We start from the raw sequence: 108,680 nt of genomic DNA on the forward strand, positions 1-108,680 counted from the left end.
AATAAGGTTACGGCTGCAAACTTGGCGGCAGGGCTGGTGAACGCGTCCATTAAAACATGTTCCGCATGTTCCACTGCAGATATGCTCGCATTTTAGGATTGTCTCACAAGGAGATGGACAGAGCTTTGACTCGGCCTCCCAGCAGCATATTGTTGAAATGTGTCCGCACGGCCATGTGAAATGTATTTTCTCTGAACATCTAGAATGGTTGCCGCCACATATGTTTTGACATTTATGGCCACATTTTAGTTTCTTTTCGCATGGTGCTTTGCATGAAAACAATTCCGGGTTCATTGCGCATGGTACTTGCTGAGAATGTCCACATTTGGGCACAGTCTTCGTAACTAGTTCCTTACAGGGACGACATTCCATATAACATTTGTCCGGACATATGTGTTGAAATTCACATAATGTTTTTGTGCACGGTTTTTGGCATTTAATAGTTTCATGCCTCTGATCAAGCACGTGGCAATATTTCTCACATTTATGGCCACACTGTAAACGTGCTTCACATATTTTCGAACATCCACCTTCTGGAGCATTTCTAAATTCTTCAGGACTTTTTACTACAATAGCTGATTCATTTGGATGGTTCTGGCAATACAACTTTAGTCCTTCTCCAAAATAACCCTTTTCTTTCATATCGTCTGAGATTTGTTTCCATAATGTAGAATGTGTGGCTAGGTGGTCGAAGTTACCAAGAACGTAAAACCCGACCTTAGCACGTGACAATGCCACACATATACGGTTTTCTGTTTGGAGAAATCCAATTTTCCCGAAATCGTTACTGCGCACTAGAGAAAGAATAAGTATTTCATTCTCTTCGCCTTGATAGTTGTCTACAACAGTGAGTTTTACTCCTTCAAATTCTTCTCTTGGCATCAGATTCCTAATGCATATTAGTTGGCCTGTATAGGTTGTTAACAAGGTTATATCGTTTCTCGTATAGCCCTGTAGCAGAAGGTATCGGCACAATGCCACTGCGTACTCCGCCTCCTTTTGATTAGAGTAGCTCTTAATGTCTTTGTTTGAATTTTCTGAGTGTGTATGATTGATCAGGAACAGATTTGTTGAAATTCCCTTCACATTTGGGTACGTTTCAACATGTTCATGATCCTTGAGGTCTGGATAGATATGTCTCATTATACTGGAAATTTCTGGTCTCATTCTATGTTGTAGTTCTAGACTGTTGAAAGGCATGTCATTTGTAACCATCCGTTCGAAGAACGATACGTCAAGGTGATATTTCACAGCCAGTTTGTAAACCGTAGGATTTGGTCTAAGTTGTTTGTGATCTCCAATGAGTATCAGATGTTCACATTTCTTGCTCAGAGTCGTAATTATATGAGCCTCTAAGACCTCTGCAGCCTCTTCAACAACTATGATTCTTGGACCAATATCACGCAGAACTGATTGATATCTTGCCGCTCCAGATGTCGTCATTCCTATGACAGCAGCCTGTCTCATAATCTCCTTATCTCCTTGTGCTGAGGCTTCCTGATATCGTTCTGATGCTTCTTCAAAGTCTCTTCTTTTCTCCTCTATTTTGTCATAAATCTTCGTGCATAACTTTTGAATCCAAAGGCGGTATAATCTCCACTTGGTATGATGATTCAGTCTCCACACGTCTGGAATAGTTTCAGCTTCATGTTCACTCATAATATCATTATCAGATATCTTAGCAATGATTGTCGATTTTAAATGCTTCAGATACTTTGCATTTAATGTCTTTTCTCCATCCGTGCTCTTCTGCGCAGCCGCCTTAGTGTTCGGAACAAAGAATGCCACCTGCTCCTCGCGAATGTTGTGTATTTTTGATTCGCTGTCTGCTGTTAACTTCACTTCATCTCCAATATCGATCATTCTTTCTCTCATTCTCCTTGTCGCGTCATCTTCCACTCGGATTAATTTGGTATGCTTACCATTCTTCCCACTTAAAACCTCTTCCATGCATTCTTTCTGTATGTAGCCTATTCCAAGCCATTTACCAATATATGAAAACTCATCTTTCTTTTTCTTGCCACGAAACCCATTAACTAGATTATTGTATAATCTCTTGCCCATTTCTGGTAATAGGACATTCTCTGTCACTATCTCCGACCGGTACATCTGTATTTTTGCGGCCCAAAATTGAACTAATTCTGAATGAATATTTAGGTCACGCAATGCCTCTCTTTTTCTAATTTGTAATCTTCCGAGCTCTGTCTTTGGTCCATGATGCACTTGACGATGCCGTTTCAAATTGAAAGCTTCAAGGGAGGCAGAACTACTTCTTCCACCTACACGCAAAACATCACCTTTAAAAAATTTCACGATCCCTTCCACAAACTGATCCAAAGCATGGTTAGTATAGCATACTATCAACATCGGGCGATTTTTCGTTTTAGTCCCCGCCCAAGCGGATTTGTTATGCAGAAGAGCTTTGACAATCTGTAAACCGATGTACGTTTTGCCAGTCCCCGGAGGACCTTGAATAATTGCTAACTCGTTTGTAAGAGCAGTTTGGACAGCTTTATACTGGGAATTATCCATATGAAGCAATTCATTTGACGGCCACATGATGTGATTTGTGACTGGAACAGCTTTTGCCACGTTTGATGCACGTGAAAATGTCGCTCTAGATTTTGCTTTGACACGGTTTCCTAGGCTTGGTGAACAAAGTTGCCTACTTTCTTGTAACACGATATTGTTGTCAACTAGTGGTCGCAAGTCGTAAGTTGTTTCGGGTGTTAAGTAAGCCGGTGGGTTTGTTACCTTTTTACAACCTACAATGTATTTTTCAAACGGAAGATCTCCATCTTTGATAGACTGAAGACTTGAAAGTACATGTCTGTAAGATTCAAAATACCCGGTCGTTTCCGCCATTCTAAACGTTTTATGGAGAACATCGTGCGTTGTCAGTTCTTCCTGCTCAAAATGAACTACGAAAAACCCGTTCTTGATATCTTTCTCTTCTCTTTCCACCACAGTCGCAAGGAAAAAGTCGTTAAAGTCCTTATCTGTAAGGCACACCATGGAACCGTATATAAGCCTCTTACTGAATTTCCAGTTTGTCCGTTTCAGACTTTCGGTCATTTCTAACAGTAATTTGTAACAAAGACCTTTGTCTGTAACAACGGGTGAGTGGACTCTTACATTTTCGTATACCTTAATATCAAGATGTCTTAGATTTGGTTTGTCTTTTCGTTTGTTTCTTTTCTTGTCCGTCGTTACTAATCTGATGTAATCTGCCATCCCTTCCCGCAAAGGTCCAACAAAATCTTCTCTCAACAAACGAAATTGTACATCAAGGTAGTGTTCTAAATCTTCATATTCCCCATCTGTTTTGTTTGGTCGGAGAAATGGTCTTACAGCGCCTGTTATTTCGCCTGGGCTTGGTGATACTGGATATTGTCTGAAATCATTTGGAGGGCTCTTATCCTGGTTTCTGCCTAGATATTGTTTTTGGTCTGTTTCTATATTTTCTTTATGTTCTGTTAAACGTTGGTATTCTGATTTAAGGTCATCATTGGCTATACTGTTTTTATCAAGTGTATTTATAACCTGACCGAGCAAGGCGTGTATTCTTAGAAACACGCTTAAAGATGCTGGATTCCTTATTGTCTGTTCAATAATAATGCTAACTATATTCTTTAGCACTTTCTGGACATTTTCTCCTCTTGTCTGTCCACTAGTTACTTTTATCAGCAAATCTACTACGTATTTCATCAGTGTTTCAAAGAATCCAATTTCTTTTAACGTTTCAAATAGACGTATCATAAGCGATGGTGTTGTTCGTGACTTAAACGCCTCTGCTAAAACCCGAAGAAACACTTCCAGAAAATCCTCCTCCTTTGACGTCCTTAAAATACAATCTTTCAAAGATTGCGGAGTTCTTGTCAGCTCAGAAACAATGTAACCTGCATCTTTTCCCATCAGCTTTTTCAAAAATGGAAATCCTATTACCTTACGGCTATTTGTATTGTTTTCCAGACCTTTTTCAGTGAACGTGTTATTGGTGTTTTCAACAGCTCGATCTGGTATTCTTACTTGTTTTCGACACCCATCAATTTCTCCACCATATTGAACTGCATAACCATTTGATCGCGCAGAAAATTCTTCATTTTCTGCCGTATCTTCCTGTGCGCCTTCTCTGTATTCATCGGAAGAAAACATATAGGACAAGTGATCTTTCTTCGTTGTATCTCTTTTACATCTATGTGCCTTGCGATTATTCCCTCTGTCTCTGTCAGTTTTCTTTCCATGTCCTTTATATGACTTGGTATGGCATGGTCCTTCATCGTGATCCGCCTTGACTCTTCTATTTCCTGCTGTTGATGGAAGTTTCCCTTCGACGGAATCAGGTTCATGGCGTTTGCGTTCATTTCTTGCTTTTATAAAATCAAGGTTTTGTCTTCTTCGACCTCTTCCTCTCCTTGACGCTGATGAGCGACTATATTCAAATGAGCTCTTGTCATTTAGATCTGTATTCTCTGGTCGGGTACTGTAATATAATTTAGAATTGTATGGATCAGAATTGTCTTGTGCAAGTCTTGATCTATCGTCTGCGCTGCAATTTGTGGTTTCAACTCTGATTGAAAAATAAAATTCAGTTTGATTTAGTAAATGACAATGTTTAATTATGTTACTTCCAGACAAACGATTAAATTTTAGTTCTTGTTATCTACAATGAAGAGGTACTAAATGATTGATCAGGAAAACAATTAACGGTAAAATGCAGCACTGAATAATTGTTCTTGACTAACAGTCATAATTTTGTTGAAACTTCCCGAAATTGCACCACCATGGTTAGAAATGATCTTACAGTTTAATGTGCTTCCTACAAAACCCAAACTTTCATTGTTTTTAGTTCAGTATGCTTCTAACAGTTAAACGTCCATCGCTTGCAGTTCAGTTCGCTTCTGTCAGACACTACTACTATTTACTACAGTTGATTTGCATAATTCGAACGCTACCTCACACTCGAACTTGTCGTTAGGTCTCAGCAAAATCCCTATATAATGGATCATTTTCTATGGCTACCGATAATTCAACAAATCTTTTCGGTTCAGTCGAGTTTGAACAACCAATGTTCTACTGTATATTTTAATGTGTTTTTAAAGTAATGTATTTGTACACATAAAGATTTTAATATAGATTTTGCATCATTGAAAAATCATACTGAGGGTAAATCATTGAATAACAAATGTCAGTAGATAAAAATAATGTATTAAATTGTCAATTCTAAGGCAAAGAAATACTAAAAATTTTATATGACATAACGGTCTACTACAAGTTTTCAGTAATTAGTGTGCCAAGATCTATGTTGGAAAGCTGTTGGAATAATTTTACAGAAAAAAGGCTCGGAAAAGTAGACCTCTACACAGTTGTATGCTTTCCTGTTTCGTCTTTTGGATGAGTGTCAAAAGATTAAATTTCTGTACTCTTTCGGAGGAATACGTAGTTATTCATTCAGCAAAATATATATAAAAATTTGTAAGTACTGGCTATGCATACTGGTAGATGTATGTATGATGAATTAAGGATTAAGTTAATAACTTCTAAATACTTCTTCTTTTTCAGCTCAGCACATTTGTATTGCTTTGATGGAATTATGTCTCTATTTTGTATTGCAAAAGTTTTTCATATGTGTTGTCATAATATTAGCCAATTTCATTTTATGCGTGACCTCTAAAATTGTATAATGTAAATCATGTTTAACAATGTACCTGTAGTGTACTCGTTAAATAAACTTTCTGTTCTGTTCTGTATTTCAATTTATTGGTTACTATATACATTGAACACTGTAATTATTGTTGTCACTTTATCATTTTTTACCGATTAAAATTAAAAAAAAATGTTAGGAATTAAGTTATATCAAATGTAAACAAAAAATCACTAAGTTTATCTACATAATATATGTCTTTGGCCTGCCTGATAACCTTGATTCATAAAGTACGAGTAAGTACGATTATCTGACGATATCACGTGAACATTTGCTCGAGACATCGCAACGTCGCTTTGATTTTTGGGTCTCGATCGCTACATATAAAATGGGTCAGAAATTTAGCTGGATATTTTATAATTCAAGGGCTTATCATTTTGAAAATCTGTTTTTCTTTTCCTTATGTTAATGTCCTTATGAAAAAATGATATTTATGACGGTTTTCACTATCATGAAATAGTCGTTTCCTAACGTAAATTTAAGATTAACAGAGACACATGGAAAGACGATGTTCTTATTAACATAAAACAAATGAAACAGATATGTTAAGAAATATAACACATGTCTCAACAATGCGGCGGTTTGACAATTAAATTTGAAAGTACAACACTAACCTGTCGGATTTAGCACTAGTTAAAACATCAGTTACAGTTTCATTTCCTTCAAATGAGAACTGTACGTTTTCTGAGCCGAACTCGAAGTTACCAAACTGCACATCAACTGTTGTCGTCAACTGTCCCGGCATCTCTACCGCTGATACTGGGATCTGTTAAAACATGGTAAAAAACGCTGTGTAAATACCAGATACCCCGTTTTTCTTTTTCTGTTCTTTTTTTCACACAAATAACGGAGAACATTATTACTGAATACTCTTTTTTCAGGTAAAATTATTTCAAATTTACATGTAAATTTTATAAAAATTGAAAAAAAAATAGTATAAGCAATAAGATTTTAATTGATTTAGAGGACATGATTACTAAATGAATTATTTTATAAGAGGGTCGTGCTCATTTGACCTTTATCTTTAGACCTTGAAATCATGTCTAAGTTTTAGGCAACTTTTCTTTAAGTATAAAACACATTCATTTAGAAGTATGTTGGAGGTTTTACCCAGGATACCCTGAAATCCCGAAAATAAGCCGCGGCTTATTTTTGAGTCCGGCGAACTTTTGAGTATATATATCTTGTAACGGTTTAAATTCCGCGTATTTTCGAGTACCAAAATACCGCAGATACGGATATCATATTGTTTGAGTTTTTAGTAAAAACATCGACGTCTATCAATTATACTTCTTACATACCTGATTTGTTATAATTTCTTAATGACAGTATTTCGAGGCTAACAGAAAATTATCCATTAAAAATATTTGTCTAGCCTAACAAACAAATACACCTATGATTTAATCGCCCAACGACACAATACATGATAAATTGCAATGTTTTAAGTGGCTTTCAATCTGAAGTATGTTTTATTGCTATTACATGTGGAAATAAATCTGCTACGTACAGGTTGATAATTTTTGCTATCTTATATGGTACCTAACAAGGTCATTGATACTATTTCTGATACAAAAAAATATAAAATAAAAATGGACGGCTAATTTATGAGCCCTTTTTGCCTGTACTGAAATGGTGGCTTATTTTCGAGACAAAACCGGCTTATTTTCGGGATTTCAGGGTATTACCCAAACACAAAAACTGAGAGGACCTCAACATTGGTGAAGGAACGTTATCTTAATAGGTAGTATAAAATGCATGTAGAAATAACACACCTTTAAGTCTTACACTTTTGGTGGCTGTCTTTAATGTGGTCTAACATATCCGACATGATAAAACATAACTTTAATTTTCTGTAAAAAGATGCTGTAAAACTGCTGAACCTACTCTTACCAAAAATGTTTTTAAGACAATTAATTTTATCACTCAAAAGTAATGTATATAGGCTTACACACAGCTTTTATGTATCTTTTTCAGCTGATACATAATCCATTAAAATATTGCCATTCAGAACTTAATTTTAAGACGTCCTGTAGACAAAGAAAAAAAGATTTATAGTATACCTTTGATAGCGGTGGTGACTTTGATCTTTGTGGCGTCTGTTCCTGTTGCGACATTGCTTATTGAGAAACAGTAGATGCAGTAATGATATTGGAGGGACCTTCAACAGCTCACTACTTCCCGTAAAACTTCCTTTTAAGAAAATTATTACTAGCCAGACTGGTTCCTGAAATATTACTGAGGATGTTCACCACGCATACTTTATCTATTTAACATAGTACCGGTCAGGATAATCATTAGACACTTGTTCCCACAAAACTATTTCCAATTAATCTATTACCATTAAAAATGTTAGACTGGAACAAACATTTTCCTTCAGTACATTAGGTAGTACAAAGGTAGCATTAACATTGACTTCCCCCTACTGTGACTACATGCTTAAATAACATGCTACACAAATATAAGAAACTTCTTTAATGAAACTATCAGCCAGTTTTATGTATCAACTCTTTTATTAAACTAATATTTTCAATATGGTTTTGTTTCCAACAAAATAAAAATATAGACATACTTTCTGAACACTTAGCGAAGAGTTGAGGTTATAAAATTGTAAGAAAGTATTAACAATTATACATATTCTAAACATTTTTACCTGAGTAGTTCATTGACTGTCCACTTTCACTTTGAATAGATGATAACACATTGTGTTTATATACAAATGATTAACTTTATTTTTCAAAATTTCATTTTCTGAAAACCTAGCTGTATCACAAGCCGGACCCTAATACTAAATATAACATTGATGAAAAATATATATATTCAGTATATGGTTGAAAATATAGCTGGATGTATTGGTGTTGAGCTGCACGTCTACAATATCAACAAACAAAGTGTTTTATATCAACATGAAAATGCACAAAATGTGTTCCAATACTGGGTACTGGGTACTTTAGGAATTACAAAATTTGAAATTAGCTATTGTCCAGATATCACGCTCGGTAAAAGAAGTGACGTGGCAATAATCGTACTGTTTAAGAGCAAAAATAAAACGCAGAAAATATCTTTTAAAAAGTGCTTATCTTTACAAAAAGGGACTACAGCAAAAACGAAGAGGTTACGGTGGCACAGAGGTGACATGCACTACTCCTTCTATTGCAATTCTCTTTTCTTATGTCGTTCCCACGAGATACTAACTCGAAAGTAGTGGGAACGATATAAAAAGAGAAGTGCAATTAAAAAAATGTATTGCATTGAAAATCAAAGCCCTGAGAGGACTGTAGGCAAGCGTAGCTTAACCGGTATGCATTTTAATGGAGAAGCCAGGCAAGAAAACAATCCATCATTTTGCAATATTTCACTAAATGCTTCCAGTTTTTTTTCGGCGTTAGCTGAATAACATGGATTTTGACCTAGATTCTGTAGTAATCGGGACACGGAACAGGTGCGTGCTGAGAAGATAAACCATTTATTAAGTCTTAAATGACATTGCTTATCAGAAGGCACATATTAAATGGAACATATTTAGTAGTTTTGTTACCCTAAACTAAAATGATATATTCTAATTTAAAGATTTTAGTAATTTATCACCGCTAGAGAAATCGAAAGTAAACTTCTTTCCCCGTTGTGTACCTCGCTTATGGATGAATGAGTTGTGGCTGGTTGTAACTGTAGAGTCAGTGTACCAGGTGTCGCACACACGGCAAATTCATGTTCTTCGTGAAAATAAAGCAGAAAATTTAACTATTCTTTGTTATTATTTCACGAAACTGAGTTATTCCCTATATAATTTGACACCAGGGGTCTTTCCCCATTGGAGCCTCGCTCTTGCAAGTGCAGACAAAAACAATAACAACACCAATGGAGGCCAGTAGGTCAGCTGAAAATTTTTAAATTTCATGGAAATAATGACTATGCAAACAACAATAATGTGCAAATTAAATTTAAAAAGCCCACTGAGTCCTAATATTATTATGAAGTATTTACCATTTCCCAATATGTTTAACATTTTTTATCCCCAACTAAAGGGTTGATTTTTTGCTAATTTTTTTTAAATGAAAATAACATTCGTTGGTCATACTAGTAAAAAACTGGTTTATTGACATATACAAGTATTTTACAGCCCAATAATTGTCTGGTGAATTGATAGTGGGTTACTATGCAGATTTATCATAAAATTATTTCGAAATACCAGGACTACAATTTGACCTCTATCACTAAATATCCATTGATATTATAAAATATATTTCAGTAATATATTGAATAATATGCGATGTATTGGTGTTGATCTGCACTCTACAATATAAAAAAATTTTTATACAACCTGAAATGCACAGTGTGATCAATACTGGGTACGAGGTACTTAGAATTATAAAATATTGAAATTACTATTGTCCGTTCACGTCGTAAAAGAATTGAGTGGCAATAATCGTACTGTTAAAGCAAAAATTAAAGTCGAAATATCTATTTAAAAGTGTTATCTTAAAAATTGGGTTCTAAGCAAAAACGAAGATGTACAGGTGGCACATGAGGTGATCAATGACTACTCCTTCAATATGCAATTTCTTTTCTTATGTCGTCACACAATACTAATCTCAGAAAGTGTGGAACGATTAAAAAGTAGTAATCAATTTATAAAAATGTATTGATTGAAAATCAAACCTGAAGGACTGAGAAGTAGTTACGTAGCATTTTAATGGAGAAGCAGTGCAAGAACATCCATCATTTGCAATTCACTAAATGCTTCATTTTTTTTCGGCAGTTAGCTGAATAATGGATGACTAGATCTGTATAAATCGGGAATACGGAACAGGGGTGCTGGAAGATAACCTTATATTAAGTCGTTAAATGACATTGCTTATAGAAGCACATTTAAATGGAAATCTTATAGTAGCTTTGTTACCTTAACTAAAATTGTATATATTCTAATATTAAAGTTTTTAGTATTATCACCCTATGAGAATCAATAAACTTCTTTCCTCATTGGTGTACTCGTTAGGATGACATGAGTTAGATGGTGGTGTAATGTAAAAGAGTCAGTGTCGTGTGCACACACGAAATTCATGTTCTCGTAAAATAAAGAATTTAAAATTTCATTGCTATTATTTCACCGAAACTGAGTTATTCCCTACTAATTTGACACAGGGTCTTTCCCATTAGCCTCGTTTCAACAAATAATACAACACATGTGAGAGCCGAAGGTCAGCAACATATTTCTATAATTCATGAAACTAATGGATTGAAATACAATAATTGCAATTAATTTAAAAATCATGTTTCATATAATAAGTTTTACCTTTACTTTACCCAAAAAAAAAGATGAACATTTATTGAAGTTCCCAATCTGCAAAGTTTATTTTTGCTTTAATTTTTTTTTTTAAACTGAGAAATAATCAAGTAATTAGGGTTTTGGGTCACTACAGTGATTTAAAAACAGGTTTATTTTCTGTCAACTGTTTAGCCTTTTCCAGTCCAAATAATGTAGCTGGTCGGCTATTGTGCAGTGGTTACTTTGGGGGATTTGATCCAACACGAAATTATTCAGATCACCCAGGACGTCAAATCATTTTGACCTTCTATCACTGAAAGGATACCTTTGATCATTTAATTTCTGCTTAGTTGAAATTTTGCAAAGAATAATGTTTCGATAGCATACAAATATTCTGTCTGTAATTCTGAATCTAATTAACATTATACCTTCGCCTTTGTCTTTTTAAAGACTTTGTTAACTCATAAACCCAAAAGAACCCATCCAGCCAAAGTCAGTAATGTTATTCAAATCGTACTTTTGTTTGACTTAATCTAATAAGGAACAATGTCTTATGTATAAGTCTGACATCATAAAGCAGCGAAGCTTTAAGTGCTTTGACCTCGATACAATCAATAGGGGTTGTTTATTCTTTGCAAGGTTCTAAAATCGCGACTAATGAAAGCAGGTTCGACGACAATCATGGCAGGATCTTCAATGAGATGTCATGCTTAAGACAGAGAACAACAGAAATGTAAAATATTTTTTTCTAAACTGTGTAACAAATTTTTAAAAATCTTACAAACCAGTGTAACAAATTTTTAAAAATCTTACAAAACTGTGTAACAATTTTTTTAAAAATCTTTAAAAAAAAAAAACGAAAAAGAAAAAAAAGTGAGATTAAAAATTCAGTATGTTGAAGGCCCAATAATTTCTACATGTCAAGAACTCCAACTGACTCACTTAATAGTATTGTGTGCGCACTTGAAAATAATTGGGCCAGACTAGCTGCATATCAACAAAATACCGCAAGAGGGTTGGCTTACTCGTGACAGTAAGTCGTTCCTACGACATAGCTAACTCGTTTCCAAGAGTTACTAAGTCGTTCCCTCGACATAGCTAGCATGCACTACTCTTTTTTTATTGTAATATTCTTTTTTTTATTACACTACTCGTTTTTTATTGCGCTACTCTTTTTATTTCGATGTAATAGCATTTTTTAATTGCACTTCTTTTTTATGTCATTCCCGCGACTTAGTAACTCGTTACCACGACATACTAAGTCGTTCTCTCGAGTTAGTATCTCGTGGGAACGACATAAAAAAAGAGAAGTGCAATTAAAAACGATTAGTGCATGTCACCTCTGCGCTACCGTAAGAGGTTATTTGGGGTCTTAGGAAAGCTAGAGTTGCAGTTCTTTGTTAATCCTTTTAACTGTAATATAATGTAAATATATTTTGCTATTTTAAGTATACCGAACGAGATCTAAACATATTTCTAGGAATTCTAAATCCTAATGCTGCATTTGAAAAATACTGTTCTATCTCTCTATTTCATAGTTTGATTATTTTTTGGTATTGGGCTAAATAGTGGGAGTGGATACGTCATGTATATCATTTTAATTTTGAATATTGTGCATAAACTAGATCACATACTGAGCCGCGTACAATATCGTTGACCTAATGACGTATTTCGAAATGTCATATTTTGTAATTCCCTTTCATTTTCGAAAAATCGCACGATAACGCTCTTCGTTACATATTGTAACATTTAACAATGTTTTGTAGGTTATATAGATAGGTATAAAGTTATCGAGCGCATACTAACATAAAGGTATACGGATTATACTACATTGCGTTTTTCTGCTAATTTCTCGATTCGCGCCATTACATTTTTACAATCGCTTACTAAAAAAACACAGAGGAAAATCATAACACATTTTTACAATAAATAGAGAAATCCTTGCATTTTTACCAATATCTAACTCTTATTTTCACCCACTTTAACATTTTTCCGTGTCATATATACATTTTATGCCAAACTTGGTGGAAATGAACACGTTGAAAAATTTCACCCAAACTGGGGGCGAGTATCTTTAACAGTATCACTAACAATATTTTAAAATATCATTAAATGTATTTTCTGATATCATAATATGATTCGGAGATGTCATAAAACGAAATGCAGATATCACAAAATAGAAAACTGGGTACCTCAATTTATCTTGCCTCCTACAAGTTTCTTGAATTTCTATTGGTCAATAGACGTCACGTGGAGACAGGATATATTCCATATCCTGCTAGTACATTTCAGATATGAATTTTGATTTTAAAAAATGGCTGCCGCTTTGTTAATTTACAAAATATTATATTATAGCATGTAAGTAAAGGGTAGTCGGCAAGATAAAATCGTTACACAGCTTGTTGGTGACAGGATACGGGATATACGCTGTCACGAAAATCCATATCAGGCTCGCCGTATATCCCGTATCCTGTCACCAACAAGCAGTGTAACTAATAATAGCATTCAATTTACACTATGATATCTTAAATCTGATAATGATATCCTAAATTCATTTTTTTATTTGATATCTGAAAATACATTTTTAATATCAATAAATCGTTTATAGATAATGTGTATGATTTTGCGATATCCTTAATTCAATTTATGGGTATAAATAGTTTTTACACGATAGTATTATTGTACGATTTTGACTTAAATTCTGGTGATATCATAAAACCGATTTTGAGATGTCGAAAAAAATAACAGAATAAAACACAACAAAAGTAATTAAGCAAATTTCTCGATTCAAGTAGTTTTAAGGTTTATTGTATCATCACTTGGGTGATATTTAAGATCATTTAATATCACATTTTGTTCTATATTTAATTATGCACGTCTGCTCGCCTAACGTCTTCCGCCTTGTTTACGTAGAATAAAACCTAGGCCCGTGTTTATCAAAGTTTTAAGCCTGAAATTTCGACTTAGACTTTATAAACTTAAATAACTTCCTTTGTGATAAATTGATTTGCTGAAACTTTAGCATAGCTTTTTATTGTAATATTATATGTCATATTCATGCAAGGTTTCATTAAAATCCGTATAAGATATACAAATATAGGCCAGAAGTAATTTCGTCAATTCAAGGTCTAAGTTTCAGATTAAATAACGTTGATGAATGCTCTGAACTATAAAATACTTGAAAAAATAACACACACGCACACGCACACGCACGCACACACACACACATACACACACACATAGACTATAACATAATTATGATAGAAAGATGTAAACTTATGAAAAGTTTAAATAAAAATTCTACACTGCAGGCTTCATCTAGACTAAGATATTCCAGCAAAAGTGTAATTTTTATAACACCTAATCTCAGTTTAACAAAATGCGAGCAATGATAGCTCAAATTTCTAGCTTTGAATTATCAGCATTAACTCAAATTCCTCACTGTTAAGTACAAGAAGATCCACACCACAGACTAACGTTAAATGTGCAGATCTTTTGTCATCTCTTCTAGTTAGCTGCAGCAAATACTTCCTTTTTTCAGATTTTAACTGATACATCTCTTTATTACAATATACCTAAACACAGTTTAACATACATAAAGATATTATAAGTTTCAAATCGTGCATTTTTACAAATGTAATTCACAATATCATCTTTGTAAAAAACCATAATGTAATGTAAATGAATAATCAAAAACAAATACAAGTAGATATCTTTCAGTATACAGTATTCATTAATAAATTCTTTTTGTACTACATAATAAATTAGTAACTGACTCGGACGTTAACTTTTATCTTATATTTTACAGATTAAACGACTCTTTCTACAACTAAACACTGCCAAGAGTTGAAATATGTTTCTGTTTTACCTACAAAAATACAAAATAAGTGAACTGTATAGTTTTCATAAAAGTGGTAATATACAGCACACATAATTACATGTTACTGCATTATGATGAATGCTTAACTCAACACGGGAAGCGCAGATCTACGGATCACGGGGTCGTGAGTTCGATCCTCAGGCGAGGCGTGTGTTCTCCGTGACGATTTGATAAAAAACATCGTGTCTGAAATCATTTTTCCTCCACCTCTGATTCATGTGGGGAAGTTGGCAGTTACTTGCGGAGAAGTGGTTTGTACTGGTACAGAATCCAGGAAAACTGGTTAGGGTAACTGCCCGCCGTTACATAACTGAAATACTGTTGAAAAAATTGCGTTAAAGCCCCAGAAAACAAACAAATACAATATCTGGCGTACAAGTTACTTCAATTACTACAATATGACTAAATCCTGCCTGATGCTTACTGATCTATATAGGGTCTGTTGTCACATGTGCATATCTATTTTTGTAACACACACTAACGTGATTACTGCAAATATGCTATAATCTAAACAATAGCTATTAATTAATACGTTCCAGATTTTTTAAGGTTTAAGTCATTTCAAAATGTTTGTAAATTGTACAAGATAAAGGTAGGCGTTTGTGTATACCTGTTGATATGCAAACTTTTGCAAAGTATCTCTAGAGTGTCTGGAAAGGGATAAATTGTCTAAGACTCCTTTGAAGGTATAATTCAGTCAATATCCTGTATGAATTTCATGAAAGTTTTAAACTGTGTTTCACTTCTATATACTAAATGTTTTTACCATGTGAACGTGTAGTTTCAATAAAATAGATGAAATAATGTCAAAACTTTGCATTTACAAGTTAGACATGAAACATAAGATAAAATTACTTACATAACAAAATATACACAAAGTAAATGAATGAATACCTAACGCATAATAAACATTTGTTTTGTGCACGTATTCCATGGCAATAGGAGTTGTGCGAAACATTATCCAAGATGTACACTATTCGCGCAAGATGACATGACATTATCAAAAAAGTACAAACTTCTATGAAGATGTCATAACACTATCGGAGGTGTACGAATTCAGCCAATATGTCATGATATTTATCAGAAATGTATACAATTTGATCAAGATGTCATGACATCATCGGAGATGTACAAAATTCATATCAGTCGAGACGTCATGACATTACAGGAAGGCTACACAATTCAATCAAGCTGTCATCACATTATTGGCGAAGTATAAAAAACAGTCATGTGATTATGACATTATAAGAAGTGTGCAAAATTCAGAGAACTGTCATGACATTTTCAGTGTGGTGCAAAATGCAGTGTACAAGTAACTTATTTCACTGCATCAATATTCCTCGCGCTTGGTTCGTGTTTTCTTTTCCATGCTGGTAGCCAACAATTTTATTTATATATTTCTAATATTCGTCACGATCATCGCCAGATAGCCTGCAGACATGCATGTACTCTAAAATGATCAAATACTAATTAGTCATTGAAACATTACTCAAGACTAGAAGTTACTGTTAATGAAAAACTTTCTGCTACTGTAACTATGACAACTGATGTACACTTTTCTCTAATGACAGTAGTAAATCCGCAAAATGCATTTGAAAAACATTTTATAATATTTTCAAAATATATGCAAACTAACATTTTAAGAAACGAAAGGTTACTTCATTTGATTCCCGTTTTGAATGTTCAAGCTGTCTATTTATATACGATATTATTCAATGTGAGAGTTTAATGCAAAACTATGTTTTAAAGAGGCAGTAACAATATTTTTGTATTGATAATTCTACAAACAGATGCTATCCAAAAATGTTTAATGAGAATAAACTTCTATTTTTCTGTTTACATTTTGATATTGACTCTAAGAAATTCTTGATTGATATAAATGGACGACATATCTTAAACGGACATGTCACCAGCCGTGTGCTATGATATAGTACAAGAGAAATATCTATAAAATATCAAACTGATATATCCGCTTTATTTATCTGGACATTTTCTAAATATCTTATAAAGTACAGCTATAATCATTCTAAATTACATCAAGATTTACTTCGTGACGAATGAATTAGAAGAGTTCGTATCTTGGAACACTTGAAACGAATTTATAAATGAATACTGCCTCAAACCAGTTACTACAAATTAATGTTCTTTCTTACTTTAATAATACTTATTTCTACCAATTTTGATTTTCTTTCATGAATTACAATAACATATTGATATTTTCTTTAATCTTTATAAACAGGTCAAACACTTTTACCCCCTTGAAGCAATAAATTCGATTAAACAATTTAAAGAGATTGGTAAGCACTTACTGTTTGGGCATGTTACCAGTGACCTTCTGGCACCTACACAGAGACCTTGATTTCCTCTTCTGTGATCGGTAAGCCCCTAGACAGACGTTCGAAAAGTTCATTTATTTCCTTTTCTTTTGCTTGAGTAAATCTAGTCTTATCCAATAAAATTGATTCAATTTTTCGAACATCAGTATTTATATCTTCTGTTTCCACAGATGACTTAATTGATTTCTTTGTTTTCAGAAATTTCACATATGCCTGTCCTCTAAGGATTTCTTGTCTGAAATCTTCATTTTCTTGTTTAGTCAAAATGTCTCTCGGTTGCACAACAATCCGTATAACTTCATGCAACATAAATAACAAATCTTTTTCTGTCTCCGGATGTTTCAGACTATCATCGCAACCTATAATGTTCTGGATTAAGTCGATAATTTCGTTTGCAATTTCGTACTGTTTCTGAACAGTCACAAGTTGTCTTTTTGTGTACAAACCTTTTGCCTTTAGATCTACTAACCTCTCTTCTAACGCCTTCTTACATAGCGACCTGCAGTAATGAGATGGATATTGTGTTCTAGCATCTTCTGGACTTAAATTTCCCATGGCTATATCTAAGTAAATTATTGAATCAATTGCATTCCCTGTGGTTACTCTTGAGACTTTGTATTTTAAAGTATCGTACATAGTGATGTCGCCAATGATGTCTTTCTTGGCGCGCTCAATGTCCTTTAGCACAGGTTTGATGATATTTCCATACCTCAGGCAGTTGCCAATGGGCGTTTTGCATTTCAGACAGCATTTAAGACGAACATTGTCGACCGCTGTAGACTCCGTCATGTTTGCATCCATAACACGGTATTCAACTAAATGACCACAATCCTCGAGAAGGATAAATCGCGCATCTTGTTTATGTTTGTTGCCAAATGTCTTTGCTTTAAATATTTTCTTGTGACACCATCTACAGATATTTGGACATGGTTCCCCGCAAAGACCAATGCACTTGTGTTTACATTTTAAGAGTTTCTCGCAAGGCATGTTGCACCAACGTCTGTCACATGATTCGTAGCAGCGCCTCCTGCACACTGTATGAGGGCATTTCAACAGACACGGTTTTCTGCAAGGTTCACATGGTTCTCCGCATCGTTTGGTGCATATTCCGTGACTACATCTTTTTTCACAAGGCTTGACACAGATAGGATAGTTTTGACAAACAGTTGGCAACTGGTGACCACAAAAATGTTGCTCAATGCGTGTTACTCTGCATGGCTGGTGGACCCGACCCATCAAACAAGTACCACATGTCCCACTACAGATATGCTTACAATGCAGCTCAGTACCACACGGATGTGGACAAAGCTTTGAATTAGCTTCCCAGCAAACAATTGTGGACATATGTCCACATGGCCAAATGAAATTTATCTTCTCTAAGCATCTGTTAGTATGGCTATCTCCACATGTATTTTTGCATGGATGACCACATTCAAGAATCTTTTCACATGGCTCCTGACAGCAAAAGTCGACTGGTTTCATTGCACACGGTACAAGTTGAAAATGTTTGCACTCTGGCATTAGCTTTCTCACCAATTCACTGCAAGGAATGCATTCAGAGAAGCATTTTAGGGGACATTTGTGTCTTAACTCACACGTTTTAGTGCATGGCTTCTGGCATTTGTTTGTTTTGTGCTCCTTATCTAGAACATGACAGTGGCGCTCACATTTATGACCACATTCCAAGCGAACATCACATTTTTTCATACATCCTCCTTCTGGTGCCCGTTTAAAATCCTCAGGGTCTTTAGCTACAATAGCATTATCACTTGGGTGGTTTTGGCAATACAGGGCCAGTCCGTCACCAAAACAATTTTTCGCTTTCGTGTCTGTGGTAATATCTCTCCAGAGAGTCGAGTGATTTGCAAGATGATCAAAATTCCCGATTACGAAAAATCCGACTTTGGCTCTCGACAGTGCTACACATATACGATTCTCTATTTTCAGAAATCCGATTTTCTCGATCGTGTTGCTGCGTACAAGGGAAAGTATTACTATTTTGTTTTCTTCACCTTGGTAATTGTCAACCACAGTGACATTTACACCTTCAAATTCTTCTTCCGGCATTAAGTTCCTCATGTACATTAGCTGCCCTGTGTATGTAGTCAGAACAGTGATATCTTGTCTTTCGTAACCCTGAAGCAAAAGGTACCGACACAAAGCAACGGCGTACTCAGCTTCCTTTGTATTTACATAGCTTTTGATATCATCATTACAAGATTCCAAATGTGCATGATTGATCAGGAACAAATTTGTTGAAATTCCCTTTACATTTGGGTACGTTTTTACATGTTCATGGTCCTTGAGATCTGGATAGATATGTCTCATTATACTGGAAATCTCGGGTCTCATTCTGTGTTGTAGTTCAAGACAGTTAAATTGCATTCCGTTTTTAACCATCCTTTCAAACAATGAAATATCAAGGTTGTACTTGACAGCCAGTTTGTAAACCGTAGGATTTGGTCTTAGTTGTTTGTGGTCTCCAATGAGTATCAGATGCTCACATCCCTTGCTCAGAGTAGTTATTATATGTGCCTCTAAGACCTCAGCAGCTTCTTCTACAATTATAATCCTTGGACCAATTTCCCGTAGAACAGATTGATATCTTGCCGCTCCAGAGGTTGTCATTCCAATAACAGCAACCTGTCTCATGATCTCTTTGTCTACTTGTACTAAGGCATCTCGATAGTTCTCTGATGCTGCTTCAAAATGTCTTCGTTTTGCTTCTATTTCTTCGTACAAGTTTGCGCACATGTTTCGAATCCAAAGTCGGTATAACCGCCACTTTGTTTTGTGATTCAGTCTCCAAACATCTTTTATATTGTCAGCTTCTTCTTGGCTCATTACATCTTCATCTGTAATCTTACCTACGATTGTAGATTTGAATAATTTCAGAAAATGTTTATCCTGAATTGTCCCTTTATTATGTTCTTTCCTCTTGTGGCGACGAGACGTTTTTGGGTCTTCGACAAAGAAAGCAACATCCGTTTCACGTATTTTCCATAAAAGAGACTTTTCATTTGCTGAGAAGTGGAGATTTTCCTCAATATCTATCATTCTCTCCTTCTGCATGCGTGCTGTTTCATCTTCGACTCGTACATGTTTGCACTTTTTCGCCTTTGTTGCGTTCTGTATTTCATTCTGGCATTCACGTTTTAGGTACTCGATTCCTAGCCACTTAACAATATATGAAAAGTTACCTTTCTTCTTCCCTCTATAACCATTTACTAAACTATCATAAAGTGTTTGTCCCATTTCCAAAGATAATATATCCTCCGTCAAAATTTCAGTTTGATACACTTGTATAGTCTTTGCCAAGCGCTGCACACATCTTGATTGACTTTCCATACCACGGCGTGCTTGTCTTTTGTTATATTGTAATCTTGCGAGTGTTGTTCCTCTTTTAAAGCGCATCTGTCTGTACTTTTTCAGATTAAACTGTTCAAGATCTGTACTGCTGCTTCTTCCACCCACACGCAGAACGTCACCTTTGAAGTATTTCACAATGCCTTCTAGAAACTGATCAAGAGCATGGTTTGTATAGCATACAATTAGCATTGGTCTATTACATAGTCCAGTGCCCGCCCAGGCCGATTTGTTATGCAGAAGGGCTTTGACGATTTGCAAACCGATGTATGTTTTGCCAGTTCCTGGAGGGCCTTGAATGATTGCAAACTCGTTTGTTAGAGCGGTCTGAACAGCTCTGTACTGGGAATTGTCCATTTGAAGAAGTTCTTTGCTAGGCCAGCTTTTGAAATCTGTTACCTTTACAGCCATGGCGATATTAGAGCGCTGTGAAAAATCCACACTGGGTACTAACTCTGATAAGAGCGCCAAACCGGTAACATCGAAACGCTTGTTCGCTTTTAATTCAACATTTTGGTCTACCAGCGGTCTCAAGTCGTATGTACGATAAGGAGCTAAGTAAGCCGGTCGATTTATTTTTCTTTCACAGCTTACTATGTATTTTTCAAATGGGAGATCACCGTCATTGAATGTTTGAAGACTTGAAAGGACATGTCTGTAAGCTTCAAAATATCCTGCCGTTTCGGCCATTCTAAAAACGTTATTGAGAAGATCTTTTGTGCTCACATCCTCCCTCTCGAAGTGAACTGTGAAAAACCCGTGCTTGATATCTTTTTCCTCTCTTTCTACCACCGACGCCAGAAAGAAGTTTTTGAAATCATTGTCTGTAAGACATACCATAGATCCATAGATCAGTCTCTTGCTGAATTTCCATTTTAGCCTCTTAAGATTCGCATTCATTTGGAGTTTCAGCTTGTAACAAAGTCCATGTTGTGAAACAACAGGGGAATGAACTCTCACGTTTTCATATACTTTGATATCAAGATTTCTCAAACTTTCACTTGTATTTCCGTACTTCTTATGCGATGTCATTATATCAATGTATCCGGTCATTCCTTCTCGTAAAGGTCCAACGAAATCTTCCCTTAGCAATCGAAACTGTACATCCAGGTAATCATTAAGGTTTTCATAACCGCCATAAATAGTATTGGGTCTGAGAAACGGTTTAACTTTACCAGTAATTTCGTCTGCACTTGGGGAAACTGGATACTGCCTGAAATCGTCTGGTGGTTTACTGTACTGATATGGCTCGCCCACTTTCCTTCCCTCTTTTTCTATCGCTTTCTTTTGTTCCGTCAAACGTTGATATTCCGCTATGACTTCATCATCTGCCGTGCCGTTTTCAACAAGTTCATCAATAACTTGACCCATTAATGCAAGTACTTTTCGAAACACTACTAGAGACGATGGATTTCTGGTTATTTGCTCAATTGTAATGCTAAGTATGTGTTTTAGAACCAGTTCAAGGGTATATCCATCCGTTTGTTTGCTTTTAATTTGAACAATTATACGCGCTAGGTATTCAACTAGAATGTCGAAAAATCCAGTCATTTTCAAAGATTCGAATAGAGGTATCAATGATTGTAATGAAGACTTTGAAGAAAATGCGTTCGATAAAATTTGTAAAAACAAAGCCATAACAGTTTCATCTTTTGCTGTTCTTTCAATGCAATCTTTCATTAAAGAAGGATTGTTTGTTAGTTCAGAAACAACTACATCAGAATCTTCATCGATCATTTTTTTTAAAAATGATATCCCTGTAATCGTAAAAGAGAAAGGTATAGTATCTTGATGTTTTCTTCCAAACGCTTGACTTTTCACGTATTCTTTTTGAGCATTAGTTTTCTGTTTTGGTCGGCAGCCATTAATTTCTATGTTATTATTAACAGTGCTCTTACTTCGGATATCCGAGGTCAACTTTTTAAATTGGTTTTCTTGGTTTACCGCCTTTCCAACCTCTTTGCTTCTGTCCGTGTCAGCTTCGTTTCCTGCCTGTATTTTGAAGCGAAGATAGTTTTCATCTTGTGTATGTCTCCTATACTTTTCGTCCAAACATCTTGCTTCTGTCATATATTCTGGGAATGCCTTTTGTTCCCTTATTTTATCATCTGTTCGAACGGTTTTGTATTCTGCGCTTACTTTTTCCGATGTTGTATTTTCAGCGTCTTTATCTCTGGAAAACAACGTTCTCAGTGATGTAATATGCTGGTCTTGGTCGGCTTCGTTACTATTGAAAACATGATTTGCATGATTGGTATTGTCGTCATGATCATACTTTTCACCCTTGAAACTTTTCTCTAGGGAAGGTATATTCTCAGAACTAAAAAAGATGCACAAACATATTCTAAACATCTTGATTAATAATGATTTATTGTTTGTTGATGTTGTACATCCTTTTTCAACAGAATTTCATAAACATAATATTGGCATGACTGTGTTCTTGATCAGAATTAAAAGGGTCTTTGCAGATACCTGAAAACTACCGAAAATGAATCAAAGGTGGAGAACGAATGATCTTGAACTAATTTTGGTCAATAAACAAAAACAATTCAGGCCTCGCCCGCGATACTAAAGTACAACATCCTGATAGGAAGTCATGCCTATACTAATTTTGCTAACCGAATAATTATGTTAATTATTTAATTCATAAATGTAACTAACATTTCTATATAGTTAAGGACTATCCACCACGCTTAGAGCTCACATTGACATCATCAGGCAACAGAAAGCAATCGGCAGAATCACCGACCTAACAGTCAGTTGGATGTAGCTTTATTATTTAAATGTATTATACACACCTAGTACACGGTAGAACCCAGAGCGCTAATTGACGAGTTAATCGATGTCAATGACAAGGTGGAATGCGCCTATTTTGAAGTTATTGAGTTTCGTTTTGAAATTTTGTTTAATATAAAATTCAGCATATTCCTCATATAATGCGTATTTTACATTTTTAGCTCGACTATTCGAAGAATAAGTAGAGCTATCCTACTCACCACGGCGTCGGCGTCGGCGTCGGCGTCACACCCTGGTTAAGTTTTTCGTACCAGTCCACATTTTGACAAAGTCTTTTGAGATAAAGCTTTGAAACTTTCAACACTTGTTTACCATCATCATGTCCAGTTATAGGCAAGAGTACATAACTCTGTCAAGCATTTTGACTGAATTATGGCCCCTTTTGACTTAGAAATCTTGGTTAAGTTTTTCGTACCAGTTCATATTTTGACAAAGTCTTTTGAGATAAAGCTTTGAAACTTTCAACACTTGTTTACCATCACCATGTCCACTTGTAGGCAAGAGTACATAACTCCATCAAGCATTTTGGTTGAATTATGGCCCCTTTTTGACTTAGAAATCTTGGTTATGTTTTTCGTACCAGTCCACATTTTGACAAAGTATTTTGAGATAAAGCTTTGAAACTTTCAACACTTGTTTACCATCACAATGTCCAGTTGTAGGCAAGAGTACATAACTCCATCAAGCATTTTGACTGAATTATGGCCCCTTTTGACTTAGAAATCTTGGTTAAGTTTTTCGTACCAGTTTATATTTTGTGTAAAGTGTTTGACATATGGCTTTGAAACTTTTATATTTTGTTCAGTATAATAGTCTCTATCAATAGGCAAGAGTACGTAACTCTCTCTCGTCTTTTTTGGCTGAATTATGGCCCTTTTTGAACTTGAATTTGGTTCTGTTTTGTATATGTCCATGTTTTGTCAAGACTATTTGACATATGCCTTTTAAACTTTAAACACTTGTTTATCATTATGATTTCCATCTGTAGGCAAGAGTACATAACTCTGACAACTATTTTGACTGAATTATGGCCCTTTTTGGACTTTGAAATTTGTTCAGTTTTTCTTACAAGTCAGCGTTTTGTCAAAACTATTTGAACTGTGGCTTTGAAATTTTTAACACTAGTTTATCAACATGATATCCAACTGTAGGCAAGAGTACATAACTCTGTCAACTATTTTGACTGAATTATGGCCCTTTTTGGACTTGGAAATTAGTTAAATTTTTCATATAAGTCCATGTTTTGCCTAACATATAACTTAACATATTTGCCATCATGGTCACACATTGCCATTTAGTGCAAGACTTATCGAAATCCACAAATCGAGAACATTTTTTGCTTAATCCATTTTTTTGTTAAGTCTGAAAATCAATGGAAATATTTTGACCCCATTCTTCAATCAATTCTTCGAATAGTCGAGCGCGCTGTCATCCGACAGCTCTTGTTGATATTTCTGTAACTTTTTTCTCTACAAACCTTCAAACACGACCATTGACGTCCATTTTTGATGAACCATGATTTCACGTGCGTCAGACTGTTTACGTAAATCGTTCTGTTCAGTCATCAAGTATCGATTTGCTTGTTACTCGTCATATTTTCATTTAAAAATGTTTTTAAAATGGTGTATAATTTCTGGAGATCACTTTAACGTTGAAGCCGATATTTACGTTAAAGTGACGCCAGAGCGACAAATATGACGTTTAGTTTTGAATAAAATGTTTGCGTTAATCTTGTCTCATGTAAATCTCAAACGATAGAATTTGACAAAAAACTAACATGATGATGAAAACTGTATTTTCTGTTCGTTTGAAGAAATAAAATTGTAGGGTCACCGAATTCATTTTTCTTGTAAAATTACATTACGCTACCCCTACCCCACAAATCACAACGTAGCTTAGTTTGAGTGTTTTTTCTGATATATCTCCTTTCAAATCTTAGTATTTTACATTCTCATTCATCAGTTGTACATTACATGCATGAAACGAATCATGGAACGTAAGAAAGAGGGTTTTCTTTCCAAAAGAGGTCTTTATAACTGTAAAATTGGCGACTTCATTGCGAAATGGTTTCAATGCAAAATGTATAACATACGACAACTTTGCTTAAAATACTGATCATGTTATTTTTGAAAATCGTTTTAAATATATTTTCTATATGATAAAGCTTATTTTTTCATATTTTTCTAATTCAAAGTACTAATAAACATGTTCCGTCGTAAAACACTGCTAACATGAAGAATATTTGCATATACAATTGTGTATATTGTTCGGAGTTTTCACTTGAAACACAAACAGAAAGCATCATTATTGTACAATATCATTGATCAATATTATACAACAGGTTCAAATATTCTAAAGTTTGTGATTTCAGACGTATGACCCTTGCCTCAACCGCCCCTCCAATGGAGAAAAAGTTGTTTGTATCTTGTTTTTCTTAATAGTATCCCTTCTACAAGTTCAGTATTCAGAATATAAGAGAGGTTTCGTTGAGTTGCAACGAGTGTCAATCACAACCGCTGTTTTCTTTCTTCCTTTCTTTTACCCCATCTGCTAAGCTCAGTAGAAGGAGTGCAGATCTATGCATCGCGAGTTCGGTCACCGGGTAGCGCATGACGATTTGATAGAAGGCACGTGTCCGAAATCGCTCGTCCTCCACTTCTGATTTATTTGATGAAGATGGAAGTTATTTGTTGAGAATACAGAATCCAGGAACACTGGTTAGGTTAACTGCCCGCATTAACATAGAACAGCGCTAAACACAAAATAAAAGATAACAACAACAACAACAACAACAACAAACATTCTTTCTTTTTTATGTCATGGAATGTTTTTATATGAGGGTCTTTATTCGTATTTCTGATGTTTCTAATATTAGGAAACAATATTATGTATGGAATATGTTTCTATTATGTGTCTATGAATACAAGGATAACACTTTTACTCACATCTCCGGAGAGCTAAAACCTCTTTGCAAAGGATGGTTTTCTATCTAGCCAAGTTGCTAAATAATAAATTAGCCTTTTCAGAGCAACAGCCTCCGTACAACAAATATACTGTTTTCCCGCGGTTATTCACAGAGGATGCACTTTATTCGAAATCGACTGTCCGACTACTCTCAAAACAATAGAAATATTTCCAAAACGTAAAATTTGTAATAAAGTTAGATAAATTAATAATGTTTACTTGAACATGATAATATAATTACATAAAGGCTTTGTAAATTTTTCTAAGTTGTATTAGCACTTTTTTCCGAGTTATGATCATGTGTTATGTTAAAATGAATATTTCTCATTTTCACCTACGTTTTACTTTTTTTCGTACTTAGGTTCTGTATTTTTCGAAGACTGTTTGTCGTTCGAATCTGCTTCATTAAGAAGACAAATGTGTTAACTAATAAGATATTTATGGCAAATATGTATAATGTAGGCCTATATTTGTTTGGCTCAGTGCTATTAGATGCATAAAATTCTTTATGTAACATTTTTTACGCATAGATAATACATCACAGAAATAGCGGTCTGTGATTGAATTCTATACAGGTACTTGTTAAAATTAAAAGATGATTAACAGAGATTTAAAGACATTTTTTATTTAATTCTAGCAGGAAAAATAAAATAGTAGAGTTTAACCTAAAAAGAGGAGATACATGAAAAAATACTCAATTGCGTTATCTTGTGATTGGGGGGTGGGGGTGGTAGGAGTAGCGTTACGTAATTTTACGCGAAAATGAACTCGGTGACCCCATACTTTTATTCCTTCAATCGACAGCAAATAAAGTTTAAATGATCATATTAGTTTTTTGTCAAATTCTATCGTTTGGGTTGTTACATGAGACAAGATTGAAGCAAACATTTTATTCAAAACTAAACGTCATATTTGTCGCTCTGACGTCACTTTAACGTACATATCGGCTTCAACGTTAAAGTGATATCCAGAAATTATACACCATTTTAAAGACATTTTTAAATGAAAATATGACGAGTAACAAGCAAATCGATACTTGATGACTGAACAGAACGATTTACGTAAACAGTCTGACGCACGTCAAAAATGTAAAATACGCATTATATGAGGAATATGCTGAATTTTATACTAAATAAAATTTCGAAACGAAACCCAAGAACTTCAAATAAGGCGCATTCCACCTTAACGTCTTGGATGTAAATGTTCGACTTTTCTATGTTGTAATTATATTTTACCTTTCTGCGCAGTGGTAACCAACAGGTCCGGTCTTTGAAATTGTTTTTGATGTTCCCATTATTTCTTCATCTTTGTATCTGTGAGAGAGTGTGGTTGATGGAGAACACTCTTTTTTTGAGTGACCCTTTCTTTTCACTAATGTTTTAAGGTTCAAGTCGTTTTTGTTTAGTGTATAGGTTTTAGAACCTGTATGTAAACGTACTGATTTACTGTCAGCTTCTGTTCTTTTTTTAGGGTAGTTCTTTCTTTCATGGACTTCCTCGCCTAACAGACTATCTTTTTGATATCTATGTTTCCCGTTAGCAATGACAGACGTTACATTTCCGCTTTTTATTTCATTTTCTATTTCATTTGCCGTCAATGTTTCCCTTGTTCGTGCTGCACTTTTAGCGTCTTCATTTTTTGCCGCCAATTGTCGCCAGACGTATGTTGAGTTTTCTACTTCTTTTTCATTCATCGTCAGTGGTTGACTAATGTGCGCTCTGCATTTACCTTCTTTGTCTTTTTCTGTCATTGATTCCGAAATATGTACTATTTCAGTATCTTTATTTTGTGCAGCTAATTGTCCCAATGCGTGTATTGAAGTTGTATTGTCTCTATATTCTTTCGTAAATGGTCGCTCAATATGTGGTGTAGTTTTAGCTTCTTGGTCATATGGTTCGATAGCTTGCGTTGAGATTTCATATTCTGCACCTTTTGTCGTCAATGGACACCGAATATCTGCTTTGTTTTTAGCTTCCTCATCTTTTAAAGTTACTGGATCATGAATATTTGTTGTAGATTCTTTATCTTTTGTCGTCAACAGCCGCCGAGCGTTTGTTGTATTTTCAGACTCTTTCTTTTTTGAAGTCAATGGTTCATGAATCAGTGACATAAATTTAGCTCCTTTATCATTTGCCGTTAACGGTTGCGGGACATTTGCTTTGTCTTTAGCTTCTGCATCGTTTGAAGTGAATGGCTCACGAATGTGTAATGTCGCGTTAACTTCTTTATCTGTTGGAATTAGTGGTTCTCGATTATGTATTGTATTTTCTTTATCTTTGGAAGTCATTGATCCACAAATGTTAATTGTCTTTTTAGACTCCTTATACTTTGAAGTAAATTGTGCACGACTTTGTGACGAATAGTTAGCTTTTTTATCTTTTAACTTCAAAGATTTCTGAATGTGTGTTGCAATTGTAGCCTTTTCGGCCTGTTCCGTCAACGAAGATCGAACGTTTACTTTCTTTCTAGCTTCCTGAACATTTGCCGTCATTGGTTCTCTAAGATGTGCCGATATTTCAGATTCTTTATCTTTTCCCATTATCGGACGCCAAATGTTTGCAGTGTTTTTAGGTTTGTCATCTCTTGAAGTCAATGGTTCACGAATGTGTGTAGCAGTTGCAACTTCCTTATCTTTTGGGGGAATCAGCGATTCACGAATGTGTGCTGTAGATTCTTTATCTTTTGAAGTCACATGTCCACGAATATAAGATTTCTTTTTCGACTCCTTATCTTTTGAAGTCTGTTGTTCATGAATTTGTGAAGTATATTTAGCTTCTATGCCTTTTAAAGTCAGTGGTTGCCCAATGTTTGCTGTAGTTTTAGCTTTTTCGTCTTTCTCTTTCATTGGATGTCGAACGTTTACTTTATCTCTAGCTTCTTGATCTTTTGCCATTATTGGTTCTCTAACGTGTGTTGATAATTTAGCTTCTTTATATTTTGCCGTCAATGGTTCTCTAATCTGTGCTAATATATCAGCTTCTTTATCTTCCGTCGTCAATGGTTCACGAATGTGTGCTAATATTTCAGCTTCTTTAACTTTTGCCGGCAATGGTTCTCTAACGTGTGCTAATGATTTAGCTTCGTTTTCTTTGACCGTCAATGATTCTCTAACGTGTGCTAATATTTCAGTTTCTTTATCTTTAGCCGTGAATGGTTCTCTAACGTGTGCTAATATTTCAGCTTCTTTAACTTTTGCCTTCAATGGTTCTCTAACGTGTGCTAACTTTTCAGCTTCTTTATCTTTTGCCTTCAGTGGTTTTCTAACGTGTGCTGATAATTTAGCTTCTTTAACTTTTGCCGTCAATGTTTCTCTAACGTGTGCTGATATTTCAGCATCTGTGTCTTTGGCCGTAATCTGATTCGGAATGTTTGCTGTGTTTATAGGTTCTTTATCTTTTGAAATCAATGTTCCATGAATCAGTGACATAAATTTAGCTCCTTTATCATTAGCCGTCAACGGACGCCGCATATTTGCTTTGTTTTTAGCTTTTTCATCTTTTGAAGTTTGTGGTTCACGAATGCGTGTTACAGATTTTACTTTTTTATTTTTTGGAATCAGTGGTTCACGATTGTTTACTGTAGATTCTTTACCATTTGAAGTCACTCGTTCACAAATATTTGTTTTCTTTTTTGATTCCTTATCTTTTGAAGTCAATTGTGCATGAATTTGTGACGAATTTGCAGCACCTTTACCTTTTAACGTCAGTGATTGCTGAATGTGTGCTGTAGTTGTAACCTTTTCATCCTGTTCTGTCAATGGAGGTCGAACGTTTACTTTGGTTTTAGCTTCTTGATCTTTTATCATCATAAATTCTCTAACTTGTGTTGATATTTTAACTTCTTTATCTTTTGCTGTAAGTGTTTCTCTAACATGTGTTGATATTTTAGCTTCTTTTGCCGTTATTGGACGCCGAATGTTTGCTGTGTTTTTATGTTCTTTATCTTTTAAGATAACTGTTTCACGAATGTTTGATGTAGTTTGTTTAACTTTTAAAGCCACTGATCCGCGAAAGTATGTTGCCGTTTTAGACTCTTTATCTTTTGAAGTCACTTGTATACTACTATGTGACATAGATTTTGGTTTTTCTTTTTCTACAGCCAATGCGGGTCGAACTTTTGCTGTGTTTTCCGTTTCTTTGTCTTTTTCCGTTAATGGTCGCTGAACAATTGCTGTTTTTGGAGCATTTTCTTTCTTTTCCGCCGACTGGGATCGTATGTTTGCTTTGTTTCTAGCTTCTGTATCTTTTGTCGTCGCTGGTTCCTGAATGCGTGGTGTAGTTTTAGTTCCTTTATCTTTTTCCGTCGACGGTCGACTAATAGGTGTTGTGTGTATACCTTCTTCATCTTTTGCCACCAGTTTTCGCCGAATGATTGCTGAAGCTTTAGTTTCTTCATATTTTGCCGTTGTTGATCGCAGAACATGTATGGTTTTAGCTTCTTCATCCCCATCCGTCGCTGGTTGTCCAGTGTATGTTGTAGGATTAGCCTCTTTTTTCTTCGTCTCCAATAGTTGCCGAATGTTTGTTCTGCTTTTAACTTCTTTTTCTACAGAAAATGACATTCTGTCTCTGTGTCTTTACTGAAAAGGGTTAGTGAATATAAAGGTAAAATAAATAAATAAATAAATAAGTTTATATATCCTTTAAATGTTTTTCGAATTAAATTGTGGTCAGCGTTTACATATGTGATCGCAAAGAAGATTTTTGCACTTAATGGTACGTTGAACACCATCTCCTGAGTTTAACAAGTCCAGGGTATATGTATTAAAACCAGCAAATAGGATCTACACTGAAGCTACTTTCTGAGTACTTCGAGTGTTTTAGATAATTTAACACACTTTCAAGTGGTGAAACCAAATAAGACTTTCAGATAATATATCCCAAAAAACCAAATATTGTGAGCACTTAATGATATAAAAATATGTATACGTTTGTTTACAACAATACTTTGGGCATGTGCACTGGTTTTTTTCAAGTCTACTTTTCTTATAACAACGATGACATTTTTTCGGGTGCACTTCGAAAAGCATGTCTCCTGTCCAAAGTTGATATTTAGGCACTTAAATGTACATAACAAAGTGTATCCAAACAATCCTGATTAAACTTACAATTATGTCGAATGCAATACTGATTGTAAGGCGATGTTGTTATATGAAAAAAAAATGTATGCAGACCCCTGTGGTTTAGCAGAGTACATTGCAATTCCGCTCAGAGCATATTATGCACAAGACCAATTATCAGAAAAAAATCAATTTTGATTTTCTGAATATTCACGACTTTATTTACATTCCATAAAATAGATATCATATTGAATGGGTCAGTAAATGTTATCAACATATGAAAAAATCCGCCGTCCGAGACAGAGACGATGCTAACTATATTTCTCAGAATTTTGACAATATTGCATCAAATAAAACGCAATAAGATACTTCTTTTATTTTATTTGAATAACAATTTACGTTTGTACAAACTGTACCAGACCTAATATTTTCTAAACTAATGAAGTTTATATATTAGTTAAAAGGTAACGTAACCAAACTGTCCAAAACTTGTATTATTTTGAAAGATATGCAAAACTACAACATAACTATGATTAAATTACCGTACCACTGGAGGCGTGAAACTGTAAATGAATTAGTAGTTGTTTCCTTTAAAACAGCACATTTAGATAAGGAAAATATCTTATGGTAGAAATACCAGTATGAACTTTCGCAATATAACAGTTTTGCTGTGACAATAAATTAAGGTATAATAATTTTTCTCACCTTTACATGATTATATGTCTACAAATTTCCTCTCTCTTAACATAAAGTCGATTAACCGATTTCTTCTATCGAAATAGTCTTTGAATATCATACGCCCGAAAACTGCATATAGTTTTACATAACTGGTTTTAAACAGTCATATCTAACTGCGTGATTTTACATTTCCTGAAAAGAAACACGCAATGTCTATTTTTAAATGGAAAAACCAATATTGTAAAACAATACATTTTAGAAGGTCGTTTTCTTTAAAGACCCACCACAACCTAGTGACATACTTTTCTCTCCCACATGAACTGCATGAAACTCATTCTGATATTTTGATATAATATAGCTATTCTTCGATGATAGGTGGACAATTAAGGCCCTGCCTGAATTATTATATGTTCACAACTTAATATGCAAACTAATTCGGCAGTATAATTTTAAAAACATACTAGATAAGGCCTAAAAAGTGTTTGTTTTCTTAACATGCCCCCAAAAATAGGGTAGATAGGTAGGAATTTCTTTTTTACATGAAATGAACGGATAGTAGTGTTATTATAATGCGAAAAGTATATAAAAAACGAAAATATCGAAAAAAATCCAACGCAATAGAAACATTCAGGGTCGAGGCAAATTTTTAGGGTAGGTCGGGATACCGGAAACAAACATTTTTTCGGGCCTAACTACCTTACACTATAGAAAGAAACAAAGTGTGGTCTAAACTCAACTGAATACACCAAGTACTGTGTATACTGCTATATAAATTTATCATATATTTAAACATTAAACACATCGTCTTTGCCTTATTTATGTCACTGTGGGTTTGTAACTAGATACTATTTTTTTCGTGCAAATCATGTATAAATTAATTACCATCGAACATAGTTATTCAGTCGCACGTCTTTAAGTTCTGCTCTATTCTGTTTGATAATTTTCACGCGCGTGATCTAAGGCCAAACATATTTAGCTTTTATTTTTTTAAATGTTGGCATATTTTTGTCCAAGTAATAACTTTGACATCCGAATTTTTTATACCTTAGGACAAGTACTTGGCACAACATTGCAGAATGCAGTACACAGAACCTGTTTTCCAAGTTTTAAAGTCAAAGTCAGGAGAGATCAAATTGTATTGAAGTATTTGGCTTCCTCCACCGAGCCATCTTTCGCTACCATTATCTAGATATTATTATCAAGGTCAAGGTGACCAGAAGGACTAAGATACAACACCAAGTTCGTCATGCTTGTGTTTAAGGTTGACAAAAACATTTGTACACGTTTAAAGCCAGCAAAAACATGAACAAAACTCTTATAGGTCACGTTCCTATAACATAGCCTACACTAAACGAGATCTTACACCGGTGTATGTATGCATGTGTACATAATCGACGTTCTCACACAAAGCATAGGTTAGACAACCAGGATAAAGCAATGGAAGAGATCCGGTCTCCACATTCTAGATAACGATCAGTAGCAAAAAAAGACACACACAACAAAACACCACTGAGAAGTTTGGACGGATTGAGGATGCAAATCACACCTCACTCTTAACACCAGCCATGTTTGTCCAGCGGTAAAAGACAATGTAAATAAAACCTGTCCCCTATAGACAAAATCCCTTACGTGCGCAAAGGAAGCGAGAGGCGCGGACTGCAAAATACAAAAATGCCGAAGTAAATAATTATAAAAACATCCTAACAAACCGTATACACATGTACGCAATGCCTTTGCAAAGCGCAAATCAGCAAAAGATACATCATTAAGGCCAGAAGACATGGGTTAAAGCAACTCAGTGCAAGCGGGCTTTACGAACTGCCTACCATGGAGTCTTGTGCCTACAGGTATTGTAAGATACAACAACCAAAGAGGAAAGCGCTGTAAAAGGTCTGACACCAAACAAGGTCCGGATTGGTCAAAACAGTTATGAACTGCGCTCTTTTTTGTTATGAAACTATCATTCAAATTTTATCTATACTTGAAAGAAGCGTGCACGATAATATTGAGGCGTGTATCTGATGTCAAGCTAACGGAATGCCAAGACGGCTACCGTTGCCCGAATGGTATTCCTTATTTTTCCTTACTTTTTTTATCGTCGAAATTCAACTATAATAGGCATTTATTAAATGAAAACTACTATATACTAGTTAATGTAACTATCAAAACCCGGATGGGTTCAAACATTTTAAAGTCATATATCTTATCAGTAAACTTAATGCCCATTACGATTATAAATTCTTTTATAGAGTAGGTAAGTATTTGTTATGATAAGATACCAAAGTGAAGTTTATGCTTGTTTAACCCTTACCCTGCTAAATTTCTTTAATGAACTTGTCCATCTTTCAATTTGGACAGTACCATTAACTGTTAAAAGGGATGCTTACCAAAAAGATACTGACTGAATAGCGAACAGTGCGGACCATGATCAGACTGCACGGATGTGCAGGTTGATCTTGGTCTGCACTGGTCGCAAAGGCAGAACCATTTGCCGCCAGAAGGCTAAGGTTTAATAGTTTTATGACTCGACACATAATTTCTATCTGCATGTATAAACGTTATAAAATTGACTCTAAAGTTATTTATATTTTATAATACACATCGTGTGTTCTTGTATTTTTTGTTTTGATTTTCTTGCACAATAAAACGCCGCAGTGATATAATAATGTTTCATAATAAAATGATTAGACCTTTCTTCGTTTGTTCTGGTCCGGTCTTTTCTTTTTGTTTTGTTTTAAGATGACCAATATCGCTTTCTGAAATTTCATTCGTTAAAATACTCAAATGTTTGTATGTAGAAAGTATGTAAGTGTATATTTTTTGTAACTGTATTTAAGTCGCCTTACAGATGAAAGAAAACTTATCATAGATCTTATAACTACATTATAAAAATTTAAAGGTTACTCAGGTCATGTCAAATTAATAATAAGATCTTCGGAACAACCTCATGAAAGTTTTTATTTTTGAAAATGTAAAATTCTTTGCATATACGGCAAAACTCTCTGAAAAAAAGTTTTGTTATGTTGGTTGCCCTTCAGCAAAATGTTCAATAAATGTGTTTTAGACAATACTTTTACAAAACGTTCTATTTCTATTCTCAGAAAATAAATGCCGGTATCAGAGTTTTAAGCATTCATGTAGACTTGAAACATCAGGAAAACCTAATTTAGACTTTTTTCGGCATTGCTCTGTGGAATCAGTAACTAGATGTTATCAGAAATAAACACTATAAAATGCATGCAATCTGGAAAAAAATATTATTTTACTGGAGAATGTCAAGACCTTTTACGGCCAGGTGGTTAGAGTGACTGACTTTGAATCACTTGCCCTTCCCCTGTGGATTAAAGAAAGACCTCTTAAGTTACTGGAAATATGTCAGAGTTTTCGTGATGTCAATATATAACAGTAGATTGTTTTAAAAAAACTTCCAGTTTTTAATGGTAGTACACATTTATACTGTGTTCAGCCATGCATGTATACAGCGTGTTTAATTGTTAACCTAATGTGTAGTACTTTTAATACATATAAACTTTTTAATCATTTTTACGTCACCACGCCGTACGTTGTTATGGCGCCCTGCCAAACGTCACCCCACCCAAAGTTGCCCCGCTAAAAGTCGCCCCGCCAAACGTTGTCTTTTCAGGAATGACATGACTGTATTAATTTGATTGGAGATAAAGGCGGTAATAGTTACGAATAGTTATGATATAGTTGTCAGTCCTCAACGACGTGTTACTAGACGAAATTGCTCACTCTCATCCCCCTTCCCCCATCCTTCAGTCCATCAGTGAGTCCATCATTGACACGATGTGTAACTCCTTTTCATGACAGATACAGGTCAATATGCATACGTGCGTGCGTGCGTCCGTGCGTCCGTTCGTTCGCCTGTCTTGCTAATTTGTGTCTAGATTACAACTTTGCGGTACATTTGGAAATCCTTTATGCTTTACTCAGTGAGATAAATTCACTCTGTGAGATAAATGCAAGCAAACATAAAATCTCTATCTGTAAGGTGAAAGTCACATTTGGCTGATGCGGATGGGCGAAAGTCATGCTCACAAAAATCAATCTCACTGTGGCAAGCATATAGTATTTTCCTAATGTGCGACCACAAAAAATAAACGGATGGATGAGCGGGCATGCACACGCATACACTCATATTGCCCTCTACCTATCTGTATGTCATGAAAAAACTTGTAATTCAAAAATGTCACTGTTAAACTCACTGTAAAATAGACGGGTTAGGGGTAAGAGTGAGTAATTTTCTCTGGTAACACTTCATTGGTGACTAGCAAAAATATCATAACTATTAAATCTTACTAACTTTTGTCTTTAGTTTTAATTAATACTATGTCAAAAAGTCGACGTTCGACTGGACGTCATTCGGTGGGGCGACGTCCGGAGGGGTGACATAGGCGGGGTGACATTTGGCGGCGTGACGTTTGTCAGTGCGCAATAACGACGTTTGGCAGGGAGACTTCCGGCGGGCGACATTCGGCGGGGCGGGGCGCGATAACGACGTGTGTTATTGTGTCGCTGCGACAGAGCAAAATGGCACAACTCAGCCACCATAGATCGCAGTGGCATTTTAAATATTTATTCATTTTAATGCGTTTAACGTCACACCGGCACAATTTTGGTCATTTTGGCGACTTTTCAGATTTAATGATGGAGGAGACCCCGTGTGCTCCTTCGTGCATTATAAAAGGGAAGAGAATAGGATGTCGAGCGCTCGAGATAAGATGACGTGTTCACGAGATAAGATGTCGAACGCTCGAAATAAGATGTCGTGCGCACCAAATAAGATGTCGAGCGCACTTGATAAGATGTCGACCGCACGAGATAAGATGCATTGCGCTCAAGATAAGATCTCGTGTGCACGAGCTAGGATGTCGTGCGCACGATATAAGATGTCGAACGCACGAGATAATATGTTGTGCGCACGAGATAAGATGTCGTGCGCTCGAGATAAGATGCCGTGCACTCGAAATATGATGTCGTGCGCACGCGATAAGATGTCGTGCTCACGAGATAAGATGTTGTGCGCACGAGATACAATATAAGATGTCATGCGAACGAGATGATTTAGACTTATTAATGCATGTCCTTAACATACCACCGTTCTTCATGAAAAATGTGACTGCATTTAAATAATAACGTTTAACTCTACTGCATTTTTTTTTTTTTTTTTTGAAAATGATCACGCAATCCCTATATTTAGCTCATTTTACACTTTAGATACGGTTACCCCGATATCTTAAAATAGAACGCCGTTTTAATTATACTTCTAAAACTATTTATTTACTTTTATATTACATTCATTTACATTTCCTTAAAAGTATACACTGTAGAGAAAATGCATGGCCTCTGAGGTTAAGTTAGTGATGTGACTTTTCCTGTATTACTTGAACACTATTAAGCACATCCTCGTAAAGTCATAATGTATGATGAGTAATTTTTGTTAGAAATAACGTAGCAGTTTTTGCAAGGATAACTATTAACCTTTAGCCAATATCAGGGAATTGTTTAAAACTTTCTACTCCTTGTTTGTGTTTTATGAATCTTAATAAACGGAAAAGAGCTCAGATGGTGGGAAATTTTCAAAGTCTTACATTTTCGATTTTTAGTTTCTTTTATGACTCACTTAACCATATTGAAAGTTATTTGCGGATATCGGGACATGTAAAGGCTTTCACTGGTCAAATTTTGCCATATAATGACAGTTAATTGTGTTATTTAGAATCTTTTATATTCATTGGAACTAAAATGCAAACTTCAATCTTAAATATATGTGCAGCTAACTGGATCAAAGTACACAGTTTGAAAAAATATTTAAAATATCATTTTATTTGAGCTGAAAAAATATCCTACGTAAATACTTGGGGATAACTACGCTAAAACTTTATTGTAAGCTTAAGTGTGTATGCACCTTTTACCTCTAGGTATGAAAAAATCATGCATAATTACTGAAATGGTCAGCACTTTGAAAAGAAAAATGCTAGTACGCAAAGATCAGATCTTTTAATGCCATAGATAAAGTGTAATATTTTTGTGGTGAATTTGTCAGCAAAAAGACTTAAAAAAAAAGTTCAAACCCACAAAATTTCACAAGATAAGATATGTTGAGAAAGCTATTGCCGGAAAGAGAACAATCTCTGCTACCAATATATATGCATCGAAGTATGGGGATATATCTTGAAATATGAGAAAATCAAAGAAAACAAGTTCAGGACTGTTAGATGCACGAGAGTGTTATCATCTATAGCAGGTAACATAGATAGCTTACTTTTCCATGGACAAATTATGATGACAAACGGTGTTCACTCAACAATTTCACTCTATAAACAGATTGTTTCCCTTTTGTAAAGAGGGCTTAGGGTAAGTCTCTATCTTGTGAATTGTTTTCGCCAGTTTTTGGATTTTTAAACTTTTTGTTTTTAATGGAAGTGAATTTCAGCCAAAGTTACACGTACATTCTACTTGGGAACTCCAAAGAAGCCTTTAATGCTGGTCCCGTTAAATGTTTTACAGTCGATGGCAATACATACAGTTATTTTTAAGTATTTGTACACTTTAAACAACCATAGGTTATAACATTTACCTATATTTTCAAGCGAAAATCACAAAATAGAAATGTCATATATTGACTTGAAATGGTAACTTTTGGCGAGAAAAAAACAGAACAACAGAGTTGCTCTCTTCAAGAAAAGCTTACTTTATTGTCCGGTGATGCACGAAAATAAATTATACATGAATACGATGTACATTGTATACCTATCATAATGTAAGTACACACATTTTGAAACATTTATGATAAAATCAAGTTATTTAGATTAACTATTCTATAAACAAGAAAGTCATGATGACCCTGGATCGCTCGTCTAAGTAATTGGGCATACAGCCTCTAGAGTGTTAGCAGGCTTTTCCTTTGATTTGACTGGGTGACCTTGTTTTCACCCCAAATGACCCAGATTCGAGCATGACGTAGAGATTCTGACCAAGTTTCATGACGACAGGATCATAAATGTGCCATCTACAGTGTTAACAAGCTTTTTTTATGTGATTTGAGCACGTGACATAGTTTTTGACTCGACATGACCCAATTTCAAAGTTGACATAGAGATCATCAAGACAAACATTTTGACCAAGATTCATAAAGATCACAAGGGTCACAGCCGTGACCTTTAGAGTGTTAACAAGGCAAATGTTGGCGGACGAAGAACGACGCACAACGTACGACAACGGACGCCGGATAATTACCGGTGACAATAGTTCACCTTGAGCACTTGGATATTGTGATAATAAAAATACACAGTGTTCATTATGGTCTTATTCTTCAGATTTAAACTTATAATTGTGTTATCTGAACGATCGTAAAATTGGTATTGCATTCCGAATTACTAGTGTCCGCAGATCGACTGACATTTACAGATAGAAATGAATAACAGCAATAGGGATTTGGGATACCCGGTAGCCTAGTGCACAGAGGTCGCAAAATCTAAATATTAGTTAAAGTAAGCGATATTTCCTAAATCAGATAATGTATTTTAAATGGCAACCTAATGTTCTATTCATGAATACATAAAAGCAAAATTGTACATGTTGAAGCATTAGTACCATGAACTGGTTCGTAAAACCCGGGCACACTGTGTTCATATGCAACATAACAATCACATCCCTCAATATAGTTTTACACATTTTCAGATAAAATACATAACAATCCGGTGACATTAACAGGCATCTTAGCCTTATAACTTTCTTCCAGAGCATCTCCTTAAATTATAATTTTGATGTAACTTCTTTCTAAAATCTTTGCTTTTAAATGTGCGTTCCCAATTTTATTAGGCATTCACCATATAAAACATCTTAAATATTAGCATTTCGGGCGGTCAAACACGTCTATTTATGTTTATGCGACACTCATAGATAAGAATGATTTTCTAAATTTAATAACAAGACCAATAAATACCTTAAATGAATGTCAATATTGAACGAATGACTGCAGAAGACATTTTAAAACAACAAAATTTATTCAACGAAATTCACAGTATGTAATATTAATAACGAATGAATACCTGAAAGAAAGTCCTAAAATATATATAACATCTGATTGAAATCTTCACTAATCCTGTTTTTGTAGTTTAATAAAAATCCTCAAAATTTAATCCACACCAACCACTTTAAATTAGTACTAATAGTAATATCCAAGAACACTGTCGAAATAATTCCCACCTGTTCTTGTTATAAATGTTTTATTGAATACATTCTTATTGAATACAATATTCTAGTAATAATTCTTTTATAGGAAAAACTTATATTATATATTTTAGCTCTAAATATAACAAGATCATATATAAAATTAAAGATATTTCTAGTATCAATTTTCTCCCAAAGTCTATACATAACTGGATCCAGATTTCTTTCATTTATAACATAATTATATAGATACACCTTACTAGAACAAAATGTAATTGCAAGTATTCATACGGTTCTATGTATGGAACAGACATCACTCTATTTTAAGAGAAATAAGTACTAAAAATAGAATGGAGAAAGTTCATAACTAATTAAAGCAAGTACATCATCAAAAATAACATTCTGAAGAAAAAATTCATTTTTACAACTGAATTCTCATTCATATCAATATCAAATGTATACAGAAAACATAAAACCTAGTTTAGAATATATAAATTGTATACAGATAACTATGATATGAAATGCATTAATAATAGAAACAGTAATTAACGCCTTTACGCAAAGACTGAACAAGTATTAATGTTTCTTCACATATGTTTACAAAATCATCACAATGCCTAAATATTTGTAAACCTTAACTTTGTGTAAAGTCATACTTAAAATGCCGTTAATATAACAAAGCCGAAGTTCGGTCCATAATACTAAACAAAAACGTCTAGGGAACTCTGCTCAGTTTTGTAAACGTTTACATTATTCAACTTGGCATATCCTGTGAAAACACTTGATAAATACTGAATATCTTCAATACATAAATGTTAAATATCAACTGAAAATTTAAACGCGTACAATTACCCCTTCTGATTACATGTTAAAAATAAGCAAATAATCATAGATAATATAGACATAGGAAATACTGTAACCGAAACTATAAAATACCCAGTATATTCAAAATGAAAACTGACACTTTGCAAAAAAGCGAAAAGGTCATTATTTCATTACAACAATTAAACAATCAGATATTATGAAACACCCTGCATATAAAGAATCTAACCATGAATTCACAATATCATATTCATTTGAACAAGCAACGTATGTTAAAAAGACGGACATGGAGCGAGAAATGCATTGTACATTTAACCAGGGCAATTTAATATACGGTTTTGGATTATCAACAGTGGCATTTCAGAATTTTGTATCTATCCAGGTGACTACAATTCTCAACTCAAATACAGTGTGATCTTTTGAATTATTTTTCTAAATATCTTCTCAACGTAAATATAAATAGTGACTGTGTTAGTACTCTGCAATCGCAAAAACAATATTACAAAACATAAGAAGGAACGAATGAAACCGACATATATCACTAATATGTTTACATACGTTTGCATCAATATTAAAGATTATATACTAATCTAACAAATTACTGATTTTAAAAGCAATGAAATATATGTGACCACTGTATTAGAACTGAAGTTAATGGCATATCAATGGCGTAAATAAGGATATAAGTAGGTCCATGCTGACATATCCTTGACAAAAAAGAATTGATAAAAGCTATGAATAAGCACAAGAACAAATACATTGAAAATCGTGTTTTGAAGCACGTAAATGCTAGATCCGACAGCTCGTACTATTGTGAACGCAGCAATGTCAAAACCTCAAAAACATACAACAATATCTGTAATTGAAGCTGATTTTTCATTATCATCATAATAATATTTTGAAGTAAACAGAAGTTCCGTCTATTTTTTATAAAATTTTAAAAGCAATAACTAACCCAGTATCGACTTCTATATAAAAAGTACTTAACAAAGTACATGAAAGATTTTTGTAATTATAAATCACTGAATGGTTGCATTTTGTTAAAAGTTAGCAACAAAAGAAATCGTTTCCTAAGTTTCGAAAACTTCAAAAGATTCTGGACACGAGCCTCATTATGTGTAGGATCTTATCAATATCCACGCAAACATACCCATTCAGATTTGTATTTGACTTCTCTCAGTGAAAATTATGCAAATCAAAATTTCCCATATTGTTCGCTTCTTCAGAATAGGCAGCGAAAGATGCTCCGTCCATTTCCGGTGCGAGCTTATTTCCGTCCGCAAGTCGATGCTGTACTCCACCAATATCAGACTTGCATTCCGGGCACATGCCCTTCTGATTGGCTCCGCCACATTCGCCAATAGCGTAAATATGATCTGAAAAAGAATAATTTATGTATAGTTATACGTAATTTCTAATTTTTAAAAAGGTTACGTGCTAGCTATTCTTTATTTTTCTCGTACATATCGTATTTAATTGTTTAAAGATATAGGCTACCAACTTGTTACATATACAGGAGACGCAATTTACAAGCGTGAGTGCTTAATTGTAGAAAAGGCAGAAGTTATGATGTTAAATGCTTCAACGTATTAATACACTTAAAACATATGATTTTATCATGTAGTTTAACAAGCGCATCAAGCCAACAACTACGCGTACATACATGAAAGATTAATGCATTTACAGAGTACTTACTTTTCGCGCATTTGAACCAATGCCCCTTTGACAGCCCAACGGCCTTTACAATTTCCAGCCTCTCCTCTTCTGTTATTCCCAAACCTTCTATTTTCAAAAGATCTTTCAGGTGGTTGATGACAGAATCAATTTCTGTTTCCCTTTCTTCTGTAAATCTTTGGACATCCAGTATCAAACTCTCAACTTTCTGAAAGTCATCTGTTGCTTCTTTGTCTTTTCCAGCAGATTTGATGGCTCTTTTCATCTTTAGAAATTGTACGTAAACGTTGCCTCTTTGGATTTCCCTTGTAAAGTCTTCGATTTCTTGTTCAGACAAAACACCCAAATTTTTTGTTAAACGTTCGACAAACTCGGATGTTAGGATGACCATTTCTTTCTCACCATTGAACATTTTGCCATTAACTTTTGCGTAGTTTTCTTTAATGTTACATCTCAACTCTATAACTGCTTTTGCAATTCTATGTCTATTTTCCAAAGACAACAGTTGTGTTTCCGTGAACAATCTGGCCTTTTTGAACGCAGTAAGACTACTTTCGAAATAATCTTGATACTCACAAATGTTATACCGATCCAACGTAGAAATACGGGATCTGGCCATCCGCATTATCCGGATTCTGTTGGTGTAAAACGTTCCACTAAAAATAGGGTTTTCTTTGATACGTCGGGACACTCTGTCTATTATTCCGTTATTCCCGATCATTTGCTGTTTTACTCGTTCAACATCTTCCAGAGCCTGATTAACTATTTTCCCATACCTTAGGCATTTGCGAATTGTAGTCTTGCAGAGTGGGCAACCTTTAAGCTGAATGGAGTTCGATTCGTCTTTCATTTGCATGTACTTGTCCAACGCCCTTGATTCAATTACATGCATACAATCCTCAAGTAAAACAAATCTCGCGTTTGAGTTATCTTCGTAGCCAAAGACAATTTCAGTAACTTTTTCCTTATTGCAAATTCTACAAAGGTTTGGACATGGTTCTCCGCAAAATCCAATGCACGAATGTTTGCATTTCAAACGCTTTTTACAAGCTTTGTTGCATCGTGGTCTGTCACATGGCTGACTGCAAAGCCTGTTACATTTGTAATGCCAACATTTCCATGAACATTGTTCTTGGCATGGTACACATGGTTCTCCACAGGATTTGTTACATTTGCTATGGACACATCTGTTTTCACAGTATTCTGTACACGGTGGACAACTATTACAATAGTCATTGCATGCATGACCGCAGACAAGAATTCGCTTACATTCATGGCGACAAGGTAGGTGGACTTTTCCGCTAAAGCATGTACTACAAGTTCCACTGCAGATGTGTTCACATTTAAGAATTGCCTCACATGGGTGTTGACATTTTGCGACTTCTGTGTCCCCACACAGTATGACAGAGTTGTGTCCACAGGGAAAAGTAAAATCTATTGTAGCTTTACAGTGACTCGTATGTGCATCCCCACATGCTTTGTCACACTGGTGACCACAGTCTAATATATGTTCGCATGGAGCTCGGCATGAAAATTTCAGAGGATTGACCGAACAAGGAACAATTTGCTGATGCTCACAAATTGGTATCGTTTTGTCCATAGGTACTTGGCACGGTCCACATTTAACAAAACATCTGTGAGGACATTTGTGCCCATTGTCACATAATATTTTTGTGCATGGTTCGACACACGTATTTGTTTCATGTGCTCTGTCGAGAACATGACAGTACCTTTTACACACATGACCGCATTTTAGACGGATATCGCAATACTTCTGGCACCCTCCTTCTGGGGCTTTCTTGAAATCGCCGGGTTCGACTGCAACGATAGCATTATCTTGTGGATGGTTCTGGCAGCAAAGTTTCAGACCATTCCCAAAGCAACCATTTTCTTTCATTTCATCCGTTATTCGTTTCCAGAGTGTTGAATACGCAGCAAGTTGATTGAAGTTTCCCAGGACGTAAAACCCATATTTTGCGCGGGAAAGAGCAACACAGATGCGATTTTCTGTCTTTAAAAACCCAATCTTCTCAATTTTGTTGCTCCGCACGAGAGAGAGTATGATAATTTTGTTCTCTTCACCTTGAAAATTATCAACGACTGTGACTTTAACGCCCTCAAACTGTGCTTTAGGCATAAATTTTCGAATACACATCAGCTGGCCGGTGTATGTTGTCAGAATTGTAATTTCGTGTCTTTGGTAACCTTGTAGCAAGAGGTATTGGCAAAGCTGAGCAGCATACTGTGCTTCAAGTGGATTCGAGTAGCTTTTGATATCTTCATCTATTTTTTCTTCACTTTCATGATTGACGAGAAAGATATTAGTTGAAACACCCTTTACATTTGGATACGACTTCACACTTCCGTCATCTAAAAGGTCTGGATAAATATGCTTTACCAAACAAGAAATTTCAGGTCTCATTCGGTGCTGTAATTTCAAGCAGTTAAATTCCATCTTATTTTTAATCATTCTTTCAAACAACGAAACGTCGAGCCTGTATTTGATAGCTAATCTGTAGACGGTTGGGTTTGGTCTAAGTTGTTTGTGGTCTCCAATCAGTATAAGATGTTCGCATCCTTTACTCAGTGTGGTGACAATATGAGCCTCCAATACTTCAGCAGCTTCCTCAACAATTATGATGCGTGGACCAATATCACGGAGTACTGCCTGGTATCTGGCAGCACATGATGTTGTCATGCCAATGACAGAGGCCTGTTTCATAATTTCTTTGTCTTCTTGCATCATTGCCTCGCGGTATCGTTCAGATGCCAGTTCGAAGCGAGTCCGTCTCGCTTCAATTTTATTGTATTCTTTGATGCACAGGTTTTGAATCCACATACGGTACATTCTCCATTTCGTATTGTGATCAAGCCGCCAAACATCTTGGATATAGTCTGCTTCATCTTGACCCATTATGTCATTGTCTGAAATTTTGCGTTCCAACGTAGTTTTCAAAATTCTGTTAAATATCTGCTGAATCAAATTTTCTTTCTTTTTATTTTTATCCTTCTTACTCTGAATGCCATGTTCAACAGAGAATACAATTCCGGCTCTACGACGAATTTTTTGCAATAACTCTTGCTCTTTTTCTGGTGCATTTGTGGCATCTTCTTCGTCGGTTTCAGTCACCATATGTCTCTGTCTTTGTTTTGTGTTATCTTCAACATTTACAAATTCTTCTGTTTTTGTTTCATATGCCTGTTCTGCTTGTTGTCTTGAAATTTCTTCGATTCGTTTAATGCCTAACCATTTTATGATGTACGAATATCTCTTCCTTCTGTCTATATTACCTCTAAAATCTTGAACTAGGCTATTATATAGTCGAGGTCCCATCTCTTCTCTCAGAAATCTTTCTCCAACTATTTCGGTTTGGTAAATTTCTATGGTTTTCGCAAGTTCTCTAAGTTCGTCCGAGTGTTGGTCAAGTTCTTCACGTGCCTGTTTTCTTGACATCTGTAGCTTTCCAAGACATTTGCGATAATGTTTCAGGTTGCAATTTTTCAAAACCATGCTGTCACTCCTCCCACCTACTCGCAAAATATCGCCTTTAAAGTACTTTGCAATTCCTTCAAGGAATTGATCGAGGGCATGGTTTGTATAACATACTACCAACATTGGTCGAATTCTATGGTCAGAACCTAGCCATACTGATTTATTGTGCAAAAGTGCTTTGACAATTTGCAAGCCAATATACGTCTTTCCCGTTCCCGGTGGACCTTGAATGATGGAAAATTCACTCGTCAAAGCTGTTTGAACAGCGTCATACTGTGACTCATCTAGATGGAGAAGCTCTTTTGAAGGCCAGCCTTTTTTATTAAGGATATTTACACATTTCGCTTCAGTGGACGTTGAAGAAAACCGATTATTTGCCACTGCTGGAATTCTCGTGCCTATTGTCTGAAGACGCCGTTCACTTTGTAGCTCTATATCTTGATCAACTAATGGCCTTAAGTCATAAGTACTGCCAGGTTTAAGGTAAGCTGGAGCCTCAACATTTCTATCACAATAAATAATATATTTTTCAAATGGAAGGTCACCTTGTCTGAAAGTTTGCATGCTTGACAGCACATGTCTGTATGATTCAAAGTAGGCAGAAGTTTCTGCCATTCGGAATATCTTATGAAGAACTTCGTACGTTTTCACATCCTCTTGTTCAAAATGAACAATGAAAAATCCATTCCTGATGTCCTCCTCATCCCGTCCAACAACTGTTGCCAGGTAAAACGAGTTAAAATCATTGTCTGTCAGGCATACTAAAGATCCGTACATTAACCGTTTACTAACCGACCAGTTGACCCGCTTGATAAAATTGCTCATTTCAAGTTTCATTTTGTAACATAAACCATGTTCTGTCACAACTGGTGTATGCACAGATACATTTTCATATATCTTTATGTTAAGCTTTCGGATTGATTTCTCGTCCTGGTTTGGCTTCTTTGAGGTTTTAATCTTGATATATTCCGTAATTCCCTCTCGCAAAGGTCCTACAAAATCTTCCCTCAGTAAGCGGAACTGCACATCTAAATAGTGATCTAAGTCGTCATATTCCCCTTCAACTTTGTTTCTTCTAAGAAATGGTCTAGCTGTCCCTGTTATTTCGCTTGGACTAGGGCAAACGGAATATTGTCTAAAATCATCCGGAGGTTTTTGTCTTTCTTTCCTGCCAGAATATGTCTTTTGTTCCTTTTCTAGCTTGTTTTTGTGCTCTACCAAGTCTTGGTACATCGGCACTATTTCATCAACAACTCTATCTTCTTTCGACAAACCATCAATTATTTGACCTAACAATGTACATGCTCTTGAAACCACAAACAATGAAGAAGGATTCCGTGTGATTTGTCCATTTATGATTACCAATATATTTTTCAGCATTTGTTTTACTGGGCTATCTATTTCTTTCCCGTTGCCCATTACATCAATAAGCAAAAATACTACACTGTCGAAGAAATTCCCTTCTTTCAAAGAATCGAAGAGTTCAATCATTAGCCCTGGGGTAGTTCTGGATAAATAAGCTTCTGATAAGGCCTGAAGGAACACTTCTAGAAACTCTTGATTTTCTGACGCTCGCTTCAAGCAATCCTTCAAAGCAGACTTGTTCTTTGTTAGTTCTAAGATAATGTATCCAGGATCCTTTCCAATCAAGTTCTTTAAGAATGGAAATCCTATCACCATTTGTCTACCTTTTTGAACTTCTTTCTCGTTGTTCCAACCACTGTATCTGTCTCTTGAATACTGCGATTGCATTCCTGTATTTGGCCTTACTTTAGGTCTACATCCGTTGATTTCATCTGAAATTGGATTACCAAAGCTTAAATGTGTGTCTGAAACAGGACTCCTGTGACTTCGTCCAAAATTATCATCTGCGATGTTTTGAAAAGTATTTTGTCTTCTAGGAAATTTTCCATTCCTCCAGTTATTGCCTTGGTCTTCATTTCTTATATCACTATTTGTCTTAAAATTGTTTTCATTCGCCCCAAACGCTGTTCTCGGCCGCCGCCGAAAAATGTCATTCTTCTGGTTTTGTGAACTTATAGAGTTATCTGCAGGCCGATTCTGATAGGTCACTGACTTAGGTCTTGCACCATGACTTGACCTCTGTCCCTGCTTTCGAGCAAAACCGACAGGCTGAGTGGTTCTTTCGCTTTTGAAATGACGTGGTGTTTCCGTTGTGTCAGGTTTTCTTTCTTTTGAATCATTTCTGTCTCCTCTAGTTTGACTTCCTCTTTTTTTATCTTTAAACTTCTCTGGTGGTCTGGTGTTTGACCTGTTATACAAGATTTTCTGGATGTCAAACATAATTTTGCACAATTTAATTAAACTATCACACATTATTCCAGATGATTAGAAATCAATATTGTCGCTAAAAATATTACCGTAACCAAAGCCCAAACCCCCATGTTAAGGTCGTTCATTAAAAGTAAATTGTTTGCTTATAAATTAACATCTTACTTGAGAAGGTTTTTGAATTACTGTTGAATTATCGTTGAAAACGCTATGCCTGTGAGTTGTCTTGTCTGAAAGTATCATTATATATTTGACCGTTTCCTGTACACGTTTGTCGCCCAGTGCTGCTATGTTTATTTATGTATTTCAGGACTGAGAAATAAAGAAGAGTACTCATATTGAAAGACATTAGTTTAATGGTAATGATGTGATTTGGATTTTGTTAAGGGTCATTGTGTAGAAAGAAAACGGTAACACCGCTTTTCATCAGTATTATAATTTTGCATGGCGACCAGTCAACAAAACTGGTGTTCCTGAAATCGTTACCAGTACTAAGTCCCCACCCCCCCCCCGCAAATAAGTGCCAACTTCCCCACAGAGGTTGCAAACGAATGGCGTGAAACGTGTGGACTTTATTTAGTCACCAATGAGAAAATTCAATTCGCCTGGGAGTCGAACTTTCATATTGATTGCAAGTATTTCCATCGACGGACAGTGCATGCTTATAAAAAGATCAAAGTAGCTAACACATTCATTGTCAGAAAATCATTTCTTTCATCAAATTCATACAATTATGCATAATGGACGTTATTCTGATATTCATAACCTGGGGTTGTCATTCTAAAGTCAAATGATTTCAAGAAGTTTTGAAAACATCTTATCAGTAAAGTTGATGTCCTTACAGACATCTATTTATCGCAGTTCAATAATTCTGTTTTGTCACTGAAAAGTCATAGTTCGTGGGTGGTAAAAGCTTTAACGTTATTTAAAGCAAGTCCGCTTCCTGAAAAAAATCCAGTGCTGGTGTCATATGAGAAGTGGTGGACGTGACCTAAGTGGACTACCTAACTCCACTACCGTCCATGAACAGGCTCAATCAAACCGAGCCTGCAACATTTTCGTTTCTGTCGTGTTGAGCGACCTGTGAAGTTTCAACTTTTCTCTATTTTTGAAAGTCTTACATTGCACTGTAAGTCAATGGTCTCTAACAAGGCCTAAAATACTGATACGTACTTTCCTTGTACATGAAAAATTAAATGAGGTAGTTTCCACTTTAAGAGTCATTACTCTTATAATTAAAAGTACATGTTACTTCTAGTTAGAAATTACAGGAAAAAAATGTTTTTAAATGAAAACTGCCGTGAAGGGCCTCAACATTGTGCACTGCATTTACCCTCAAGTGAATCAGCAAATCTGCTAGAATCACGAGAAAATCGCTTGTATTGCTTATGATAAGATATAAAAATGCAGTTCATGCATGTTACAATTGAATGTGCATGTGTATGTGATAACCTGAATCGAATCGGACATTTTCATGTTTATACCATTTATATTATATATCTGAATTTTACGTATGAAAACATAAAAAGAAATTACAAATTCTTATATCGAACAGATTTGTAAATGCAGATCCTCTATTCTTTTAAACTCGTTGATTATAGATCAATTATAGATTGCAGTTGGTTGGTTTAAAGTTTAGTCTAATCGGTAGAACACCTGTTACAATAACATACAAAACTGAAACGTACTAAACATAACTATATTATCTCAGCATGCGACTAATATAAAGTATTATATAACTGGTCTCCCTTAAAACCTTTATAAATTGCTTGACGAGGAAAATTTTGATATAAACTTCTTACCTGTCTTTTTCGGATTCCATTACACACAGATATGTGATACATTAGCTATGGGGTAATCAGCATTGGTCCGCCTAGCATTTGAATGTCTGAAAAATAGTTTTCAAAGTTTTTAGCTCACCTGCGCACGTAGTGCTCAAGGTGAACTTTTGTGATCGCCCTGTGTCCGTCGTCCGTCGTCAACAATTTGTCACAATTTTGGTCCAATCTTAATGAAACTTGGTCAGAATGTTACCCTCAATAAAATCTTGGATAAGTTTAATATTAGGTCATCTTGGGTCAAAATCTAGGTCAATAGGTCAAATCAAAGGAAAAGCTTGTTAACACTCCAGAGGCCACACATATGACAATATCTCTATGAAACTTGGTCAGGATGTTAATCTTGATGACTTTTAGATCAAGTTTAAATCAGGGTCATGTTAGGTTAAAACTAGGTCACCAGGTCAAAAAAATCACAGGAAAATCTTGTTAATACTCTAGAGGCCATAGTTATAAATGTATCTTCATGACACTTGGTCAGGATGTTAATCTTGATGATCTTTAGGTCGAGTTTGAATCTGGGTCATGTTGGGTGAAAACCTAGGTCAACAGGTCAAATCAAAGGAAAAGCTAGTTAACACTCTAGAGGCCACATTTATGACCATATCTTAATGAAACTTGGTCAAAATGTGATTCTTGGTGACCTTTAGATCAACTTTAAATATGGGTCAGGTGGGGTTAAAACAAGGTCACCAGGTCAAATCAAAGGAAAAGCTAGTTAACACTCTAGAAGCCACATCTATGACCATATTTATATAAAACTTAATCAGAATGTTAATCTTGATGATTTTTAGATCAAGTTAAAATCTTGGTCAGGTGGGTTCAAAAACTAGGTCGCTAGGTCAAATCAAATGAAAAGCTAGTTAACACACTATAGGCCATATTTGTGATTGTATCTTCGTGAAACGTATTCAGAATGTTAATCTTGATGATTTTTAGGTCAATGTCTAATCTTGATTATGTGGGGTTAAAAACTAGGTCACCAGTTCAAATCAAATGTAAAGCTTTTTAACACTCTAGAGACCTAAGTTTAAGTTTAAAACTCATGGGAATTGATCATAATGTTTGTCTTGATGACTTCTAGGTTAAAATCGAATCTTGATTATTTGGGGTCAAAAACTAGGTCATCAGTTCAATATAAATGAAAAGCTTGTTAACACTCTAGAGGCCACATTTATGACCATATCTTCACGGAACTTGGTCAGAATATTATTCCTGATGATATTTAGGTCAAGTTTGAATCTAGATCATTATGGGTCAAGAACTAGGTCACCAGGTCAAATCAAACGAAAAGCTTGTTAGCACACTGGAGACCACATTTATGACCATATCTTCATGAAACTTGGTTAGAATGTCATTCTTGATGATCTTTAGGTCAAGTCTGGGTCATGTGGGGTCAAAAACTAGGTCTCCAGGTCAAATCAAAGGAAAAGCTTGTTAACAGTCTAGAGGCCACAATTATGATCCTATTTTCATGAAACTTGGTCAGAATGTTTATCTTGATGATCTCTGCGCCCAGTTTGAATCTGGGTCATATATAGTCAAAAACTAGGCCAACCGGCTTGAAATTTTGATGACGTGTACAGTTTTGCATACCAATCTTATAACTGCCTTTCAGTGACCATGAATGTGACCTACTGACCTACTTTCTTGTTTTTTTAAGATACAGCCCTAAATTTGGTCAGGTTAGCAATACAGGGCCTCTTTGATATAGCTGTAATTCAAATTCTTATTTGAATTTATAAAAAATACCCCAAGAAATATAAAAATGAAAATGGTCCAAGCGATAACCACTCCGTTTGGGAGTGTGGTCTTGCCGAGATTCGAACCAGAGTCTTACGATTTAGTAGTCAGCACCACTTCTGTACTCAGCTGTCTGCACACAAACACACAAAAACAGTAATTCCTAAATATTTTTCAATTATGATTCTTATTCGTTACTACAATGACCGAGGTAAATGAGCCAGACAAAAATGACCGAGGCAAGTGCCTTGATTGCCTCAATAGTCGCTACAGCCATGGGTTCAACTTCGAAGTTTATATCTTAATAGTTTAAAGGATGCAAAACAAAACATATAACATCAGCTAATAAACAGGTCGGAGATCATCACAAATCGGTGTGTTATCTACAAATCTATAGTTAACACACCAATCAATAGTTTTTAGTAACTACCGATCTGTAGATAAATACGGATAAAAAATAAAATACCCTTTTAATTTTGTAAACAAGAAAATCCGGGTGGTGAGGAACGCTTGCAATAAATTGTATCAACTTCCGCTATCGAAACAAAGTTATTTTAAACAGTTCTGAGGAATAGTTTCTTCCGTTTTTTGCATTTTTCAAACAACTTAATTTAAATTTAACACAAATGCAGCCATTAAAATCAATTGAAACCACTTTATTACGCTTGAATTTGCATTTAAAACACCTACATTATTTCCATGTTGTTGATCCATTCTTTGCAGTGACACTGAGCGCATTCCCACAATGCATTTTATATAAAGAGTTATTTTTGGATGCTGTTGCAAGTAAAAGTATGGTGTACAAAAAGGAGCATGCATTAGTAGTACCTTTACAGTATGAAATACATCATTTATTTGATGTATACATTTTACATATTATAGTTCCAATGTAGAATTATCCAGTGTTTATTTTTAAGTTTTGGGGGAATGGTGGCAGGGCCCATAAGGATGTGAAAATTGCCCCGTAACCATTAAAATAGGGGAAAACGTCGTAATAAAGCAATTTTTTCATAAATATGCTATAATAAAAATGTAAATTATTTAAAAGTACATTGCCTCAAGTTTTAAATGGTACAGTTTACATCATCATGTAGATCTAGGAAGGCGGAGAGGGTTTTGTTGGTTGGGATATGTAATTTTTTCAGGAGAATTTCTTTCAGAAATATGTGAATGGGGCAAAATTCCGGCCCCAAAACGGACTAAAAATCGCTGATATCTATCTATCTATCTATCTATCTTCAAGTACTGTACTTGGTGGGGTGGGGGCAGAAAAAGGTTAATCAGTTGATAACAATATAGACGTTCTTGTCAATAAATATGATATAAGACCAAACTTACCAGTGCATTAAAAGTCTCTTTCAAGCAGGCTATTTCTTGTATTTGAACTAATCAGTTCTTCTTCTATCATTTTTTTTAGACTGGAAGGCATTTAATATTATATGCTCTCCCATTTCATGCTACTACATAACATCAAGCAAGTATTTATAGAAAGTAATAAAAACCTTTCATTTAAAAATCGTGTTAAGTATTAACAATTTGAATTAGCTATATATATATATATTCACACATGTGTACATCACATTTATACACGCATTAAATCATATACATACAATTGAGTTGGGCCAAAAGTTATTCCAACATTATCTAGGCCCTCCCCATTGCTTAAATCATTAATTAATGACTAAAGATATATTTATCGACAATTTATTGTATAAAGATATAACCGACAATATTTAGCAAAAGCTTAATAAAAAAGTTAAATATGTATATTCCAAACTTTCAATGTCACAAAGGCATCGGCAATTTTTACCCATAACCGTCTTCCGTACTTTAGCGACCTTTTTAAAGTTTCTTTGACGTGAGCCTGAAGATTTCGGTAAAAGTAGCCAATCACGGGCAGTGTTAAATTCTTTACTTTACAAGATGTTGGACAGCGGATAGAAATGGAAAATTGCAAAGTGAAAATAACTAAAATAACAGCTTTATGCTTAAGAATTTTACAAGTTAAATGCATTCTGTAGTGAAACGTAAATTTGTTTTCTGCTTTTGTATCTTTAATATTCGTTGTTGAAATAAAATTGAGACATATTATCTGAGACATGCTTCCGATAAAACTTTTTTAAGGACAGACATTTTCCGGATGATGAAAACAAACCTTTAAAATGAAAATTTCTAGATTTGTTTATTGTTTATCTATAGATCGGTAGTTACTGATAACTACTGATTGATGTGTTAACTACAGATTTGTAGATGACACACCGATTTGTGATAAATTTCCAGTTACTTCCTTAAACCAAAGAAGAAAAAAACAGTTATCATTCTATGCGGAAAGAAAATTTCAGTTGATACACAGAAAAGATGTTAGCTTTACAGTCCTTTTTGTAAGTTTTTGTATTTCCTCATCAGAATTAAAGTTTTATTTTTAAAAGAACAAGTTACTTACCTAACAACATATATCCTGTGTTAACAATGTATAAACAAACGCCGCTTGCCGTATTGAAACATGCGCACTGCGTTAATTTTCATTTAGTGAGGCCCGTATATATGCATTTTATATTTCGTATTTTACAAGACATTGATCTAACTGCGTGACAAAATATTGCTAATAACATAGTTTTGGTTTTGTTACAAAATTAAATTAATATTTTAAGGAGATTTTATAGTGAGAACAGTTTTCATTATTTTCCAGGTAAAATGCATTCGTTCTCTTATTTATTACGAATTGTAGCGAAATTAAAAATGATCTGTATGAGCTGACAATTTATTCACCCTCACGGGAAAATATTAAAGGTGATTTCTGCATAGCACTTTAGATAGCAGTGTATTTCTGGTTTTGCTATAACGTCAACAGGGTAGTAATATGATTTTTATATGTTTGAAATATCATTACGCGTTTTGAATTTATTATTAACAATTCGTTTAACTTTATACTTTCTTTTTCTATTTCCATGGCTGTATTGGACTAAATAAATTATATTGACTTCATTTATATTTGAGTAAGGGTATTCTTTAGATTTGTCCCTTTCTGTTCGACTGTCTTGAGCCGCCACAAGAGACACATGTTATTTGACTAGTGAAATATCTAAAACCAGGACTTAAAACTAGGGCTATCATGTAAAAGTTAAAAATTTGTCGACTCTGCATTTTTAAAAAGTGTTATCTATTTTCCGAAAATCAGACTTGGTCAACAATAACTAGACCTATTGTTGAAATATCTAATCGATTACAAATAACTGATAAAATATGTATCAATAGCTTGGAGAGTTGCCACATGACGTACAAGGGCACTGCTCGCAACAGATAATACAACTTAGGCAATGCACAATGTGACATTAAATGTTATAATTTACTTGCATCACGTATCTGTTCTAATAGTTTTGTTTGTTTTTTTATAATTTTTTTTATATTTTTTTATATTAATAAATTTTGAAATATGATCCATTTTAAAGACATTGTTATAGTATTCTGGTCTTTTAATGACTTCCCTTTTATCAACAAGAAGAAATGCATGAAATTTTAGTGCACATATTTATTTTACTTATCTATGTGCGGACAGCAAACAAATAAACAATTATATTTGGATTCAAGTTTGAAGTGACTCATATGTATCGAGTAGATATATGAACATTCGTTTTCTGAAAACGATAGCAAAAGAAACGTGACCTGTAAGACGGCAGTCTTTAGAGAAATTCTTGTATATTGTATTCATACAGGAATGTTGTAGTTTTGTACAAGTTGAATGCAATATGAAATAGCTAATTCAGTAGTAATATGAAACATACCTCCTCACTATTACCGCCTACGCCCTGTTGTTCCGAGCCTCGTCAATTTTTATTATTTCGTATATGAGGAAGAAAAGTGCGGAGGTTCGATGGTTATATAAAGTAGCAGCTCGAACATTAATGTCTGGGGGTCTTCATCAACCGCTAAGTCGAAAGCCGCCAGGGGCGGCTCAAATTGCCGGTGTATAATAACTGGTATACTGGATAACAAAGAGCACTAACTGTGTATGTTGCGCGTGTATATGATTTCATGATTTAACTTTCCGTGGCTTTCGCATCCTGTTCATAAGGCACCGTTAAAAACAGGAAAAATAGGGACCGTGTATCTTCTAAAAGAGATTTTGCTCTGACATGTGAACGCTATGGAATATTGTCATGTGGTTCTGACACAACTTATGTATGAAAAGAACTGGAACCACTGTCTTACCCTAACATAATAAATACAGTCTGAACACTTGGTTGTGCTGAACCTCAGTGATTCCAGCAGGTATAAGGTATTTTTTATATCATATTTGGCTGGGACGACAAAAGTGTTGTTGTTATACATTTGTTGTCCGTAGAGGGTCAAACGTAGTTTATTATGTAATCAGTTTGCAAAATCTATTAAAAATACTAGATTTGTCATAGTATAAGAACCAGTTATATTATCTGACCACTGTTTAATCAGCAAATAATCCTGATGACCATTTGTCTCAATCCAGATGAAGACGTTTTAAGTTAAATATGTAGATATAAAAATGAGTTTAATATTATGTTTGAGGAGTTAAACGTTTTATTTTCGACAGAGTTTATTGCAAGCAATTAATCTTTTGCCTAACTTGTTGGGTTTTTTTCTATCAGAGCATTTAATATATGGCATCCACTGTATTATAGTTTTGTTTAAATCCAAATTGTTTATCAGAATTAACATCATTATTTTTGCCCAACTTTTCAATTTCTCATTTAATATGACAGTGAACAATTTCACAAAAACAGCTTATTAAATTCATTCTTCTTTTATTATCTGTATCATCACCTTTTTATGTATGGAATAATCTCCGCCCATCCCCAGTCCATGCCTCAGAGAAACGTTGCTTAGGTAAAACATAATGGAAAAAAATATTTAATGGTTAATCTATTCCCTCTTTAAATGGTCATATAACATTATCCGAAGAACATGCTTTGTTCAAGCCCAATAATTTGATTGCACGTATAATTTCTTCAATAGAAAAAGATTAATCTTAACTCAGTTCAACAAATGTACTACTTTCGAAATTATTCTGACATTCACCATCTTCCTCGATTCACTCCGGGAGAGGTACGTTCCAACGTAAGCCAAGTCGCAACGATGTCGTGTTGCAAACTATCACCGACAATTTTATCACATGACCTCTCTACACAGCCTAATTACAGGAAAGTGTACTGAATAACGTGTAAGAAAAGTATGTTTTCCGGGAAAGACAGATTTTATAATGCAATTTGCAACAACTGTATGACTTGTTAAGATTATACAGCGAAAAATCTACTCTATATTACCTGCTAAAACTGAAACCGAAAGTAGAATTTAGCCAGATATATTGATTTCACATTGATGAGCAATTACATACATGTGCAATCAGTTATATGTTGTCACTTGTAAATGATGTCTTGCTGGATCTACATTTGTATCTACAAAATCTTGTTATATTCACTCGTTTAGCATATAGATGTACATATTTCATTTTGATGCAAACTCTACACGGTTGTTGCAACATCTCATCGAAAACGAAAACGGTGTTACTGTTTCCCACTTACTGTATTACTATGTATCAACGACGGAGATTTCATTAGGGGAAGATGAAAGCATTAAACACAAGATATGTGTAGAAACTAACAATATTCAATCATTTACTAGGCAAGAGATGATAAAAAGGGTATTCCATTGTATAAAGCGCAAATATCTAACTATATATAGGGACAATTCATACAGACATTCACGTGTTCATGGCAAAATAGTTACCAAATGCTGCAAATGCAAGAAATCATTTTCAGATGTGTACGACCTTAGACATCACCCATTGTCAATTTATGAAGGTTTGATAAAAAAAATCACTTTTTACGTACCTCACATTTCCCTACACTTACTTACATTTTATATCTCATACATATACTCACATGTTTCAGTATTCCGCATCCGCCCTCCTCATCCCGCAATACGTACACTTTTCCGGATTGTAAGTATCTCTCATATCCCCTCGATCACCTCCCCCCACCCCCTCCACACACACGCAACCTGCTTTCCTTCTTCCTTTTCCAAATTTGTTTTCACATTTCTCACACTAACTTTGCTTATATCATAATTATGATATTAATACTTTGGTAAAAAATTTCGATTAGTTGGGCGGCTCCGATAAGAATACTTATTCTATTTCTTGCGTTTACTGATAGGTTTAAAAGGACATGGATGTCTCTTATATAGTAGGAATGTAAAATAGAACATTTTATGTATGTAGATATCTATTTGAAAACCAACATAATATAACTCTTAAAGTCTGTAGGATTCGTGGGTCTCTAAAAAGCAACTAGCGAGAATGATTTGATATTTTCTGATATTTTATATACGTACATTTGGGAAGCAGAAATTGAATTACTCGCAAAGTGCCTTTGGATCTCAAAGGCCTAAGTCACGCGACAGAGTTAGAATTTAAAATAAAGGTAATTTAGCTGTATTTTATGTTATGATCAATATCAATTTCAATAAAAATGTCTTGGTTTTGGATATTTTATATATATAACTGTCTGCTTGAAAATACATATAAAAATACTATAGTCTGTTCTTTTATCTTCAGTTTTGTTGTTGTTTTCCGTAACATAAAATATTTTACTGTAAATAAATTTTGTTTGCATGTTCACTTTTAACGTTTTTTCTTATGAGACTATTTCTCTGCTTTCCTTCGGCGAAACAGCTAGTTTTCTAGACTCATTGATATACGCTGTCAGTGTCATAGGCTACATGTTTACCTTAAAAAGCACACGTATTCATTATTATGGCATCTGATGATGTGTCAAACAAAAGAGTCACATTTAAGATTGGGATTCTGTAACACGAAATATATGATACTTTATTTATGATTTTCGTTGCAAATCTGTATCAGTATTCGCAAAAACATCGATGGGGGCTGGTAACATGTGATTGTGTCATCGTTTAGAGTTTGCAACGTATTCTTTTAGACTTCATAACATTATAAAGAATATCTACGAGCTTTATTTTTAAACTATATGCACAATAATTATTTAAAGATCACTACTGACAACAATTAAACATCTAATAACATCTACACATATAACTGTCGGAAAATATAAGTGTTATGTTTATTTTCAAATAACGTTCATTTCTTTAAATTGTAGTATACATTGTCTGACTGGGGGAAATATAAATCAACTGTTGATATACTATAGGATCAATGGGTAACAACGAAAGTTATCTGACCATGTTCGTTGCTGATGTTTGTTTGAAATCAAGACATTATTGTCATGTTGTAGGCATATGGAGAGACACAGTAACATAATTGTTTAGATATCGTATCGTGTGTTGTTGATATCTTGCTACACGATATCGTTGAGACTAGACTTGCGTTGGAACGTACGTCTCCCGGAGTGCAATTGAAATTTTTAAAATGTTCATAAAAAGCTGAAATATCTATATTTTTGCTATCTCCTTTTGATTGACGTTTCTTAAACATTTTCCAAAAATCTTTAGGCCTTATTTTTCATTTCATTCATTTTTAATGCCATTGAGTGCTATTTGATCAGCTACTTACTGATATCTTTCATTTCTTTTGCGCTGAAAAAGAATTTGAGTTAAAATGTTATCCCTGAAAAGGTAGATTTGGGTACAACACTGTTAAGTTATTTCATATGAAAACGCTTAATAAACTAGAATCTGAGGAAAATAGCCATAGTTTAATAGTTTATTTATGTCTCATCCATGCATATTTACATATTACAAAACATATAATAAATACATCAATAAAAAGCATGGCCAATCTACTACAGATTTATAGGAGACAATCATTACATAACTTAAAATTACTTATTAAAAAAGTTGATCCATGTTATTGTCAATGTATATTACTAATGTTTATATTTATATCTACAAAAGTCTAATTATATATTCCATCCACAATTACAGTTGATCACATAAGCAATAAATAAATATGGACATTGCTTATTAACAGAGCATATTGCACTAAAATCTATTGTTGTTTTCAATGAATGTATGTATGAATGTGAACGAACAAATGAATGAATGAATGAATGAATGGATGGATGGATTGATAGGAGGATGAATGAATGAATGAATGAATGATTGAACGAACAAATGAATGAATGAAAAGAATTAATGGATGGATGGATAGGAGGATGAATGAATGAATGAATGAATGAATGAACAACAAGACTCATGAATATCTTAAAACAATTAAGGATTAAGATATGTAACCAATTCTAACATAGAAACCATGATAGATTGTGATATTGTAATATATGATGTATGAACAGTAATAATTACCAGTACTAAATTTTTCGTATTTAAAAATTAGATTACCATTGCTAATCCATACTTAAGATCTGCCATAAAATAATAAGATTAAGATAATGAAAATAGAAAAATTGTGGCACTACTGCGCATAATAAGAAATGTTTTAAAAAAACCATTTATCAACCCTGATCAGATCAGAGGTGAACTGATTAGCAATGATTATCTACAATTAACTACAAACATAAAAGTAGTTACATTAAAACAATGATAGAGCATTTATATACAATAAAAGTGATACTACATTTGAATAAAATGCAGATTGGTAAATGTAACCTTACTCATTTTAATGATATAAAGTATCAAAACGTGTAAGAAGTATATTATAGCAGGTTTTGGCAGTTAATTTGGCAATATCAGTGTTTGAGAGTACAAACATACTTTTTTGTTCATCATTCATATTAACAAAATCATCATTGATATCCTTAGCTTTATCAAATAAAACAGTTCTAAGAGGTTGGTAAGCAGGACATTGTGTTAACACATGTATTTCAGTTTCAACATTTTGTTTACAAATTGGACAGATCCTGTTATTAACATCTAAATTCTCATATCTTCCCGTTTCGAGACGGAGGGGTGCAACACCACGTCTAAATTTCGCTAATGCTGATCGATGCTTTGCAGGCATTGGTAAATATACATATTTTTCAGTTTCGTACTGATGTTTAAACAATTTATATGTGCGTAATTTGTTTCTGGTATTACTAACAGAACCAGTTGGACTAGATATACGTAGTTTCCATTCATTAATATACAAATTCATACTGTTCTGTTTAACCATATCACAAAATTTCCTAGATGAGAAAAAAGTACATGTATCCACTATATGCGATAAATTAATCAAATTTAAATGTTCTATAAAGTTGAACTGCCAGTTTTTGCATCTAGTGCCAGATCTAGTGTAACAATATGCATAATCTTTATAATTCAATCTATCTCTATCCATTTTATGAAATTTATGCCACAGCCTAGCTACTGATACCCACTGTTTTACATGTGGTGGTTGCCAAGCCAGTTCACCAAACAGAGCTGCAGTAGGGGTGTATTTTCCCAAACCTAAATAAAAACGCATAGCTCGATTCTGTACTGCATTAATACACGAGTGAGATTTAACACCCCATATGGAGGCGCCATATGATATAACCGGCCATACCATGCTGTCGTACAATTTGGTGAAAACATTATATGGCATGCCACCAAGACTTTTAGACTTTGCAATAAGGAGGCCTAGTGCTCTTCCAGCACTTTGTGCTACAGATTTAGCAGTTTTACAAAAATCTAAATGTTCATCTAAAAGAATGCCAAGATAGGTGTACTGAGTGGCAACTTGTAAACTATGGGTACCACAAGTAAAAGCGTGAGCAGTTCTTACAACAGATGGTGGTCTAAAATGTACAATATTGCTCTTCTGTGGATTAATTGTCATAGAATTTAAAGAACACCAATTTGATAGAACATCTAATAAATATTGTAAATCATTTTCATTTTCCGCAATCAGTACAATGTCATCGGCATATAGTAAAATACAAACTATTTCATTTTCTATAGACACACCTCTGCCTGTAGCTTTAATATTAGTGACAAGGTCATTTAAAAACAAATTAAACAATAAAGGTGACAACGAACAACCTTGACGTAAACCACTTGTATTTTCAAACCAATCTGTATACCGACCATTAATTCTAACACAGGATGACACTGTTTGGTATAAGGATCTCAAGGCATTGAACATGCTACCATTAATGCCAGTATCGAAAAGTTTTTTCCATAACAGACTACGATTTATAAAATCATACGCTTTACTAAAATCGATAAAAGCACAAAACGTAGACTGTTTAAGCTTTTTCCTTGTATCAATAATGTTACTTAATGTTGAGACATGATCTATAGTATTTCTATTCTTTCTAAATCCGTTTGCTCATCAGCTAGAATATTATTACTTTCTGCCCAACTAGAAAGCCTGTTATTTAATACAGAACAATAGATCTTATACATAGAATAAGATAGCCCTGTAAGATAATGGATCACGAGGATCAGCAGTATTAGACTTGGGTATAGGGGTAATAACAACTTTTCCCCAGTTAGTGGGTATAGTTCCTGTTGTAAAACACACATTAAATAAGATATGTAAAAATGAAACACAACCATCATTTCTAAAAATATCTATAGGAATGTTATCAAAACCACTGGCTTTACCTTATGCCTCGGCGTTGTGTTTTACAGTAAAAGTAAATTAATGTAATTGAAGTAATTATGGTCCTTCATTATAGGTCAGTTGTGTGTAATTTAAAAGTGGCTTTGAATTGACTGAAAAGGGTGTAGAGAAACCCGTAATCTTCAATGAGGCATTAGCTGTTTTTATTAAAAGGTACATGTTTTGTTTACGATAATAAAATTTATGTCAAAATCCAGCAATGCAAATGCAAAATTAACAATATTTCAAATTACAAGAGTCTGACTGAATACATAACCTTTTAATTGTCACCTTTTGAATGGTAGTTCTCAAATGCCATTCAAAAAAGTTGTGTGTTAGAACTTTGGATTCGTTAAACCTATACACAAAAGTGTACCTTTGTTTGGTCTTATTGAAAGAATCACAATTTAATGGTCGTCTTGGGGTATGCGACAGTGTTATTTTTATAACGGAAGCCAGTATAAGAAAATCAATAGCAGTGATTGCGTGGACAAAAAGTATACGGAATTGAGTAAAAAAATAATGATGTATAAAAACTATTCAAGGCAGTGTTTTGGTTGTTACAACACTTTATCTATACTTCCTATGTACAAATATAACTTATAATACATATAAATTACAAACATGGTAAAATGCTTTCCTATCTTAATTCCGAGCACTGTCTTTAAACAGTACACAAAGGTAAACAAGGACAGTGTAGGAAAGATATAATATAGTCTGAAAATCGTCATTTATAAGAAAAAGTATACGGATCATGAAAAGCTAGCAGTGAAAATTTCTTGAATATCAGAATTTCAGAGACCATATCCAGATATGCCATCATAAATATATGAACAAAACAGAAAGTTCATTTAAATGATGCACTACATGCAGATTGTTAAATATACATAAATGAGTCGCACCACGGGAAAACCATCATAATGCATTTGCGACCGGCATGGATTCAGACCAGCCTGCGCGTTCGCGCAGTCTGCGCAGGATCCATACTGTTTGCTTTCAAACTCTATTGCAATTAGAAGAAAAGTTAGCGAACAGTATGGATCCTGACCAGACTGCGCGGATGTGCAGGCTGGTCTGGATCCATGCTGGTCGCAAATGCACTATGTTGGTTTTCTCGTGGTGCGGCTCAAATAATAAGATTCCCAAGGTCATGCATACAAATGACAATATTATGACATCACGTGTGGAAAAAACTATTGCAATGCAAAAAGGAAGAAATATTTCTATCAAAAGAAATACACATGTGCTAAGCTGAAAAAGAAGAGGAAGTGGTTGGAGTTTATTAATTCAATTCTTAATTTAATATATGGAATAACCTTCTCATCACATCAGTCTGCCAAGTCTGCCAACCACTGTAAATCCCTATACTTGAGGAGTAATCACACATCCATATAAAAAATTGTCTAATAGCATATTTTAAATAAATATATTTATATTGCAGCGCTCGAACTTTGTTTAACCATTCGTATATTGTTTTGATTATCTTTATGCTCTTGTTGAAAGTCCCGTGGAGGACTGATGCGTTGTTCAAATATTGCCATGTATTATGTTTTAATTGTCCCCTAGTGGAATTTTAAAAAATAAATTTATTAAAACTTATCATTCTCTCCTAAAATAAATTATTAGTAGTATTAGAATTAAAACTGTCATCATCATCATCATCATCATCATCATCATCAATACTACACCAGTTGACTTCAGCTTATGCAAAAGGCCTCGATTACATAGGCAATCGAACGCATTTCAAATATCACCACAACGGCCAGCACACACTAAGAGGTTTAGATAGAAACACGAAAACTGTTATACTAGGTATCACAGGGAGGGGGAGAACTTGCACTCGGTACAAATAAATATCTCTCACCAACAGTAATATAGATAAAGAAAAAATGGAATAAACAACAACAAGAGCTGCAAGAAGTGTTCTATACAATGATTATGAAAGACTATTTAATACAATTTAAAAATTGCTGTTACTTCTGTAATATTGATGAGATCTATATGTGGAATTCGTTTGTGATTGTCATTTAGTTTTGTCTGTGATAAAAAAAAACTCTATTTGAAACATTTTATCACGTTTGACGTCTTGGGAGTGGAATCAAGCAATAATATAAGTTTATTATTACACTATTGTAAAAACAAAACTTCAGAGTTTTAAGTATAAGAGACGTAGGTCGTATTGACTCTCTTCATTAGATTTATTAAACTCATTGAAAAAAAATGAGTCAAGCATTTTATTCAACTCGTTTAATAAATTCATTATGAACAGACACTCATGTTATATGCTCTATTGCTTTGTCGGTATCTGAAATAATTGTTGTCACATTATTAAAGGTGGTCAATCACATTTAAACAACATTGAATGACATTTTTTACTTTTTGTATATTCTGGTAGAGAATTATTTAAGGAACAAAAAGACCGATTACATTGAGTTAGATTCCTATTTGCAATGTATATTTTATTATTTTTATAAAATTTTGTAATTACTCTCCTTTAATATGAAAGTATATAAAAAGCTGGGTATTTCTTTTTATTCCGATACAATGTCTAGTTTTACATTTGCATTTAATAGACATATCAAATATCGAACAATCTGAACCAAAATGCAAGTTTAAAAGCTGTGTGTAGCTTCTGAATTCATTTATTTCCAATCTATCTTGGTTGCGCAACCAAGATAGGTAAAGGGAGGTAATAATAATTGTTCAAACTTGCATTTCTAATGAATTCCATCTAAATACATATTTTTTAAATTTCAGTTAAGTTGGTCTGCAGTTCGCAGTTCGCGTTTCGAATTGCGAACTGAAAACTGGTCTGCAGTTCGCGATTCGAATTGCAAACTGCAAACTGGTCTGCAGTTTACGATTCAAATTTCAAAGTGCAGTCTGATCAGCACTGTCTTGCGCATTGTGGACAAAAATGCATTTCACAGTTGGTCTGCAGTTCGTGTTTCGAATTGCGAACTGCAAACTGGTCTGCAGTTCGCGATTCGAATTGCGAACTGCAAACTGGTCTGCACTTCGCTATTCGAATTGCAAACTGCAAAATGGTCTGCTGTTTAAAATTAAAATTTTAAGGTGCAGTCTGATCAGCACTGTCCTGCAAATTGTAGACAATAATGCATTTCACAATTGGTCTGCAGTATGCAGTTCTCAGTTCACGTTTCCAGATGCGAACTGCAAACTGGTCTGCAATTCGCAGTTTGCAATTCGTAGTTCATAATTCGAATTGCGAACTGCAAACTGGTCTGCAGTTCGCGATTCGAACTACGAACTGCAAACTGGTCTGCAGTTTATGATTCAAACTTCAAAGTGCAGTCTGATCAACACCGCCCTGCGAACTGTGGACAAGAATGCATTTTACAATTCGAAGCCAATAGCTTTGTAATCGAATTTCGAACTGCAGACCAGTTTGCCTTTCGCAAATCAAACTGCGAACTGTAAACTGGTCTGCAGTTCACGATTCAAATTTAATAGCCCAGTATGATAAGCACTGCGCTTCGAATTTCAGACTAGAATGCATTTCACAATTCGATGGTCATGGCTTGGAATCGAATGACAAACTGCACACTGGTTTGCAGTTCACAATTCGAACTGCGAACTGCAAGCTGGTCTGCAGTTTACGATTTAAATTTCAAAGTGCAGTCTGATCAGCAGTGCCCAGCGAATTTGGACAAGAATGCATTTGACAGTTTTCAAATGCGAACTGCAAACTGGTCTGCAGTTCTCAGTTCGCAGTTCGCAATTCGTAGTTCATAATTCGAATTGCGAACTGCAAACTGGTCAGCAGTTCGCAGTTCGCAGTTCACGATTCGAATTGCGAACTGCAAACTGGTCTGCAGTTCGCAGTTTGCAGTTCGTGTTTCCAATTGCGAACTGCAAACAGGTCTGCAGTTCTCAGTTCGCAGTTCGCAATTCGTAGTTCATAATTCGAATTGCGAACTGCAAACTGGTCTGCAGTTCGCAGTTCACAGTTCACGATTCGAATTGCGAACTGCAAACTGGTCTGCAGTTCAAGATTCAAAATAAAAATATATTTGAACGTTACTCTTATACTTTTAAGTAATAGGTCATTTTTGCTAAATATAAATGTTAATAGTCTGTACTTCCCTCTCCATTAGAACTGCAAAGTGCTGGCTAGTCTGCGGTTCATAGCTTTCGATTCGAATTGCGAACTGCAAACTGGTCTGCAGTTCGCAGTTCGCAGTTCACGATTCGAATTGCGAACTGCAACCTGGTTTGCAGTTCACGATTCATAATGAAAGCTTATTGGAATGTTACTCTTAATTGTAAAGGGTCTGCACCCCCCCCCCCCCCCCCCCCGCCACTCCCCAACTCCCCCGCCCCCTCCGCTAGAATTGCGAAGTGCCGGCTAGTCTGCGGGTTCTTAGTTTTCGATTCGAATTGCGGACTGCAACCTGGTCTGCAGTTCACGATTCAAAATGAAAGTTTATTGGAATGTTACTCTGAAATGTTAAAGGTCTGCACTCCCTCCCCCTCCGCTAGAATTGCAATGTGACGGCTAGTCTACGGTTCTTAGTTTTTGATTCGAATTGCGAACTGCAAACTGGTCTGCAGTTCGCAGTTCACGATTCAAATTGCGGACTGCAAACTGCTCTGCGGTTCACGAATTATAATTGAAAGTTTATTGAAATACTACTCTTATGATTTAAGTACTAAGTTAGTGCTAGCTAAATAAATGTTAAGGGTCTGCACTCTCTCCCTCTCCTTTAAGAATTACAAAGTGCCAGCTAGTCTGCGGTTCTTAGTTTCCGATTCGAATTGCGAACTGAAAACTGGTCCGCAGTTCACGATTCAAAATAAAAGTACAAGGAATGTTACTACTATAATTTAAGTACTTAGTAAGTAGTGGATAAATTGAGGTTATGGGTCTGCACTTCCTCCTCCTCCATTAGAATGGCAAAACCGCCTGCTAGTCAGTGGTTCTCAGTTTCCGATTCGAACTGCAAACTGCAAACTGGTCTGCGGTTTAATGAAGTTTTGCGTGCAAGTCACTCTCCAAAACTAATGCAGATACTGAATAACATTTAGGGTAATATTCCTACTTCTGGGACAGTGAATCAAAAAGTCGAGCGGACAGGTCTTGTTTATTTTGCAATTTATCATTTAAATTGAATTGTCATTTGTTTTTGTGCGTTTTACATACGACACGCTAAAGAGCTAGGGGAGCGTCTGTCATTATCTTGTCGTATCCTCCCACTAAAATTTGTTGTCTATACTCAGAAGGAGCCGCCTATGTGGATTACTATTGGCGACTATAAATAAATTTAAATGCAAACAAACCAAACTTAGAGCGGACGCAGTGATCCACTATCTAACTACGAAATCAGGTTATTTGTTCGATACCCAGCTCCTCCAATTTAAGTTACTAACACTTGGATAAGTGTCACGTGCATGGGTGCTTTACATTTGGAATAGTAAAGAAGAAAGGAAGATTCTTGAAGTGGAGCGTCCTCTGTATCTTGCAGGATTTTGTCCAATGAAATCGGTAACATTTTTATGGAGGAGCCGCCCATATCAATTACCAGTGACGAATATAGATAAGCTTAAATATAAACAAAGAAAACATGTAGAAGTTATAGCATGTATGTCACGGGACGTAACAGTTCATGTTCTTTAAACTTAATAGTGACGTGCGCCGCGCATAGCGGGGAAACTAATACTTTGCCCTCGCGGTATCGTCTGCTGTTTAACTGAATCGGATATCCTCGGCAATGTACGTTATATCACGAATATTAACGGAGATGTCCGATGCACTTCATCCTTGCCCGCACAGTCTTTGTGAATTCTTGTCATGTATGACCAATCTTGTTGGTTTGTTTTATGGGTATGAATGAGAGATAGAATGAGAGAAAGATTACACTGGTGTTCTTTTTAATCTCTTAGTACTTTTTACTGCCAAATTCCTTCTGCCCTCAGAGTAGTTAATGTACTCTTACGAGTAAGCCGGTAAAATGCAGAGAAAACTTAATTAAAATCATGTAGAATTCTTTCGATTACTTCAATTAATTCACTAGTCGGTGTGGTAAGGAATATTTAGAAATATCTTTAATATTGTAGTTTGTATTTCTTTACAGAGCGCGTGAATTATTATTTGTGCAAACTTTGTATTATTTTATCTTTATTTTATCACTATTATGCTTTAGACTTTTTATATTACGGAAAATAAAACAGAACGAACCTATGCCGGGAGTTGATATATGTTGTGACATGTAATTTACATATTTCAATGTAAAGACATTTACACCCATTATAAGGAATCGTCTACAGCGAAGTATGGCCAAATGTAACTATTGAATGGCTTAAAGCCCAACCCGTTTACTGTCATGATGTTATAATATCTTTTCTTATGGAATGTTTTACTTAGGTTTTTGAAACAATGCAGCGGTTGCTCATTTCGTAAACGTTTACCTAGAAAATTATTAGTCTAGAGTGAAAATTGTGAAATATTAGCTCGGTTGTGCGTATAAAAATATCTATTTCCGGATATGATTTTATTGAAAGTTTTCTAAATAATGGAGCGGCTTTTTCAACGATTACATTTTATTAAAATATATTTTACTTGAAATGATGTTTTCAAGAAACTATGTTAAATTCAAAAGTATTACACAGAAATGTTTCATGGGGGAATTTCCATCAAGTGTATTTAAGTTATCCGATTGGTCAAAAGACATGGCCGCAAGACAAAAACAAATCTTCAAATAAAATGTTTGCTAATTTTGACCCTGTATTGCTGTTGTTAAGTTCCTTAGATTCGCCAAAACATGGCTGCTAGAGGGCGCGATCACTTTTTCCTGTATGTACATAATGGTAACTTGAAGGATCTTCTCGCCTGATGGCCAGATTTTAAATAATTTTACACAGACATGGTTCGTTAGATTACCATGAACCAAGAATTGTAAATTAGTCCGATTCGTACAAAACATGGCCTTCAGAGCCTGTGGTAAATTTTCCCTATATACATACATAGTCGAAACATCAGAAACTGTCCAAATTTTAAAACCATTCAAAAGTATTTTCTTTGGATGAACTATTACCAAAATTATTAAAGCCATCTTTTCTAGTGAAAGACAAGGCTATATTTCCCTTTCTGGCTATATGGTATACTTCCGCTGAATCTGCAGGCCAAAGTACAAAGTACAGACATGACTCCTTCATGACTCTCTGTCACACATGCTACCCTTTCCATTGTGAAACTATGATGAGTGACTTAGGGCCATCAAGGTCCTCTTATTGTTAGTCTCCACAGACAATTCAAGGGAGGTGCATTGTATTCTCTCTGTCTGACTGTCCGGATTGTCACAAGTTATTGTCAATTTCTTAAGCGCGGGCCTTTACAACTTGAAGGCAATGACCAGCATATGACCAGTTTGCAGTTCGCAATTCGAATCGTGAACTGCGAACTGCAGCCCAGTTTGCAGTTCGCAATTCGAATTATGAACTACGAATTGCGAACTGCGAACTGAGAACTGCAGACCAGTTTGCAGTTCGTAGTTCGAATCGAAAACTAAGAGCCGCAGACTAGTCGGCACATTGCAGTTCTAATGAAGAGGGAGGAAGTGCAGACCATTAACATTTGAGCCGTGCCATGAGAAAACCAACATAGTGGGTGTGCGACCAGCATGGATCCAGACCAGCCTGCGCATCCGCGCAGTCTGGTCAGGATCCATGCTGTTCGCTTTTAAAGCCTACTGCAATTAGAGAAACCATTAGCGAACAGCATGGATCCTGACCAGACTGCGCGGATGCGAATCGCGAACTGCGAACTGCGAACTGCAGACCAGTTTGCAGTTCGCAATTCGAATCATGAACTGCGAACTGCAGACCAGTTTGCAGTTCGCAACTCGAACTATGAACTACGAATTGCGAACTGCGAACTGAGAACTGCAGACCAGTTTGCAGTTCGCATTTGAAAACTGTCAAATGCATTCTTGTCCAAATTCGCAGGGCAGTGCTGATCAGACTGCACTTTGAAATTTAAATCGTACACTGCAGACCAGCTTGCAGTTCGCAGTTCGAATTGTGAACTGCAAACCAGTGTGCAGTTTGTCATTCGATTCCAAGCCATGACCATCAAATTGTGAAATGCATTCTAGTCTGAAATTCGAATCATAGTGCTGATCACATTGGGCTTTAAAATTTGAATCGTGAACTGCAGACCAGTTTGCAGTTCGCAATTGGAAACGCAAGCTGCGAACTGTATACCAAAATTGAAATGTATTCTTGTCTGCAATGCGCAAGAAAGTGCTGATCAGACTGCACTTTTAAATTTGAATCGTAAACTGCAGACCAGTTTGCAGTCCGTCATTCGAATCGCGAACTGCAGACCAGTTTGCAGTTCGCAATTGGAAACGCAAACCGCGAACTGCAGACCAACTGTGAAATGCATTCGTGTCTACAATTTGCAGGGCAGTGCTGATCAGACTGCACTTTGAAATTTGAATTGTATACAGCAGACAAGATTGCAGTTTGCAATTCGGAACGCGAACTGCAGACCAGTTTGCAGAACTGCCGACTAATTATGAAATGCATTCTTGTCCGCAATGCGCAGGACAGTGCTGATCAGACTGCACTTTGAAATTTGAATCGTAAACTGCAGCCCAGTTTACAGTTCGCAATACGAATCTCGAACTGCAGACCAGTTTGCAGTTCGCAATTCGAAACGCGAACTGCGAACTGCGAACTGCGAACTGCAGACCAGTTTGCAGTTCGCAATTCGAAACGCGAACTGCGAACTGTAGACCAACTGTGAAATGCATTCTTGTCTGCAATGCGCAAGAAAGTGCTGATCAGACTGCAATTTTAAATTTGAATCGTAAACTGCAGACCAGTTTGCAGTTTGTCATTTGAATCGCGAACTGCAGACCAGTTTGCAGTTCGCAATTCGAAACGTGAACAGCGAACTGCAGACCAGTTTGCAGTTCGCAATTGGAAACGCAAACTGCGAACTGCAGACCAACTGTGAAATGCATTCTTGTCTGCAATTCACAAGACAGTGCTGATCAGACTGCAATTTGAAATTTGAATCTTAAACTGCAGACCAGTTTGCAGTTCGTCATTCGAATCGTAAACTGCATACCAGTTTGCAGTTCGCAATTCGAAACGCGAACTGCAAACTGCAGACCAGTTTGCAGTTCGCAATTGAAAACGCAAACTGCGAACTGCAGACCAACTGTGAAATGCATTCTTGTCTGCAATGCACAAGACAGTGCTGATCAGACTGCAATTTGAAATTTGAATCGTAAACTGCAGACCAGTTTGCAGTTCGCAATTCAAATCGCGAACTGCAGACCAGTTTGCAGTTCGCAATTCGAAACGCGAACTGCGAACTGCAGACCAACTTAACTGAAATTAATGCAAATATTTTACAAATATATTACAATATGTCTAATATTTATACATTTCCTTAGGCAAAGTATGTTTATCAAATTTATACTTATGATAAAATAACTCTATCTTGGTTGGGCAACCAGGATAGGAAAATGACATTTTAAAAATACCTCCAGTGAAAATCTAATTTGTATTAAGTGTTAAGTGAACATAAATGAGTGTAAATGATCAGATGCTAAAGTTTCGAACAAATCCGTTACATGGCCAAAATCTGATTATCCACCTTTAATAAGACTTAGTGTGCCATCCCTACGTTATTACAAGTTGGTGGTAGTGGGATGAATTGATTTTTGTAATTTCCACTAGTCTGATGTGCTTGAATTTTTCATTTTTTTAAATGTTTTCCTTGTGTTTCTGTACTGTATATACATTTAAGTGTCCATTGGGTATGCACTGGATTTAGGAAAAATTTAACCCATATATACATATACAGGTTTCTCTTCAGAGTCTAGCGCATAGGTGTCCGAAATCGCAAATTTCCTAGCGTATCCTCCACTCTTGATATTTTACTCCCGCAAAACAATACCTAACAAAAAGATTTTTATTTACTTTGGTCTTACTTGATATTACTTACCGATTTAAAAATTCGATGAGACATTTTAGAACCGAACATGTTATACGGCTGGTTTGCAGCCTTAAAAAATTCTTAAAATTTTATATCATCAAAATAAAATAGACATTAAAGAAGCTGTATTATTTACTTTTTTGACCCCCCACCCCACCGCCTTTCCCTTTCTAGTCAGATGCAGTCATAGACACATAGTTTGTTTTTAAAATGCTCATATTCATTACTTCAAGTATTTTTCTTTTCTTTTATTTAAGATTATTATTAACATTTACATAACAACATGTGTACACTGAGTTCAACAGTTATAATGCAAAAATATAGAAAATACGATAGATGAAAACTAATATTTCTTCTCCGCAAAAAAATTTAATTTCTAAGATATATTCAATATATTTTTGGTGTTTAGGCTTAACTCTAAGCTCTGTAGAAAGCAATTTTCATTAATATTGTAAACAAGTCTGTTAACAATCCTAACCCCTGTATTAATAAGTTGTCAGTATTTTAATGGTCATAAACTCCAACTCAGAGGTTACGCAGACATTTTTCATAACCTGAAAGCATTTCAAGTTTTGTAATAGATGTTCATATATATCGTTGTGCTTTTTTTTTTGTTTATTTATTAATAAAATGATTAACTTTTAAAATGAAATTTGAATTTTTATTTGCATTTTATTTCAACATGCATTCAGTTTCTTGTCTTAAAAAATAACGATATCTTGATACTTTTGATAGTTAAAGAACTGTTAAACAGGCAAGATGTCAAGAATTAGTTACAATTTTCATTAAATATACTATGCTTACTGACGATCGAGACTAATAAATTACATTCCGACAAATATTTCTGATTTTTAAAACGTTTCAAATATCTTACATTAGTCCTGAAATACTTACTCTTAATTTCTAAAAACGCATTAACATTTTGATTAAAGTAGAATTAATAGATAAATAATTGCGTTAAACTCAAAGCTGGGTACGTCTAAATTACATGTGTCAATTTGGCAGGCTCGGTGAAAACACATTGTCATCATAGCAAAACCAGCAGGCTTCCACTGAAACCTTTCAGATACACACAATTAAACCAATCTGTTTAATTCGCTTAAACCAACAGTTTCATTAACTTGAAAATTATACCCCTCTCTTTTGATCAAAACTACAAACCAATCGTTGCAACAGGACAATTCAGCAAGCTCCGCCTACCTGTCGATTTGCAACCTCAGCAGCCATTGTGGAGGTCACGTGACCGAGCGACGTTCACAGACCGTTTAAGGCATTGTTAAAACGGTATTTAATTCCCTATTATTAACATTTATTTCACATTAAAGAGATACTTGTGGATTTAGATCAAATCGTGACGGAAATTTAGTTTCATTTAGTTACGATATAAACAAACCCGATTTAAGAATTTAGGAGAAAGTGTTGGCAAATATATAATTTGTGAGAAAATATACATATATGTGAAGAACACGCCTAAAATGACTTAAAACAAGACAGAAGATTTTTGGATATTTGAGTGAAAATAATAGAGGAACGATCTTCTATACCGTCGGCACGTTTTCCTTCACCGTCATAAAACGTGGGCTTGTAGCAGGAACAAATACTACTCCTTGCCATGGAGAGTCCCGTTTTCCAACCGACGTTGCCTTTCAGGTACGTAGTAATCAGAATAAAAAACAAACTAGATTTAACTTTACAAATGAATTTACTGTTTACTGTTCTTTTTGCGCTAACTAACGGTTCAGTTGCTCTTCGTTGCTGACAAAATTAAAGTTGAATACGTTAACCTTATAGAGACTTACAATATATGGGTCTGTTTAAGTTACTAGTAACTTCCCTGATTTGGTATGAGTTTTTTACTTAGTGATGTGTCAAAACATTCAATACAGGTATGAGTACACATACTCCTATATACTCTGAGTTTCTGAATTTATTATATTTAAAGAGAACCCCTCGAAAACTCATGCTACGGAATGAGTGGATGAAACAGGAAGTCTAAATTTAATACTTAAAACGTTGAAAGTATGCACGGAACATCATAAAACCTAACATCATATCTTTGCATTTGAACATAGCTGGTACGTGTTTATTTAGCATCCAATACAGTAGAGTTAGTTCAATATGACTTGTCGTGTTAAAAAGGCCATCAAGTTAAATCTTAATTTGTTGTTGTAAATGTTGTTGGTTTCTTTTCGCGTCCCGTTCCAAAAAAAAAATTTAGTAATATATTACCTACTTTTACTACATATAATTATGTATCATTGATGTAATTTGCACCAACACAATACATAAAAGACACTGTAGTCTCTCACCTTGCAGACCTGTCTTTCTACAGCGTATATACATCATTTTCTGTTCATAAACTTATGTCTTTTTATGGCTTTTTAACAGAAGCCTATGTCAATAAAATTTGCCAAAAACAACAACAGGTTTTAACAAATACAACCACAAGCGACAGTATTTAAGAACTCACAAGTAATGGTAAATATAATGATAATAGTAAACATCTTGAACCCTCTTCTTGTTCTGGTATGTTTATTGTTGTTGTTGTTGTTTTTTTTAAATAGAATAGAGATCTGTATTGATCACACATTAATCTTTGACTTTCAAATAGTGTTTTCAATTCGCTCAGTATACTGCTTTAAGATAGTTCCTTCGGGAATTATTTTATTTTAAAATTTTTGCCGTTATAGATATATTGTAAGAGAAGCTACAGCAACTCAATGTTTCAGAAATTTTAAGGTCTACTGTTTCATCCACCAAATCCTTCTCAGATTTGTTCGTCAGTTAAGGCTTTATCTTTTAAATTCCAGATATAAAGCATTCTAAGCGTCACTAGGAGTAGTAGTGGGATTTTTTTTTTAAATATCTTTGATAATAGTTCTGTAGTTGATAACATTAATTTCATAGTAAAAGCTGTATTTCTCTGTGTAAAATTATGTCACATGATTTTTTTTTTAAAAATGATTACATTTAAAGATGGACATGTGGCTTCATGTTTTATTATAAAGTGTAATTTGGATGGTGGTATATTACATTTAAAGAGAAATCCGCGAAAAACCTTACTTCGGAAATAAGTGGATGATACAAAAAGTCTAAATTTCATACTTAAAACGTTGAATGTATGCCTGCATAAAACGTAATATATTTTTACATTTGAACATAGCCTATTATCTTTGCAACACAATCACAGGCCGTGTCAGTGACTTCTCTGTTTGTTCTAATCTTATAAATGCTCAAACATCATCTTTTTCATAATACTGTTGTGTTTAAAAGATTAGAACAGAATTTCATGACTCTTGAAGGAAAATAATAATCCATTTATGCAAAGGTTTAACTAAGGCAATTAAAAGCTAATTGATAAATAATGCAGTACAACTAGAAGTATATTTATGTATAGAAAATAAAAATCTATCCTAGTCTTCTGTTATTCCCTTACATATTATTTGAAAATGAAATGGTTTGCTATTGAAATTTTCCTTTTCATAATGCTTCGAAAAGTTATGTTTCGTTTCGTGAGGGAAATTATGGTTGGTTTTGTTTGTTTGTTTGTTTGTTTGTTTTTGGGTTTAACGCCGTTTTTCAACAGTATTTCAGTCATGTAACGGCGGGCAGTTAACCTAACCAGTATTCCTGGATTCTGTACCAGTACAAACCTGTTCTCCGCAAGTAACTGCCAACTTCCCCACATGAATCAGAGGTGGAGGACTAATGATTTCAGACACAATGTCGTTTATCAAATAGTCACGGAGAACATACGCCCCGCCCGAGGATCGAACTTGCGACCCCGAGATCCGTAGACCAACGCTCTTACCTACTGAGCTAAATTTGATTCCAGAATTTAATACATATCCAGCGAATAGAGATATATAATTATTCAGGTTAAAAATACACTTGCCGAACGGTTACAAATTAAATTATGAGACATGTACTGACTGAAATAGATATTTCACTAACTAAAACTTGGATTTCGCAAATCATTAGACACAGTGCTACTTCATTGTATCGCAAACTCCAAATAGTGGTATCAAATACTACAGACATTCAAAATAATAGCACAACTTCCTGTTGAGAGAATAAGAGCTATACTCATGTACACTTCATCAGTTAAAATAACACCATGGTAACAAACTATCACGTTACGTCAGCCATATTAAACTAACAAAGTAGGAAGGACTTTACAGAAAGACTATATGATAACATGGCGGTCCATAAAAGCTCAAAAATTTATTTCCAATGAGGTCTACGAATACTGATTACATACTGCTGGAAATGTTTTCTTAAAATTTTATTACATATTTTTTTTCTTTTATATATGCACTATTAGTTTTAATTCTCAATGTTAAAAATGTGAATAAGTTAGCTAGACAAACTGTAGGAAGCTGCAATGTAAAAGTAATATTTCTATGAAATGTAAGAATGAATGTAAAGATACAAATCAAAACAATCTATATTAAAACAATTTATCAAAACTGTAGACATACGTTTTATTATTATGTGTAAGATATGCCGACATGTATATCCAAATTTATGCAAAGATTATTTCCGCATTAAATTGAACGCGTTCATTTTCAAAAAGCAGTCAAGTAAAAATGTGGCATAGCTCCTGAGTATCTTAAAGACCCATTTACACAACTTTCCGTCTGGTGGTCATTCTTATAACATGGTAACGTCATGACGCCATATATGCGGCAGTAAATAGTGCTTCCCTACTGCATCCCCTTTTTACACAAAAAGAATTTAGAATGGAGATAATACAAATTTAAATTAAACACCCCGAATAAGTTATACGCTGCGAAGAATAATTCACCATGCCCACGCCCTAGTGAAATTATTTCACTTCATTGTGTTTACACAACATATTACAACATTATTCTGCTAAATACTTTCCTTAAATTACATAAAAATATTACTTTGAAAATATAATTTTTTCCAGTTAAATAAATATAACATAGCAAAAGGTTTGGGTCACAAGTGCTTTTCACTTCAGTACAAAATATATGGCGGCTTTATTTTTATAGCATGTAAGCAGAAGCTTTCGTCACCAGTCGGCTTAACAGCGTAGAGATTGAGCAGAATAGAGTTGTTGTAAACAAGTCTCATACATGATTTTTTTAACTAGGCTTTGTTGTCTATTGTATGTGTGTGTTATTTCTATACCTTAAGTCTGTTCACTTTTCTGTTTAATTTCATTCTCTTCTTCATTCTCTTGTTACTTTTGTAATATATGCAGTGTGATATTAAGCAGACAATGCAAAACTATTTCATCTGCATTATGAAAACTGCTTGTAGGGTCCATTTCCTTGCATACAGAGCTGACAGTCCTTAAAGTCTGATTTTCGCATTTTGAATTACAAGAGTTAAGAACGTATTTGTATATGTTTATTTTCTAAAAAGATCAGTTTGTTTAATTTGTCAATCTTATCAAATTTGAAGCTACGTAAATTATTGGTGATTAAGATATAAGGCACGCGACGCATAAATTAAGATTAAAAATCTTGAAGCCGCGGGAATCGAACCCGTGACAAGAAAGAGAACAATCCTTCCGTTACCATGTACCCTTTACCGCTCAGCAGCCGCGGAATCGAAATATGTATAGAACTAATTTGTATTATTTTCGGTTATGTTTACAAGATATGTTTACTTTTCAATTTTTTAATACTACGCGGTACTTACATAAAACGACTCTGAAAAGGACGTCTCAGCTGTAACATGGTTCATGTATTTCGTTTCCCAGAAGTGCATTGTTCTTTTCTCTCTCTCTCTCTTTTTTTTTTTTTTTTTTTTTTTTGTTTTTTGGTTTTTTTTTGGTTTTTTTTTGTTTGGTTTTGTTTCAGTGTTTTTAGATGTGAAGTTATTCTATACGTTATATGAGAAATCCTGCTGACTCAAGGTGATTAATCTTAACGCAGAGACAGACTTTAAAATTAAAAGCATTGTAAAATAATATAATATATTCATATAAGAAGGTCCTTTATTACCAGATTCGGTTTGTAGAGACGTAATGAAAAGAACAGCTCCCCTCATGCCCTCTAGTACCTGCTTCGGCGGAGCTCTGTAACAGAATGACATTGGATTGACTCCATGCTTTCAGTGGATGAGAAATTATATAACAGTGGGTGCCGTGGTACGGGGCAAAACTTTCGCAGTGTCAAATCTCTAAAACTGTATCATCATCGCTTGAGCGCTGTTGTCTAAAATTGGAGAAAATTTTGGGGCGTTGAATTTAATACACTTATCTTATGAAAGTTTACTTCAACATGAAAATAAAACGGTCAGATTTTAAATTTAAGGGCATGTGTAACTGCATTTAATTCAGTACAAAATGCTAAAAATAATTTTCAATGAAATGTGTTTCCCTTCATCATCTATGTTTTTATCTCATTGATTCAAAACAAATAAATATTAATATTTGTACAAATCAAATGAATATCAGTATATGTAACATATGTTATGAAAGAATATTACGACGGGATGACCAATTTGCAATTCAAAACCCATTGTCTCAAAAATAATCAACAAACGTCAGTCTCTAGCTGTTTCTTTGATTACGCTATTCAAATTTCAGAAAATAAAGAACTTGATGTAAGATACTTTTAATAATGTTTGAGTTTCAAGTTAACTAGCTGCAGGTCCGAAAACCAGACAATATATTTATTTTCCATTTGTACTTACATAACGTTTCCACTTGGTGATCCAGTCTGTACACGCAAAACAGACTAATTCCAGTGCTTTATAAAAATATGACATTTCACGTAGTTTTGAACCATGTAAATTAGAAATGAGCTAAAATAAAATGTTTTGATTCAAAACCTTTTTAACGTCAGTAGTAACTTACTATGATACAACCGAATTTAATTCGATTTTTCCTTTATATTTTCCTCTGATACGAACTCTAATTCAGTACTGACAAAATTAATTATTTTAGACCGATTAAACACGTTCTCATAACTTAATCACTATCAACACCATTCCTGATAAAATCCATCGCCACGAGGGTATGTGAGCAGAAAGCGCCAAGCAAGGGAGTTAGTGGTGCCATTTTTTAAGACGCGGCTAGGGATCGAACTTACGACCTCCCGCACTCGAAGCGGATGCTCTACCACTAGGCTATCGTGACGGTTAAGACGGTTTCCTCTAGTATTGTAATCAAAGTTAGCTGTTACAAACGAAGTCTTTTTTGTTTTTATTTGAAATACAAGTGTAATTCATCTCTGCATGAATTTCTTGAAAGCAATTATCAATCCAACGTACCTTTCCATATTTGCTGTTAAGGCTCCATGTATATCATAGCCTCAGAGGGTGGAGCGCAGTTTATTGGTGGGGTTTAAACGTCAGTAAGCGTAAGCTAGCCTCTAAGGGAAGGGTGCTTTTATGCCTGTTCGTTTTCACATTTCATAATTTGTGAATTCCATTTCTTTCTGACCACCACCATCCACAATATATTTGCATTTGTGTATACTGTTTCGATGATTCTCTCCATTCATATGATCTCAATTGTAAGTTCTATCAAATTTATAATTTAACCTACATTTATAAGGTAATGTATTCATTATTATCTTACACATTTCTTTCGATTTTTTTCTCAATAAATTGTAATGACATTGTTTCCGTATTGCTATATTCTTTTCTATTTAGTTGTGTATAAATCGTATGACAATTCTGTCACATTTTTTCCCATTTTTTTCATCATGTCTTATCACTAAGTGCAATTGCAGTATTCGCATTTTTTTTTATAATTTCTCGTTTTTAACCAGGTTTTCAACGAAAACCTGAGTTATTAGATTGGGGTATGTCGTTGGTCGGGCGGGCGGGCGGAAGGGCGGGCGGCGGCGGCGGCGTCAAACTGGTGTTTCCGGTCAATAACTTTTGTTTCGGTAAAGATATTTGAAAAACACTTGGTACGTATGTAGCTTATATCAAGACAAAGGCTGGGATTAATTTTGGGGTTTCTGGGGTCAAGGTCAATGTCACTGTTACTTAAAATAGAAAAAAGGGTTTCCGGTCAATAACTTAACTTAGGAATGAGCTATCACGATGAAACTTGGTGTATAGAAAACTTATATAAAGTTGTAGCTTGGGATTGATTTTGGGGTTTCTGGGATCAAGGTCAGTCATTGTTACTAAAAATAGTAGGGTTAGGGTTTAGGGTTTAGGGTTAGGGTTAGCATTTTTTATCCGTTACAACGGAATTTTCGGATTCCGACACTGACATTATTCTTTAATGTGCTTTAAAGTGGTGCACTGTGATTCAGTATACATTTTTATTCTTATGAAAAGTGTTGAAAACCTGGTTTCGTGGCATTGCCGCGTTTCTTGTCTTCAGTCTATTTTATATTACAAATATTTAATTTCATATAGACATAATTACAATAGCGTTGCTTTTTAAATTAATCCAACGCTTTCCTGTATTTTTCTCATACAAAGATTTTAGGTTTTAGGTTTTAGTTTTATTCTTAAACATACTTCTAGCCTAGAATTTATATTATTTTATACTACTACATACTGTTTATGTCACTTAGGATCAGTTTGTTAGTTAATGCCCTATGTTACATACTAAGGATAAAATCTTAAATCATTATGCTAGTGGACCATATGTTATCCTCGTTAAATGAAATTATTATTATGATATGAGCCGTGCCATGAGAAAACCAGCATAGTGGCTTTGCGACCAGCATGGATCCAGACCAGCCTGCGCATCCGCGCAGTCTGGTCAGGATCCATGCTGTTCGCTTTCAAAGCCTATTGCAATTAGAGAAACTGTGAAGCGAACAGTATGGTGGCTGGTCTGGATCCATGCTGGTCGCAAACCCACTATGTTGGTTTTCTCATGGCGCGGCTCATATCATAACTATTACAGGAATGTTCTGACAGTAAAACATTTTCGGGTTATTTCTTTTTTGGAAATGCCGTACAAATACAGCATGGTCCTTATCCTGTTCGCCATGACGGTCCGTTATGCATGGGTTGGGTTTTTTTAACCTAAGGTAATCAATCAGTATAATTCTCTTAGCTTTTTATTTTCATTTTATGCAAATCTTAAAAAATAAAACACAACAACCTTTTACAGCAAGATGACTGAACGTTATATGACTAAATGAAAAACACATTAAACGGGTTTGCCAATAAGCTTCATTTCCTGAATGAGAGTTAAACAACAATTTTCAAGGTCTGTGTTCATCGCTTACTTGAAAAAACTGTTGCATTGGTTATACAATAACAACAACAACAACTACTACTCTATTAATGTCAGATTACATACATGTAATAACATGACTCATTTATTTTTCAAACAGGATGTTGGTTTAGATGGGGACAGGCATAGTTATATATCAAATACATAGATATAATTTACTAACTTAGAATATCATAAATACAGATCGTTCAACCTAGTGAAAACAAGAAATATCTTTAAAAAAGATGGTCGGCGTGATGTAACTGAAGCACAAGTTATATATGGGCAGAAACCTGTATTTTAAATCTTTTGGCAATGTTGAAAGGGGCCTCTGTGAAGTTTTGTATAAATGAGGACAGTAGTTCTGAAGAAGACTGTGTTTAGAAATTGTGGAGGGACATACGACGGACACCAAACAATCACAAAAGCTCACTTTGAGCCTTTGGTGCTTAAAAGATGGTAACAGTAAGCAAACAATATTGAAATACGTTCTATACTTTATTTCTGGAATTGTTGGAAGCAACATGAACCCTTACCCTACTTCAGCTTATTATCAAATTTGTCTATCATTCAGAATATGTACAGTACTATTTTCACCGAAAGATTAATTTAAAATTTAGAGTCTAAAATTTAACAGTATCGGACATGTTGTTGCAGGTTAGTAATGATTTGCACTGGTTAGAAATTGTTGGTGTAATGCAGGGTAAGACTTAATGACTGTATAAAACAAATAACCTTTTTGTAAAAACAAAACTTAAGGAAAGGAAACTTAACAAAACAGAAATAACATAACAAGAAAACTTAAAAAAAAAACCCAGAAATATGTCCGGATGAGCAGATGAATATTTGGTTACACACACCTGTTCAAGTAGTACGCATACAACCCGATGTTGCTGTACTGATAGAGGTTATAGATGACGAACGCGTTGTCATTTCACTCAGTGTCACACATGATTCAGAGTGACGCATTTTCAGCCTTTCATCCAGTCAGCGCCACTCTTACAAAATCTCTCATTATGGCTGAAAATACCGAGAATACCTTACCAAGCAATCGGATTAGTACATTATTCATGCGGCATAAGGTCATACGAGGTCATAAAATCGTGCTTAATACGGCACGCCGAAAAAGCATAAGATGTTTACACTAATGTTTGTAAAATGTCTCGCCTTATTCTGAGTTAATTTAAGAAATTAATGCTAAAGAAATAAGTAAGGCAATTTTAGTCCAGTTTCTTTTCTAAAAAAACAAATCGAACCAAACTCTTTCCCTATTTTCAATTAAAGACCTTGATATTTCATGTCTATTATTTATTTTGGTAACAAAGATATTATTGCTTACAAGTAAGGTATACGAAGAAACAGAAAACAGCTTATTTGGAAAACTTAGGAATGAGTAACTGACTGTTATGCAACTTAATATATCTTGAAAGTGCCCTGATATTCAGCATAATTATATTACATTTATCCGGTCCTAAAATGCATTTCTCTTGAAAATGCTACCAATAGGTTAAATAAACAAACGAACAAAAAAACAAACAAATAGAAAAAAATATCTAAATTCTAAGCTGCAGTACTTTTGGTATTAACTTTGCAAATAGCATTTTAACTTGTAACAAACTAAAATATAACTATTCTGATTTTCAATCAATCAATCAATCATTCAATCAATCAATCAATCGTTCGTTCGTTCGTTCGTTCGTTCGTCGTTCGTTCGTTCGTTCTTTCATTCATTCATTCATTCATTCATTCATTCAATTAGTCAATCAGTCAATCAGTTCAAATCTGATGCAATCAAATCAAACAGTTATTCAATCTTCGACCGTTTAATCAATTTATTTATTTATTTATTTATTTATTTCAGGCCAATACCAATTTATGGACAGAGAAGTCAGTTAAGCACAGCTGGAACAGATATGCCTTCAGCACAGGCGCAAATTCCTGCGAGCAGTCACGAAAACCATTTAATGCTCGCAAAGCATATCAATTTGATATCACAAATGGGACGTTTGAAAGCTCTTGGCGAATATCAGCTGAACCACGCCAGGCATCCAGGGAATATAGCTCCAGCTCATATACTCCACGATGCAAACAAATTCGGTGTCAAAAATCTAGCAATGGTGGGTAATATTGGACAAAGTCAGGCGATGCTCCATTCAAAGGTGCAAAATTTGCAACAGCCGAAGTTGTTTGATTTTGACGTTACAAAAACACATTCTGACGTTAATCTAGCACCACATGTAAATCACGTGAATTCTAATCACGCGGTAATTGATAGAATGACAGTTCCAGTGATAGTATCGTGTGCAAATCCGTTTACGTCACAATATGGCTACGGCCGAAAAGTGTTTCCGTGTCCGCAATGTCGTTATACCACTGATAGAAGAAACAACCTGAAGAGACACATGCTCACAATGCACCAGACATGCGCAAAGACTCTCGAATGTTGTGGAATAGTGTTTGCTACAAAAGCTTCCTTGAGGGAACATGCAATGATCTTTCATTACCATGGTTACACCTGTTTCTACTGCGGGCGAAGGTTTTGTCGTAAAGCTTTACTCAAACGGCATCTTTCGGTGCACAATGGTCAGAAGGATTTCGTTTGCCCGGTGTGTGATTACGCCACAAGTCATAAAAGTAATTTAGAAAGACATAGAAAGGTTCACTGTAGACCGGAAGACAGGAAGCCGGGCGAATTGGATTGTGGGGAGGAAGACGAAGTAACGTGGAGGTCAGAAGATCACGGAACTGATGATAACAATAACCAAAACATTCTAAGTAGTTCCGATGATGAAAGCGAAGAAATAAATGTAGATTCCGATTGAAGTGTGCCAGTAACAAGCGAAAATATAACTTCCGGTTCTTTAAACTTACTGTGATGTGATATAAATAAAAATGCTTTTACTAAGCAGAGAATGGTAAAGGGAAGAAGTGATTTTTTTTCTTAATAATTTGTTATATAAGTGTTGTTTAGATAAATTTGACATTAATCTTTATAAAAACACTAAATACACACACTTGTTCTTATAACTGACAACAAACATGTTTTTGGTCTGTTTCACAAAAAAGTATCATGACTATGCGTCTCGCAGACATCATTGAAAGAAAGATGCATCAAAACTGCGCATTAAGATTCATACATATGTTGATATTTTATATGTATTTAATAAATTAATACTAGATTCCTTCTATTTTGCAACAAATTAACGCTTTGAACATTCCTTTTAGTCTTTATGTATTGTACGAAGGCTACGATAGTGATTTATGGAAAAGTACTACATAGGACCCAGTGGGTCATTTTTACATTTACTAAAGAATGAAAGTACACATACTTCCTGAATTTTGAAATACTTGACATAAGCCTTTGCACTAGAACTCTTTCAATTTATCATGTAATCATTTGCCTGCTCAAGAATAAAAAATGTATAAATGGTATCCATAAAAGCTCAGATGGAAATATATTTTAAGCCAATAATAGAACTTATGAAAAGTTGTGGTACAGACCCCGTCGTTTTTTTTTTTTTTTTTTTTTTGTTTTTTTTTTTACAAATATACTGTGTGTATAGCAACAGCGATTTGTGCTTTTTATTGTTTCGTGTAAATTTATGTTACACTGGGTATAACGTAAGATTATATACATTTAATATATATTACAGTAGTTTAAAAAAAAAAATATTATCTCCAACTTTCCATCTGCAACCTGCTGTTCTCTGAAATTTGTTGTTTTTTATAGAGAAATTAAAAATTTACAAAATAGGAATTACATTCATATATTAATTCTGTCCTCTTATATGTTGAATAATAAAAGTATTATATATCGTTTTTATTTTGTCTTTACATAAATTATACAGCACTGAATTTTATTGTTATCTGAAAGGAAATCCAGCAGGAGGACAGCCGACTTAAACTGTCAGATTTGGGACATCCACGAGCGATTATTACCCATTTTGGGTAAAACGTATTTTTTTTAAAAACAAGACCTTAGTCCGTCTGTAGCAGAGGTCTATAACAGAAATAGTACGATCACAATTGGTGTTGCGGGAACCTGAGCTAAAACTGAAACTTTTTTCTTTTATTTTCTAATTTATGACGATATCGTTCCCAGTTACATAAACGAAACTTTTAATGAATTTTCAAATGGTCGAAAATCGGCTCCTGTTAAAGATGAGAAGCCCTGATTTTAAAGTTAATCACCGTCACAGAATACAATAACAATCACTACTTATTTACAGAGAGCAAGCCTGTAGACCGACTATATAATGGCTTGTATTGCACTTTTCTTCAAAGGAATATTAAATGTCTGCACTAAATATGGGGACTGAAAACACCTTTCTGAAACAAATTTCGCTGGACATCCCGAGGTAAATTATAAAAAAATCACTATGTTTTATGTATGTGAAATTCGTTGGCTATATATATGTATTGCCAATACTTACAGGAAATGGTGATATAACTGAAATCATTTTTTATTTTGTAGATATTTTTTTATTTATGAATTAGTCGTTATGAACAGAATGACAGCCCATTTTTTACATTATTGATACTTAACACTCTCATAATCGGACCCAGTTAAACCCAGTTGCTATTTTCGCTTAGTTACGTTCTATTTTTCCAAAGGATCTTCTTCTATACAGTTTTACTATACGTTGCAACAATAACAGGTGCTATTGGGGCGAGGGGGCGGGGGATCCAGTTGTTGACCATAGGCGAATTCAAATATAGTAAGAAAAGGGAAAAGCTGAAATTATTTAATAATGATTTATTGTTCCTTAACATATAAATATTAAAAATATGTAGGATCTACAGATAACAAGTTTTGACTACAGATAGAAGTTCAACGAATATTAATGCAAAAATAGATGTGAATTTGGTACATAATATTGAAATTAAGTATAATGAATACCGTCTAACGTTCTGATCAACCACATTTTACTCCCGCTAGAAAATACACATACTTTAAAAGGAAATGGTAGATTGACTTCAAAATATATCCTATGATTGCTTGTTGATTTTTTTTAATATAAAAAAATAAATAAAAAACACCAAATGATACAGTTTTAAAATACTGTTGCTCCTGTATTAAGATCAACATTCTAAAGAAATAGTGACCGTCTTTGTTGGACACGATTAAAATGACTAAATATATCTTTATGGAAAAATAGTTTTGATAGAGGAACAGATCGTAAATAAGAAAAAATACAGAAATGCATACATAGGTACATGACTTTTTAGATTTATGATATCGTATATTTCTGGGTTAGGTATAAAGTAAACTTAAACACTGTTTGCTTTTTATAACATCTGCGCAAAACTATCGTCAAATGTATGTAAAAAATAAAATGTCTCAAAAATACCTAATTTCTACCCTTTACTTAACAGTGACATAAAACCAAATTGAATACTTAATTAAAGAGCCTTATCCTTTCCTTAAACACCTGTTATACAGGGATTTTATTTCCCCATCTTTACATAAATACAACCACAACTCGCGATCAGTCCTGTTAAAATTTTCACGTATATCACTGCACATTAATTCCTCTAAATTAAGTTTTATTTGGTTTTATATAAACCCAATCTAAGTCCAGGTGTGCTGCGATATTTGTTTCCTATTTTTTATAACTCGCAGCTGTTCGGATAGTACGAGTTTTTCCTGTATCCCGTATCGTGTTTAAAACCACAGCGACATTTTATAGCTAATGTGCCGAATTTGCACGCGATTGTCAAATATTTAAGAAACTTTAAATGGCACTCTCTACTCATAAGACAATTAATTTACGTATAGATTCCCAGTAAAGAATTTATGGACACATTTTTGTAAAATTTCGTATTCTCAAAAGCTGTGTAGGTGTATTTAAAACTAAAATATTCACTGCTTTACGGACTAAGGGTATATCTGTTTCCGTAAACATTTTTGTTTCATTTTAATGTTTCAGTTCTCATTAATTCTTGATTAACTTATTCCGCAAGATGTTCTTTACGTGTACGTTGAAAAAATAGTTGTGTGCTACATCATTATATATAATAAAAAAGATTATTATTAGATTTTTCAAAGGTTTCAATCAAAATCCGTTTTGCTGGGAGGGGAGCTTTTCATTGAAAATTCAACTATTTTGAACCTCAAGTTTTTATTGTTATGTCATTTTTAATTTCATTTGCATTTGAATTCTTTTACAAATTTTTAATACCGTTACCGTAGTTACCAGAAGAAAATACTGTGTTAATGAATTTTGATACTTGGGGAAACACGAAGATTGTATGGACCACAATATCATTAATCATTTGAGCCGTGCAATGGGAAAACCAACATAGTGGCTTTGTGACCAGCATGGATCCAGACCAGCCTGCGCATCCGCGCAGTCTGGTCAGGATCCATGCTGTTCACTAACGGTTTCTCTAATTGCAATAGACTTTGAAAGCGAACAGCATGGATCCTGACCAGACTGCGCGGATGCGCAGGCTGGTCTGGATCCATGCTGGTCGCAAACCCACTATGTTGGTTTTCTCATGGCGCGGCTCATTTATTGGCCATCATCTTAAAAGTTCGTACTAGTTCCTACTAATCACTTGCGCGGACATGTAGAACGGTGTATACTTATATTTGGGTTTTGTAGAACAAAGATTTTATTTTTGAAAATCTTGTTACATAAGTGATGATCCAAACAGTAAGAGAATTATCAAAATGTAATTGGATCATAACTAGTTACGCCTTTACTATAAATACATAAATTTGATATAAGAAAATTTATTTTATAACAATCTATGAAATTTGAGACAGAGAAAAAGACGAATGGTGGAAATATACCTCAAACAAAGCCCCTTAACTTTAGGAAGGAAAATTTTAATTTACGTAACGGATAGAAAGCAAGGTAATTGTACGTAATAGTTGAAACTGACAAATGATACCACATCAGAAATACAGGTTACCGTAGTAGAATACTTTTCTAAAATGTTACATCGATTATTTGTAATAAACAATATAAACATACATGTACAATGAATAATGCACTATAAATATCCATCAAATTATAAACTATAAATATACATTTAATCATACACTATAAAATTATACATTAAATTATACATTGTCAGTATACTATAAATATACATCAATTATCATGAAAGAATTCACGAAAAAGCATTTGGTAATAAAATGTATGGGGGAAAAAATTGTGAAATTTCTGGAATATTTTCACACGAGTACGGGAGATTACTCAACAAATAGTTCCATCAGAAGACAATAAATTGATTATAAATGTTCCATCTTAATTTCGTCTCACCCTGGTGACCTAGGTCACTGTCACATAGCAGTTTTGACAAACCTATCGTTTTAAACCATTAAATGTCCATGTCTTTATTTAGCGCTGCTGGACATGTGATCAATATGGCAACCAAGATGGCACCCTGCTGGGAGAATTATGGGTAACTGACACTTCGTCCGATTAGAAATCAAGTGTGTCCCTCTGTATAGACAAACGGACAAAAAGAGGAGCTTACTCTTGTAACGGCTGCTCCCTTTAGCGATCCAGTGTCGCCTTTTGCCACAAAGACCTTCAAATGTATATTATACGTGATATGCTCATGTTTTTGGAATGTATTCTATTTCACTTAATTCGTAAAATACATGAGTAACAACAACGACTGAATGAATACCAATTATGGAAAAAAAATTACTAATAAACAGATCACGGGTGTCGCATCAAATGTTGTTGTTGTTGTTCTATGTTGGGCACCAACTGTCACAGAGTACGGAAAGTATGCAGCCAGATAGGGCCTGTAATTCTATCAGGATACTCTCCCTACTGCAACCATATAGGGTATGTAACTCTGTCAGGATACTCTCAACACTGCAGCCAGAGTGGGCCTGTAACTCTGTCAGGATACTCTCCACACTGCAGCCATACAGGGTATATAACTCTATCAGGATACTCTCAACACTGCAGCGATACAGGGTCTATAACGATCAGGATACTCTCCACACTGCAGCCATACAGGGTATATAACTCTATCAGGATACTCTCAACACTGCAGTGATACAGGGTCTATAACGATCAGGATACTCTCCATACTGCAGCCATACAGGGTCTGTAACTGTATCAGGAGACTCTCCACACTGCAGCCATACAGGGTCGATAACTCTATCAGGATACTCTCCACACTGCAGCCATACAGGGCCTGTAACTCTGTCAGGAAACTCTCCCTACTGCAGCCATACAGGGTCTATAACACAGGGCACCCCAGCCAGACATGGACTAAATCTCAGGGCGTCGAGATACTCTCCTTACTGCACCGAGATAGGGACTATAACTCGGGGAGGGACTAATACTTAGGCATAGGTGTACTCTCCGTTCTGCATTTAGACAGTAACTATAACTCAGGATATCGCAGCAAGACAGGGACTATAACTCAGGGTGTCAGAGACAGACAGGGACTAGAACTCAAAGTGCTAGAGCCAGACAAGAACTAGAATTCAGAATGTCGAGATACTCCCCCTTCTGCAGTCAGACAAGGTCTGTAATTCAGGATGTCGTAGCCAGACAGGTACTAGAACTCATGACGCCGGTATACTCAGACAGGCTTTATAACTCAGAGCGTTACAGCCAGACAGGGACTAGAACCTCAGGGTGTCGGGAAACTCATCGTACTGTAGCCAGACAGGGTCTATAACTCACGAGTGTCACTGCCAGACAGGGTCTGTAACTAAGGGTGACACAGCCATAAAGGGGCTATAACTAGCATGACAGACAGACAGGCATTATAACTAAGGGCATCGGAATGCTTGCCCTACTGAGCACACAAAAATTCTCCTAAATTAATAAATAAAAACGTTCACATAACTGATAAAAAGAAGTGAATCAGCACAGTTGATGTGAGATGCTTAATAAATAGAAAATCATTGATTTCTTTTTCAAGTCAAACTTTATAGCTCATAAATCCATATGTTTTTGAAGCATGTCAGGACACAAATGAGATTATAGTAAATATGGAAGCTTTATAGCCAGTATCATAACATATACAGTTTCGGGGAGCATTTTAAAGTGTGGGATGATATTTTACACATGATTTAAAATTCCACTATATGGAAGATCATATTCTAATTCTGCAGCTGCTGCATCATTATAAATTCTGCTATAAAATGAGGAAACAAAATGTTCCGCTGATTTATTGTCAAATGGACACTCATATTACATTAAACAAAAATACTAGCCGTAAAAAGCTATTATTTATTTGTATAAATGCAATCGAAAACGGACCAATAAATAAAGCAACAATACAAAAACTATTGTGAAACATAGGATATCCGCAGACCGATCCCAAACCCTTTCGTAAGCATACTGACAAGCCCTTCTGTTGTAGCGGGTTTGGTGTAAAAAGCTTACAAACTGATACCTTACAACCAAATATGCACCATATCAAGTTAAACACATGATACCGACATTTGCAATTAACAAATTTCCATCATCATCCGAGATAGATACTGCTGTCACACGATCATTTGCACGCTTCATCATTTTGTAAACAAAACCATTTAAAAGAAATTCGAATATCTTCCGAGGTCAAAGTTCCTGTCACGTGATAGCCTCGATTTCAATAAAGCACTAAAGGTGTCAAACGTGTTCCGAATGCTTTGCTCACCGGTATGTGGTCGTTATCCTGATCGAGGACTTTTTATTTGTAAAACTAAAACATGAGAAAAGTTTTGTCTGTTTTACCCTTTAGAAAATGAATGTAAACAATGTATACAATACTTCCTCTTATCGAGTTTTTTTTGTTATTATTTAGAGAAATCAGTCAAATCACCATAAAACATATATGTATACGAAGAATCTTGTTTTTATTATGCCTTGTGTTTATTGAGCTAAATTTATTTATCAAGCAGAGAAAGTGAAAAAAATATTCTGGAAAGTAAAGTGTATGTTTTATTATCTTGTTGACTTCTAAGGTACATGTCCCAAGTATAAGTGACTTTCTGAAAGCCAGCAATCGGACATATTGGCATCCGGCAACAATTCTTTACCTAGCCGGCAACTCAACAACCGGTAACACTGAAAAATTTTAATGTAAGCATTCGTTAACCATTCTTTACCTAGCCGGAGACTCAACAACCGGCAACACTGGAAAGAGTTAACAATTCTTTACCTAGCAGGCGAGTCAACAACCGGCAACACTGAAAAGATGTTGGCATTCGGTAACCATTCCTTACCTAGCTTGGCGGCTCAATAACCGGCAACACTGGAAAGGTGTTGGCATTCGGTAACCATTCCTTACCTACCTTGGCGACTCAACATCCGGCAACACCGGAAAGGTGTTGGCATTCGGTAACCTTTCTTTACCTAGCTGGCGATTCAAGAACCGGCAACAGTGTAGAGGTGTCATTCTTTACCTAGCTTGGCGACTCAACAAGCAACAACACTGGAAAGGTGTTGGCATTCGGTAACCATTCCTTACCTAGCTTGGCGATTCAACAACCGGCAACACTGAAAAGATGTTGGCATTCGGTAACCAGTCCTTACCTAGCTTGGCGACTAAACAACAGGCACCACTTGAAATATATTGGCAATTGGTAACCATTCTTTTATTAACTGGCGACTCAACAACCGGCAACAATGGACAGATGACCATTCTTTTACTAGCTGACGACTCAACAACCAGGAACACTGGAAAGGTTCCTGATAAGATTCGAACCTTCGACTTTCCGTCCCCGTTGCCGGATGTTGAGTTCCCAGCTAGTTGAAGAATGATCTGGGTTAGCTGGACTCGGAAACAGATCTCACTATCCAACGTCTTACTACTTTTGTTTTCTGAGCACACTCATGCAAAATGCTTGTCTTGTAACATATGGGTCTTTATTGTCAGGTAAGATGATGCCTACATACTGAAATATATTGACACGTGGAACCATTAAGGACGCCATCAGTATTGAATAACAACATCAGCGTGAAAAGGCGTGTAAATAGTGAATTTATTAACTATAACAAGCCAACAACAGTACATACCTTTGTTTGTATTTTCGATCTGTTTCGTGACTGCCATGCACAGGTTAGATGAGAATAAGTTTGAGTTTAGAAAGTTTCTGAAGCTGACAGATCTCGTGTTACTGCAATGTTCAGTGTGTACTTAACGCAAGGTATGAGTCTTTTCAAATGTATCCGCACACTTTAAACTGAACAATAGCTATATGTTTGCACTGAAAACATAAAATTGCAAACCAAACCGTGCATAGAATCATATCAGTTAATAAAATAAATTTGCTATACATGATATATACAGGAATGTTATTGGCCGATAACTCATGTTACAAATATCGTAAAGAGTTGTATCAGTTTGTACGGTTCAGCTGATTTTTAACAATAGAATTGTTGATGTGGACCTGCAATTCCATTTCTTACATAAATCCAAACTGTATATTGCAGGAGTTATATTAAGACATAGGATGATACAATTGTTAGAAGATTTCGCGGGATATGTGCATATTTTATCTATTTATTTATTTATTTATTTATTTGCATTATACAAAAATGATTTTTTTTCTGTATGCTTTTAAGCGTTTTATAAGTTATATTTCACATAGCTTATGTGTTTATGTTTTTGTACTTTTTGGTGTATATGATGTCTTGTTAAAAGACCTTAAATGTATATGCTGTTTTGTTACAAAACTTTTAGTGTTTAAGATGTTTTGTTACAAGACTTTTAATTTATATATTGTTTTTTTATGAGACCTTTAATGTATATGATGTTATAATACGAGACCTTTAATGTATATGATGTTTTGTTAGAAAACTTTTAATGTATATGATCTGTTGTTACGAGACCTTTAATATATATGATGGTTTGTTACAAAACTTTTAGTTAAATGACGTTTTGTTACAAACTTTTAATATATATGATGTTTTGATACAAAACTTTTACTGTACATGATGTTTTGTTACAAGCCCTTAATATATATGATGTTTTGTTACAAGACCTTTAATGTATATGATGTTTTGTTACAAGACATTTAATGTATATGATGTTTTGTTATAAGACCTTTAATGTATATGCTGTTTTGTTATAAGACCTTTAATGTATATGATGTTCTGTGACGAGAACTTTAATTATGTGATGTTTTGTTACGAGACATTTAGTGTATATGATGTTTAGTTACGAGACATTTAGTGTATATGATGTTTAGTTACGAGACATTTAGTGTATATGATGTTTAGCTACGAGACATTTAGTGTATATGATGTTTTGTTACAAGACCTTTAAGATTTATGCTGCTTTGTTACAATATTTTAAGTGTATATGGCGTTTTGATACAAAACATTTAGTGTATATGATGTTTTGTTACAAGACTTTTCATGTATATGATGTTTTGTTACGAGACCTTCAGTATAAATGATGTTTTGAAACAAAACGTTTTATGTGTACATGCTGTTTTATTAAACGATCATTAATGTATATGATGTTTTGTTACAATACCTTTAGTGTAATTGATGGTTTATTACATGACCTTTCATGTACATGACGTTTTGTTACAAGACCTTTAATGCGTACGATGTTTTGATACAAGGCTTTAATTTATATGGCGTTTTGTTACAATCCCTTAATGTCTATTATGTTTTGTTACGAGCCCTTAAATATGTAAGATGTTTTGTTACGAGACCTTGAATGTATATGATGTTTTGTTACAAGCCCTTAAATATATAAGATGTTTTGTTACGAGCCCTTAAATATACAAGATGTTTTGTTACGAGACCTTGAATGTATATGATGTTTTGTTACAAGACCTTTGATATATAGGATGTTTTGTCACGAGACATTGAATGTATGTGATGTTTTGTTACAAGACCTTTGATATATAGGATGTTGTGTTACAAGACATTTAATATATATGATGTTTTATTACAAGACCTTTAATATATAGGATGTTGTGTTACAAGACCTTTAATATATATGATGTTGTGTTACAAGACCTTTAATATATAGGATGTTGTGTTACAAGACCTTTAATATGATGTTTTGTTACAAGACCTTTAATGTATATGATGTTTTGTTACAAGACCTTTAATGTATATGATGTTTTGTTACAAGACCTTTAATATATAGGATGTTGTGTTACAAGACATTTAATGTATATGATGTTGTGTTACAAGACATTTAATGTATATGATGTATTGTTACAAGACCTTTAATGTATATGATGTTTTGTTACAAGACCTTTAATATATAGGATGTTGTGTTACAAGACATTTAATGTATATGATGTTGTGTTACAAGACATTTAATGTATATGATGTTTTGTTACAAGACCTTTAATGTATATGATGTTTTGTTACAAGACATTTAATGTATATGATGTTTTGTTACAAGACCTTTAATGTATATGATGTTTTGTTACAAGACCTTTAATATATAGGATGTTGTGTAACAAGACATTTAAAGACACTGATTCTGGTATGCCTGGTATGTGGCCTATGGGAACGATAAGGTCTGCGTATTGGTGGTAATGGCCAATACACAAGCCTGGACCATTGATAGACTTGCTTCTGTTTACCATAATTAGCTACTGTATAGCTACTGTGCAGTACATGAATTACAGGTGATATTTCTCACCTTCATAGCAAATCAGTTCTCACCTTTATAACGAGTTTAGAAAGCTTGATTGAATTAGGGCTAAACAAACAGAACAGAACAGAACAATTTCTAACAATTTTTAACAATTACATTTCATCATTGCTGTTGTTTTTTTAATCAAAAATATAAAAAAAAATGCATTCAGGAACATAGCTTTTAGAAATATTAAAGTATGTGTATTTTGAACAATGATAGTTCTTTATTGCTGGATTTTATTATACATAAAAGAAACGTTATTTAGACAACACAAGGGGAATTATGCATTTTTAATATATAAAATCCTTCTGTCCATATTCCATTTTACCTATTAAAAATGCAACTGAACGCTTCTTTAATTTCTATTAAAATCCAGCAATTATCTTTTATTTTTCTTTCTTTTTTTTCGTTACTTTTGATAAAAAGATCATAATCATTGAATAAACAAACTTTTAATTTCTTTTATTAAGTTCTAAATAATTATTTTAAGGTTACTTTGCTATAAGAGTTATAATTTAATTGGCCAGGACATTAATCAACATCAATTAAAAAAAAAACATTTGTGTAAGTCCAAAAAAAAAAAACAACCCTTTTATTTCACTCATTTCATGAATACATGAATAAATGAGGTGAGATTTTTTAACAAGATATTTGAGGCTCATAAGAAAATAATAGTACAATTCAATTCTAACAAAATATGATGAGTTTTCACAATAACGCCTTTCATATCTAGATGTCATATGTCAGTATTACAATATAATAAATAAATAAATGTACATTCTAAAAAAAAAAAAAAGCATTTCAATCAATAAAATGCAAAACACAGGAAATAACCAATTTATCTGTAGGCAATAAAAATTATGATTCTCTAACAATAATTAGGCTACATGTCAAGTCTACAGGGGTTTTATGGACCCTTATCAGACTGGACCAGATAGGATCTTGTATATTGGGGATTAAAAAATATGGTATTTGGGCGAGGGTCACTTATATAGGAGATTTTCTTTGCCTTTAATGTATGATGTTGTGTTACAAGACATTTAATGTTTATGATGTTGTGTTACAAGACCTTTAATGTATATGAAGTTGTGTTACAAGACCTTTAATGTATATGATGTTGTGTTACAAGACCTTTAATATATAGGATGTTGTGTTACAAGACCTTTAATATATAGGATGTTGTGTTACAAGACCTTTAATGTATATGAAGTTGTGTTACAAGACATTTAATGTATATGATATTGTGTTACAAGACCTTTAATATATAGGATGTTTTGTTACGAAACCTTTAATGTATATGATGTTTTGTTACAAGACCTTTAATATATAGGATGTTGTGTTACAAGACCTTTAATGTATATGATGTTGTGTTACAAGACCTTTAATATATATGATATTTTGTTACGAAACCTTTAATGTATATGATGTTTTGTTACACAACTTTAAGTGTATATGATGTTTGGTTTCAAGACTTTTAATGTATATGATGTTTTTTATAAAACTTTTAGTGTATATGATGTTTTGTTACAAAACTTTTAGTGTATATGATGTTTTGTTATATATGATGGTTTGGTAAAAGACTTTTTATGTATATGATGTTTTTTTTTATAAAACTTTTAGTGTATATGATGTTTGTTATATATGATGTTTTGTTACAAAACCTTTAGTGTATATGATGTTTTGTTATATATGATGGTTTGGTAAAAGACTTTTAATGTATATGATTAATATAATATTTTAACAAGCTTTTAGTGTGTATGAGTATTATAATATTTTAAAAAAAGACTGTTATTGTATATGATTAGTATATTTTTATTAAGACTTTTAGTGTATATAATATCAACGCTTTAGTTACAAGACTTTTAGTGTATATGATGTTTTGTTACAAGACCTTTAGTGTATATGATGTTTTGTTACAAGACTTTTAGTGTATATGATGTTTGTTATATATGATGTTTTGGTACAAGACTTAAATGTATATGATGTTTTGTATATATGATGTTTTTGTACAAGACTTTTAGTGTATATGATGTTTTGTTTATATATGATGTTTTTGATACAAGACTTTTAGTGTATATGATGTTTTGTTATATATGATGTTTGGTACAAGACTTAAATGTATAATGATGTTTGTTATATATGATGTTTTGTTACAAGACTTTTAGTGTTTTGATGTTTGTTATATATGATGTGTTGGTACAAGACTTTAAGTGTATATGATGTTTGTTATATATGATGTTTTGGTACAAGACTTTTAGTGTATATGATGTTTGTTATATATGATGTTTTGGTACAAGAGTTTTAGTGTATATGATGTTTGTTATATATGATGTTTTGGTACAAGACTTTTAGTGTATATGATGTTTGTAATATATGATGTTTTGGTACAAGACTTAAATGTATATGATGTTTGTTATATATGATGTTTTGTTACAAGACTTTTAGTGTATATGATGTTTGTTATATATGATGTTTTTTTACAAGACTTTTAGTGTATATGATGTTTGTTATATATGATGTTTTGTTACAACACTTTTAGTGTATATGATGTTTGTTATATATGATGTTTTGGTACAAGACTTTTAGTGTATATGATGTTTGTTATATATGATGTTTTGGTACAAGACTTTTAGTGTATATGATGTTTGTTATATATGATGTTTTTGTACAAGACTTTTAGTGTATATGATGTTTGTTATATATGATGTTTTGTTACAAGACTTTTAGTGTATATGATGATTGTTATATATGATGTTTTGTTACAAGACTTTTAGTGTATATGATGTTTGTTATATATGATGTTTTGGTACAAGACTTTTAGTGTATATGATGTTTGTTATATATGATGTTTTGGTACAAGACTTAAATGTATATGATGTTTGTTATATATGATGTTTTGGTACAAGACTTAAATGTATATGATGTTTGTTATATATGATGTTTTGGTACAAGACTTTTAGTGTATATGATGTTTGTTATATATGATGTTTTGGTACAAGACTTAAATGTATATGATGTTTGTTATATATGATGTTTTGGTACAAGACTTTTAGTGTATATGATGTTTGTTATATATGATGTTTTGATACAAGACTTTTAGTGTATATGATGTTTGTTATATATGATGTTTTGGTACAAGACTTTTAGTGTATATGTTGTTTGTTATATATGATGTTTTGGTACAAGACTTAAATGTATATGATGTTTGGTTTCAAGACTTTTAATGTATATGATGTTTTTTATAAAACTTTTAGTGTATATGATGTTTTGTTACAAAACTTTTAGTGTATATGATGTGTTGTTATATATGATGGTTTGGTAAAAGACTTTTTATGTATATGATGTTTTTTTTTATAAAACTTTTAGTGTATATGATGTTTGTTATATATGATGTTTTGTTACAAAACTTTTAGTGTATATGATGTTTTGTTATATATGATGGTTTGGTAAAAGACTTTTAATGTATATGATTAATATAATATTTTAACAAGCTTTTAGTGTGTATGAGTATTATAATATTTTAAAAAAAGACTGTTATTGTATATGATTAGTATATTTTTATTAAGACTTTTAGTGTATATAATATCAACGCTTTAGTTACAAACTTTAGTGTATAATGTTTTGTTAAAGACCTTTATGTATATGATGTTTGTTACAAGACTTTAGTGTATATGATGTTTGTTAAATGACTTTTGTAAGATTAGTATATGATGTTTGTTATATATGATGTTTTGGTACAAGACTTTTAGTGTATATGATGTTTGTTATATATGATGTTTTGATACAAGACTTTTAGTGTATATGATGTTTGTTATATATGATGTTTTGTACAAGACTTAAATGTATATGATGTTTGTTATAATGAGTTTTGTACAAGACTTTAGTTTTTGATGTTGTTAATTGATGTTTGGTACAAGACTTTAAGTGTATATGATGTTTGTTATATATGATGTTTTGGTACAAGACTTTTAGTGTATATGATGTTTGTTATATATGATGTTTGGTACAAGACTTTTAGTGTATATGATGTTTGTTATATATGATGTTTTGGTACAAGATTTTAGTGTATATGATGTTTGTTATATATGATGTTTTGGTACAAGACTTTTAGTGTATATGATTTTGTAAATATGATGTTTTGGTACAGACTTATGTATATGATGTTGTTATATAGATGTTTTGTACAAGACTTTTAGTGTATATGATGTTTGTTATATATGATGTTTTGGTACAAGACTTTTAGTGTATATGATGTTTGTTATATATGATGTTTTGGTACAAGACTTTATGTATATGATGTTTGTTATATATGATGTTTTGTACAAGACTTTTAGTGTATATGATGTTTGTTATATATGATGTTTTTGTACAAGACTTTTAGTGTATATGATGTTTGATTATATATGATGTTTTGTTACAAGACTTTTAGTGTATATGATGTTGTTATATATGATGTTTTGTACAAGACTTTTAGTGTATATGATGTTTGTTATATATGATGTTTTGGTACAAGACTTTTAGTGTATATGATGTTTGTTATATATGATGTTTTGGTACAAGACTTTTAGTGTATATAATGTTTGTTATATATGATGTTTTGTACAAGACTTAAAGTGTATATGATGTTTGTTATATAGATGTTTTGGTACAAGACTTTTAGTGTATATATGTTTGTTATATATGATGTTTTGGTACAAGACTTAAATGTATATGATGTTTGTTATATATGATGTTTTGGTACAAGACTTTATGTATATGATGTTTGTTATATATGATGTTTTGATACAAGACTTTTAGTGTATATGATGTTTGTTATATATGATGTTTTGGTACAAGACTTTTAGTGTATATGTTGTTTGTTATATATGATGTTTTGGTACAAGACTTAAATGTATATGATGTTTGTTATATATGATGTTTTGGTACAAGACTTTTAGTGTATATGATGTTTGTTATATATGATGTTTTGGTACAAGACTTTTAGTGTATATGATGTTTGTTATATATGATGTTTTGGTACAAGACTTTTAGTGTATATGATGTTTGTTATAAATGATGTTTTGATACAAGACTTTTAGTGTATATGATGTTTGTTATATATGATGTTTTGATACAAGACTTTTAGTGTATATGATGTTTGTTATATATGATGTTTTGGTACAAGACTTTTAGTGTATATGATGTTTGTTATATAATGATGTTTTGGTACAAGACTTTTAGTGTATATGATGTTTGTTATATATGATGTTTTGGTACAAGACTTTTAGTGTATATGATGTTTGTTATATATGATGTTTTGGTACAAGACTTTTAGTGTATATGATGTTTGTTATATAATGATGTTTTGGTACAAGACTTTTAGTGTATATGATGTTTGTTATATAATGATGTTTTGGTACAAGACTTTTAGTGTATATGATGTTTGTTATATATGATGTTTTGGTACAAGACTTAAATGTATATGATGTTTGTTATATATGATGTTTTGGTACAAGACTTTTAGTGTATATGATGTTTGTTATATATGATGTTTTGGTACAAGACTTTTAGTGTATATGATGTTTGTTATATATGATGTTTTGGTACAAGACTTTTAGTGTATATGATGTTTGTTATATATGATGTTTTGGTACAAGACTTTTAGTGTATATGATGTTTGTTATATATGATGTTTTGGTACAAGACTTTTAGTGTATATGATGTTTGTTATATATGATGTTTTTGTACAAGACTTTTAGTGTAAATGATGTTTGTTATATATGATGTTTTGTTACAAGACTTTTAGTGTATATGATGTGTGTTATATATGATGTTTTGTTACAAGACTTTTAGTGTATATGATGTTTGTTATATATGATGTTTTGGTACAAGACTTTTAGTGTATATGATGTTTGTTATATATGATGTTTTGGTACAAGACTTAAAGTGTATATGATGTTTGTTATATATGATGTTTTGGTACAAGACTTTCAGTGTATATGATGTTTGTTATATATGATGTTTTGTCACAAGACTTTTAGTGTATATGATGTTTGTTATATATGATGTTTTGTACAAGACTTTTAGTGTATATGATGATTTTGTAAAGACTGTTTTGTACAAGATTTTAGTATATGATGTTTTGGTACAAGACTTTTAGTGTATATGATGTTTGGTATATATGATGTTTTGTTACAAGACATTTAGTGTATATGATGATTGTTATATATGATGTTTTGTTACAAGACTTTTAGTGTATATGATGTTTGTTATATATGATGTTTTGGTACGAGACTTAAATGTATATGATGTTTGTTATATATGATGTTTTGTTACAAGACTTTTAGTGTATATGATGTTTGTTATATATGATGTTTTGGTACAAGACTTAAATGTATATGATTAATATGACGATTTTAAACAAGGATTTTTGTGTATATGAGTATTTTAATGTTGAACGTGCGCAGGCGTGGTCATTATTATGCTGATATAGTATCTATGCATAATTAGACAGGACGAACGGGATGTCGTACAACTAAGAAAATCAAATTAAGAAGTTACACACATCAAGAAAGCGACGGAAAATATAAAACAACACAATGAAGCAGTAATAATGAACAGTATATTTCCATAAATTCAGTTTACAATCAGTATTTATACCTCAACCACATTCGACATTTTTTATGTTGCCTAGTCTTCGTCCCGCCGGTATATTACTGTATAATAGTTTATACTATTTTATTGTATGTCGATTTAAAAAAAAACACAACAATTTCTACAGTCTATAATAATGCCTCCCGACACATTGTTTCTGATGTACCCATCGCCGCGAGGGTGTGAGATAAACTGAAGAATGATAAAACGCAATTCTCGGACTACATTTCATCCTTTCATATGTGAACCATCTTACTGATAGAAAGTTTGTGTCGAAGTGACGTTTTAAAAATGTATGGTTGCAGTTAGTTCTTTTGGTAGTAATTATTTTAATATCAATCAAAAAATATATATCAATGCAAATAATCTTAAAGAAAAAGCGTTACATTTTGCCAGTTGCATTTGTTTGGCTGTTACCTCTCTGATTTTATTTGACCTCGTCATCGAAGATAAATTTCACCATTCGTGCTCCCGTTCGACTTTCCCTAGTTTGACTGATACTCAAGCGACACTATGAAACCCTCTCCAGGAGCAACATCCTTTACCATGATACCCCTATCCAGAGGTATATAATAGCAGGGTACCAGACTACTTGATACCAATAAAACTTCTACCATACAGCATCTATCTTACTCGTATTACAAGTCGTCCTATAGTTAACATACCGTGAACGGTGCAATATTTGATATCATACCCCCTAATTGAGGGGTCTTAGCTGAAAAGTTTGCATATAATTGTATCACTCCGTAATGTCTGACAGTTTTATTTTATGTCAGTGTATGTTTTCGAAATGTTTGCGTAAACAGAATTTAGCAGAATGTAAATTTTATTGCATAAAATTTGCTGAGATGAAATTGGACACTATGGGGGATTTTTTTCTTTTTCGGTGTATTTTTCTGTACTAAATCCGTATTTATTTTTTTTAAACTTTTTTATTCAAAGAATACGGAAACATCGGTTTCTCGGTCTATGGCACATAAAAGTATCGGTTAAATCATATGATACAATTATTAAAGTTAATTTGACCTAAGATATGAGTAAGTTTGACCGTATACGTTCGAACAAACTCAAAACCCTACATACTTTTCCATAATTTCAAAATCAATTATGATTCAGACAAAAGTCTACAGAAATATACTAAGAAAAAAGACCACAGAAGTCTTCATTCCATGTCTGCATTTGACATATACGAGGTAAGCATTTACTATTACGATTCCGGTACTGTGTGAGTTTATCTTAATCTTCCGGTTCTAAATACATTTTTATGTTTATATTTATTCAGTGTCCCAAATTGAATGGTGACTAATAAAAGTGTATCACTTTTACGTCGTCTTTCATCTCCGGCCAATTCACGCCAATTTCTTTCGAGTCTTCATACGGACATGTGACATTCTTTTTAAATTGTTCATTTGTTTATATAGAGGGACAATCTTGAAGTTTAATTAGCGATGTGTCAAGAGCAGCGTATTAACTCACCAGGCGGCCATTTTGACGGCCATATTGATTACGTATCACGCCGCGCTGGGTAAAAAGAAGTGCGTTTCATGGTCTGATTGATGAGTTTTATGTCACCTGGCTGTGCCTGATTCTTGACCCTACAGGGCAGAAGATCAATAAAAGATTTGTAATTTTAACCCCAAAAAAGTCTCATTAAAATTGGATACTAAATTGTTACAAAAAAAAATGCAAGTATTCGGGACAGTATCGATTAAATTGATTGTTTTCATCAGTTTTTACAGTCTGCTGCCCACCTAAGAACATTTTTTGCATTGGTTCATGAAAAACACAATCGGTCAAATGTTAAAATCTGTAACAAATGATTTTCACATAAATATACTAATGGTAGACAAAATAGATAAAGTACGAAACGAGTTATAGACATATCGTATATAATTACAGTAAACATGTCTTAGTAAAGATAACTAACGATATAAAAAAAAAATTAACATACAAGGTAAAACAGATTAAAACGGTCGTCTTTTAGTTGTTGTTCTTGTTTTTTTTTTTTTTGTTGTTGTTGTTTTTTTTTTTTTTTTTTTTGTTTTTTGTTTTATTTTTGTAATTTTTTTAAGAACATTAAGCCAAAACAAGGCAGCTAAATTGACTAGTATGGTAAGGCCACTATAAAGTATGCCATTAAATTAGGAACAGGTCAATCCTGCTCCAATGGATCAGTGTGTTTTAGCGTGAGGCTGGTAAAGAGCAAGGTAGGCTTATTCCACGGCAGTGGCATTTATTCTTTTGTATCTCGCTTCCGAGAAATAATATACAGCATGGATAACCAATAACGGGTAGGGGCTAGTTGTTAAACTGTGAACAGAATCTAAGGGCCTTTGGAACAGGCAAGAGCCAATGAGCACTTGCTCACATCAGAGAATCAGTAACCCGAGCCTGGGAATAAATTTGTAAGAAACACGTGTGAAAGCGACCCCTCGTGCCAGGAAACAATTTAAATCTGAAATCATTGAGCAGTAATATGGCCTGACTACTCGTGAAAGATCCACGAAGGTAACACAACACCGCGTTATAAAATAATCCCTACTTTCATTGCGGCATACTGACGTTTATTGGTATCATTGTGGAGATGAAATCGGGTACAATGGGGTAATAAAAGGGTTAAGATCCTATAAAATTATGATCAGAAATGTCAGCAATTTAAATTGCAGATCCTCGTGTATTGAAATAATCTGGCATTTAAGAGATCGTAAAATTTGAAAAATCTGGGGTAATTTAGTGAACTTTTTTTGTATATCCGCTGCATAGGAAAAAAATGATGAGCAGGAGAACTAATCATCATCATAAGCAACATCATCATCATCACCACCGACATCGTCACCTCCGTCGTTATCATCATCAGTTGCAATAGTACTAACAGTGGCAGCAGTAGCAGCAGATGCAGTTTTACTGGCAATAGTTGAAATTCTGAATGATACAATAAATCTTCAAACAGACAATATATCATGACACTAGATTCTTTGAGGACAGAATGCTAATTATTCCAGTTAGCTGTACGAATGCTGGTATATGGATCAGCCCAGTTACTAGTACCAGTGCTGGTATGTGGATCAGCCCAGTTACTAATACTAATACTGGTATGTGGATCACCCACTTACTACTACCAATGCTGTTATGTGGATCAGCCCAGTTACTAGTACCAATGCTGGTATGTGGATCAGCCCAGTTACTAATAATAATACTGGTATATGGATCACCCAGTTACTACTACCAATGCTGTTATGTGGATGAGTCCAGTTACTAGTACCAAGGCTGGTATGTGTAGCAGCCCAGTTACCAGTACCAATGCTGGTATGCGGGTCAGCCCAGTTAATAGTACAAATGCTGGTATGTTGATAAGCCCTGCTTCTATCTAGTAACAATGCTGGTATATGGATCAGTCCAGTTACTAGTACCAATGCTGGAATATGGATCAGCCAAGTTACTAGTACCGATGCTTGTATGCGGATCAGTTTAGTTACTAGTACCAATGCTGGTATATGGATCAGCCCAGTTACTATTACCAATGCTGGTATGTGGATCACCTTAGTTACTAGTACCAATGCTGATATGTGGATCAGCCCAGTTACTAGTACCAATGTTGGTTTGTTGATCACCCAGTTAATAATACGAATACTGGTATGTGGATCACCCAGTTACTACTACCAATACTGGTATGCGGATCACCCCAGTTACTAGTACCAATGCTGGTACGCAGGTCAGCCTGGATACTGCTACCAATGTTTGTATGCGGGACAGCCCAGTGACTACTACCAATGCTGGTATGCAGATCAGCTCAGTTCCTGGTACCAAATGCTGGTATGCAGGTCAGCTCAGTTCGTAGTACCAAATGCTGGTATGCAGATCAGCTCAGTTCCTGGTACCAAATGCTGGTATGCAAGTCAGCCCAGTTACCAGTACTAATACTGGTAAGTGGATCAGCCCAGTTACTAGTACTAATACTGGTAAGCGGATCAGCCCAGTGGCTACTACCAATGCTGGTATGCAGATCAGCTGAGTTCCTAGTACCAAATGCTAGTATGTGGGTCAGCCCAGTTCCTAGTACTATTGCTGGTATGTGCGTCAGCCCAGTTACTAGTACCAATACTGGTAGGCGGATCAGCCCAGTTACTTGTACCAATGCTGGTATGCGTGTCAGCCCAGTTACTAGTACCAATACTTGGATGCAGGTCAGCCCAGTTATTAGTACCAATACTGGTACCAATGCTTGTATGTGGATCAGCCAAGTTATTAGTGCTAATGTTGGTATGCGGATCAGTCCAGTTACTAGTACCAAAACTGGTATGCAAGTTAGCCCAGTTACTAGTTCCAATACTGGTATGCAGGTCAGCCCAGTAACTAGTATCAATGCTTGTATCCGGGTCAGCCCAGTTAATAGTTCCAGTGCAGGTATTCGGGTCAGCAAAGTTACAAGTAGCAATGCTGGTATGCAGATCAGCCCAGTTATTACTACCAATTCTGGTATGCGTGTCAGCCCAGTTACTAGTACTAATGCTGGTATGCAGGTCAGCCAAGTTACTAATAACCAGTGCTGGTATGTGTCTCAGGCCAGTTGCTAATACCAGTTCTGGTATGCAGGCCAGCCCAATTACCAGCAGCAATGCTGGAGTGGTATGCAGGTCAGCCCAGCTACTTTATCAGTGTTTGTATGTGAGCCAGTTACCAATACCAAGTCTTGTATTCGTGTCAGTCCTGTTTCTTATACAAAAATGTACTAATACTGGCATGCGGGTCAGTCCAGTTACCAGTATCAATGCTGGTATGCGGGTCAGTCCAGTTACCAGTATCAATGCTGGTATGCGGGTCAGGCCAGTTACCAGTATCAATGCTGATATGCGGGTCAGCCCAGTTACCAGTATCAATGTTACCAGTATCAATGCTGGTATGCGGGTCAGTCCAGTTACCAGTATCAATGCTGGTATGCGGGTCAGTCCAGTTACCAGTATCAATGCTGATATGCGGGTCAGCCCAGTTACCAGTATCAATGCTGATATGCGGGTCAGCCAAATAACCAGTGGCAATGCCGGTATGCGGGTCGGCCAAGTTTCTAGTACTATTGCTAGTATGCAGGTCAGCATAGTTACTAGTACCAATGCCGTTATTCGGGTCGGCCAAGGTACTAGTATCAATGTTGATATGCGAGTCAGCCAAGTTACTAGCATTAATGCTATTATGCGGGTCAGCCCAGTTACTAGATCAAATGCCGGCAAGCGGGTCAGCACAGTTACTAGTACAAAAAGCTATACCTTTGTCTCTCTTATCATGCGACCTAGGATACTAATTCACTGATTCAAGAAGTTGTTCAAACTCAATATTTGACACGTGCGTTAATGTTTTCAGTATTTTGTTTTAAAATTATTTCGCATATGTATTTGATTGGTTTACAAGGTAGAAATTATAATCAAATCGCTGCATGCAATTTTAAAAATACCTTTCAAAAAACTTATATTTTAGAAATCGACAGTAGTTTCATTTTCGCTTACTGTTCATTTGTGTTAAGAGCATTTTTGATAGTTCGAAATGGCCAAACACCATTATGTATTTTAATGAAACCGTGAAATGCACTTTTCTTGTTTTTAATTTATGAAAACTTGCTAGTTATGTGTTAAATTATTGTCTATTTATGACCCAGAATTATGTATGGTTCAATTAACCGAGCGGTCCACTTACCTGCATTTAGCTCTGCTTGTTATTTTTATTTGATACAACAAAAAACTTTCGAAGTATTTTCTTTGCATCTCTCTCCTAAAAGGAGTGATATAATCTTAATTATCATAAGAATGCTATATGCGCTAGAATTATATGGTATTGATAACATCCAGCTGGTTTCTAACCTTACCAAACATGAGACCAGCTAAGGCAGATTTCCGGTATATCAGTTCCAGTTATGGATATTTTCTGTAACTTTCGCCGTCCGGAAATGTTAGGCATACATGTACAGACAATTTTCTGTCATCAGACAGATTCCTTGATTCAAAGATAGAAAAATGCCGTCATGTTGACAAGCGTTCTCATCCTTTCTGTGCTCTCTAATGATTTCATAATTATTCCCGATGACGAAATAATTGCCCAGATGCGCATTAGAATCACGACACTGTCACTTAAGAGCAACATTTTTGTACTTCAGATGTCAAGATACTGTCACCTGCCGTGGTGAAACAACCAACGTTATCATACCTTTTATATGATTTTCAAGAACAAACATGCAGGCCAAATACTTCAAATGGGTTTCGAAAGTACTTGGTTTAGCAGGTAGTCTGTGAGACAAGTGAAAATGATTTCCGCAAACTTAGAAATGGGACATGGCACGTTAGAATACGATATAAAAGATAAATACGACATGATACGACTTGACATGGCACGACACGACACTACACGGCACGGAAAGAGATTAAACTCAACTCAAAACAAGGTTTATAAAACGTATAATAAACAATAAACAGTTTCATTTAAACATTTTTGAAAGCGTAGAATGCAACTAATGAAAATAATAGCAGAATCGGTCTGATTTTCTGTTATTGAGAGGTAAGAAAATGTTCAATACCCGCCACACACATACGCACACGCACACGCACACGCACACACACCACCACCACCCCAACTAGCCCATAGCCCCGGCTTAAGCGGAACATTGTATAAAATAGCATTGAATGAACCCTCACATT

At 34.4% G+C, this 108,680-nt stretch overlaps 4 protein-coding genes across 6 annotated transcripts in view; 1 reads left to right on the forward strand and 3 right to left on the reverse strand.

Annotated features, from left to right (window-relative positions):
* The window catches only part of LOC123554008 (NFX1-type zinc finger-containing protein 1-like), a 13,916-nt gene extending 4,280 nt beyond the window's left edge, over positions 1 to 9,636 (reverse strand). Inside the window, exons 1-4 of one of the 2 annotated variants that reach the window (XM_053548577.1) lie at positions 8,355 to 9,636; positions 7,765 to 7,928; positions 6,319 to 6,470; positions 1 to 4,483 (exon numbers count right to left, since the gene is read on the reverse strand). The exon at positions 1 to 4,483 is cut by the window's left edge and continues 1,234 nt beyond it. In XM_053548577.1, coding sequence (XP_053404552.1) covers positions 1 to 4,483; positions 6,319 to 6,470; positions 7,765 to 7,818 — 4,689 coding nt within the window. In that variant the 5' untranslated portion in view covers positions 7,819 to 7,928; positions 8,355 to 9,636. Of the gene's footprint in view, positions 4,484 to 6,318; positions 6,471 to 7,764; positions 8,161 to 8,354 lie in introns of those variants that run through there. The other variant, XM_053548578.1, reaches the window with a different exon arrangement.
* Positions 9,637 to 14,590: 4,954 nt separating this feature from the next.
* On the reverse strand, positions 14,591 to 32,348 carry LOC123554009 (NFX1-type zinc finger-containing protein 1-like). The gene is made up of 3 exons (XM_045343823.2): positions 32,074 to 32,348; positions 27,545 to 30,888; positions 14,591 to 22,869 (listed from the first exon to the last, which is right to left on the reverse strand). The coding sequence occupies exons 2-3, from the start codon at positions 30,868 to 30,870 to the stop codon at positions 17,190 to 17,192; spliced, it is 9,006 nt and encodes a 3,001-aa protein (XP_045199758.2). The 5' UTR covers positions 30,871 to 30,888; positions 32,074 to 32,348; the 3' UTR covers positions 14,591 to 17,189.
* Positions 32,349 to 38,737: 6,389 nt separating this feature from the next.
* Positions 38,738 to 50,423, reverse strand: LOC123554007 (NFX1-type zinc finger-containing protein 1-like). Its single transcript, XM_053548580.1, has 2 exons — positions 50,326 to 50,423; positions 38,738 to 48,503 (listed from the first exon to the last, which is right to left on the reverse strand). The coding sequence occupies exons 1-2, from the start codon at positions 50,343 to 50,345 to the stop codon at positions 42,629 to 42,631; spliced, it is 5,895 nt and encodes a 1,964-aa protein (XP_053404555.1). The 5' UTR covers positions 50,346 to 50,423; the 3' UTR covers positions 38,738 to 42,628.
* Positions 50,424 to 73,922: 23,499 nt separating this feature from the next.
* On the forward strand, positions 73,923 to 85,599 carry LOC123554006 (zinc finger protein 543-like). 2 transcript variants are annotated; one of them, XM_053548581.1, is made up of 3 exons: positions 73,924 to 74,258; positions 81,902 to 82,245; positions 83,642 to 85,599. In XM_053548581.1, the coding sequence occupies exon 3, from the start codon at positions 83,694 to 83,696 to the stop codon at positions 84,600 to 84,602; it is 909 nt and encodes a 302-aa protein (XP_053404556.1). In that variant the 5' UTR covers positions 73,924 to 74,258; positions 81,902 to 82,245; positions 83,642 to 83,693; the 3' UTR covers positions 84,603 to 85,599. The 2 variants fall into 2 exon arrangements, with proteins under 2 accessions (XP_045199754.2, XP_053404556.1); XM_045343819.2 differs by lacking the exon at positions 81,902 to 82,245 and having other exon boundaries at positions 73,923 to 74,258.
* The last annotated feature ends 23,081 nt before the right edge of the window (positions 85,600 to 108,680 follow it).

This window comes from Mercenaria mercenaria, chromosome 7, assembly GCF_021730395.1.
Source record: "Mercenaria mercenaria strain notata chromosome 7, MADL_Memer_1, whole genome shotgun sequence".
NCBI lineage: Eukaryota > Metazoa > Mollusca > Bivalvia > Venerida > Veneridae > Mercenaria > Mercenaria mercenaria.

What these genes read in the sequence shown, in the direction of transcription:
- LOC123554009 (XM_045343823.2), bottom strand. Translation starts at nt 30,870, where the DNA reads ATGTCATTTTCTGTAGAAAAAGAAGTTAAAAGCAGAACAAACATTCGG. An exon ending in GGTTACCACTGCGCAGAAAG is followed by an intron (nt 22,870 to 27,544) that starts GTAAAATATAAT and finishes CATCTTTTTTAG; the next exon opens with TTCTGAGAATATACCTTCCC.
- LOC123554006 (XM_045343819.2), top strand. Translation starts at nt 74,221, where the DNA reads ATGGAGAGTCCCGTTTTCCAACCGACGTTGCCTTTCAG. An exon ending in CAACCGACGTTGCCTTTCAG is followed by an intron (nt 74,259 to 83,641) that starts GTACGTAGTAAT and finishes TATTTATTTCAG; the next exon opens with GCCAATACCAATTTATGGAC.
- LOC123554007 (XM_053548580.1), bottom strand. Translation starts at nt 50,345, where the DNA reads ATGGAATCCGAAAAAGACAG. An exon ending in ATGGAATCCGAAAAAGACAG is followed by an intron (nt 48,504 to 50,325) that starts GTAAGAAGTTTA and finishes CTTGTATAACAG; the next exon opens with GTCAAACACCAGACCACCAG.